The sequence below is a fragment of the Thalia democratica genome, chromosome 1 (assembly GCF_965202585.1).
Source record: "Thalia democratica chromosome 1, ktThaDemo2.hap1.1, whole genome shotgun sequence".
In the NCBI taxonomy this organism is placed as follows: domain Eukaryota; kingdom Metazoa; phylum Chordata; class Thaliacea; order Salpida; family Salpidae; genus Thalia; species Thalia democratica.
The window spans coordinates 94,827,841-94,965,604 of NC_139165.1; the positions used below are offsets into that span (position 1 = coordinate 94,827,841).

Here is a 137,764-nt window from a genome sequence, read left to right on the forward strand (position 1 = left end):
ATATGATGTACTGTTTTAATTTTACAAACAAGGTGTTAAAATAATTAAATACACTATAAATTAAAAGTTTTAAAACTTAGTATTTAAGTAAATTTATTAAAACAAAGGTAATAAAAAATTAAGTAATAAAATTTTAATATAAGCTAAAATATGAGAAAAAATTAGCTACAAATTGTTACTTTAGCTTTTTTGTTACTATAGCGATAGCTATATAAACAGCTGATAGATAAACAGCTATAATTAACTGCCATCTTGATTTTAACATGACTGGTCGGAAGTTTGCGGTCCTTGCCACTGTTGTAAACCAACGGTGAATGTAATCTAAAGTCTTATTCTGAATATCTAACAAGTTATAAAAACCAGACAACTGACAAAAAAGACTAATAAACTTATGTTTATCAGTAGTTTTATACAATAAATTTTCTTTAATGCTTTTTACTGTCAAATCTTGTGCATTTTTGTTCAACAATATTTTTTGTGTAGTAATAATTTGAGTCAGACTGTTGTCGTTTTGCTGCAGACCACCTAAAATTTAGGTAAATTTGTAAATTTATTGGTACTGTTTAGTTTCTTACAAGTTTCAATTAATTTTTTGATAGATTCTTAAAGCTTTTTATTTGATAAGGTACCATCAACAATTTATTAGTTTAATTTTAGTTTAGAATATTAAATATATTTCTAATTAAGTATTGTTCGGTACTATATTATATATAAACTTATATATATCCTTAAAAAAATATTAATGATCTAAAAACTTACGTGAATGAATGTAAGATTTTAAAGTGTTCCAAGCTTTTCTATCAATGCTATTTGATACATTTTCTGTACATAACTTTGTAAAGTTGTTTACAATTGGACTATTGTTCTGCGTAATTGACAAGTTTGGACAAACTGGTTTAGCCTTACAAGCATCAGTACCTTTTAAATAGGTTTTATTTGAAGATTTTGTTTCCATTTGGGATGTTATGACATAAGCTGTAAAATAATTAGTAAATAATGTATTTTTTGAATTAGTACTTATATTTTCATTTTAAACTTGCTGGTCTTTACTGTCTTAGCTACTAATAAATATTGTCTTTTTTTATGAAAAAGTTAAGATTTAAGAGTTTTAAATAAAATTAACATGATTTACTGTGACTTAAGGTTAGTCACCATTTTTCTTTAGTGACTTATTTGTATTCAAGCATTGTCAACACTGTTCTGAGTTATATTAACATTTATTTTATCAGTTTTATTGTGACTTTTTGGAATTAAAATTTGTCAGTTCTATATTGTCTTAGTGGATTTAAGGTTTCTCAGTTCTTTTGGGACTTTGTAGACTTATATCTTGTCTGTTTTATTTTGACTTTGTGGACTTAAAGTTTCCAGTACTATTATGATTTTGTTAATCAAAAATTGTCAGTTGTATTTGGACTTAAAATTTGTAAGTTATTTAGTGACTTATTTGATTTACACTGGGACAATACCTATTGTTGCTTGCATTTTAATCCTCCTTTGGTATTTTAATCATTATGACCCTTTATTGCCTGATTTTTTTTATCCCAATGGCTTTCGAGTTATGGTTAAACCTCAAAGACTTTTAAATGAGCAAATATTAAATGTGAGTATTGCCTTAAAAGTTAAATGCAAACTTATTTTCTTATTTCTTCATATCTACTGCAACAGAAAATAAGGGTTGCCACTTTTTTTTGGCAAAGTTTCTCCAGGTTTAAAAGTTTCCTCCAGGTTTTTAAAAAAAAGACATTTTTGGTCTATTTGTAGTTTAAAATTAATTTTAAGGTAAAAACTTGTGTTAAATACTATCAAAACATTGAAAAAAAGCTGTAAAGCAGCTTCAAATGTGTTTTTTGATAAAAAATACTTTTGACGAGGACAAAAAAAAATATCTTTGTGGTAGATTTTTTGTGTCAAATCAATATTTTTCTAACTGACACGTACAAATTTTTTAAAATTCAAGTTTTTTCTGGGGTATGTTCAAAACTCCATATTTTTTACTATTTTTTTAATTTATCAAATTCAAGCTTTTTCTAGGTTTTTTTTTTTACTTAATTGTCTAATTCCAGGTTTTCAGGTAAAGTGGAAACCCTGATAAAATGCACTATGAAACAAAAATGTTAAACATATAAAAGAATGTGAGATAAAAATGTGGTAAATACTGCCTTAAAAGTAAAATGTTATATTTAGAAGTAAAATTTAAATGTTAAATTTAGAAGTTATGGTAAAATACTGTCTTGGTCTTATTTAGATGCTACTAAAAAAACTGGTAATTCTTTACCTTGAGGAGGCCATGTTAGGTTAAAATGTAGTGTGCAACCACACTAAAACCATAATTAAATTTAAACTTAACTAACTGATACTTAAAGGCATTCTGTATTAGTTATAAAAACTAAACATGACTTTTGGTGGTTATACTTTATATTAAAGACAAACCAAACACCAAAAAATAAAGAACATCATACTTTAGTAAATACTTTAAATGTGGCCAAAACTTTTACGCAAAAATTAAACTAACAGAAATATTCTATAAGCATGTATAACTAATTTAAAAGTTATCTACTTGAAATCAAAATAAAAAAATCAAAAGTAAGTGATAAACACTATTTAAAAAAGGAGTTTACAATAAACAATACAGAAACAAATTAGTTCAGTTCTGGAACTCAACCTGGAAGCTCTTGACTGGAACATAACTGCAATCACACTGTGGCTGATTTATATCTCACATATAACATATCTCACAAATTTAAACTTGCTTTACATCAACTTGCTTTCTAGTTGACTGATTTTATAATATTTGATCTTCAACTAAACTAGTTTTAAATTGCAAAATATATTTTTTTAGGTTTTTTTGGCAAACTAAGTTTTGCTCAAGGTTTGTCAGTAAGTTTAAAAAAAAAAAATTCATATAAGTAAAATACGTAAGAAGTTACAAGAAGTGTAGAGAAACTAAATGTTTTTTTAGTTTTTAAGTTCATCATTCCAAGTTATTTTATTACATTTTATTTTAGTTACTGACTACTGACCTTAATGGTAACTTTTAATGGTGTGAAAAAAGCAAGACGGTATACTTTGCACGGATTAAGGCATCATTTAATTTTTATTAGATCTATGATTTATTTTTTTTTTTTTTTAAACTATCACTGCTACTCCTTACCCTTGGTCGGTAATTGTTTTTTAAATATAATTTATGTCAATTTTATTTTACTCTCGTGCAAAAGTGTCTTTGTGCATTTTGAACCCGTCCAAAATTATTACAGTAAAAACAATAAAAACATCTCATACATGTTTTATAAAATTATTTGCTTTTGCATTAAACAACAATTATAAGTTCCAAAAATATCATGCTAATATTCTAATAAGGGAATGACTAACTGTATCAGGCCAAAGCAAAAATCTGCAAATTGGTCCTTTTAAACTAAAAATGTACTTGTTGTAAAAACTTGAAGTTAAGCAAATGTAATCATTTTGTACTTTTATTGTTAAAACTATCTAATTATATCTATAATATAATGTTTTGATTTTCATGTAAAATCTTATAGTTACACTCATAAAATACTTTATGTAAAAACTTACAGTTTGCTCATTAATTTTTAGTTTTCATATATTAATGCTGCTATACTTTAATTTTTTTTTCTTTTAAAAAATATAGTTTATTAGAAATTTATGTTAATTTAGATGACTGTGACGAGCAGAAAAGTTTTTTTTAATAATTTTATGAATCAACTTGTCTGTAACTTTCAAAAAAAACTACTTTTTTTCTGTTTCAAACAACAACCCTTGATTTATAATTAGATATTTTAAATACGTAACTTTCTTTGTTGTCCTTAATATACTGTTTACTTTATTCTTAGTGAAAACTGGGATTTACAAGTAGTATATATACCAATAACTTGAATCAATTATGTTATAATGAATAATGTTTAGTTTTATAATATTTCATTAAAAGTAAAAAGAAAAACACAATACAGAAATAATGAATCTTTTTTTGACTACTTTAAAGAATTGTTAGTATTCAATAGAATTGGTATAGTATAATATGCATTGATAATTTTTTTTACATACTAAGATGTTGACTTATTTCATTTACTTAAAATATAACCTGTCATTGATGTTCTTTGCTTAGTTTACTTTCATTCATAAAAAAAAATACAAATCATTATACAAAGGTTATAGAAAAAATACTTCAAAATTGTTAAAAATACTATGTACATTAGGATGCATCTAATAACCCTCAAAAACGGAAACATTGTAGTAAAGCTTGGTTTTACTTTTTGGGAGTGGCTAACCAAAAAAAAAAGGCAGTACAAAAATAATAGTTTTCTAGCCTAAACAACCATAGCGCTATTTACATTTTTCCCCAATGTAAATTTCATTGAATCTTTAAAAATTTGACTTTCATGTTTTTTGGTAAAATTTTCTGTACATGTAGCAGTCATCACAAAAACAAATTCTACGCGTTTTAAGACGATCTGAAGAAATTTTTATGTAGCTATTTCTTAATTTTCTCAAAAAAACAAAAAATTAACGAAAAACGAAAAATTAACGAAAAACTATGAAAAACTACAGAAAAAATAAAAATTCTTCCATGAAACTTTATTTAAATCATCTCAACGCTCGTAGAAAGTGTTTTTGTAATGATTGGTACATGTAAAAAGTGATTTAAGTTAAAAAATTGAAGATAAAAATTTTAAGATCCTATACAACTTACATAGGGGTTGTTTTCAAAAAATGTAAAAACGCATTGGTGGTAAAAACTCAAAAGCATTTTTTTTGTCTTATATGTTTATGTGATTCCCGGCGCTAAAATAACTTTTTCTTGCGCATTAGTTGCACCCTAATATAAATATATACATATATAACAAATTATACTTGATAATTTCAGTTGAACTTATTATCGCTACATAAATAAACAAAGGACTGTAATTTATGTTGGTAATTCCAAAACACATACTACCTCTTATATTAATAACTAACCATTTTTAACTTAGCTTGGTCTGCTACGTGTCATAGTTTGCTTAAAATGCAGATTTAAAACATTGTTTTATTTAACGAACATACTTATATTTCAAATGTTTCAATATTTAACAAAATCTTATTACGTATGTTTAATGGTAATTTGTTTATACTATTGTGCTATAAAATGTATATTGTGTTATGAATCTTCAAAAACAAAATATTTGCGTACTTAAATTGAAAAACTCCAAGCTTAAATTTATTAAAAGAAAAAACTTTGACACAACAAAAAAACATTGTCAAAACCAACAAAAAAGTTTAGACCACACTATTACTAACCCTTTTTATTACAAGCTAGCTTTACTTAATAATTCTTAATTTTAAAAATTTCATACTCAATAAAATTTTATTTATTCTCAGGAAAAACAAGAGTAAAATATTTTTATCACCAACACAACAAGCACTCCTTAACTTTTGTATGTTGTAGACATTTTCACATTGATAGTTAATGCGAACATACTACTTCTACTATTAAAAACTTTCCATTTCTAATATCGCACCGAACAATTGCAAAGAAAATAACGGATTTGACTGCTATGAAAGCATTTCAAACTATATATATGACAATTAAAAACATTTTGATGCCTAAAGTTACTGTTAAATGATCATTCATTTTTTTTATCATATTAAGCAAGTGAATCAATTATTATTATGGTGACCATACGCTTATACTTAACAAATAAAGTTGACCAGCCTTTACTAACTGTCACCAAAATTTTACTTAAAACACTGCATAAATGACTCTTCGTGGAAAAGTGACCCTCTGTGCAAAAATATCTTCGTGCAAAAAGTCTTCATGCAAAAGTGTTTTCGTACATAGTTGACCCGTTCCCGGCTTTTTTAATTAATATAAGGATGTTTTTTATTGAATATAGAACAAACCAGTTTATTTAGAGTAAAGTTAGACAGATTTATAATGCTGATTTGAAACAAAACAAAATATTTTAAAAGCATAGTTTATAGACACAACAATACGAACTAAAAATAGAATGATCTTTTTTTACGAGAAATTTTAATTTTACTATTTTTAGTACTAATAAGTTTGTATTTAACTAGCTCAAATCATAATTAATATTTTGACTAGATTTGTGTATCTAACTCTGTATGCAGTTAAGATTTGTTTACTAGGATTACAATTATTACTTTATTGTTTCTAACTTTACTTTATTTTTTGCTATGTATCCACTGACGAGAATAGCGTGAAAAATAATTTATGGGATTGAGTGCATCTTTCGTTTATACTGTTTAAAAACTTTGTTGTTGTTATACATCTCAGTTTAATTTTTTATTTTAAGTGTAAAATTTCAACTATGTTAAAAGTTTGTTACACGGCTGTTTAAACAAGTGTGCATTTGAGGAGCACAACTTTTCTGTAATGTTTGAAGTAGTTGTGTATTGCACTTCAAAAGTTTTATTCCAGACGTTTAAGTAAATTGGTCTGTTTTAAAATTGTAAAGATCTTTTTCTTTATATATAACAAATAACACTTATACAAATTTATTGCTTAATACAAATTCATTTCAAAATATTTCAAACCACCATCTTAAAGCAAATTCCAATTTATAAAATTTTTATTAAAAGTATTTCAATGTTTTGATTATGACGTAAAATTTGTAATAAGTTCTAACATATATTTTTTAACGAACTCAAAATAGGTTAAAAGCAAAGCAAAGTTTTTTGTTCTTTTTAAAAGAATTTTCCCAGAATCAAGTCAATCTGTAAAAAGAATCATTTATGCAAAAGTTAGTTGTTTGTTAGTATCGTTTAAGATTTAGTAAGCGTTTTGATTACATTTAATTCTGATCAGAATGCAAATATAACTAATTTTCGCAATATTAATCTCTTTATAAATTGATTTAAAACTCAAAAAAACTGCTTAGGTTCTTCTTAAAAATGGAAAAAGCTTATTTAAAACTTAATTAAATTTTTTGTATTTTTAACGTACTTTTTATAAGTTAAAAGACCTTTTACTATTAAAGAATTATTGCACTTTGTAGGAACCAAATCTACTAAAGATCTATATTGCGAAACTTATTTATTTTATTGTTATCAATATGATCTATCCAAAACTGTTTTAGATAAAGTAAGACTTATATGAATACAAAAACCTCAACAATCGACTTTAGTGATAATAATTTCATATATACCAACAGTAGATGCGTAGTGCTTTTGACAAAGTGCAATAATATTTTTTAAGTAAAACTAATTAAAACATTTAATTGCACTAACTATTAATTGAAATATCTGTCTTTGGTCTGCATTCATATAATCTAAGTTTTTAAACCTCTGACAATTTTGATAGAAGACAGTTTTTCAGATTAGAAAATGCTCAGTTGAATTCATTTGAAAATACTTTTGTCTATCAGTTTATACAGTCTATAACATAATACGACTAGACCATAAGTATTAAAATAACACAGTTTTAAAACACACATATTGAAAATAAAAGATAGTCTTAAAGGCGTTTGTTTACCTACTAAATTTATGAAAAAAACTACATTTAAAGTCTCAAAGCTAGCATACGGTTGTAAAACTACTTTCTAAAAAAGTACTCAAGCCTTAGTTTAAAACTTTAAGATAACATAACAGTTAGTTTAAACTTCTGAGTTAGCCGGAGTTTTTCTGCTTTAAGTACTTTTCTTACTCTTTTGTAAGTACACTTTTGCTCACTTTCACTTGAACAATTATACAGTTTTAATTCTTGCTTAAACACAACTTTCAAGCAAAATAAAACATGCAGTAATAAAAATGTTTTTCTGAACTTAAAAAAATAAGTTTCGCTGATTATTTCTAGTATTTAAAGCAATGGTCTTGATTGTTTAAAATTAAGAAAAATATTTTGTTGCTAAATGCATTTTAACTAATGTTATTGTATTTCTTGTGTAAAAGATATAAAAATTCAGGTTAACGTTAATTCTTAAAAAATTCATTAAATTTTCATACACAGTGTATATAAATTTAGCAAGCTCTAGCTTGAAAAACGTTTTAAAATCTAAACTTACTTTCTACAAACAAAACAATGTTCTGCATTTAAACGCTTTAATTTACAAATGTTTGTCTTATACTAGAACTAGGTTAATAAAATTTGTACTGCACAATATTTTTTTTAAATCTTGTTTAAATTTCGAATATACACATATTCTTTTAAATTTTTCGGATACCTTACAATTCTAACTCTAATGGTTAAAATAAAACAAAAATAACTTCTTTGTAACAAATATATAATTTATTTCGTTTTTTTATACGCCTAGCTATGCATTTTTATGAAGAAAATTCAAAAACCAAAGCTATCTTAATAATACTTTAGAAGCTAGGCTACGACATTTTAATTGATAAAAAACTTAAAATAAAAAAATTAATTTACACAGGATTGAAATGAAGTCTGTACTGTTTCTTCTGATTGTTATATATTTCATTTCTGTGACTGAAGGTGAAACTGGTTTTAAATATTATTAGTACTTATTTGTTTTTAATATGATGAATAATTAGTGTTCTAATATAATTTCACTAACTGCTTTTTCTTTTAAATACTTCAATAATTTACTATTAAACGTATGGATAAAAACTAGCATATATTTATAATTTGGGTCGTTTAGGTTAATTATTTTTTTCAGCTGTTTTTCACAAATATTTAGCTAATTACTATAGAAATAACTTTTGTTTGAAAAAATTTTTACTACTCACCATTACCTTAATTAAAAAATTCTGAGTTTTTAATAAAACAAGTTTAAATTTTACTGGTTTAAGTATTTCGTAAAAAAACTACTTTATAACATATTATTTCAATATTATAGCTTTTTAACTCAGCATGCAAATTTTAAATTTCATTTTTTTTATTTATTACGCTTTTTTAAGATGTTATTACTTACGTGACATATTTGAACAGCTATAAGTAAATTAACTGACATTTTTTATAAATAAATCTTTAGGTAGCCTAAGAGCTTCTACTACTCGATAACTATTTAATTTTATACATTATAAAAAAAACTACCATTTCGAAAAATATTTTATGCAGTTTTAAGTTAGATTTCTCGTTTTAAAAAGCTTGCTAATAGTCTTGTTTTAGAATCAGTTGATATTTAACTAATTTTGTTAATATGTAAAGCAAAAAGCGAACAAAATTATTTTCTCATTTTTATCAAACATGTATCGTTTTGACGTGCATTTTTCTAAGCTATAGTAGCAGCATATTCAAAGTGTACTAGTCAAAATAGTATCGTTTTTTACCAACTACTTAACATACAAAGGTTTTGAGTTCACCGGCCGGTGTTGGAAGTGGGAAGGAGAAGGGAAATATCACAAAGACAGAGAAGTTTGTTTCATCATATTTTTTCAAAGAAGTTCTCTTTTTTTAAACACGCTTTTTTGCCTTGTGATTTAAATTAAATCTAATTGAAATCAATTAATAGCTTTTTTAAACTTTTTGCTTATAAGGTCAATTAAATAAAATTTTGGTTAAAGCTTCTAAAACCAAAAAATTTAAACAAAAATTAAACTATATGATAACCAGAAAAAAAAAGTTTTAAAAACTTGTTTTAACTGCGATATTTTCATAACTAACTTTTAAACTGTTCTTTATTTTAGTAGTGTAAAATAGAAAGTTAATTTTAAAATTTACAAATTTTTCTAATGGAAAAATCTAAACTTTTAAACCCCAAGTACAAAATAAATCAAAATTGTTTTCAATTAAATCTTATTGTTCTATAGTAGATAAAAATTAAAAAAAAAACGTTAGTATGAAAAAAAGTAAGATGCTTTTGTGAAAATATAACAAAAATTAATGGTTTGTTTATATGTTATTAAAACAAAAATCAATTTACTTAATTTTGTATATATTTTTCAACAAACACCACTAAGTAAAATACTTTTGTACCAAATAATAAAGTTTCAAGTCGAAAATAAACCTTAAAAAAGTAAAACTTTTAAACCAAACGAGCTTTGATTATTTTACTTAAGAGTGTAAAATTTCCAAAAAAAAAATAAGTTTCTCTGATACTAAGAGCGTTGTTATTAAAATCGTAAAAAAACTTGGTTTTTATCTTTAGTTTTACTCTATTATTTCAGAGTGTGTTCTGTCAAGTAAACGGAGTTTGCAGAGTGATTATGAAAAGTGACGGAACAGTTGTAGGTTGGTTTTATTAATATATAAAATAAACATAATTGAATAAAGGCTAATAAACAATTTGAGTTAAGGTTATCTTCTAATGAAGCAATTGTAAAAAACTGTGAAATGTTTAGCTCCAATTTATTTTTCGAGCACTATTAAACAAAACTATAGAACAAAACTATCAATACATTTATAAATATATAAATGCAAACACTTACTTGTAGGAGGTTGTTACCAAACAAGGAGTTGCGACAGTGATGATTACGAAGAATTTCAGAAAGAATTTCCCGGCAACCATTACCAGCAGTGTTGCGAGACTGGTAAGACATACACTTATTATTATTGTTGCTTTTGTTTCAATTATTTAATTCTAATCACTACAAATATTTCTGTGAAGTTGATGAAATAATTTTCTTTCTTTTATGGTTTAATATTATTCTATTACTGCAAGACTAGTGAGTTTTGTAAAATAGTTTCTATTTTATAATGTTTTTTACTTCATTTATTTCATTGAAGTCACTACCTAAATTGCAAAGAGACTAATGAGTTTTTTTTTTTGATTTAGGTTTTAAAATGGTTTTAAGTAATTAATAAAAGTTTTTTAAAGTCTACTTGAATTTTTATTACATTAAGAAGTGCCACCATAACTACCATAATACTTTTTCAAATTGTCTTAAACTGTACACTAAGTTTTTTTCGTGATAATTGCCACATGTAAAATAGTTTTTAGATTAGAACTCTAAGGTTGCATTTTTGGGGACCTATACAGTTTGCATTAGGGTGGTTTTCAGATAATCAAGTTCCACCAAGGTGCTTTAAATCATATAAATTTTGCACAGGGTATTTTTGTGGTATTTGCCAAGTGTAAATAATTTTAGGTGAAAGCTCAAAGGTCGTCGTATATATAAGCACCGTTTTAGGTATAACCGTTGGATTGATTTTCCAGAAAATCTATGTCTGCTAGCAATGCCACTTTGAACCCACGTTAATTTAAAGATGTTACGTTTTTACGTACAAAACTAAAGTACATGACATAGCTTTTCTATAATATTTAATTTTTCAAACTTTTTAATTCTTACAGAAAACTGCAATCTTGTACCTGACGAACAACTAACATTGTTGAAATCTCAAGGTGTAAACGTAGACGGAAACGGTGTAGAAGGAGAGACTGAAGGTGCAGATGGAGACGTTAAAAAAAGCTCAGCATCTGAAATCTACCAGTTGTCTAGCTTGATCGTTATCCTCGTGTTGGCGCTAGTGATTTAATTAAAAGAAAATGAACTTTAAAAGTAGAGCAATAAACTAATCAATATATGTTTTTGTTTATTTTATAGCGTAATATAAGCTTTTTTTTTCGAAAAACCGAAGTTTTAGATCTTATACCTTTTGTGTCGCTGTAACTTTGAAAGCTTTGGTTTTTGAGTTTTTGTAGAATGGCAAAATAAAATGGACTTTAATCTTGCTTTTTATAACTTTTGTTTCGCCTTCATAATGTACAACATGTATATGAATGTTTATAATGGAACTAAAAAGTGAGAAAGATAGTTTTTTTTAGTTGGGGCAGTTGTATAAAACAACTTTTTTACTGTAATTTAAGTTTTTTTGTTTGTTGCTAATCTAAATAACTTTGAAGTCAGCAGATACTGATGGCTCAGTATCTGCAAGACCCATTAACTTATTTTTTTGTCTTAAGCCCTTCTTAGTCTTAATCACTTCTAATAGTATAGTAATCACTTAAAAAATAGCTTAAATTAAAAACAACTGGTTATAAGTTACACAGCACAACTTAATATACAATATTTAATGACAAATGTTATTTAAAAAATACGTATTAACTCAAGTAAAATTATACAAAAAGTTAATAAAGCTAAAGAAAAATTTAATAATTTGGTAGTTTTTTTGATAAGCAACAAAGTTTAATCTATAATTTGGTACTTTCTTTTAAAGCAACAAATTTACAAAATTTCAAACGCTTAACTAAATTCCACTCATAGATCAAATTCAATTCAAAGGTGGAACTGCTTTCATCAATCAGAGTTCATCAATAACTGACCGTTGCTACAACAAGAATAGTATTTTGTATTAAAAATGGGTCGTTAAGCAAACGTCATAGTGCTTTAATGAATATAAACTTCTCAGTGTTTACAACTACTTAATTTGTAAACTTATTTACTATTATCACAACGCAGAGACAAATAGCGATTTCAGTACAACTTTTTCACAACGTACTGTTTGTAAACTAATTAGTTTTTAAGTCGTTGTATTTGCTATACAATTTCTACTAACGTCTTTATTGATCGGCTTATGTTTTATGATTACAAAAAAGTATTTATCGAAATTTAGTATTCTGTTTTAATTTAAACTTGATAAAAATTATTTTATAAGTTAACTCCACTCTTATTTATATTCGTAGTTTTCGTTTAGATTTCATCTTAGTTTTTTAATATTTTTACTTCTGTTTTTTTTTTTTCTTTAACGTCTTCATTTGTAAAAAACCTTAAATTAAAACTGTTTTAATAAAGTTTAGCGAAAGGTTTGTTAAATGAACTTTAAAAACACAAAGCTAAATTTTAACACAACGTGTTTCAGGTAAAAAGTGCAAGCTCAAGAGAAGTACAAATGTACTTACGAAAAAACTAATTAAAGCATATTTTACTAGTTACATCAATCTTATAACCAATTGAATATTAAGTTGTTAAAGTTAAAAACAAAGGTTTATAAATGCTTTTGAAGAAATTTTTTTTTTTAACATCTAGTTTTATGAGTAGTTACTAGATTTAAAAATGTCAGTCAAAGTTAATACAAATTATAAGTACATATCATATAGTAAGAACATAAAATTTCAATGATGGTTTACTTAAATGGAAAAAAAATGTTAATTAATAGTTTTAACAATATTTATAGTATTTATTATTACAAAAATTAATAGTATTTTTAGTAAGCTTTTTACTTTTGGTGAAGTTTTCTTGTCGTTACTAAGAAAGCTTCAAACTTTTGTTTGATTTTTAATAATGTATATTATTTAGATTAAAACAAGTGTTTAGCCAAGTATTTATACATGTATATGTTATAAAATTATTTAGTTCAAACTGTTATTTTAAGTTAATAAAACCATAGTGATAACTAACAAGTTTTTTAACACATAAACAAATGTTGTTAATGTTATAAAGACTTTGAGGTATTTTTAATACTAATGTGATTAAGTATTCTTTTACAGAAGTATTTTTAAACTAATAGTTAATCTAAATAAACTAAACACTTAGTTCAACAAAAGTAAATAGCTTACTAAAAATACTATTAATTTTTGTTTCGATTTATTTAGATATTAAATGCGGTGTTTAACAATGTCTTTTAATTAGTTTATATCTTGTTAAAACTATTTTGCTAATTCTACGCTTATCACCTAGAATCAAGATTAGTAGTAGCAGTAGTAGCAGAAGTAGTAGTAGTTGTAGTGATTTTCTAAAAGTTTTTTTTATTCTTGCTAAATGCTAAATTTAATTAGTTCTAGTATAAAGCAAAATTTTATAACAAAAAAAAATTCTTATTAAAGTGTATATTTAGTCTTGGTCTACACTTTTTTATAGCTACGGGGAATCTTGAATATATCTATATTTTTACTCACAAGCCTATTTTAAACAAACAAGAAAATTTTGATTATACTGTTTATAATGTAATTAGCTTTTTTAGTTAGGTTTTAAAATGAGTAATGGTAATTTTTAACTTTTTGCTTGTTCCTTAAGCTTATTGAAGCAATAATAGCTATTTATGACTTTATTTAAATCTGTATAAATTATGAGAAAAAAAGTTAAAAATTGAACTTAAAAAATTTAATATTAGTCGCTGAACTGAACAAAACAGAAACAAAAAATTTTACTAATATCTTAAACGTATCTGAGTCAAGTAAGATACAGTAACAAATGAATCCAAACCAAAAACATTTAAATTGATAATTTTTTTTAAATGTTCTATAATCTACTAATACAAGTAGAGCTTATGTACAAAAAGATAAATATTCAAAAATATTCTAGAATCTAAAGCAACTACAGGGGAGCACATCAATAATTTAATATTCTTAAATTTTTAGTTAACATCCTTAACACATATGGTTTTGCAAGAACATAAAAATAGAATAAATTTTTATTCAAAAATACTAAACATTGCCAATTTAAGCCTATAAAAAACTAAACCACTAGTTTAAGCAAGTTTTAATTTATTATATTGCATATTAGAATTTTTTTTAATTACCTTTTAAAACTAATAGTCACATTCAACTGTAGTAATATTTTTTTATTTACCTATGCATATGTAGTAAAACTATATTTTTGACAAAATTTTAAATTAGTAAACCGTTTGCGCTGATTAACAATTTTTTCATTATCTAGACATTATTAGATTTGGACAGTTATAAAAAAATATTATTTATATAAGAAGTATCAATGGTAAATTTTTATACAGCTTTGATTAGTTATAACTAAAGTATTTTTAAAATTAAAAGTAATTTTAAAATAAGATAAAATAAACAGTTAGTTCATATAAAGTAAATAGTTTAACAAAATTTTTTTAAATAAATTTAAAAGGTACTGAGTGCTCTATTAAAAAATGGGTTGTTATTTAGTTTATATAGTTTTTTTTTTAATAATCATGATTGAAAAGTCACACTGGAACAAAATACAAACTGTTTTAATGGGTTAATTTTTAAAGATTTATCTATTTCTACTTTATACAATTTATTTTTTATTAAAAACAGATCGCATTTAAAATTTGTATTTACTAAAAAAGTCGCAAACTACCATCTAAAGTAAATGAGCGCTCTGCAACGCTTAGTGACGTCATAAGCTTTTTACACACATAAAATTAATCAACATTTTAGATATATTTCAAAGCGTTTGAATTGAAATTATCCATTGTGCTTAAATATTAGTACTCGAACTCAAAATTTTAAAAGGTATAGCAATATGCCTAAAATTTATTATTTTACTATTATCAAATCAATTATAATAAAGGTTTAAGTCTTTTCAAATTTGCTTTATTTACATGCATTATCATTAGTTTGTATAACTAATTATGAATAACTGTGAACGCTTATAATTTAATTCATTGCTATACCTTTTAAAATTATTTTAATTAATCAACTTATTTTTTATTTTTTGAGGCTAATAAACTTTATGTTTCATTGTGCTTTGTATTCTGAGAAACACTCAGATGCTAAATTTGAGAAAATGAAGAACTGCTTAATCTTTAGTTATGTTCTTTGTATAAAGTTAGAGAGAATGTTTTTTAAGTAATTATTTAGTTCACACTGTTATTTTAAGTTAATAAAACCATAGTGATAACTAACAAGTTTTTTAACACATAAACAAATGTTGTTAATGTTATAAAGACTTTGAGGTATTTTTAATACTAATGTGATTAAGTATTCTATTACTGAAGTATTTTTAAACTAATAGTTAATCTAAATAAACTAAACACTTAGTTTAACAAAAGTAAATAGCTTACTAAAAATACTATTAATTTTGTTTCGATTTATTTAGATATTAAATGCGGTGTTTAACAATGTCTTTTAATTAGTTTATATCTTGTTAAAACTATTTTGCTAATTCTACGCTTATCACCTAGAATCAAGATTAGTAGTAGCAGTAGTAGCAGAAGTAGTAGTAGTTGTAGTGATTTTCTAAAAGTTTTTTTTATTCTTGCTAAATGCTAAATTTAATTAGTTCTAGTATAAAGCAAAATTTTATAACAAAAAAAAATTCTTATTAAAGTGTATATTTAGTCTTGGTCTACACTTTTTTATAGCTACGGGGAATCTTGAATATATCTATATTTTTACTCACAAGCCTATTTTAAACAAACAAGAAAATTTTGATTATACTGTTTATAATGTAATTAGCTTTTTTAGTTAGGTTTTAAATTGAGTAATGGTAATTTTTAACTTTTTGCTTGTTCCTTGAGCTTATTTAAGCAATAATAGCTATTTATGACTTTATTTAAATCTGTATAAATTATGAGAAAAAAAGTTAAAAATTGAACTTAAAAAATTTAATATTAGTCGCTGAACTGAACAAAACAGAAACAAAAAATTTTACTAATATCTTAAACGTATCTGAGTCAAGTAAGATACAGTAACAAATGAATCCAAACCAAAAACATTTAAATTGATAATTTTTTTTAAATGTTCTATAATCTACTAATACAAGTAGAGCTTATGTACAAAAAGATAAATATTCAAAAATATTCTAGAATCTAAAGCAACTACAGCGGAGCACATCAATAATTTAATATTCTTAAATTTTTAGTTAACATCCTTAACACATATGGTTTTGCAAGAACATAAAAATAGAATAAATTTTTATTCAAAAATACTAAACATTGCCAATTTAAGCCTATAAAAAACTAAACCACTAGTTTAAGCAAGTTTTAATTTATTATATTGCATATTAGAATTTTTTTTTAATTACCTTTTAAAACTAATAGTCACATTCAACTGTAGTAATATTTTTTTATTTACCTATGCATATGTAGTAAAACTATATTTTTGACAAAATTTTAAATTAGTAAACCGTTTGCGCTGATTAACAATTTTTTCATTATCTAGACATTATTAGATTTGGACAGTTATAAAAAAATATTATTTATATAAGAAGTATTAATGGTAAATTTTTATACAGCTTTGATTAGTTATAACTAAAGTATTTTTAAAATTAAAAGTAATTTTAAAATAAGATAAAATAAACAGTTAGTTCATATAAAGTAAATAGTTTAACAAAATTTTTTTAAATAAATTTAAAAGGTACTGAGTGCTCTATTAAAAAATGGATTGTTATTTAGTTTATATAATTTTTTTTTTTAATAATCATGATTGAAAAGTCACACTGGAACCAAAATACAAACTGTTTTAATGGGTTAATTTTTAAAGATTTATCTATTTCTACTTTATACAATTTTTTCTTTATTAAAAACAGATCGCATTTAAAATTTGTATTTATTAAAAAAAGTCGCAAACTACCATCTAAAGTAAATGAGCGCTCTGCAACGCTTAGTGACGTCATAAGCTTTTTACACACATAAAATTAATCAACATTTTAGATATATTTCAAAGCGTTTGAATTGAAATTATCCATTGTGCTTAAATATTAGTACTCGAACTCAAAATTTTAAAAGGTATAGCAATATGCCTAAAATTTATTATTTTACTATTATCAAATCAATTATAATAAAGGTTTAAGTCTTTTCAAATTTGCTTTATTTACATGCATTATCATTAGTTTGTATAACTAATTATGAATAACTGTGAACGCTTATAATTTAATTCATTGCTATACCTTTTAAAATTATTTTAATTAATCAACTTTTTTTTATTTTTTGAGGCTAATAAACTTTATGTTTCATTGTGCTTTGTATTCTGAGAAACACTCAGATGCTAAATTTGAGAAAATGAAGAACTGCTTAATCTTTAGTTATGTTCTTTGTATAAAGTTAGAGAGAATGTTTTTTAAGTAATTATTTAGTTCACACTGTTATTTTAAGTTAATAAAACCATAGTGATAACTAACAAGTTTTTTAACACATAAACAAATGTTGTTAATGTTATAAAGACTTTGAGGTATTTTTAATACTAATGTGATTAAGTATTCTATTACTGAAGTATTTTTAAACTAATAGTTAATCTAAATAAACTAAACACTTAGTTTAACAAAAGTAAATAGCTTACTAAAAATACTATTAATTTTTGTTTCGATTTATTTAGATATTAAATGCGGTGTTTAACAATGTCTTTTAATTAGTTTATATTTTGTTAAAACTATTTTGCTAAATCTACGCTTATCACCTAGAATCAAGATTAGTAGTAGCAGTAGTAGCAGAAGTAGTAGTAGTAGTTGTAGTGATTTTCTAAAAGTTTTTGTTATTCTTGCTAAATGCTAAATTTAATTAGTTCTAGTATAAAGCAAAATTTTATAACAAAAAAAAATTCTTATTAAAGTGTATATTTAGTCTTGGTCTACACTTTTTTATAGCTACGGGGAATCTTGAATATATCTATATTTTTACTCACAAGCCTATTTTAAACAAACAAGAAAATTTTGATTATACTGTTTATAATGTAATTAGCTTTTTTAGTTAGGTTTTAAATTGAGTAATGGTAATTTTTAACTTTTTGCTTGTTCCTTGAGCTTATTGAAGCAATAATAGCTATTTATGACTTTATTTAAATCTGTATAAATTATGAGAAAAAAAGTTAAAAATTGAACTTAAAAAATTTAATATTAGTCGCTGAACTGAACAAAACAGAAACAAAAAATTTTACTAATATCTTAAACGTATCTGAGTCAAGTAAGATACAGTAACAAATGAATCCAAACCAAAAACATTTAAATTGATAATTTTTTTTAAATGTTCTATAATCTACTAATACAAGTAGAGCTTATGTACAAAAAGATAAATATTCAAAAATATTCTAGAATCTAAAGCAACTACAGCGGAGCACATCAATAATTTAATATTCTTAAATTTTTAGTTAACATCCTTAACACATATGGTTTTGCAAGAACATAAAAATAGAATAAATTTTTATTCAAAAAGACTAAACATTGCCAATTTAAGCCTATAAAAAACTAAACCACTAGTTTAAGCAAGTTTTAATTTATTATATTGCATATTAGAATTTTTCTAAAAATAACAAAAGTAAAAAATATCCATCTCATATTAAAAAGTTATTAAAAGAAAAAGCGAATCTATACAAAAAAAGTAAGACAAATAAATCACTTTTGATAAAATACAAAAACAAGTCTAAAGAATATCAATTAGCTGTTAAAAAATACAACTTTGAATATGAAAACAAATTCTGCAAAAACCCAAATTTAAAAAAGTTTTATAGGTACGTGAAATCTAAACTTAAGTTAAATAATTCCATACATCTCTTATATGATGATGATAAAAACAAAACAGTAACCTCAGATTTTGAAATAGCAACACTTTTTAACATAAATTTTCAAAAAGTTTTTAAAAAAGACGAGAGTTACCAGTCTTTTAAGCTACCCCAAAAGAATTGTAGTAAGATGCAAAATTTCTTCATAACCTATGAAGACATTATAAGTTCAATTAACCACTTAAAAGATAAAATCATAAGAACGCCAGAAAACATTCCACCCTATTATATCAAGCATGTTATCCAATCAATAATATTTCCACTTTCATTAATATTTAATTGCTCTCTAGAACTATCTGATGTTCCTAAACAATGGAAAACATCTTTTATTATTCCTGTGCACAAGAAAGGTAATATACACGATGCATTAAATTACAGACCAATATCTCTAACAAGTGGCTTTTCAAGAATTTATGAACATATTGTATCTGTAAAAATTCTCAATCACCTCTTTGATAACAAATTATTAACTAACAAACAGTTTGGTTTTGTTCCAAACCGCTCATCAACCATTCAACTGTTAACATGCTTACATTCTTGGTTAGTTCCTTATCTCAAAAATGAATTTACTAAAGTAGTTTATACGGATATTCAAAAAGCCTTTGATTCAGTATCACACAAAATATTATTAAAAATTTTAAATCAGTATGGGCTACATGAAAGCTTAATTGATTGGTTTGATAACTTTTTAAATAATAGATCACAAAGAGTACTCATCAATAATACGCTTTCTGACTCTTTAACAATCTACAGTGGAGTACCACAAGGTGGTGTAGTTGGTCCCCTTCTCTTTTTAATTTATATTAATGATATTTGTTCAAACATTGATATTAAAAGTGAGTTAAGCTTATTTGCAGATGATGCCAAAATCTTTAGTCAGTCAAATACTTCATTACAACTATCTTTAGATAATATTTACATATGGTTAAAAACAAGAAAACTAAACTTAAATCCTAGCAAATGTAAAATTCTAACCATTAACAAAAAAGAATCTTCTCCAACTGACCTCTTAATCAATAACATCAAGTTACCAGAAATTAAAGTTTTTAAAGATTTAGGAATTTATATTTCCAAAGATTTGAAATGGAATGAACATATCAACTATTTATATAAGATTGCAAAAACTACATGTTATCAAATATTGAAAAGTTTTAAAACTAATTCTGCTTCAATTCTGACAAAACTATTTAAAACATACGTTCGCCCTAAACTTGAGTTTAGTACCCAAATTTGGTCACCCCATTTAAAAAAAGATATTAACAAAATTGAATCTGTGCAAAGGAGTTTTACCCGTCATATTTGTAATCGTTGCAACATATCTTACACGTCATATAATGATAGAATGATTAAATTTGGATTGAAGTCACTGGAATATAGAAGATGGGAATTTGATTTACTAATTCTTTACAAAATTATCAATGGCAAATATAAAAGTTTTTTTAACCAGTTTTTTAATTTTTCCCAAAATAAATATCAACTAAGAGGAAATAATTTGAAAATAAAATGTAAACATGATTTTCAAAACAGTCAGTGGCAAGGCGCATTTTTTCACAGAGCAAAAGCTATGTGGAACAGACTACCTCGGGATATAGTATCTTGTGAGAGGGTAGAACAATTTCGTTTAAAGCTAAAAAGATTTGACTTAAATACGATAAATACCAGTAAAATTAACTAATTTTCCACTGTAACAAAAGGAAAAATATTCGTTTCCCTACGCCTCCCCCCTACAAACTATTAGTTTACTTATATATTTTGTAGTTATGAATATTGTTTTATAAGCCATGATTTTAGACAAACTTCTTTACTGTGTGTACTAAGTAATATATAAATTTGAATTTTTTGAACTGAATTTTCAATTTTAGTTCATTTGTTTATCATATTGTGTTTAACTTTGTGTTTCCATTTAAATTATGTTTGTATATATATATATGTATAATTTATCTTAAAGTTCTGAATATAAGTTTATTTTCTTTTTCTCTTTTTGTGTGTCCTGTTTAAGTGGCTTAGGTTTTGATGCCTGAGTCCAACATTGCACAATAAACAATATAATAATAATAATAAAAATAGAATAAATTTTTATTCAAAAAGACTAAACATTGCCAGTTTAAGCCTATAAAAAACTAAACCACTAGTTTAAGCAAGTTTTAATTTATTATATTGCATATTAGAATTTTTTTTTAATTACCTTTTAAAACTAATAGTCACATTCAACTGTAGTAATATTTTTTTATTTACCTATGCATATGTAGTAAAACTATATTTTTGACAAAATTTTAAATTAGTAAACCGTTTGCGCTGATTAACAATTTTTTCATTATCTAGACATTATTAGATTTGGACAGTTATAAAAAAATATTATTTATATAAGAAGTATTAATGGTAAATTTTTATACAGCTTTGATTAGTTATAACTAAAGTATTTTGAAAATTAAAAGTAATTTTTAAATAAGATAAAATAAACAGTTAGTTCATATAAAGTAAATAGTTTAACAAAATTTTTTTAAATAAATTTAAAAGGTACTGAGTGCTCTATTAAAAAATGGATTGTTTTTAGTTTATATAATTTTTTTTTTAATAATCATGATTGAAAAGTCACACTGGAACCAAAATACAAACTGTTTTAATGGGTTAATTTTTAAAGATTTATCTATTTCTACTTTATACAATTTATTTTTTATTAAAAACAGATCGCATTTAAAATTTGTATTTATTAAAAAAGTCGCAAACTACCATCTAAAGCAGGGTTTCCCAAAGTGGGCGATATCGCCCCCCTGGGGGCGATTTTAGTAAGTCGGGGGGGCGATAATTTGTAAGGGGGCGAAAGGGTGGGCGATAACTAGTAAGGGGGTGAAAAGGGGGCGATTTTTAAATTTAGGGCTGTCATAAAATTTTTACTTTATATCTTGATATTTCATTATTTTAGCTTGCTATTTAAATATTTGACCCTGAGGTAAAACTTAAACGAAAAAATTTATTTTGTTTTTGTAAAATATAGAAAAAAATTGAAGTGCTTATGACTCCTACTTTTAAGTACATTTCATATTTTCATTCATATATTTTCTTATATAACAATTACATAGATCATTGACGATCGAAATCCCTCTCACCATTTTAAAACCTGACATATATGTTATTTGGGATCATAAATGGTTTGTAAAAATCTATGTTATCTATTATTAACTATTACATCATGATATATTCAATTTGTTTTTGATAAGTCACTAAGTTAGACTAAGAAACAAAACTAAACAGGGTTGCCAATTTACGTAGAAACCTAAAAAACCTGGAATTTGACAATTTAGGCAAAAAAAATCTGAAATTTTTATCAATTTTAACATACTAAGTAGTAAAGTTTCGATTTGACACTAAAAAACTATTGTTTAGATAAAAACATAGATCCCTTCGAGGCAGATCTTTTTGAAGTAAACGATTTACAGAAAACCTTCTTAGACTTATAAACAGACCTTGAACTTAAAATAAATTTTTCCAAAGAATGATATAAAAGCTTTTGGACTCAACAAAAACTAAGGCAAAAGTATCAAATTATTTGAGAGGAATTTAGATTATTGTTTATAGCTTTTCCGTCTAGCTATGTTGTTGAGAAAGCTTTCAGTTTAGTTTAGTTATCAACATCTTGAGCAAAAGATCTAATCTAGATATTTGTAAAGGAGGTGACTTGAGGCTTAATTTAACAAATTGAGAGTCAGATTAGAAAAACATGCAAGCATTTATGAACCACATCCTTCACACTATATTAGACTTCAGTAGCAGACACTGTTTTATGAAAGTTTTTTCTATTTTATCTGATCTTTTAAAATCTTTTTTTACTTAACCTTGTTTTGTATCGTATTCGAGTAATATTTTCATAGTAACACTTATCAAGTTATTTATTCTACAACAAGTTTGCATAATGCCTAACAAACATTAATTACGGTAGACTCACTCTTGAGTTCGCACTGGTTACCCAAAAAAAAGTGAAAATTTATATTTTATTAAATTTAACCTAAATAAAGTCTATTACTAAATAAGTATTGATAAAAAAAGTGAAATATATTTTTAGATAGCTTATATAGATCTATTTTTTTAATGAGTGTTTGTTTTGTGTTTTAGTGGATTTCATGCTTATTCATAACATTATTGCATATAATATATTGAAGTTTGTCATTTTGTAAAAAAAATGGTATAATTTCTTAAATTTGTTCTTTTTAATTTTGTTCAAATTGCGAAATTAAGCGGAAGTCTACTGTATTTATTAAATGGTTTACGTTTCAAAGTTGTTAGTAGTTTTATTTTACCTGGTTAATTTTGTAGTTTATATTTGTCGTTTTACATTACACTTAAAGTTTTTTATAGCATAGTGATTAAAACATTTGTTTGAAAGACATTTATTTGACAGATTTCTGTTATTACTTGTTTAATCTGTATAAATTAAAAAAAAACTTGTTAACCATTTGAGTTTTTATTTCAAAAAAGATTTTTTTGGTTTTAAAAGAGTATAGATTTGAGGTCTTTAATGAAATGACTTCAAGTTTTTCTTGTAAAAGGTTCTTAAACTCAATTTTATTTTCTAACTTGATTTATTATTGTTAAAAAATCTATATCTTAAGGAATTTAAACTATTAATTCAACTGTTTATTTTGGTTTATCTCAATTCAAAATATATAAGCAATTAGAATGTGCTGTTTATTTTAATAGTTCAACACTAGCTTTTAATTTTTCACTATTTTTCTTTGTTAAATTATCATAGGCTAACAGCTAGATAAATTGTTTTTAAGTAGAATTAAATAAGCCATCAAAAAGACTGCTACAGTTACAAAACAAAATTTTAACCTAATAAAAAGTTTTTTTTATTGATTACTTTCTTTTCACAGAATTAATTGTAAAACACTTGATTTTTTTGAATTAAATTAAGAAAAATAAGTTGTTAGAATTAAGGTTTATATTCCTAAATGTTATTCCAAGTCAAATACTTTTTCATGGTGTTCTACTACGAAACGTATAGTTTAAAAAGTTTAAAATTAAATTTTTAACTTTACAACTAACTTGCTTATAATAAATCTTAGCATAAAAATTAATAATTTTACTGCATTAACTGAAGCTGCTGATGAAACCACTTTTCAAGTGAGATAATCAACCAGTCGGTCAAACTTCCTCAAACTAGATCAGAAATTATGTTTTAAATTTTAATATTTATTTTGTTATGTGTAAAATTCACTGTTCATTCTTTTATAGTCTTTTAATTTCTGAAATAGTAATTTTAGAATATTCCTTTTTATAAAATAATTTAAGTATTTTTTGCGGTTTAACTTAGTTACTTAGTATTAACTTCTAAATGTCCGAATTTCGTTATATGAGTGATTATTATAATGCCTGGTTTCAGTTAAGTTTTTAGATGGGTAACTTACGGTTGAGATCAAGTCAAATTTCGAACTGCTAAGTAACTTAAAAACTACTTGTGCAAAACAGATAAATTTAATTTTTTGATAATTAATGTTTTGAAATACGCTTGCAATTTGATTTTCAGTTCACAATAGATTTTCTAGATCACAATAATTCTAAATCATTTTATAAAAATTTTGTTCGAGTTTTTTAATATTCTTATATGTTATTTTATTAAATTAGGCAGCCCGCAATTACATTTTTTTAACGAGTTGAAACTAAAAAAGATTTTTTAGTAAATATGAACTGCTGACTACAAAAGTTGTCCACCACTAACCTAAAAGTTTCATTAGTTTCAAAACAATTCATATTTAAACAAAATTGATTACAGATTACACGAGGCTTTTTAATAATTAAGTATTTTAATACACTTTACTTGGCTTTAAAGAGAATAACTGTAAATTAATTTCTCAAGCCCTGTAAACTACTTTGAACACAGCCTAAAAGTGCGTTCTTAAGAAGTACCACACTAAGTTACATTTCGAACACAACTTTTTTGGCTTAAGAGTTTGTACTGAAGAGAAAAACTTCTTTGTAAAATCGTGGGGGGCGATTTTTTTTCAAATTTCTGAAAAGGGGGCGATTAAGTAAATGAGTTTGGGAAACCCTGATCTAAAGTAAATGAGCGCTCTGCAACGCTTAGTGACGTCATAAGCTTTTTACACACATAAAATTAATCAACATTTTAGATATATTTCAAAGCGTTTGAATTGAAATTATCCATTGTATTTTGGCAATCAAGGCATCATTTAATTTTTATTAGATCTATGATTTATTTTTTTTTTTTTTTAAACTATCACTGCTACTCCTTACCCTTGGTCGGTAATTGTTTTTTAAATATAATTTATGTCAATTTTATTTTACTCTCGTGCAAAAGTGTCTTTGTGCATTTTGAACCCGTCCAAAATTATTACAGTAAAAACAATAAAAACATCTCATACATGTTTTATAAAATTATTTGCTTTTGCATTAAACAACAATTATAAGTTCCAAAAATATCATGCTAATATTCTAATAAGGGAATGACTAACTGTATCAGGCCAAAGCAAAAATCTGCAAATTGGTCCTTTTAAACTAAAAATGTACTTGTTGTAAAAACTTGAAGTTAAGCAAATGTAATCATTTTGTACTTTTATTGTTAAAACTATCTAATTATATCTATAATATAATGTTTTGATTTTCATGTAAAATCTTATAGTTACACTCATAAAATACTTTATGTAAAAACTTACAGTTTGCTCATTAATTTTTAGTTTTCATATATTAATGCTGCTATACTTTAATTTTTTTTTCTTTTAAAAAATATAGTTTATTAGAAATTTATGTTAATTTAGATGACTGTGACGAGCAAAAAAGTTTTTTTTAATAATTTTATGAATCAACTTGTCTGTAACTTTCAAAAAAAACTACTTTTTTTCTGTTTCAAACAACAACCCTTGATTTATAATTAGATATTTTAAATACGTAACTTTCTTTGTTGTCCTTAATATACTGTTTACTTTATTCTTAGTGAAAACTGGGATTTACAAGTAGTATATATACCAATAACTTGAATCAATTATGTTATAATGAATAATGTTTAGTTTTATAATATTTCATTAAAAGTAAAAAGAAAAACACAATACAGAAATAATGAATCTTTTTTTGACTACTTTAAAGAATTGTTAGTATTCAATAGAATTGGTATAGTATAATATGCATTGATAATTTTTTTTACATACTAAGATGTTGACTTATTTCATTTACTTAAAATATAACCTGTCATTGATGTTCTTTGCTTAGTTTACTTTCATTCATAAAAAAAAATACAAATCATTATACAAAGGTTATAGAAAAAATACTTCAAAATTGTTAAAAATACTATGTACATTAGGATGCATCTAATAACCCTCAAAAACGGAAACATTGTAGTAAAGCTTGGTTTTACTTTTTGGGAGTGGCTAACCAAAAAAAAAAGGCAGTACAAAAATAATAGTTTTCTAGCCTAAACAACCATAGCGCTATTTACATTTTTCCCCAATGTAAATTTCATTGAATCTTTAAAAATTTGACTTTCATGTTTTTTGGTAAAATTTTCTGTACATGTAGCAGTCATCACAAAAACAAATTCTACGCGTTTTAAGACGATCTGAAGAAATTTTTATGTAGCTATTTCTTAATTTTCTCAAAAAAACAAAAAATTAACGAAAAACGAAAAATTAACGAAAAACTATGAAAAACTACAGAAAAAATAAAAATTCTTCCATGAAACTTTATTTAAATCATCTCAACGCTCGTAGAAAGTGTTTTTGTAATGATTGGTACATGTAAAAAGTGATTTAAGTTAAAAAATTGAAGATAAAAATTTTAAGATCCTATACAACTTACATAGGGGTTGTTTTCAAAAAATGTAAAAACGCATTGGTGGTAAAAACTCAAAAGCATTTTTTTTGTCTTATATGTTTATGTGATTCCCGGCGCTAAAATAACTTTTTCTTGCGCATTAGTTGCACCCTAATATAAATATATACATATATAACAAATTATACTTGATAATTTCAGTTGAACTTATTATCGCTACATAAATAAACAAAGGACTGTAATTTATGTTGGTAATTCCAAAACACATACTACCTCTTATATTAATAACTAACCATTTTTAACTTAGCTTGGTCTGCTACGTGTCATAGTTTGCTTAAAATGCAGATTTAAAACATTGTTTTATTTAACGAACATACTTATATTTCAAATGTTTCAATATTTAACAAAATCTTATTACGTATGTTTAATGGTAATTTGTTTATACTATTGTGCTATAAAATGTATATTGTGTTATGAATCTTCAAAAACAAAATATTTGCGTACTTAAATTGAAAAACTCCAAGCTTAAATTTATTAAAAGAAAAAACTTTGACACAACAAAAAAACATTGTCAAAACCAACAAAAAAGTTTAGACCACACTATTACTAACCCTTTTTATTACAAGCTAGCTTTACTTAATAATTCTTAATTTTAAAAATTTCATACTCAATAAAATTTTATTTATTCTCAGGAAAAACAAGAGTAAAATATTTTTATCACCAACACAACAAGCACTCCTTAACTTTTGTATGTTGTAGACATTTTCACATTGATAGTTAATGCGAACATACTACTTCTACTATTAAAAACTTTCCATTTCTAATATCGCACCGAACAATTGCAAAGAAAATAACGGATTTGACTGCTATGAAAGCATTTCAAACTATATATATGACAATTAAAAACATTTTGATGCCTAAAGTTACTGTTAAATGATCATTCATTTTTTTTATCATATTAAGCAAGTGAATCAATTATTATTATGGTGACCATACGCTTATACTTAACAAATAAAGTTGACCAGCCTTTACTAACTGTCACCAAAATTTTACTTAAAACACTGCATAAATGACTCTTCGTGGAAAAGTGACCCTCTGTGCAAAAATATCTTCGTGCAAAAAGTCTTCATGCAAAAGTGTTTTCGTACATAGTTGACCCGTTCCCGGCTTTTTTAATTAATATAAGGATGTTTTTTATTGAATATAGAACAAACCAGTTTATTTAGAGTAAAGTTAGACAGATTTATAATGCTGATTTGAAACAAAACAAAATATTTTAAAAGCATAGTTTATAGACACAACAATACGAACTAAAAATAGAATGATCTTTTTTTACGAGAAATTTTAATTTTACTATTTTTAGTACTAATAAGTTTGTATTTAACTAGCTCAAATCATAATTAATATTTTGACTAGATTTGTGTATCTAACTCTGTATGCAGTTAAGATTTGTTTACTAGGATTACAATTATTACTTTATTGTTTCTAACTTTACTTTATTTTTTGCTATGTATCCACTGACGAGAATAGCGTGAAAAATAATTTATGGGATTGAGTGCATCTTTCGTTTATACTGTTTAAAAACTTTGTTGTTGTTATACATCTCAGTTTAATTTTTTATTTTAAGTGTAAAATTTCAACTATGTTAAAAGTTTGTTACACGGCTGTTTAAACAAGTGTGCATTTGAGGAGCACAACTTTTCTGTAATGTTTGAAGTAGTTGTGTATTGCACTTCAAAAGTTTTATTCCAGACGTTTAAGTAAATTGGTCTGTTTTAAAATTGTAAAGATCTTTTTCTTTATATATAACAAATAACACTTATACAAATTTATTGCTTAATACAAATTCATTTCAAAATATTTCAAACCACCATCTTAAAGCAAATTCCAATTTATAAAATTTTTATTAAAAGTATTTCAATGTTTTGATTATGACGTAAAATTTGTAATAAGTTCTAACATATATTTTTTAACGAACTCAAAATAGGTTAAAAGCAAAGCAAAGTTTTTTGTTCTTTTTAAAAGAATTTTCCCAGAATCAAGTCAATCTGTAAAAAGAATCATTTATGCAAAAGTTAGTTGTTTGTTAGTATCGTTTAAGATTTAGTAAGCGTTTTGATTACATTTAATTCTGATCAGAATGCAAATATAACTAATTTTCGCAATATTAATCTCTTTATAAATTGATTTAAAACTCAAAAAAACTGCTTAGGTTCTTCTTAAAAATGGAAAAAGCTTATTTAAAACTTAATTAAATTTTTTGTATTTTTAACGTACTTTTTATAAGTTAAAAGACCTTTTACTATTAAAGAATTATTGCACTTTGTAGGAACCAAATCTACTAAAGATCTATATTGCGAAACTTATTTATTTTATTGTTATCAATATGATCTATCCAAAACTGTTTTAGATAAAGTAAGACTTATATGAATACAAAAACCTCAACAATCGACTTTAGTGATAATAATTTCATATATACCAACAGTAGATGCGTAGTGCTTTTGACAAAGTGCAATAATATTTTTTAAGTAAAACTAATTAAAACATTTAATTGCACTAACTATTAATTGAAATATCTGTCTTTGGTCTGCATTCATATAATCTAAGTTTTTAAACCTCTGACAATTTTGATAGAAGACAGTTTTTCAGATTAGAAAATGCTCAGTTGAATTCATTTGAAAATACTTTTGTCTATCAGTTTATACAGTCTATAACATAATACGACTAGACCATAAGTATTAAAATAACACAGTTTTAAAACACACATATTGAAAATAAAAGATAGTCTTAAAGGCGTTTGTTTACCTACTAAATTTATGAAAAAAACTACATTTAAAGTCTCAAAGCTAGCATACGGTTGTAAAACTACTTTCTAAAAAAGTACTCAAGCCTTAGTTTAAAACTTTAAGATAACATAACAGTTAGTTTAAACTTCTGAGTTAGCCGGAGTTTTTCTGCTTTAAGTACTTTTCTTACTCTTTTGTAAGTACACTTTTGCTCACTTTCACTTGAACAATTATACAGTTTTAATTCTTGCTTAAACACAACTTTCAAGCAAAATAAAACATGCAGTAATAAAAATGTTTTTCTGAACTTAAAAAAATAAGTTTCGCTGATTATTTCTAGTATTTAAAGCAATGGTCTTGATTGTTTAAAATTAAGAAAAATATTTTGTTGCTAAATGCATTTTAACTAATGTTATTGTATTTCTTGTGTAAAAGATATAAAAATTCAGGTTAACGTTAATTCTTAAAAAATTCATTAAATTTTCATACACAGTGTATATAAATTTAGCAAGCTCTAGCTTGAAAAACGTTTTAAAATCTAAACTTACTTTCTACAAACAAAACAATGTTCTGCATTTAAACGCTTTAATTTACAAATGTTTGTCATATACTAGAACTAGGTTAATAAAATTTGTACTGCACAATATTTTTTTTAAATCTTGTTTAAATTTCGAATATACACATATTCTTTTAAATTTTTCGGATACCTTACAATTCTAACTCTAATGGTTAAAATAAAACAAAAATAACTTCTTTGTAACAAATATATAATTTATTTCGTTTTTTTATACGCCTAGCTATGCATTTTTATGAAGAAAATTCAAAAACCAAAGCTATCTTAATAATACTTTAGAAGCTAGGCTACGACATTTTAATTGATAAAAAACTTAAAATAAAAAAATTAATTTACACAGGATTGAAATGAAGTCTGTACTGTTTCTTCTGATTGTTATATATTTCATTTCTGTGACTGAAGGTGAAACTGGTTTTAAATATTATTAGTACTTATTTGTTTTTAATATGATGAATAATTAGTGTTCTAATATAATTTCACTAACTGCTTTTTCTTTTAAATACTTCAATAATTTACTATTAAACGTATGGATAAAAACTAGCATATATTTATAATTTGGGTCGTTTAGGTTAATTATTTTTTTCAGCTGTTTTTCACAAATATTTAGCTAATTACTATAGAAATAACTTTTGTTTGAAAAAATTTTTACTACTCACCATTACCTTAATTAAAAAATTCTGAGTTTTTAATAAAACAAGTTTAAATTTTACTGGTTTAAGTATTTCGTAAAAAAACTACTTTATAACATATTATTTCAATATTATAGCTTTTTAACTCAGCATGCAAATTTTAAATTTCATTTTTTTTATTTATTACGCTTTTTTAAGATGTTATTACTTACGTGACATATTTGAACAGCTATAAGTAAATTAACTGACATTTTTTATAAATAAATCTTTAGGTAGCCTAAGAGCTTCTACTACTCGATAACTATTTAATTTTATACATTATAAAAAAAACTACCATTTCGAAAAATATTTTATGCAGTTTTAAGTTAGATTTCTCGTTTTAAAAAGCTTGCTAATAGTCTTGTTTTAGAATCAGTTGATATTTAACTAATTTTGTTAATATGTAAAGCAAAAAGCGAACAAAATTATTTTCTCATTTTTATCAAACATGTATCGTTTTGACGTGCATTTTTCTAAGCTATAGTAGCAGCATATTCAAAGTGTACTAGTCAAAATAGTATCGTTTTTTACCAACTACTTAACATACAAAGGTTTTGAGTTCACCGGCCGGTGTTGGAAGTGGGAAGGAGAAGGGAAATATCACAAAGACAGAGAAGTTTGTTTCATCATATTTTTTCAAAGAAGTTCTCTTTTTTTAAACACGCTTTTTTGCCTTGTGATTTAAATTAAATCTAATTGAAATCAATTAATAGCTTTTTTAAACTTTTTGCTTATAAGGTCAATTAAATAAAATTTTGGTTAAAGCTTCTAAAACCAAAAAATTTAAACAAAAATTAAACTATATGATAACCAGAAAAAAAAAGTTTTAAAAACTTGTTTTAACTGCGATATTTTCATAACTAACTTTTAAACTGTTCTTTATTTTAGTAGTGTAAAATAGAAAGTTAATTTTAAAATTTACAAATTTTTCTAATGGAAAAATCTAAACTTTTAAACCCCAAGTACAAAATAAATCAAAATTGTTTTCAATTAAATCTTATTGTTCTATAGTAGATAAAAATTAAAAAAAAAACGTTAGTATGAAAAAAAGTAAGATGCTTTTGTGAAAATATAACAAAAATTAATGGTTTGTTTATATGTTATTAAAACAAAAATCAATTTACTTAATTTTGTATATATTTTTCAACAAACACCACTAAGTAAAATACTTTTGTACCAAATAATAAAGTTTCAAGTCGAAAATAAACCTTAAAAAAGTAAAACTTTTAAACCAAACGAGCTTTGATTATTTTACTTAAGAGTGTAAAATTTCCAAAAAAAAAATAAGTTTCTCTGATACTAAGAGCGTTGTTATTAAAATCGTAAAAAAACTTGGTTTTTATCTTTAGTTTTACTCTATTATTTCAGAGTGTGTTCTGTCAAGTAAACGGAGTTTGCAGAGTGATTATGAAAAGTGACGGAACAGTTGTAGGTTGGTTTTATTAATATATAAAATAAACATAATTGAATAAAGGCTAATAAACAATTTGAGTTAAGGTTATCTTCTAATGAAGCAATTGTAAAAAACTGTGAAATGTTTAGCTCCAATTTATTTTTCGAGCACTATTAAACAAAACTATAGAACAAAACTATCAATACATTTATAAATATATAAATGCAAACACTTACTTGTAGGAGGTTGTTACCAAACAAGGAGTTGCGACAGTGATGATTACGAAGAATTTCAGAAAGAATTTCCCGGCAACCATTACCAGCAGTGTTGCGAGACTGGTAAGACATACACTTATTATTATTGTTGCTTTTGTTTCAATTATTTAATTCTAATCACTACAAATATTTCTGTGAAGTTGATGAAATAATTTTCTTTCTTTTATGGTTTAATATTATTCTATTACTGCAAGACTAGTGAGTTTTGTAAAATAGTTTCTATTTTATAATGTTTTTTACTTCATTTATTTCATTGAAGTCACTACCTAAATTGCAAAGAGACTAATGAGTTTTTTTTTTTGATTTAGGTTTTAAAATGGTTTTAAGTAATTAATAAAAGTTTTTTAAAGTCTACTTGAATTTTTATTACATTAAGAAGTGCCACCATAACTACCATAATACTTTTTCAAATTGTCTTAAACTGTACACTAAGTTTTTTTCGTGATAATTGCCACATGTAAAATAGTTTTTAGATTAGAACTCTAAGGTTGCATTTTTGGGGACCTATACAGTTTGCATTAGGGTGGTTTTCAGATAATCAAGTTCCACCAAGGTGCTTTAAATCATATAAATTTTGCACAGGGTATTTTTGTGGTATTTGCCAAGTGTAAATAATTTTAGGTGAAAGCTCAAAGGTCGTCGTATATATAAGCACCGTTTTAGGTATAACCGTTGGATTGATTTTCCAGAAAATCTATGTCTGCTAGCAATGCCACTTTGAACCCACGTTAATTTAAAGATGTTACGTTTTTACGTACAAAACTAAAGTACATGACATAGCTTTTCTATAATATTTAATTTTTCAAACTTTTTAATTCTTACAGAAAACTGCAATCTTGTACCTGACGAACAACTAACATTGTTGAAATCTCAAGGTGTAAACGTAGACGGAAACGGTGTAGAAGGAGAGACTGAAGGTGCAGATGGAGACGTTAAAAAAAGCTCAGCATCTGAAATCTACCAGTTGTCTAGCTTGATCGTTATCCTCGTGTTGGCGCTAGTGATTTAATTAAAAGAAAATGAACTTTAAAAGTAGAGCAATAAACTAATCAATATATGTTTTTGTTTATTTTATAGCGTAATATAAGCTTTTTTTTTCGAAAAACCGAAGTTTTAGATCTTATACCTTTTGTGTCGCTGTAACTTTGAAAGCTTTGGTTTTTGAGTTTTTGTAGAATGGCAAAATAAAATGGACTTTAATCTTGCTTTTTATAACTTTTGTTTCGCCTTCATAATGTACAACATGTATATGAATGTTTATAATGGAACTAAAAAGTGAGAAAGATAGTTTTTTTTAGTTGGGGCAGTTGTATAAAACAACTTTTTTACTGTAATTTAAGTTTTTTTGTTTGTTGCTAATCTAAATAACTTTGAAGTCAGCAGATACTGATGGCTCAGTATCTGCAAGACCCATTAACTTATTTTTTTGTCTTAAGCCCTTCTTAGTCTTAATCACTTCTAATAGTATAGTAATCACTTAAAAAATAGCTTAAATTAAAAACAACTGGTTATAAGTTACACAGCACAACTTAATATACAATATTTAATGACAAATGTTATTTAAAAAATACGTATTAACTCAAGTAAAATTATACAAAAAGTTAATAAAGCTAAAGAAAAATTTAATAATTTGGTAGTTTTTTTGATAAGCAACAAAGTTTAATCTATAATTTGGTACTTTCTTTTAAAGCAACAAATTTACAAAATTTCAAACGCTTAACTAAATTCCACTCATAGATCAAATTCAATTCAAAGGTGGAACTGCTTTCATCAATCAGAGTTCATCAATAACTGACTGTTGCTACAACAAGAATAGTATTTTGTATTAAAAATGGGTCGTTAAGCAAACGTCATAGTGCTTTAATGAATATAAACTTCTCAGTGTTTACAACTACTTAATTTGTAAACTTATTTACTATTATCACAACGCAGAGACAAATAGCGATTTCAGTACAACTTTTTCACAACGTACTTTTTTGTAAACTAATTACTTTTTAAGTCGTTGTATTTGCTATACAATTTCTGCTAACGTCTTTATTGATCGGCTTATGTGTTATGATTACAAAAAAGTATTTATCGAAATTTAGTATTCTGTTTTAATTTAAACTTTATAAAAATTATTTTATAAGTTAAATCCACTCTTATTTATATTCGTAGTTTTCGTTTAGATTTCATCTCAGTTTTTTAATATTTTTACTTCTGTTTTTTTCCTTTAACGTCTTCATTTGTAAAAAACCTTAAATTAAAACTGTTTTAATAAATTTTAGCAAAAGGTTTGTTAAATGAATTTTAAAAACACAAAGCAAAATTTTAACACAACGTGTTTCAGGTAAAAAGTGCAAGCTCAGGAGAAGTACAAATGTACTTACGAAAAAACTAATTAAAGCATATTTTACTAGTTACATCAATCTTATAACCAATTGAAAATTAAGTTGTTAAAGTTAAAAACAAAGGTTTATAAATGCTTTTGAAGAAATTTTTTTATTTAATATCTAGTTTTATGAGTAGTTACTAGATTTAAAAATGTCAGTCAAAGTTAATACAAATTATAAGTACATATTGTATAATAAAAACATAAAATTTCCATGATGGTTTACTTAAATGGAAAAAAAAAAATGTTAATTAACAGTATTAACAGTATTAATAGTATTTATTATTACAAAAATTAATAGTATTTTTAGTAAGCTTTTTACTTTTGGTGAAGATTTCTTGTTGTTACTAAGAAAGCTTCAAACTTTCGTTTGATTTTTAATAATGTATATTATTTAGATTAAAACAAGTGTTTAGCCAAGTATTTATACATGTATATGTTATAAAATTATTTAGTTCAAACTGTTATTTTAAGTTAATAAAACCATAGTGATAACTAACAAGTTTTTTAACACATAAACAAATGTTGTTAATGTTATAAAGACTTTGAGGTATTTTTAATACTAATGTGATTAAGTATTCTATTACTGAAGTATTTTTAAACTAATAGTTAATCTAAATAAACTAAACACTTAGTTCAACAAAAGTAAATAGCTTACTAAAAATACTATTAATTTTTGTTTCGATTTATTTAGGTATTAAATGCGGTGTTTAACAATGTCTTTTAATTAGTTTATATCTTGTTAAAACTATTTTGCTAAATCTACGCTTATCACCTAGAATCAAGATTAGTAGTAGCAGTAGTAGCAGAAGTAGTAGTAGTTGTAGTGATTTTCTAAAAGTTTTTTTTATTCTTGCTAAATGCTAAATTTAATTAGTTCTAATATAAAGCAAAATTTTATAACAAAAAAAAATCTTATTAAAGTGTATATTTAGTCTTGTTCTACACTTTTTTTTATAGCTACGAGGAATCTTGAATATATCTATATTTTTACCCACAAGCCTATTTTAAACAAACAAGAAAATTTTGATTATACTGTTTATAATGTAATTAGCTTTTTTAGTTAGGTTTTAAATTGAGTAATGGTAATTTTTAACTTTTTGCTTGTTCCTTGAGCTTATTAAAGCAATAATAGCTATTTATGACTTTATTTAAACCTGTATAAATTATGAGAAAAAAAGTTAAAAATTGAATTTTAAAAATGTAATATTAAGTCGCTGAGCTGAATAAAACAGAAACAAAAAATTTTACTAACATCTTAAACGTATCTGAGTCAAGTAAGATACAGTAACAAATGAATCCAAACCAAAAACATTCAAGTTGATAATTTTTTTTAAATGTTTTATAATCTACTAATACAAGTAGAGCTTATGTACAAAAAGATAAATATTCAAAAATATTCTAGAATCTAAAGCAACTACAGCGGAGCACATCAATAATTTAATATTCTTAAATTTTTAGTTAACATCCTTAACACATATGGTTTTGCAAGAACATAAAAATACAATAAATTTTTATTCAAAAAGACTAAACATTGCCAATTTAAGCCTATAAAAAACTAAACCACTAGTTTAAGCAAGTTTTAATTTATTATATTGCATATTACAACTTTTTTTTTTTAATTACCTTTTAAAACCAATAGTCACATTCAAGTGTAGTAATATTTTTTTATTTGCCTATGCATATGTAGTAAAACTATATTTTTGACAAAATTTTAAATTAGTAAATCGTTTGCGCTGATTAACAATTTTTTCATTATCTAAACATTATTAGATTTGGACAGTTATAAAAACTATTATTTATATAAGAAGTATTAATGGCAAATTTTTATACAGGTTTGATTAGTTATTACTAAAGTATTTTGAAAATTAAAAGTAATTTTAAAATAAGATAAAATAAACAGTTAGTTCATATAAAGTAAGTAGTTTAACAAAAATTTTTTAAATAAATTCGAAAGGTACTGAGTGCTCTATTAAAAAATGGATTGTTATTTAGTTTATATAATTTTTTTTTTAATAATCATGATTGAAAAGTCACACTGGAACCAAAATACAAACTGTTTTAATGGGTTAACTTTTAAAGATTTACCTATTTCTACTTTATACAATTTATTTTTTATTAAAAACAGATCGCATTTAAAATTTGTATTTATTAAAAAAGTCGCAAACTACCATCTAAAGTAAATGAGCGCTCTGCAACGCTTAGTGACGTCATAAGCTTTTTACACACATAAAATTAATCAACATTTTAGATATATTTCAAAGCGTTTGAATTGAAATTATCCATTGTGCTTAAATATTAGTACTCGAACCCAAAATTTTAAAAGGTATAGTAATATGCCTAAAACTTATTATTTTATTATTATCAAATCAATTATAATAAAGGTTCAAGTCTTTTCAAATTTGCTTTATTTACATGCATTATCATTAGTTTGTATTACTAATTATAAATAACTGTGAACGCTTATAATTTAATTCATTGCTATACCTTTTAAAATTATTTTAATTAATTAACTTATTTTTTATTTTTTGAGGCTAATAAACTTTATGTTTCATTGTGCTTTGTATTTTGAGAAACACTCAGATGCTAAATTTGAGAAAATGAAGAACTGCTTAATCTTTAGTTATGTTCTTTGTATAAAGTTAGAGAGAATGTTATTTAAGTAATAGCAACTAATTTGTTATATAAAAAAATTAATTACTTATAGCAATTCTGTGCTATGTGTATTTTATAGAAATAAAAAAAGGCCAAAAAGCAACTAAAATCTACGAAAGCATTGAATAAGTTTATAAAATTTTTAAAGATAAAGGTACTTTTATCTTTTATCTAGTTTAAGTTTATAAGTGTTGTCTTTTAAGTTTATTTCTTAAAGGAAACAAAGTTACTATTTATAGAAAATCTGTATTAGGTTGTCTAAGTTTTGGAACTAATTTTTTTATGTAAATTTTTTTTTTGTAAGCAGCTTTATAACAAAAAATAATAATGTAGTACAGTTAAGAAATTAAGTGTTCGTTAGCTTAAATAAGATAAGTTTCTTAACGATTTTTAACATATAGGTTTACTTTATTTTTTTTAATGAAAATATTAGTGTTTAAAAACATAGAAGACAACATAAAGTTTGTCATTTTTTAGTTAAAATCATAACATAAGAAAAGACAGAAGTATAAGTTTTATGCTGACTAAATTACAACATAATTTAAGTTCAAATGTTGTTTTTTATAAACTATAAAAATGTTTTTGGATGCATGATCTGTTATTTTAAATTAATTTCAATAAAAATATTATAAAATAACTTAAACTTTTCTAGATGCTATTTATAGTGTCCTCTAAAGGAGTCAATTCAAGACTTTGCTTAACATTGAGTTTTATCTTAAAGTAAACACTTATACATTAAAACTAGTTTCAGCCTATTCATTATACAAATATTTACTTAAAAGCTTTTGATTTCAAACATCCAAACGTTTTATAAAACAAATCAAAGTTTATTTTTTCTTAATCTATTTAAATGCATGTAGAAATATTCAGAAGAAATTTTAGAAGCATGTAACATAAAAAATAAGATTAGTTTATTAAACAATTTATGTATTATTTTGTTACAAAACTTAGTTGCAAATATATGTAAATTTTCACAAAATATTTTTTTATTAAAGTTGTAAACCGTTTTATCAAACACAATCTTGTAACTGATAATTTAAGTAATAATAGACCTTCTTTAATAAAACAAAGTAATTTTTTGATGTACTTAAATAACTTGAACTACTTTAATGTTTTTAGAGTATATTCTTTAAATTTTCAATTGTAAAATGTTGATATTTTAAAAACTTGAAGACAATATCATTGTAACACAACTACGATTTGACAGGTTATATTAAATTAAACTTACTGTCCACTTTTAATTAGTAGTTTTCATTTGCAATAATTTGTTTGTTGAAACATGTAAGTAATAAATTGATATTTGTCAATGAATAATTTATTACAAATTTTAATGTTTGTTTTCGAATTTTATTGACAAAACTATATGGTTTTACAAAATATACAAAATACAACACTATATAAAAGAAAAAAAAATTGAGATGCTTTGGGAGTTTCTTTAAACAGTTTTTATAATTATTTTAATTAATCTCATTTTTGAAAAAAGCATTCTATAAAAGTTGATATTTAGTTGTAATACTGATAACGTAAAATATTACATTTTCTATATGTAAATTTCTAAACAATATAAATTAGTTTTTGTTCTACTTATTATAATGTTCGCTGGCATGAAATATCTTTTTTGTTTTTCTAAAAATATTAACTTTTTTGGCGTTACCAAGGAAGCTGTTAAAAGAGGAGTACTTTATATTTAATACAGAAATTTCCACTATACCAATTTAATTTAAAGAAAAAAATCCGTCAGATGAATTTTTGAATATAATAAAGAACTAAGGTGTTGACTCTTTTTTATAGCTAAAAATTGTTATTAGTTGTTTCGATATTTTAATAAGTCAAATTTCGCAATGTAAAATACTAAAATTGTGTTTGCAAATATTAGCACTTTAACATTAAAACTATTATGATGTGTTGATGAAACGTAAAATATTATTGCAATGTAGTTGTTGAACATGGAGATACTTAAATAAATGCTATAGTATCCATAGTAACAAAGTTTATACTTTTAAACTTTATTAGTTTAGGTTTCAGTAATAATAAAACTATTAAACCATCCTTCGGTATCTCAATTATTTTTTGTAATTTTTTTGTTTTTCTATTAATGCTATATATAATAACTACAACACTTTAAAAATCGACAAGCTTTTAAATTTTTTACTCAAAACTATCGTCAACAAGCAAGTTGATAAAAAAAAAATGTTTTACTGAATTGAAAAATTTGTTTTAACTTTATTTTGAATTAGCTACACTTTACACTAGTTCTTAATTAACTTTATTTGAAAATTTATATTTAAAAATTTGTAACAACGAACTTAATAATTAATTTTTAGAAGTTTTCAAATATTTGTTTGTAAAACAAATGTTTCTACTATATACTAAATTAAGTTTTTGTGATGACTAATACTTTGTACGCTATCCAAAAATCTACAAAAACTATATATAAATAAAAACAGCAAATAATTTTACTCTATGATAATCAATTAAGTTTTAGCAAAGTCGTTTTAATATTGATAATTTTATTTTATACACAGTATTTGAAAAGTTATACAAAGTTTGTTGTAAGTTTCAAGTGTTATCTTGACGTTGCGACAGTCACTTAACGCTCCGCTTTTGTTTGTTTTCTACTTTTATCAGATTACCCTTTACTGCTTCGTCAGTAATACAAGATGTATCTCATAAAATTTGTTCGAATAATAAATTTATGTAAGTTAATATAAGTAGAACATATTAAACAAGTTGAAATGTTTACTGTTGTTATGTAGTTTGTGTTATTTATAACTTTTAAGTAAACATTGTAAAACTTTAAATCTAGGCTGTAACTAAAAAACTTAAAACAATTTTTTCATAACCTTTTTTTTTCGTCTTTATAAAAAAAAATAATGAACTTTGTAACAGTTATAAATAGTTTTACTAGTAGGTTTTAAATCAATTTAAGTAATTTTGAAACTTGAATTTTGTTAAACACAAAACTTTAGGCTAAAAATTTTTTACTTTCATATATTTTGTATAAAAACCTAAATAAACGATTAATATTAATATAATTTGAAAATGTTTTGTTTTACAACAAATTAAAATAATGCAACAAGACGTTTACAATGCACGCAGGGCAGTAAGTATAAAAAAATTGTTTAATTTGTAGCATCAATTAAAAAACTTTTCATTATCTTTTCTTCAGTATTGCCGCTTGAAAAGTTAAATTTCTAACCTTACAATAGTTCAATTCAAGATAACTAGCAATGTTTTATATTTTACTAAATAACCAGTTTTCTTTTTGCTAACTGAGTTTATAAATTATTTTTATTAATTGTGAGATTTATGTTAAAACTTAATATGTTGACATTAGTTAAGACAAATCCACAACTGGCGATATTATATTTATATAATATACATGTGTAGCGGAAATGTATTAAGTTTATTTTAAACTTTATTTTCACGAAAAGATTGCTTTTGATCAAACAAAAACAATAATGCTTTTTTTAACCTTTTAAAAGCCGCATTTGAACAACTGTAGTTTAACAACAATGAAAGTAACACTTTTACAGATATTTGAAAATAAAGTTTTTTAGACCAGAAGTCGGTAACCGTTAATAAGTTGCGGACCAATTTGGCTAGAAAAAGTTTTACATAAAAAAAAACCTTCGGGACCTCGGTTTTTTGATAATATTTTTTGTAATAAACACAAATATACTGTTTTAAACCAAAATTTGATAAAAAAGCAAATGTAGAGCACCAATGATGAGCGATTGTTAAACTGCCTTGTTGCAAATATTTTTACCACAAAAAGTTTTTGATTACTGTGTTAGAAAAAGATTACTGTCTAGATTACTGTCTTAGATTAAAAAAGATAACATCGCAGAATTTGTTTTAGCTTTAAGCAACGCATTTTGCCTGGGGGTGATTTGCGACATTTCTTTTCAATCAAACAATCTGTAAATATCAGTTTGAAATGATTGTTATAAAAAATATTTGTCTTTTACTTTATTTCCCTTTAAAAGTTTTAGATTTATATAAGAACTTATAAGGCTAACCATTGAAACAAAATGCTTTTGGTAAAAATTAAAATATAACTTGTGAAAGTATTTATTTAATTTGTGTTAATGTTTAACGAACATTAAACGTTGGAGGAAACTGAAAGTTTTCAAAATTATAATAAAATTTAAAATGTTTCTAAACAAAATAAAATAAAAAGTTGAATTAACTGGATTAAACTTGAAACAATTTTAATTTTTTGACAAAACATTTTTTTATGTAGAAGCAATTAATTTTATGCTAGTATTTGCATTGGCTAAAGCTTAGCTTATTGTTTAAATTCTTTCTCAAAGCTGTAACGTTGAAATAGTAATTGCCTCGTTGAAGCGAGTTGTATTGTAAACATCTTAAGTGGACGAAATGGTTATAATCCATTTGTTGTGGTAAATATTTATTTTCTTGCCAAATTACTGAAGTTTATATAAACTTACAATCCATCCATCTCTTTTTTTTAGTTGGTTAAAATCAAAATTTTATATTCAACTTTTAACTTTAAGTTTAAGACCAATCTGATGTTTTTCAAATGTACAGGATTTAATACTTAAAATATTTATTTATGTAATTTAATACTTAACTTTTTGTTTATTTACTCAAGTTTTATGCACAAAAACATTTATCATATTCATTAACTACATAAAAACGAAAAGTTATATAATTCTACTTAACAATACTTTTTAATTATCAAAGTAGTTTCTAAAATGGTTGTCTTCATATTTATTAATTTCAAACAACCAACAAAAATCATAAAAACTTCTGAGAAATCAAAAAAGTTTTTATCGTTTTGTACTCTTTAAATTCTTAAATTTATTGCTTTAAAGTTTAAACATTTTTTTTTTCTTAAACAGGAAAAAAAAATGTTAATAAAATAAAGTATTAATTTTTTTCAAAATAAATGTTTTTCATCAAGTAGTACTTAAAATAGTATTTAAGTAGTACGTAAAAGAAGTATCTTTTCAAATAAAAATTTTTTATTATAAACAAATAACTGTTTGAAACAAATAAACTATTTTTAGAATTAAAATACATAAATTATTATGTTTTTCAAATAACAGTTTAACTTTTATTCTGTTAAAAATGTATGATTATATTTTATAGCTCTTAAAAATTGTTTTAACATAGTTTTATTTAAAAACAGTACTAAAACTACTCAAAATAAGAAAATCTAAATAATTTAAACTATATAAATCTTTTTTTTCATAATACTAGTTTATGAAAATAATGTTTCGTTTACTAGTAGATTTAAATTTGTACAAAAAAAAGTAAATATAGTTTATTTTTTTTAGGTTGTTTAAAACATTTAAAACATTAAAACAATGAAATCAAAAAAGACAAAACTAAAACGCTTTATAACTACGCTTTGTATACGATTACATTGTAAATTGGTTTGTTGAATATAGTGAAATTATATATAATACTATTGTTAAATAAACTTATAAGGTTCTATAACATTAAGCTTAGTAGATTTAGTTTAAGTTTGAAGACATATTTAATATTTAACAAGCAATCTGACTTTATATGTTAAGTTACTAAAATCGCACAAACTTATACAAAAGAAGCTGTTTCTATCACAGGAATTTTTTAATTCGTATGGCTTTAATTCAAAATGAAGACTTAAATGTTTTTTAAAGTAATGTTTTATAGTACGTACAAGGGGCGTCGCATAGGATGTTGCACTGCCGCAATTGCACCATCTTAAAATTTTGTAAGAAAAAGGGCTATAAATAAGGTTTTATTTATTTTTTAGAACAAAATCTCTTGTAAAACTCCAATTTAGACAACGATCATTTTGTTCACTACACTGCCGCAAACTCTTAGCTGCCTGCCGCAAATGAATGAAAAAAGCAAAATTTCTTTAAGAATTACCACAAAATCAGTATCTTGCTGTAAGTAAGCTGAGTTGAAAATTTCCTAAAACAGTACAGGCTTAAATTCATTCCGCAAGCTATTGTAAACAAAAATGAAAACAAAGCTAAACAGAGCAGAGGCAACTCGAGTAGAGGCAACTCAAGGAAAGGCGACTCGAGCAGAGGCGACTCAAGCGAGGACAACTCGAGTAGGGACAACTCTAGCAGGGACAACTCGAGTAAAGGCGACTCGAGCACAGGCAACTCGGCAGTTTTTATTTTCTGCACCATCTAAGAAATATACTACGCAACGCTATGGTATGTATTAAATCTAATCTTATTTTAACCATTCAAGTTTTTACTAATTTTGTTAGTTTCAAGTTTTTCCTAAGTATTTAAATAATTTAAGAAACTTTGTAAACGAAATTCCATAATTTATAGTTTTATACACAATTGTAGAATATTAACAAAACACTACGTTTTTCAAACACAATTGTTTCACTGTTTTGTTAGACAGAAAAGCTCTCCAGTTTGTTTATTATAATAATATCTTAAAACATAAATAAAAATTTACATGAAATTAAGCAAAAACTTTCAGGTATGTTACGTCACTAAATAAATCATTAAAAAATGTAAAACATACTCGGTTTGTATAGACTTTCAAAAGTGTTTAAAATAAAAGCTTGAAAATTTTTCGAAATTTATAAAATTTTCATTTTGTTTATTTAAATCTAGGTTTAGGTTTAATTTTGAGATCTCGTGTCTTTCCATATTGCAGGGCATACAGCCATATTTTAAATTGAATTTGTTTTTTGTTCGTGCTACAATTTCCCAGTAAGTCCTAAAGTTTTTAATTCTATCTTTCAAATCCGATATACATTTACAAAATACGTGTTGTAGAATATATGTAATTAATTTTTCTAGTCTTCTTAATGTAAACAAACATATGAGAAATTAATTTATTGGGTGGTATGAAAACTAATCTACTAATTAAGTTACAAGAAAATTGTTAATTAAAATGATAAATTAAAAATATTTAGAGTAGGATATTATTAGTAACTTTCATATTAACTAAAATTATCAATAATTCATGGTACATTATTTAGTGCACCAATGAGACAAAGTTGTAAGCCTTAAAACATATAATTTTTTGAAAAGTTAATAAAGAATTTAACACTAGCAGGGATAAAAACAATAAAAATTTGTTTGTTTATTATGTAACCATAAGGTTCTTCGTCCACTTGGTCCTAGGACCGAATATTTTGAGCATCTTTTTTTGTTGTTAACACTATATAACTATATAAAGAGCGAACAATGAGTGATATATTTTACGGAAATTGGATAAGACTAATGTAGTTAGTCATAACAGAAAGTACACGATTCGTGGTAAATTATTGAAAAATGTTCATAAACTTACAAATCCGAATAGCTTCACTTGCCAATCGACTAAAGTGGTTCGATAAAAACCAAATAAAGGTTTAATTCTGTTTAACATGGTTTCCAGACTTCCAAAAACAAAAAGTTCTGAACACTGAACAAACGGTGTTTGTTCAGTTTTTAAAAGTTCGAGTAATTTTTGTGGCGTTGTCGGTATCAGTGGAGTCTAGAGCTTGCAGTCATGCCCAGAATTGTCATATAGCATTTCGTTTTAACGTTTTTCCTTTTTTTTTAAGACTTGGTGAAAAGACTTGGTGAAAAGCAGTGTGTCCTGTTAAAAGCAGACTAGAAGCTGATATTTAAAATATTAAAACTGATATTTTAAATCCTAAACCAGTCTTTACTTGAGTAAACAGTTAAAATTAGTGAATTTCTGTTTCCTACAAGATTCGGCCTAGTTGTTTGAATTAAAACAAGGTATTCGTATATTTTTAAATTTTTTGAGGAACTACTGTGGCAACGTTTTCCTCGAAATATAACCGTGCAGCCTAGCATGATGGTGTCAAAACATGGTGTCAAGTCAATTAACATACATTAACCATTTGTCGCAACATATGAATGTCAAAACATGGCATACATATAGGAAATAAACTTTACTAACCGTAGCTGTTTACACCAACGTATTACATTTTGTTTGCTGTTATTAGTGTAAAACGTTAAGCTGAGTTTTTTTCCAAAAACTCTACGGTGCGTTAAAGGTCGTTTAAAGGTATATTAAGCGTCAAACAAGCCGGAAGTTTTAGGAAAAATTTTATTTGGCTAGAAACATGGTACAGTGGTTAAATCAAACTTACATAAAATTAAGTTTCTAGACTTAAAACTTTAAATGAGATTTTACAAGCAGAATTTTAACCTTACTTCATTTTTTTAGTAGCAATTTTGATAATAATAAAAAATGCAACATTCAGCATTTTGAAGTGACGTACTTTAATTTTGATATACACACTAGCACCATACTTGAAAAAAATTGTATAGGTTAAATAAAAATTAATATTTTATTATAACTTGTATGTTTTGCATGCCATCTTTTAACTAAAATAATGCTGAATTTTAATTCATAGAAAATCTGAAATATAAACAGCAGAAAAGAAACAAAAAAGAAAAAAATATGCCTAGTAAAAAATAATGAACCTTGATCAGTTTCCTTAAGGTAATTTATATTTATGCAAACTATCAAAGATAAAAAAAACTGTCCACCAATATCTAAAACTCCCAAAAGATATGGAAACTTATTATTTTGATCGTCATCAAAAACTCTGGAAAATCTAGTTTAAAATTTAAATTTTTGACGAAATATCTAAAGTAAGTTTTAAAACTCCCAAATAGTTTGTCTAATACCATTAGATTTTTTTTTCTTTTCGTCAGCTGAAATAAAAGTATACTGTAGAAAAATCAACAAAGCATCCTTAAATTTAAATAATGAGTAATGTTGAAATTATCTAAAATTTTTGTAATGGTTTCATTGACTTAGCTGAATAAGTTTTAAAACTTATCATTTAATCTTAGCTTAGAGTTTTATGCTATAATTATAGTTTTATGCTATATAAAATATCACAAAAAAATATTGAGAAGTAGGTCTCTAAGCACACTAGGATTTAAAAAAATTACAACGAAAAATATTTGGTTCTTGTTAAAACTTGTTCAAGTATAGATTAAAATCATTGAAAATTAGACATTAGCTGTTCTGTGCGCTATGATAATGTAAAAACAAAATACAGCTCGTTTTTATTAAACAATGTTAGCCATCTATGTCTCTTACAAGATGTTTAAGATTAATGAAAATATTAGATCTGTGTTAAAAACACTGGGGTCATTAATTTTATTCATTTTATTTTATTTTATTTATTTAATATTTACATAAAACAAATAAAGCAAAAATAATTTTTACCAAGTTTATTGCTTTAACTTATTAATTTCTTATATTTTCAAATCACTATTGCCACCACTATGATGACTACCAGGCTGGCCAATTGCTGGATTTTATTAGATGAACTTTCTGTAGAGTCAACACCGTTTCCGTCAACATCCACGCCTTGAGATTTCAACAATGCAAGTTGATTGTCAGGTATGAGATTGCAGTTATCTGTGAGAAGTCAAAAGTTCGAAATGTTAAAAAGAAACTATAAAAAGCCATGTCATTAGTTTTGTACGTGATTACGTACTATATTTAAATTAAATCAAATTATCTTTTCCGGTGACTAGAAATCAAAGGGAAGAAAACAAGTTATCTCAAGGTTAAGACCTTTTTACAGAAAGGATTACAACGATAATGTATGGCTCTTACTGCTCTTCTTGGGTGTGGCACAAAGTTCATAAAAATATAAACACTTGTTGCAAATCTCAAAACTTGAGAGCTTTATCAAAAAGTTGGAATCATTTTTTAAAAAGTGTACGATGCGTTTGAGGTAATTTAATAGTACATTGAGGATCAAACAGCTCAAAACTTCTCAAGAATACTTAACCTAAGGTATAATACAGAGGTTTCGTAAAAAATGTGATCACAATAAAATGACTGTAACAAAAAGTATCAAATGCAACAAAATTTTATCTGTACTAACAAGTTTCGCAGCATGCTTGGTAGTGATTACAATTAATTGATAATAATGTAATGAAAAATAAAAAATATCAAAACTCACCAGTTTCGCAGCACTGTTGGTAGTGGTTTCCGGGATATTGTTGAGCGAACTTGTCGTAATCACTGTCACCGCAAGAGACCGCATAACACCCGCCTAAATATAAATATAACAAGCATAGTAAACAAAACAATGATTGTTTTTTTTTGATAACCCGTGCTCACACTGTTTATTATTTTATCATTTGTTAAACAATAATTATTTGAAAGAACAATACAGCCCGTAGGTATCTTGTAATAGCTAATGTTTTGAACAATAGTAGCACCCACTTTCAAAATACTTAAACAATATATTTTAGGAAAAACAAAACAACCAACCTGTCACTGTTCCGTCACTTTTCATTATGACGTTGCACACTCCGTTCAGCTGACACTTCACCGCCTGAAATGAATGAAGTGTTTAAATAGTTTAGTTGATGAAAGTTGGTGCTATTTTTTTTTGAAATTTTTTTATGACAATATTTTAACTATATATGTTTTAACACAAATGTAAATAATGCACATCATAAGGTCACAAAATATTCATTCTCCTAAAAGGTAATTTCCCTGAGCAAAAACAAACTTCTCTGTCTTTGTGATATTTTCCTTCTCCTTCCCACTTCCAACACTGACCTCCCCATTCCCATATACCTTTGAATTAAAAATTAAATAAAATTTTAAATTAAACAACATAAACCATAACATGTCACTCAAATAAAATATCTAATAAATTGTAAAGGATTAAATAAAAACCTAAGTTATGTATTATGTATTATTGCAAGCAAAGTTAACATTTTCAATGTTTAACTAGTCTGTCATAAAGTTTCTACAACAAACAAAATAATTTAATAATGGAAATTATGAAAGACTGAGAATTTTTTTATTGGGTTATATTTCTTATGTATAAATTAATTAAACAAAAAGTTATTTTCCTACGACTGCACTAGACTGTGTATAAAAAATCAGGCAACAAAAATTAAGGTATAAACTCAAATTGTACATGCTAAAAACTTATCGTAGTTTTCATTCATACTTATTATAATGCATTATAGAAGTGTGAAAACAAAAAAATAGTTAATAAAAGTATTTCAAAAATATTATTTTATATTATAATAGTATTGAATAACACTTTACCTTCAGTCACAGAAATGAAGAATATAAAGAACAGAAGAAACAGTAGACTCTTCATTTTTATCCTGTTTAAGTTATTATTAATACTTTAAAATGTATGTATTACTTTAAGTTACTTGCTGAATTTATTTAGGTTGTCATTACTATATAAACAAGTTTTTTTAAAAACGGTCTAAAATATCCAAACTATGTTTTAGAAACATTATTAATATAGTTGTTGTATTTTGAAATAACTACGCACATTCTCTTTCTAGTTAGGCGTAAATGAAATATAAAGTTATTAAAAACTTTATGAGAAATCAGGTAGTTTTAAAACTGCAGTCGATTTTCTCAGCTATACTATGCAATGTAGTACAGATTTTTTTAGTCTACAAGTAAATTGAAAAAAAATAAGTTAAATCATTGTGATGAAGAACAGTGTTTGCTTGTTAGTCAGTAAAGAAATGTTCTACGTTTAAAAAGTATATTAAGCTTAAGGTTGCTGAATTTCAAATACAAAAACTGCATTGCACCGTCTACAAACTTCAACAAAAATTTTGATATCTTTTAATTTTATATTTACATTAATTGGAGTTTACTCAAACTACAATGTTTTTTGTTAATAAAAAAACAATATTATTGCTTAAATTTTACCAGAAAATTTTAGGAAAACGTGTATTTTAAAGTTTAAGGAAAAAGTGTTTATAAATTTTATTAAATTTTAAGAAAACCTTTTTTATCCCTAAAGTAAAAGACTGTCTTAAAATTAAGAAGTACATATTTCTAAAATGTATAAATTTAAAGACGCTAATATCAGCAAGTAAATTTAGTTGGGCAGCTACTAATTTTAAAAATTTCCAGTTATTAAATCTGTGGAAGTTGAAAAATTTCAATTAAATATATACAAACAAACATAAGATGTTTCAATTAATCATGAAGGCCATTAAATACTTTTAATACATTTTTACTTGTAATTTATATTATCTTTGCTTAAAAAACCAAGGGTTGCCACTGGTATATATGCAGTAGCTTTTTTTTACCAGTTAATGCTTTTGTTACGAGTTTTTCGATCTAAGTTGATAGTAATCAAAGCGCTAACTAAAACTACTTGACTTTTGTGTAAGATGTCTTAAATAAAGAATAACTAACTTTTGTACAGGTGGCTCTCTCTGCAGATTGACTCGATTCTCGAAAAATACTCCTTTGAAAAATAAAAGAACACGTTGCTTTGCTTTTAACTTTTTTTAAATTCATTAAAAAAAGTTTTAAGAAGTTTTACAAGTTCTACGTCATAATTAAAACTGTGAAACATTTTTGAATAAAATTTAATAATTTAGAATACGAGCGTTAACTTAGCTCGAATAGCATTTTTTGGAAATTTTTGAAGAACTCCAAACTTTAGATCCACTAATTTTCGTTATCCTTAAAGCTAACAAAAGTCTTTTTATTCTAGAGAACGTTCCTTCGCCTTGAATCAAAAAAATAAAAACTATCGGGGGTTTGAGTTTTTTAATTGAGTTTTTATTTTCTTTGATTCTAACTAAATATCGGTAAACTGAAGAAAATGCAATACAGTGTGCTCCAGAATTCAACATTCTAACATTTCATTGTATTGAAAACTTGTACAAAATTAAGATGCAGCAACTTTCAACATTTAACTTGCTGCTCCTATTTTACGAACATTTTGAACAGCAAATATAAAAAATTGAAAGCAAGGAAGTTAACGACGTTCATCTACACATTTGGCTATATTTTTTGTACAACTTCATGGTAACATAACTTCCTTATTTTTAATGTATATAAAAAAGATAATATTACTTTGATGTAGTTTGGGGTTCTACCGCTGAATCAGGGGCTTATTTAAAGCAGCATGTTTAAAGGCTTATACTCATAAAAATATTTAGCATAATTTTTAATTTTTATAGGTGGATCTACAGATCCAGCGTTCCACCCCACGCGACGCCCCTGTCACACACAGTTTTTTTTTTAATTCATTAAGCTTTTCAGTGCAGCTAATAAACAGCTTTTTGTAGAAATCGAATGTGTAAACATCAAAAATCTAAAATTTTAATATAATAACAATTTAAGTTTTCGTATTCAGTTAATTCTGTCTCGTTTCTAGTTTTGAAGTTTTATAAAGTTGATTTTTTTTAATGGTATAATTGCAAATTAAGTATTTAAATTATTACCAGGTTTCGGGAGCAAAATTAAAATTTACGACATTGCCAAGTATAAAAAAAAGTAAACTGTTAATTTTAAGAACACGTTCACCATTATAAAGTATATTATTAAAGCAAAACTTAAAATAAATACACAAAATATTTTTTTTGGTATAGTTGTAAAAAGTTACATTATAACTGAAAAATATACCAAAGACAAATCGATAAAGTTTAGTAAAAAATAACCTTCCTAGACACATTTATTTACTAACAACGGAAAAAATAAGTTATAAAGAAAAAAACATTAGTTTTGTTATTTAAATTTAAAAAGTTTTACTTTTAAATTTTTTATTTTAAAAACAAGTTAACTGCAATTATAAACTTAAACTGTATAAAAAGTTTTATACGAAGCTTTACAAAAATTCATGACTATGTTAATATTGACATAAAATCTAAATTTAAACTTTGTTTTTGCTTACAGTTAGTATTCCATTGTTTATATAGTTGATAGTAACTTGTTTTGTACAAGCAATGACTGGACGAATCCATAGTTCAATAGTGCAGCTGTAAATATAAAAAAAAACTTATCTTTATATTTTTTCATAAAAAATAAATTTATTTAATACGGGTTAAAACATCTATACTTGATAATTTTTTAATTAAATTAGCGTTACATGTAGTATAATAAACTTTAATAAAAATAAAAATGCACAAGCTTTTAAAGTTTATTTTGAAAAAAGTAAGAAAGCAACAACTAATCTTAGTGGTATGAATACCAAAAATTGGTGTGAGAGTTTATTATGAAAAGAGGTGTAAAAGACTTTTTGTCCGTAAAGTTAAATGTAATTGTAATAAAAAAAGTTATATTAATTATTTCTTTTCTTAACAAAGAAGCTATTGATCTTTACATCTTTTCTTGTATTACAAGACCTCTGTGTTTAGGTAAGACTAGAAACATTTAAGATTTATAAAATATGTTCAATTTTAAGCTTTTTTTAAACTTATGAAAATAAAAACTGACCTATATTGAGTTATTTAAATTACATAAATTAATAAAAACATAAAAAATGCATTGAAAGCAGACTTTATTTAACATTTATGCGTTATTTAGGTGTTAAGCAAATATGTTTTTCGTTCTTTAACCAGTTTTATGCTATTTCAAAAACATTTAGCTGTTTAAATTAGTAAAAATTAATTGGTTGTTTTACTTTTTCGTGTATTTTAAATATAAAATAGAAATGTAATAATAAAAATGACTACGCTCAACAAGTTCTATTGTCTTATTATAAATACTAAAAACAAATTATAAAGCATGTGAGATATATATAAGTTTGATTTTGTACTTTTGTATTTAAAATAAAAAATAGCGTGTTTAACATTCGATAAAAATTATTTAATTGTATTTCATATAATTTAATTATACCTTTTAGTTTCTTGACACAGTTCATCTTTGTATGAGATAATACTATGATTTACGTAAAACGAACAACAAGCGCTATGTAGTTCAAATCAGATTCTTAACCAACCCTTTTAAAACTTATAACAAAAAGTATATATTTTGTATCATGTTATAGTCTGTAACTAAAAGACATTCCGTGTACTGGCTAGTAATTATAAACATTCTTACCCTTTTTCTTTATTAACTACGAAACTACGAGTACAAAAATCAGAACGGCAATTTTACAAGCCTTCAAAAGGTTTTAATCTGTATTAAGAGAATACTAAAACAAAAAAGTTATTATCAACATAATATGAACAAAAAAAAAACACATTTATTGAGTTTATTACTTTAACTTTTAGTTTTTCAAATCACTAGCGCCACAAAGATGGTGACTACCAGGCTGGCCAACTGCTGGATTTTATTAGATGAACTTTCTGTAGAGTCAACACCGTTTCCGTCAACATCCACGCCTTGAGATTTCAACAGTGCGAGTTGATTGTCAGGTATAAGATTGCAGTTTTCTGTGAGAAATCAAAAGTTTGAGTATTATAAAAAAGTTTAAAATATTATAAAAAAGCTATATCATCAACTTTAGTTTTGTACTTAGTTACGTGCCATCTTTAAAATAAAGTGAATTCTTATTTTTGGTGACTACCAATTAAAGGGAAGGTAACAAGCTATTTCAGAGCTAACACCTTATTATAGTAAGAAAAAAATCATAATGTTTGACTTTTACCGCTTTTATTAGATGTGGTATGAAATTCCTAAAAATAGATCAAGTTGTTTAAAAATTAATTTTCGATGTCTTAGTTTTAAATTTGAATTGTTTTTCGAACAGTTTCAGGCAATTTAATAGCACATTGAGGGTCAAAAAGCTCAAAAACACTAAAACATACTCAACCTCCTATCTCATTTGCATGTTAATACAGAGAATAAATCAAATTTACCAAAAAATAAGTTTAAAGTACTTAGTAGTTTTCTGCAACATGTTATGACGTAAACTGATTTTATATTTCTAATTTTTAGTAAATAATAAAAGTGACAAAATCGAAAACAACGATTTAATTTAATTACAAAGCAATATTATATTATTTAGGAAATTTATAATATCTTGTGCAAGATCTATATTTAAAGTTATAAAGAGTTTAATTAATCAAAGTTCTATCAAAAATCACCTTCTTCGCAGCACTGTTGGTAGTGGTTTCCAGGATACTGTTTGGCGAATTTATCGTAATCACTGTCACCACAAGAGGCTGCGTAACACCCACCTAAACATAAATATAACAAGTATGAAAAACAAAAACAATAATTGTTTTGTACAAGAATTAGCCGTGCCTACACTGTTTATTATTTTGATATATGTTATTCAGTGTTCATTTGAATGAACAATAAAAAAATTGAAAAATATTTATTTGGAAAAACTAAACAACCAGCCTGTCACTGTTCCGTCACTTTTCATTATGACGTTACACACCCCGTTGATCTGACATTTCACCGCCTGAAATGGTTTGAAAAGTTTAGTTAGTTGATGAAAACTAGTTCTGTTTTTTTTTGACAGAATCTTAACTGTATAATTTCAAATAACCTAAAATGTTCAAAGTTAAATGATAAACAAAAACTAATGTCTTTGGTGGTCAGCAAAATTTAAATAAGTTTTTTTTAAAAAGCGTTATTGTTTTTCTATTGTGTAAAAGATTTTACCTGCTTTACAACAATCAAGTTTTAAGTAAAAAAAGCAGCTTAATTTCATACTTGGAAGTTTAAAATTCAGATTTTTTGTTGCAACAAAGCGTTTATAAAATCAAAACAAGTTTTAATTTGTGCACTTCTTATTTATACATAAAATTCAAAAATAAGCTGTTAACAATTTCACCTCTAAAACAACTTTCAAAGGTAATATACTTTTTATGTGATTCCTATCAAAACTTAATCTTTTTTTTTTTAATTTTGTAGCCGATTAGTTTTAGTCCATTTAAAACATTATTCATAAACAATTAAAAATCAACAAATGATAAAAGTAAAATGTTGAAGGCTAATATTACATGTCACAAAAATATATAATGCGCATCATAAGGTTACAAATTATGTATTCTCTTTAAAGGTAGTTTCCCTGAATAAAAACAAACTTCTCTGTCTTTGTGATATTTTCCTTCTCCTTCCCATTTCCAACACTGACCTCCGACATTATAACCTATGAAAAAAAAAATTAAATGACATAAACAATGAAATGTTACAAAAATAAGAATCTAATAATACGTTAAGGACAAAATAAAAAGGTAAACTTGTTCAATTGCAAAAAAAGTTAACATTTTTCAATATTTAACTAGTTCTTCATAAAGTTTCTACTACAGTTTAGAAACTAAATACGAACACCACGAGTTTTAATAATTAAAATAATTACTTAGAAACTTGTTTATTAAAGTAACTTTGTGTAATATAAACTTTTCATACAAAAGTTTTTTTATTACAACTGAACTAGACTGTTTATAAAAAAACAGGTTGAAAAAATTTGAAATAAAATTACTATACAAATTTAAAACTTATAGCAGTTTTCATCTAAAAGTAATATGATACATTGCAGAATTATAAAAAAGAAAAAAAAAAGCTAATAAAAGTATTTCAAAAATAAATACTTATATTATAATAGTATTGAATAACACTTTACCTTCAATCACAGAAGTGAAGTATATAAAGAATAGAATAAACAGTAGACTCCTCATTTTAATCCTGTTTCAATTATTATTAATACTTTAATACTAATAAGTATAGTTTTAAAAGTTTTAAATTTATGTATTACTTGAAGTTATTTGTTGAATTTATTTAAGTTGTCATTACTATATAAACAAAACTAAAAAACGGTTTAAAATGTTTTAATCTTGTTTTATAGTATTATTTATATGGTTATTGTATTTTGAAAAAACTAATTCTCATTATAGCTAGGCATAAAATAAAAGGTTATTGAAAACTAATGAGAAATCCGGTAGTTTCAAACTCCAATCGATTTTCTCAGCTATACTATGCAATGTAGTAAAGTCTACAAGTAAATTGATAAAAAAAGTTAAATCATTGTGATGAAGAGCGGTGTTTGTAAAATGCACTCAAACTACACAATGTTAGTTAATAAAGTCAATAAAGAAATGTTCTATGTTTAAAAACTATTTGTTAAGCTTAGGCTTGCTGAATTTCAAATACAAACACTGTATTGCACCGTCTATAAACTTCAACAAAAAATTTGATGTCTTCTAATTTTATATCAACATTAATTCCAATGCACTTAAACTAAATAATATTTTTTTTCAATAAAAACTGAAAACATTGCTTTAAGTCTACCAGAAAACTGAAGAAAAACGTGAATTTTAAAGTTCAAGAATAGAGTGTCTGTTAATTATGTGACGTTTTAAGCAAACCTTTTTCAATTGTAAAATAAAAGACTGTTATAAAACAGTTGTAATATTTCTAAAATGTACAAACTTAAAGACGCTAACAACTGCAAATAAATTTAATTAGGCAGCTGCTTACCTTTAGAATTGTCAACTATTAAATCTGTGGAAGTTGAAAAATTTCAATTAAATAACTACAAACAAACATCAGATGTTTAAATTAACCATGTGGCAAATAAATATTTTTAATGCAACTTTACTGAAAAATAGTTTATGTTAACTTTGCTAAAAACATCAAGGGTTGCCACTGGTATATATGGAGTAGCATTTTCCTTACCAATTAATGGTTTTGTTAAGAGTTTTTCGATCTAAGTTAAAAGTAATCAAAGCGGTAACTAAAACTACTTTAACAATTTTGTAAGACACCTTTATATAAAAATGACTAACTTTAATATAGATGGCTCTCTTTACAGATTGACTTTATTGTTTTAAAATTCTTCTTAGAAAAACATAAAACTTTGTTTAGCTTTTAACTTTTTTCAAATTCATAAAAAAAGTTTTAACAAGTTTTGCAAGTTCTGCGTCATAATTAAAACTGTGAAACATTTTTGAACAAAATTTAATAGTTTAGAGTAAATATTAAGATAGTTTTTAAAACCATTTAGAAAACAATATGTAAAATTTGTATTAAACTAGCGTTAGGAAAACTGCTGTCCACTAAGAAAAATCTAGCTAAAAACATAAAACTTTGTGACAAAAAATTACAACTAGGCTCTTAATTCAATAAATAATGCTTGCTAGTGCTTTATCATTGCTTATTTTATCATTTTTTAGTTTGAAAAGTTATTTTTTTCTGCTGATTAGTACAACTACTTAACAATAACTCTAGACCTTTAAAACTTTTTCTAAATAATGCGGCCTGCGATCGAGATTTTCTGTTAAAATTGGCTAACGAGCAACAAAAAACTGTAAAACAAGCAATGGCATTATAATATTTTAGCTACTCAAACAGTACAGTGATTTGCGGGCTTAATTTCTAAGAAAAGTTGATCGTGGGCAGCACCATATTGAAAAATTTGTCCTTGGGCCGCAGTTGTTTAAAAAAATTGTCGTACTCAACATGGAGTACTACTTTAGATCAAATTTGTATCAAATAACATGCAATAAAAAGCACTATTAACAAAAAGTAGATAAATATATTAAAAAGGTCTAAGTTTTAAAATTTTATTTTATTGTTTTACAAAAGGATGTTCTTAGCTGAAAAAACTTTATCAACCCCACTTTGCCGACACCTGTCCAATTATGTTAACTTTCTTTTTGTAACTTATGTCTTGATCTTGCGTTCAAAAGTATAAAGAACTATATAAAAAAGAGATAGTTTTTTTTTAAGTTAGTTTATTATTAAACTAAGATGAAAAAATAATTTATTAGCTTAGATAATTTTTACAAACATTTATGTATTTACTATTGTCTGATTGCATTAGACACTTTTGTTTACAACTTAGTAATAAAACCATTTTTATCGTTGTATAGCACTTTTTTGGCCATTTAACTTTTAAAAATGTTATTTGTTTTGATTTCTTTTACATATATTTATGTATTTACTGTTGCTTTGTTGTAAAAAGAAAGCTTTATTTACATTGTAAAGGGGTCGGCAAACTGCGGCCCGCGGGCCAAATGCGGCCCTCGAAGACAGAATCTGTGGCCTGCGAGATACATTTTAACTAAAACCATAACCTTTTTAAACAATAGAAAAACGTTTTTGTGGTGAAAATTTGCTACTAGGTTATAAAATGAGTAATTACGCATAATTAGTACTCTTTTATAGCCTGTTTTATCACATTTTTTGGTTTGAAACAGTATTTTTCTATTTATTGTTACAATAATTTTCTTAGAGGTCCGTCCCGCAAAACTTTTTTTGTACAGTGCGGCAAGCGAGTAAACTTTTTTTAAATATGGCCCTCTACTTATATAAAGCTGCCGACCCCTGATTTACAACAATAACACTATTTTTATTTTCTTAACTGACATCTTTCTAACCAATTAACACTCAAAAATGACATTTTTTGTTTATGTTTCAAAACAGTACATATATTGCACTTCTCTTTATAGACTTAAGTATGTTTTGTGGTGTATAACTCAATGGCCGGTAAGTCTTTCTAAATATTCGGCAGCAATCAAACTTTTTGTATACTTTTATTCTGTTCTTTATACTGTACAATTTTTTTGTACCCTGTTTTGTATACCACGTTAACCATTTTCACAAGCGTCGATTTCTACCGTGTTCATTAAACTAATAGTTTTTAGAAACTTCTTTCACGAAAAATGTTATATCTAGTTGTTAACAAGATACCTTAGTCATGACAAAACTGAATTCGTTCAAGTTACACCGTAATATTATGTTATATAATCTTGATAATTTTACTAAGTTCTCTGCCATACAATAAAAATGATCAAAGAAAACAATCTCTAACTGTTTTTAAAAGTTAGGTCTTCAAATGCAACGGTTGTAGCTACTTTATTTAGAACTTTAAATTTAGTTTAAGCCTAACAACGTTTCTTATAATAGTTCATAGTTTGAGTAAAATTTTTTAGTTATAATCCGTTTTAAAATTTCACATTGTTAGTTGACTACTAACTATTTTCTAAGGAACGAGCTAAAAAAATATTCTTTTAATTTTGTAAAGCTGGCTTTTAATAGTCTTTTAAACGTTTTGGCTGTATGTAAAAAACTTAATTCAAAATTTAAAATCTTTTGTTGTCAATGTTAAACTTATTTTAAATGCGTAAAAAAACATAATTTACAGAACTTTTATCAACCAGATAAAATATTTTCAATATAAATACTTTAAAACGTTTCAATTTTCCAAAGAATTATTGGTAAAAACAAAATAGTTAAAATTAATGTGTAAACTACAATTTTCCCTTCGTAAGCTTGTTGCACATTTTATTTATCCTTGTATTCTGTTTGAAAAAATCTTTCAACTGAACGTGGCTTATTGATTGATTCTGAGATTGTCTTTTTATAGCAGTTTATACTTAACATTTTTCTAGCTTTCTATAGACATTGTTGTATGACCCATTAAATCAAAGTAAACAATTTGAATTTATAGAATAGATAAAGCAATACCAAAATTAATTCCACCTTAACTGTTGTATATTTGTAACGAATCATACTAAAATCTCCAAATTACAGTAAAACCAGAAATAAACTTTTTGGAAATAATTTTATGTAAAAATACAGTCATCTCTCGCGAATTTACGCACTCGTTTGGCTACGCATTTTAGAATTCTCCTAAAATACTAATAACAATTTTTCTTGACAGTTTTAAGTATAGAACTAAATTTAAGGTTTAAAATATTTCTCAAATGGAACTTAAAATATTGTAAAGATATTTTAACGTTAATTAAAGTGCTTTTAAAAAGAATAAAGTATATTAGGCATATTTGCTACCGCTCGTCTAGTTACGTTCTCTCGTTCAGTTACGCACTTTTGCTATGGAAGCTCTAGATTCGCAGAAGGTTACTGCAATCATCTTTTTAAAAATTCTAAAGAATATTACTTTGGAAAAGTACGAAAGCAACTAATGTACAAAACTAACCTCAAGTAAAATTATTATTCCGTTTAAAAACATGAAATACACAAATAAAAAAAATATTGCACAGACTAGTGTTGACATATTTAAATAATTTTCAAACCAGATTATAAGGTTTGAATAATATTGAGTGTTGTTAGGTACATAAAAGTACCTTTAAAATTCAAAATGATGTTACTAAATATGTTGAGTTACGTACCAATCTTAAAAGTTTTATAATATTTAATAAGTTTAAAAACTTTTTAAGTATAAAAATCTAATGACGTCACTAAGCGTGGTAGAGTGCACTAATGCTTTTAATGATTCATATCATTTTATTTTGAGAAAATTTTATTGTTAGTTTTAAAGTACAGTTTTGGTAAAATAATTCAAACTATATGCAAATGATATGTAAGCTCAATATTTTTTAGTGTCGTAAGATTAAAAAGAAAGACTTATAATCGATAAAATTTTGACTTGAATTGTTTAAATAGTTTGCTAGTAGTTTATTAGAAACATTTACTTTTAATTTTAATAGTGAGTTTGCAAATTTAGTTTTAAAAAATAAACCAAGTAAAAGGTCTGTTAAACAGTTCAATAAGGTTTTGTATAAAATAGTTGGAAAATTAAAAAGAGAAGTAATGTTAATTAATAATTCACTGAAATAGGAAACGTCTACATATGTTTTCAATTATATTCTGAAAACACATTTTTTTGGTTTATTAAAAAATGAAATAAAGCTTGAGTGCTCACACCTGTTAAAGGAGAAACTTTCTATCAGTGCTAATAACCATTTAATTATAACTTCAACTAATTAAGTTTAAATAGTACTGAAGTAATCTTTTAAATCAGAAAGTTTAAACAAAAAAAAATATGAACAGTCAAAACATTGCACTATTTTAAACTATTAATATATCCTTTTAGTACAGAGATCAACAACCGTTAATAGCTTTCTATTAAAAATGTACGTGAGTCGCAATTATTTAAAATAATTCTAGTCATTTACATAAAACTACTATATTAAATAATATACGTAGCACAATAAGCAATAAACAGTATCTAGTTATTGCAAGTTGTCAAACGAAGAGACTAGTTACAAGCTTTTGTCAAAAAATCTTTTTTTTTAATAATGTGTTCTAAGCTGACAAAAATCTCGCAGGCGGTATTTTGCCGACCCGATCCTAGTCACCATTTTTTTTTTGTTTTAGTCGATTTTTTGTACGAGTGTTCTATTAGTAAATATCATAAAAATATAAGCAAATTTTAAAATTTAGACCAGATTTAATTATATACTGCTATAGTTTTAAAAATGAAATATCAACGGGTCTGAAAAGCACAGCGTAATTCAGCACATTGATAGTTTTTAGAACGGAGTGTAACTTTAGTAATTTTGCACGATTCGTTTTTTATGCTTGTATAATGATAGTTTTAGTTCAATGTTAAACAGTTTGTGCTGTTTACCAAATTTTTTTTTGGTGCACAAAATACTTTAGGCATCTTATTTTTTGTCGTTCAATAAACTGTATATGCAAAATGTAAACTTTTAAGTTAAACAGCTTCAAATATGTTACAAGTTCAACATTCAACTGAAACTTTGTTTTTGAAATGTACTTCTTAGTATTTAAAACTAAATTGAACCTTTTAGTACTAAGATAATAGTAAATTTACAAACTTTGTTAATAAAAAAAACTTACTTTACTTTATTTAACTGACATATGTTATTTTTATTAAACAAGTCGACACAGTTCCATGGAGTTCTTTTAAAAAAATAATGCAAGAAAAAATAAAAAGATAAAATGGGAAAATATATGTATTTACAAATGATAATCCATAATTACTATAGTTTGATAATTAGTTTTTAAATTTCAGGTAAGTTAGCCAAAATGATGAAGATATCGTTCTTCTATTCAAAAACCAGTTTGAAAAAAAAACAGAGCTTTGTACAGGGTTGCCAAATGTATTTTATAAGGTTTTCAAATATTCCTTCAGGTTATTAAAAGTAGACACTTTTGGGTCTATTTTTTGTTTAAAGTTAAGTTTAAGGTAATATACTGTGTTAAATAGTACAAAAACATAGAAAAGATACTGTAAAGCTACTTAAAATATATTTTTTAATAAAAAAAAATTGGTAATGACAAATTTTTTTACCTTTACGATAGATTTTTCTGTCAAATCAAAATTTTACTATATAACATGTTAGAAATTCCAGGTTTTTTTCAAAACTTCTCAAATTCCAGGATTCCGTTTTTATAAGAAAAACTTGACAAAAAAAACTCTGATTTAATGTATATTTATAAGCTAAAACATAACTTTATTTTTTCAAGACAAAAACAAATAGTGTTTCGTTTTAGTTGAAATTATTCAATTAGATTTGTTAGCAACTAGAAAATCAATCATAAAAAACATAAAATTAATTAATTAAACCTAAATTTAAAATAGTTAATAAACTAAAACTTAAATAATGAATTACAAAGCAAAGTACATATATTTTTCAAATTTTATTAAATTTGTAAGTCCAGTTACAAACAAGTATTCGTAAATATATCAAAATGTACTAACAAAAATAATTAAGCAATGGAATATGTAAACAATTTTAACTTTTAGTTTGAACTAAGTTTTAATTGTTTCCTTTATTTTCTATGAAATTAAAAAGTAGACTTTGAAATCATAAAATTAATTAATTAAACCTAAATTTAAAATAGTTAATAAACTAAAACTTAAATAATGAATTACAAAGCAAAGTACATATATTTTTCAAATTTTATTAAATTTGTAAGTCCAGTTACAAACAAATATTCGTAAATATATCAAAATGTACTAACAAAAATAATTAAGCAATGGAATATGTAAACAATTTTAACTTTTAGTTTGAACTAAGTTTTAATTGTTTCCTTTATTTTCTATGAAATTAAAAAGTAGACTTTGAAATCACATACAAAGAAATAAAGCAAAACTTTTTAAAACTTACTTAGTATTTTTATATTTTGTTAAAATTGTACAACATTTCAATAAAACTTAAAACAATTTTTTTTTTCTTTTAGTAGAGTTATAACATAATACGTTATAACTTAAAAGCATAGTAGAAACAGAAATGTTTTTATCAAAAACAATCATCCTGAACAAACTTATCAACTGACACAGCTACTGAAAAACAACGTTTATCAACTTCAACAAAAAACTTTGTATTTTAATTTCCTAACAAAACTTTTCACCAAATCAAAATCAGTAAACTTCAAGTTTTTGCGCCAAATCCGAGAGTTCAAAAAACGCGCGCAATTGTACGAGATAATTTAACGCATGACTGCACCCTCATGACACGCATCACTGCATCTGCTTCCTCACTTGCCTGTAGAACCTTCTGACTGTGTCGTGACCCTCAGGGCTGACAGCCATGCACCTTCTGTTGGGGTCTTTGTGCTCCCAAATCAGTACTCCCTGTTCCTGTGGTGATAAGATAGATTATTAAAACTATTAAAGATATTAAAAATCCTCATCACAACAAATATTAAAAAAAAAAAAACGTACAGTTACTTATGATGTACATGTTAAGTATTTTTTAATTGATTTGAACAAATTATTAATTAATTTATTCATTTTATTAATGGTATAAATCATAACAAATACGGCGAAAAAAATTGATGCTATAAAATCAACATACCCTAGCGAAATCCCTGACTTTTTCGAATATTCCTTGTGAGTGAAATTCTGAATAAACATTTGCTTGCCTATACATCAATCTGTCGCGTTCCATCGCCCACAAACGAATCTGGTCCTCTACTGTGCCAGCTATTAAGGATTCCTGGAAAATATATCATAACAAAGTTAAACAATTAAACATCAAAATTATTTTATAACTATTGTGTTGAAAACTTGGATACTTTTTATTACTTTATCACAATAAAAGCCATTAAAACTTTCATTTAAATTGAAGAAAACTAGGTTTAACAAATAATTTTAAACTAACTTTTAAAGTTTTAGATGTATAAAAGAAAACATTACAGAGCAAACCATAATATTTAAAACAAACTAAACGTATTGAATGTAATAGACACATATTCTAAATCAAAAAGTTTTAAAAACACATTACAACATAGTAAAAATGTAGTTAAAACACTAATAATCAACAATAGATATCACAAACCTTCTTTAACATTTCAGGGTGAGCATTCGCCCTCATATAATGCAGTATTTGATCGGCAGTTATTCCGTACGTGACAGCAGACTGGACACTCTGTCTACTGATCTGCATAACACACATGTTTGGTAATCTGTCAAAAATTGGTGTGAATTAATTGTTGCTTTTTTGCTACTGTATAAAGATTGACTGTGAAAGTTTGAAGAAGATTGCTTGAAAATGTAAGAGGAGATAGATTTTAAATGAAATAGTTTTTTTCGCTGTTTTAGTTTTCCCTTCTAATGGCAAGCGTATTATGCGGCCCGACTTTGACCGACCTTAGCTTAAAAACTAATTTGAATTCTTTGAAACGGTAAAAAGCAGTTTCAAGCTTAGTAAAACTCTATAAATTAAGATTAACCTGTAAAAACATGGCTCACCGTTTTATGGCCTTAATAAATACTATACTTAGACACTAAATACATTATAGTATTTAATAAATGCTATACTCAGACAATTTGTCTGTAGCTTGTAGAATTTTTAGTGGTTTGTATGCAACAATGTAAAGGTGTTTAATGATTTTTAAAATGTTTCTTGAAGTTTGAACTTATGCACACTGCGTAGTTTTATGCATATAAGACATACACATCTTTGGTAGTCCGTTTGTTAAATAATTTCAGATTTCAGAAAAAACACAAAAAAGCTAAAATATCTTAAACTATATACTGGATTAATGAAAAGGATTAAAATTTACTTTATTTTTCAATAAACAAATTTATAAATATATAGTAACATGTATTTAGCACAAAAACTTACACCTTTGGCAGTCTGTACTTAAAAGTTTCAATTTCAGTTTTAATTAGTGATGTACCGGACCCGGATCCGGACTTTATTTTCAAATTAGAATCCGGCCGGAACCGGATCCGGACTTTTTTTTCAAATTAAAATCCGGCCGGAACCGGACCCGGACTTTTTTTTCAAATTAAAATCCGGCCGGATCCGGATATCAGACAAAAATGGCAATATCCGGCCGGACCCGGATAGTGAGTCCAATACATCACTAGTATAAACTAGCCTGAGTCAGAATGAGGTTTTTGAAAACTGAAAAAAAAAAACTTTAATCTAATAATAATTAGAACAGCTAGCCACAAGGTTTACAAATTTAGATGTTATTTACAATTAAAAATCTGAAATCAAGTTCTTGAACAAAATACACTAGAAAACTACAAACTATTGAAAACTGGATCAGCTCAAACTCATTCAAAATCTAAAAGAAAATTAGCCTGAGTTTTTATAAAAAACTAAACTATCCTGAGGCAGTCCAAGATTTCTAAAATTCCCAAAAATTTTCTGACTAGCAGGGTTGCCACTGTTTAAGTCAATAAAACTAGCTAGAGTGAATATAAACAAGCCTGAGTCAGAATGAGGTTTTTAAAAACTGAAAAAGTTACTTTAATCTAATAATCAGTAGAACAGCTAGCAAGGGTTGACAATTTGGTAGTAAAGTTGTTTACTGATTGTGGTACACTTAACCTATTAGTACTACCCATCATAGTTAAATCCGACCTTATTTAATTAATATCTAACAAATTCTAAATTCTAACTGAGACTTCTTTCTATAATCAGACACGACAGTTTTGAGTGATGAATCTTTTATATAAAACACAACAAGAAATACTAGCATATACAAAACTATTAATTACTTTGGTAACACTTTAATTTTTAATTTGTAATTAGTGTTGTTTTTGATTTTTGTATGTTTAGTTAATAGTAATTAGTAATTCCAAATCTATTGAATATGAATAAAGACAATGTTAGCAAATATGAAGTATTATATAAAATATAATATACATTTTCCATTTCTAATCAAAATTTTATTATTTTATATGTAAGAATTGTTTGAACTTCAAGGCTTTTTAGTGTTTTTGGTTCAAAGTCCAGCTTTTTCTAGGTTTTTTGCCCATGTTGTCAAATTCTAGAATTCTAGGTTTTTCCATGATTCCAGGTTTTATGGGAGCTCTGCAAATATTAGCATTCTATTGTTTATTAAATTGATACTAACCTGTATAGACACTGGCTGAACAAGTTCATAATACAGTAGTGCAGTTGGGAATCTGAAAAATATATTAAAGTTTAAATTATGAATTTACTTAATATTTAAAGAAATTTAATTCAAAACCGGTTGATCAAATAAGCAAAATTAAACTTTTACCAAAACTGGATTAGAGTAAAAGTAGAAAAAATTGTTAGAAGGTTCATAAGAATATAGCTTTATAAATTTATTCTTTTAAAGAATACGAAACTAATTAATCTACACAAATATCATTTAGTAAAACTATTAAAACCATTTAAACTTAAGAATTATATTGGTACAAACAAAAAATATAGCACAAAATAACAATAACTTTTTAATATTTTATGCGTGTCACAACATGTTTAAGTATTTACACATTTATCAAATGTTGAATAAATTATTTTTTCAGGTACATTACTAAACCTTTCAAACAGTATAAATAATTCTCCACAAACTGAATTAATACTTTACTCATGTAAAACAACTTTATTTTTGTTAAGAGTTTTTTTTTTCAGTGTGTAAAAAACTCGTGACATCTTGTTCAGCGTCTTGGCAGAATGCACAATGAAATAAGCTTTCAATGCTTAATTGTTAGTTTTCAAGCGTACTTTTAGTAAAATAGTTCAAACTATATACAGTTTTTAAATAAGTAACTTTTTTTAATTGTGCTTGTTATGTATAACTATATCAAAAAAACTAAACTTTGCTTTCAATGTTTCAAATGCTTAATTTGATGAATTTTGACTCTAATCTCTTCTAGTGGTATAACATAAAAAAATTATAATAATTAATAAAAATCGAATTGGAAATGTATAAATACTTTAGATCAGGGTTTTACAAGCTCGGCCAAGTGGTCCTCAAGGGGGCCATGAGCAGCAAAGGGGTTAAAGGGGGGGGACACAAGATCATAATTTGTAACTTTTACTAGGTATTCTGGAGTTGATGATGAAGAGCAAAGAAAAATGGTCTTAGGCAGATATACATAGAAAAATTTTATCTTTTTCAATTTCATTTTATTAGTTTGATTTAGCGTTGATCAAACTAACGTAACTTACATCATGTTTTTGGATGGAAAATCCATAAAGTGATAACAATCAAATCTTAAGAAAATAATTATTTTATTAATAGAATAATTTCCTGTAATGGGAGCAGTAATAATTAACTAACAGTTTCAAAAAGCAAACAAGTTTAAGCTTAAAAACTGTATGTAATTAATGAGCCATGTCAAAAACAAAAGCATACGTGCTAGTTCTAATTAGCATTAAAATACATATAATAAACTTTTTGAAATCAAGTGTTATTCTCATAATATATAATTTTTTTTGTAATTGAAAAGTAACAAACCAGTATTTTTATTATTAGTATGTAATTCAATATAAGACTTTGTATAAAAAAGTTTGATAACCTCAATATACTGTAAATTAAACAATGAGATTTTGTAAGTACATAGCTTTTTGAATGGTAAATGAACAAACACAAACCAGTATAGGCGTACATTCTGTAGTTGGTCTCCACAATGAGAAATCCGTTCTTCGGTATTGAAGTTGTGACCTGGCTTGCTCCGTTCGCCAAGTTTGATGACAAATGTGTTGGGTAGAACCTTTTGCTGGAACTCTACAAACATATACTAGCATTTAAGATAAAAAACATACCAAAAAAACTTAATACTTTACATTACATATTGGCTAAATTGATGATAAGTGTGTTGGAGAACCTTTTGCTGGAACTCTATGTAAAAATTTACATGTTTTAATAAAACAAACATAAAACAAAATTCAGTGTTATATCATATAAGTATTAAGTTGGATGAAAAACGTTTTGGACAAAATCTTTTTGACAAAGACTTTAATACTTTTAATTAAATTTTATTTTATACTTTTTATTATTTAAACTTATAGTTACTTAGAAGGAAGATAAGCTGGTAAAAAGCTTGCTTAGACATTTTGAATCATAAATACTAGTTATGAATGCTAAAGAAATATTATGTTTTTTAAATCATTTATCATAAATAAAAAAAAACTCGAGTAAATCTGTTTTTAAGTTATTCATATGAAAAATGGGGTCGGATAAAAACTTTTTAATGAACATTATAATATATTACAAACTTATTATTGTTTGTTTATAAATTTACATTGTATGTAATAAATGATGACAATGTATAAAGTATACATTTATATTCTACTCAATTTATTTTGTTAATCTTACTGTATACTTCCAAATCCATATTAGTTTTTTTTTTTATGTTCATAGATTAGTCAGATTTTTGTGGAACTTTAAAAAGTAAACATTTTGATTATAACAACATAAAGAAACGTTATGTATAAAAAACTTTTTATTAAAAAAATCATAAAATTCTAACAGATTGACTTTTTGGTTAGGCATTCTTTGTACATATTTATTCATTTCTCTTGCTTTCAGTCTTAACGCTCTAATAACTCTAATATAACGCTTATATGTATGACTAAAACCAAATGATTCAAAGAACTAAATAGAGTAACTAACAAATTATAATAATTATATGTGGGTTGGGTTTGATGCGTTTACAGAAGTTTAAACTAAAACAACCAAATTAAAAACTTTTGTTGAAAACATTTGACTATAAAGAGCTCTAAACATTGTGATTGGTGAATAATTCCTTTAAAAGAAACAAACGTTTATGTTGTTGATGATTATATATTTAAGATGAAGACATTTTTTTAACAGTTATAAGATTTACACGCGTAGTGGAAATAAAAAAAAATAAATCAATTAAAATAGTACTCAAAATTTTTTGAAGATAAACTTTTTTAAATTGCATCAACAAATATTCCTACTTTTCTTTTGTAAATAAGTCCTAATTCTCTGAACAATTTGATGCACTCGTTGACTGAGTTTTCCCTGTCAATTGCTGGTAAGTCCTGTGTTAAAAAAAAACTTAATGATTTAAGAATTAAATGTAAAGTTTATAAAATTGCAAACAAAAATATCAAAAGCATAATAACAAAAAAGTATATGAACTAAAATGAGTACTAAATTAATAACTAAAGTGCTTTGATAAAATACTGTGTTTGAAAACAATGTGTAAAATGTTTTTAAATAAAAAGCTTAAATGTAAAGAAAAACAACAACATTATTTTAGTGCATAAAAACAATGTTAAATATAAATAGGTAATAGAAAAATTTTATGAAAATTACAAATGTATAAAGCAATATTAAAAGATTACAACTAAGTTTACAAACAAAACTGTTTTAAAGTCATATATTGTGGTATTAACTCTTAAATAAAACTTATAAAAAGTAATAAACGATTTCAGTAAACACTGCAACTTTGCACTACCTAGTAATACACAGTTTACCTTAATAGAAATAAAAAAAAATTCAAAAGAAAAAAATATATACTTTATAAAATAATGTTTTTTTAAGTTATACTAACAACTTAAACTAACGTTTCCAGGCGATGTGAAGCTTATTTCGAATATGAATCTCAATATTGGCACAATATTCTGATTTTTCTCTCGCACATACTTGAGGTATTGCAGGACAAAAAACCAGATCTGGTGTAATATTAATTCTACTTTTATTTAGCTTTAAAATATACATTTTAAAGCAAAATAATGAGGTTGAAATGGTATTAAAATGTCTTGTAATTAAAAGTAAATTAATATTATTTAAGCCAGGGTTCGTGCGCGATTTTTTTTTCATTTAGCCTGACTGGGACCAATTTAGCCTGACATTTATTCAAAGTAAGGAAAATCCCCTTAAGAAGTCAGTTTAGATATTGTGGGTTTTAATTGTACTATTGTAGTCTACGACTTCAATTCAAATATCTAAATACTCAAATATCAATCTCAAAAATATTTAGAGCTTTAAAAATCTGCAAAAAGCAACTCATAGCTTATTTACAACTCAATAAAATAAGACTAAATTGTGAAAAGGGTGATTGACCCCCCTATGCCCTTAACATAAAAAATTCAGTGATAAGTTTTAAAATAAGTGTTATATCTATTACCAGTGTAAAAATTTAATATATTTTACTAAACACAATTGTTCAATTTAATTAAGCACTAAGTAAAAACATTATAACCAGAAGATTTATAATAAAACAACGTGCATTGTGTTTTTTTTTAAATATAAAATGAAACGCTTACACGAGTATTAAAATTCAAACAAACAGCTAAGTTGTTGAACTAAACTGTAATGTTTAACTATATTTTTTTTATGAATTTTCATAATTATGACGTATATAATCTACTCAAAACAAAATAATCAAGATTTTTAAATTTTTTAGAGATTCAACAAAAAATTTTTAAAATTTATTTTTACAAATACTGACTGGTTATGTCTTTAATAACTAAATCATTATTTAGAAATAAATTCACATCTCAATTTGATCTTAAAAAGATTTCTCAATTTTTTTTATCAAAAACTTTGAAGCATTAGAACTGAGAAAAACTGAGATTCTCAAATTTTTAAATAAAAAATTTAATAAAAAAATAAGCTAAATAAAAAAATTTAGCTTGACGTTTTTCAACTTTTTTCAAAAAAAACTGATTTAGCCTGACGCGCACGAACCCTGTTGAAGTTATTCTGACAACAAAGTGATTGAAATGTTACAAGAATAAACAAGCCTGCGGTTGTCTTTCCAGCAATTAATCAATGAAATAAGTGCGTGACTCAGTATAAAACATTTACGAAGTTTCATTCTTAGATTATCAAAAAACAACAAAAACCATAAAACAAATGTAAGTAAAGAAGTATTAGTTGTCTTTTAGACTTAAATGTAAAACTGATGTAAAAAAAGCTATCAGTTTATGTTTTATATAAGAACTAAACAATTGTAAAAAATAACATAATAAATTCCATTAATACAAACCTGTGACGGTCTATCAAGCAGTAAAAACTGAAATCCTTTTGTGCTGATGTTTAACTGCCCATCATGTTCGTCTAAACTGTAAAAATAAAGTACATGTGTAACTATAAGTAATAATAGATAAAGTTTGGCAAATTAAAACAACTTGACTTAATTGTTTTAAAATAAAAATCAATGCAGTTTATAAACTCAGTTAGCATGAGGTGCTTAACTTAAAAATTAATTAAAAAAATACAAAGAAGGTACTAAGTTTTAAAACTTATACTATGCTTTATATAAGAGCTTATACTGACAAGTAAAAAGTATTTAACTTATAAGCGGAAAAATTAAAATCATACTTCACATTTTACTATATAAAAACCTTGCTTTTAATGTCGGCGAAGAAAACTAAAATAAAACAAAACCAACTAGTTAATTCTTGTATTTGAATATATGTAAGCGCAAAACAAATTTGTACATTAAATAACAGAAATCTTTCGCGAATCTACTCATTTTGAATTCTAAAAAAAAAAACATTTGATTGAATTTTTTTTAAACATAGTACAAGTTAAAATGCTGTATGTATTAAATTAATTTTCCATTTAAAATTTTTACTGCTAGCTCACATTTCTACATTTTTAGACTTTAAAAAACTACTTAAAAACTAAAGTAAGTAGTTTAAAAAACAAAGGAGGAGATTTTATGTGTCTTAAACCCCTTTTACATTTTTAAATCAAGCAAGGTACAGTGTTCAAATCCGAACAATATTTATGACATTAAAATTTTTGACTCAATGAACCTCCCAATGTTTCTCTAATAAAAATGCAAGGAAAGTTTAATCTTGCGTGGGCAAGGAAAAGTATAGAAAAAAACACTCTGATACACATAAACAGTTATTAACGTAAACTATTCTTAAAATTTATCATTGTTTTCAAAGGGAGATAGAGATCACAGCACCAAATTACGAACGTATACAAAACTTAAATGAAAATTAGTAAAGTAACACGTCATAAATATTGATAGGGCCGTCAAATTGTTTCTAATCTAGTGGGTTTACAGATAAACTTTGAATAACATACAAAATAGATATAAGTATTTCAAATTAAAAAACGTCTTGACCTCACATTGCAAACAACAAGCAAACATAAAAAACAAATTCATGTGCAATTTAGAACTATAAAAAGAATTATTTGTTAATATAAGAAAACAGCCGATATAATAGTTATGTTTGCTACCCTCGTTTATTTACGTTCTCTCGTTTAATTACGCAAAGCGAACACAATGTGCGTAGATTTGTGCTGCAAAATACAGTATAATTGTTTACTAGTAAATTGTGACAAACAACAGAAAAATGGATAAAAATAAATGACCATCAATACAAACAAGTTAGAATAAAAATTGAGATGCTAATTTTTATATAAACTAAAAAAACTAATCAAATATTAAATTGTATGGTGCACAACAACAGAAAATTAAATAAAAATGACAAAAACTATTCACCGAAATAAGTTTAAATGCAAAATTATCATGCCAACTTTTACAATTCATTTACTTTTAAGGAATTTAAACGTGAAACAAAATAAACTTCCTGCAAATATAATAATTTTGAAAATAGTTTATTAAGGTTATTAACATTTTAAAATCAATAAAAACTTAAATTACATGACAGAATAAAACAACAAAAAGTTGTCAAAAGAAGTATAATTTGTTAAATTACAGGTTTAAAACAAAAAAGACAAATAATAAAAGTTGTATGTGTCAACTAAAACACCCAAACGAAATAAAATATAACAAATCATTTTAATTTGATTAAAACTATAACATATCTCAGAAGTTTTAAGTGATTTTACATATGATATTATAATACATTTCAGCTGTAAAAAAAAAGCAAGTCCGTTGGGAGATAAAAACGCCACTTTCAAACCATAAAGCAAATACTGAAAACATAAGTAAATAAACTCAAACAAACTTCATGAGTTCTGCGAAAACGATGATGTCCGACAGCGTCCCCGAAAGTTCCTGGAAGTCGCCGACCAGGTACTGCAGCAGGAGTTCCCACATTTTCAAACCGTATTCTTCCAAGTACTGTGGCGTCTTCTTGTGCTGGTCCGGCTCCATTTCTACCGTGTCGTCTCTTAATCTGTTATTTTTTTTAAGTTTATTTCTTTTTTTTGGGTCGTTATTTTTTATAAACAATTTGTTTTTTAAATTATAAGAAATATTGAAAATGGCTTAAAAAACACTATACTATTTAGAAGTAATTTTTAAATTAGCATAAAATAAACTGGATTTAATTATGTAAAATAGTTTTTTACAAACTTACACACTTATAAAAACTTTTAAGACTCAGTTTTTGAGAATAAATTGTTAAATAAATCTAAATTCTGTAGATTTTTTTTACAAACCCAACAAGGATTGCCTTCTTAACATTCTATTAAATAAAAAATTGTCAGATAATATTTAGGCAAATAAACAAACTTAAATACAACTCATTAAAATTATTAGTTACATGGTATAAAATATCTGTTAGCAACAATAAATAAATGTTTAAATAACAACTCACCCAACAGTGATTGCCTTCTTGATGTTTGCACTGAAATTTGATGACATTGTGTACGATGAAAAATCATGGCCTGGCTCGACCTCTTCCCTCCATATTTGCAGTTGAAGCATGGAACGTAAAGCGTGTTCGTGTTTGCTGAGAATGTAAATGTAATTTAAAAATTATACAATATATTGGATTATTCACTGCATATCTACTTCAAGCTAATTTCTGTAATTGTAGCATAGAACTTAGTGCTTCCCCCGTGCTTGTATAACTTAACTATTTAAATAATTAGCTAAATATTACAGTTAAAAAAAAAAACAAATCAACAAGTTTAAATTAAAATAAAAGTTTTCTAAGCTAAGAATGTAATCTCATTGTAAATTTTTATGAAAGTTATTATTAACTAACTAAAAACTGTATTTCAAAAGTTTTCATATATCTTAAAATTATGACTAATTAACATTATTATCAGAGAAACAATATGACTTAGTTCAAAAATCATAACTAACTCCTTAGATTCGACTTTAACCCACGAAGACACGCTGTTCTTGGTGATTGCCGTTTCAATGAATGCAGTTCTGAGCACATACAACCTTGCTAGCTCTGGAAGCTCTCTGTAAAAACAAATAATAAAATATAGTCAGGTTTTATCATTAAAATTATTTAAGTATATTTAAAACTTGGTTATTTAATTTTTAGAATAATTTTATGTTAGTTCACTCTAAGACGTTTATGACGTATTGTAATGTTCATTTTTTTTAACTAGTTTCTTGGATTAAATTATTGAATAATTAAAATTAAACTTTACTAAGTTTAGTACAAAAAATAGTAAACTAATATAAAACAAACACTAGTATAATTAGCTTTTACTTATGAAGACTTTAATGTCATTAAGGGGAGTATCAAGTATCGAACAGGGTTTGCGCGCAAAAATTTTTTAATTTAGCCTGACTGAGACCAATTTAGCCTGACATTTTTTCAAAGTAAGGAAAATCCCTTTTAGCAGTCATTTCAGGTATTGGGGGGTCTTATTTAGTATTATTGTAGTCTCTGACTTTAACCAGCTTTATCTCAAAAATATTTTGAGCTTTAAAATCTGAAAAAAGCAACTCATAGCTTAGTTACAACTCAATAAAATAAGACTAAATTGTGAAAAAGGTGATTTACCTTCCTATGCTTTTAACATAACAAATTCAGTAATAATTTTTAATATAAGTGTTAAATCTAATCTATTACTGTTGTAAAAATTTAATATATATTACTAAACACAATTGTTCAATTTAATTAAGCACTAAGTAAAAACATTATAACCAGAAGATTTATAATAAAACAACGTGCATTGTTGTGTTTCATTAAAATTTAAAATGAAACGTTTACACAAGTAAGTTGTTGAACTACGCTGTAATGTTTAAACTGCAGTTTTTAATGAATTTTTATATTTATGACGTATAAATTCTACTAAAAAGAAAATAATAAAGATTCCTAGAATTTTTGAAATTCAACAAAAGGTTTAAAGCATTTATTTTTACAAATACTGACTGATTTTGTCTGTAATAACTAAATCTTCATATAGAAATAAATTCACATCTCAATCTGACTGGAAAATATTTTTATACATAAAACAAGTCTTTTTCAACAACACATATATATTTCAACAATTTTCTTCAGTGTGATTACAATTGTAACAAGGTAAAACAAATTTTAAACTCATATAGCCTTTTTAATTATATGAGAAATTATCAATCAATTAGCAAAAAAAACCCTAAACTATAACAAAACAAAAAAATTAAAAACAACAAGGAAAACGTAATTAACTGTAACAATTTAAAACAAAACAAAATTAGTCTAATTTAAACAAAGATAATGAGTAATCAAATTGCCAGAAGTATTTCAGAATGAACTTAAGGTTATAAAAGAATTACTAATAAAGAACGGATATTCTAATCCGTTGATTGATAAGGTATTCAAAACTGAACTGAAAAGACTAAAGTACACAAAACCTTATGGACCAGAGAAATGTCCTGTTCTATTAATTTTGCCCTATGTGGGTGAAAAATCAAAACAAGTTGAAAGAGATATCAAGAATATGACAGAAAAAGTTTACCATGCATCTAAACCAAGAGTAATTTTTACTTCTGCTGCTATCCTAAATCCTAGAGGTAAAGATCTAATATCCTACAAACACAAAAGTTGCGTGGTATACACGTATAAATGCTGTTGCGCAAACAGCTATATAGGACAAACTTCTAGGCATTTAGAAACAAGAATAAAAGAGCACGTACCTAAGTGCGTGAAAGACCATATCAAAAATCAACCGAAGAAAATGAGTAATGCAACCTTAAACGCAACAAAAAGATCATCAATTTCAGAGCACTTAGTAAAAAATCCTAAATGTGGTAATAATTACAGTGAGACAAAGTTCAAAGTTTTAAGAAGTTGCACGAACATTTTTGATTTAATTAAAATAGAAGCTATTTATATTCACTTAAACAAGCCAGAATTATGCAAACAAAGAGAATTTGATTACTCATTATCTTTGTTTAAATTAGACTAATTTTGTTTTGTTTTAAATTGTTACAGTTAATTACGTTTTCCTTGTTGTGTTTATTTTTTTTGTTTTGTTATAGTTTAGGGTTTTTTTGCTAATTGATTGATAATTTCTCATATAATTAAAAAGGCTATATAAGTTTAAAATTTGTTTTACCTTGTTACAATTGTAATCACACTGAAGAAAATTGTTGAAATATATATGTGTTGTTGAAAAAGACTTGTTTTATGTATAAAAATTAAAATTAGCAGACATATGTTTAAAATTTTAAAAAGTAGTTATTGTCTGACAACTGTTAAGCTGGGTAATAAGCTTATATCAACAGAATGTAAAGTGAAAAGAAATGAACTGTTAAATAATTTTCTAAAGGAATGTTTGAATAAATTGGTTTGTCCTAAGTGGATTATTACTAGAATCTACAAAAGTAGATTGAAATACAACTACAAAGTTGAAAAGATTTTTCTAAAGTTGGAAATCAGAAAGATTGAAGAGAGGTTAATTAACTTAAAAGACTCTGCAGTTAGTATTAAAAATAGTTTAAAAATAAAGTTAAAGAAGAACATTTTAATGAATTTATTAGTTATTCTGAAAATATTACTAAAAAGCAGCAAGAGAAGTATTTAGCAAAAAACAAAAAGAACCTAAACAGACTGGTAGAACTTAAATTTGGAAACTTCACCAAGCAAAGTGTCAAAAACTTATCTTCTCAAAAATTTGACGAAAAAGACTTGACTGCGTTAAGCTATGGAATGAATTTTTCACTCCCCGCAAAAAAGGTTGATCAAGTTGCTACTTATTTAGGATTTGAGAAATATTTAAATCAACTTTTAAAACTCCAGCCAAGTTCAAAACAGGATGAAGTTGCTTTGAAAGCAAACTTAGTCTCAGTTGCACACAACTTTTGCAAACTTAAGCCAGAACATAGTTCTGTAATTAATTCAAAAGAAATCATAAGTAGCCTGACTAAGATTAAAATTAATGAACATATTGTCATTACCAAACCTGACAAAGGTTCAGGAATCGTAATTCTCAATAAAGATGACTATAATTCTAAAATGTTGAACATAATTAATGATGAGAAGAAGTTTTTGAAAATAGGTCCTGTAGGAGATAACTTAACTATAGTTAAGTTGGAAAAGAAAATTATTCAAATATTAAAAGATTTGGTGGATAAAAATGAACTTTCTCAAAAACATTATAATTTAATTAGACCGGTAGGTTCCATAAGACCTCGTTTATATGGTTTACCAAAACTACACAAAGTGGATATACCTCTGAGGCCTATACTTTCTATGATAAGATCTCCACAACATGAATTGGCAAGATACTTAAATAGTCTTTTGGATCCAGTGTTAAAGTATTTTTCTAGATATATTGTAAAAGACTCTTTCAAGTTTGTAGATGACTTAAAACTCCAGGGAGCTAAAGACACGTTTCTTTGCTCTTTTGATGTAAAAAGTCTTTTTACAAGTGTACCTTTAAATGAAGTGATAGATATTTGTGCAGAAATGTTATATAACCTTGAAAATCCGACTCTGAAAAGAAGTAATTTTGTTCGACTAATGAGACTCGCAACAGAAGAAGTTGAATTCAGTTTTAATAATATATTATACCGTCAAATTGATGGTATTGCCATGGGTTCCCCATTAGGACCTACATTGGCAAACATACTTATGGGCTATCTTGAATACAAAGTTTTACCAGAATTCGATTCAAATTGTAAGTACATGAGATACGTGGATGATTGTTTTATTATCAGTGATAGTGTAAAAGTTAGTAATTTATTGTTTGAGAGGTTAAACTCTTTGCATAGTGCTATTAAATTTACAAAAGAAAATGAAGAAAATGATCAAATATCATTTTTAGATGTTTTAATCTAAAGAAAGGATAATAAATTCATAACGTCTATTTTCAGAAAACCATTTACTGGTCAATACCTTAACTTTCAATCATATTGCAGTAAAAGAAGAAAAATTGGTTTGATTAAAACCCTATTTCATAGAGCAAATAAAATATGTTCGCCAGAAGTATTTCAGAATGAACTTAAGGTTATAAAAGAATTACTAATAAAGAACGGATATTCTAATCCGTTGATTGATAAGGTATTCAAAACTGAACTGAAAAGACTAAAGTACACAAAACCTTATGGACCAGAGAAATGTCCTGTTCTATTAATTTTGCCCTATGTGGGTGAAAAATCAAAACAAGTTGAAAGAGATATCAAGAATATGACAGAAAAAGTTTACCATGCATCTAAACCAAGAGTAATTTTTACTTCTGCTGCTATCCTAAATCCTAGAGGTAAAGATCTAATATCCTACAAACACAAAAGTTGCTTGGTATACACGTATAAATGCTGTTGCGCAAACAGCTATATAGGACAAACTTCTAGGCATTTAGAAACAAGAATAAAAGAGCACGTACCTAAGTGCGTGAAAGACCATATCAAAAATCAACCGAAGAAAATGAGTAATGCAACCTTAAACGCAACAAAAAGATCATCAATTTCAGAGCACTTAGTAAAAAATCCTAAATGTGGTAATAATTACAGTGAGACAAAGTTCAAAGTTTTAAGAAGTTGCACGAACATTTTTGATTTAATTAAAATAGAAGCTATTTATATTCACTTAAACAAGCCAGAATTATGCAAACAAAGAGAATTTGATTACTCATTATCTTTGTTTAAATTAGACTAATTTTGTTTTGTTTTAAATTGTTACAGTTAATTACGTTTTCCTTGTTGTTTTTAATTTTTTTGTTTTGTTATAGTTTAGGGTTTTTTTGCTAATTGATTGATAATTTCTCATATAATTAAAAAGGCTATATAAGTTTAAAATTTGTTTTACCTTGTTACAATTGTAATCAAACTGATGAAAATTGTTGAAATATATATGTGTTGTTGAAAAAGACTTGTTTTATGTATAAAAATTAAAATTAGCAGACATATGTTTAAAATTTTGGAAAATATTTCTCAATTTCTATTAATCAAGAATTTTCAAGCATTTGAACGTAGAAAAACTGAGATTCTCAAATTTTTAAATAGAAAAACTGATTTAGCCTGGCGTTTTTAACTTTTTTTTTAAAAACTGATTTAGCCTGACTTAGCCTGACGCGCACAAACCCTGACTATAGAGGAAATATGACCATTACAAAATATATAAACAGGTGGTAGTTGGACTAGATTTTTAGTAACTAATGTCTGCAGTCTAATACAGACAAAGCACTTGCTTATTACTAAGTATTCTAGTAAATTTATTTTATTCAAAATTAGTCATTAGTGGATTTTATAATACTTTAAATTAATTTAATCTTTTGACAAAAAATATATTGATAAACACCCTTTTCTGCAGTAAAGTGCATTTAATTCATTACAAAATATTACTAGTATTTCTACTGGTATTCAAAAATAGTCACCAGTGGATTTTATCATAGTTTAAATCAGGGTTTCCCAAAGTGGGCGAAATTACCTTGGGGGTCATGTGCAGCAAAGGGGCCACAGGGGGCCATGAGGCCATAATTTGAAGTTTACACAAGATATTCTGCAGTTGATGATGAAGAGTAAAAAAAAGGCCTTGTTTCTAAGAATTAAATTTCTGAGTAATTTTGTTGGAGGGGGCCATAGCTTTTTAAATTTCTTTAAAGGGATTGCTTTGAAAAAATGTTTGTGAAACTCTGTTTTAAAATAATTTAATATTGTAACACATTATACAGGGTTGCCACTTGTTTTTTCAAGATTTTTTCCAGGTTTTTCAAATTTCTTCCAGGTTTTTAAAAGTACAATTTTTTGGGTTTATTTTTAGTTTAAAGTTAAATTTAAGGTAAGAAACAGTGATAAATAGTATAAAAAGATTGAAAAGAAACTGTAAAGCTACTTAAAGTATGTTTTTTAATAAAAAAATTTTTGGTGATGACAAAATTTTTTTATCTATATGATAAATTTTTTGATTCAAACCAAAATTTAACTACTGATTATGTAAAAATTCTTAAAAATTCCAGGTTTTTTGTTCAAAGTTCCAGGTTTTTTTTCAAAATTTCTTAAGTTCCAAGTTTTTCCAGGTTATTTTTGCCTAAATTATCAAATTCCAGGTTTTTACAGGATTCCAGGTAAAGTGGCAACCTTGATTATATTAGTAGTTTAAAAATAACAAACTTTTACAAATTTTGATGAGAATTATTTTAAAGCTAAGATCACAAAGATACTGTAGGGCTACAGTTCAACTGTTCTACACAAAGACTTTTCTATATTTTTTATTGATAAAATAACAGCAAAATAACAGAACTTCTTTTGATAATTAAGAAAATGTATCTTAAAACTTATATTCATAAAAATAAAATTACAATTGAGACATATGTGCATCACTTAAAATCATCACTTATTTTTATTACTGTAAAACACAGTGGCTAAATATTTAAAACAAAAAAATATTTTAATAAAAACAGGAAAAAATTATAAAACAAAAAAAAAAAAGAATTTGAAATAAGATGTAACCAGCAATAAAAAAAATGATAAAAATCAACAAAAACATCAGCGAAAGTCTGCAGAGCAGAATCCTGAACTTTAGTTTGCAGTGAGACAAACTCAAGTTTAACAAAGGGTTGATCATGCCTATTTGATCATCAGACCACAAGCGCCAGTCTCAGTCAACCAAAGCTTGTGGTGTGATGATCAAATTAGCATGATCAATCCATTCATATATAACTGACCATAATGAAAATCAAAAATGTTTTTTATCTTTGATTTTTATAGTAATGACACAAACTAAAGAAGCTCATAGCAAATATTAATATAAGTCTAAAACAGTTTTTAAACGATTATTTTTTGTTAGTTTTGCTAAAATAAACCTCATTATAATAACTAAGTATGTTTTATTTTAAACCAAACAGCATTTACAACATAGTTTAAAAATTTAAAAAACTTTATCAATTATGGAATATTTAATAAAATTTTCTTTGTAGAACAAATTAAATTTTCCAAAATGATTTAAATAAATGAAAAAACTATTTTTTACTAAAAGACAAGTTTATTAACTTTAATTAATAAAATAAAGAGCATCTTATAACCAACATGAAATCTTAGCAAAGAAAACAAAATTAAAAAATCAAAAAGTAATTTATGCTCAAAAATAAATGTTTCAACTTAATAATAAACTTGATAGTTATATAAACTTGAACTTAACAGTTATAACATTTTAAAACATACTTTAAACAAAAATTGAAATCATATACCTACCTGAAAACAGCCATACATGTAGCCGGATGGAGGTACAGTTGATTCAATGTATCTCTGGGCAAACTGCACAAATACTGCAGTAAATTCTTATGTTCCAGTTTCACACTTGACATCGAACTAAGCTCGGCCATTATGAATGTTTATTTAGCTGCAATAAAATGTTCAAAAAAATATTTTATTTTGAAGTAGTGTAATATCACTTTGAAAGATTTCCTTAAAAAGTATAAAATTTAATAATGGTGTTAAAGTCATTATTTAATGATCGTAATTATTTTTAAACCTTGTTATTACAAAAAAATTGAGTTTCTATAGTTTTGAAAACCATCTGAGTATCTTTTTATTTACTATAACAATAGATACATTTTTTTATAAACTTTATGGAATATATCTATTCACGTATGATCTATTATACTTTTATGTAATTATCTGTAAATTAATATGTTTAAACACTTAAAATACTTTAAAATTCAAGAGCAATGTTTCAATTTGCAAGGATATAATCAATACAAAATTTATTAGTTTACTTAAAGAAAATAACATATCAAATACAAATCAGTAAAACTATACTATTTGTAAAATTTGACAGGATATAAATAAAGTTGAATGATACAACATCAAAAACTTTATTTATTATAATAATATTAAGTCAACTAATTAGATTTATTCATAATTTTACTTTACAGAACATAGAATAGCGTATAAATGTTGAATTTTAATTTTCAAAAGTAAAAATCAGTGCTTAGCTATTGAAAAGAACAGCATAACACTGTTATTAATATATTTCTTTTAATATAAATAAGAAAAACAAATAAGTTTTCAAACTATTAGCCATAAGAAATTTTAAATTGACATTCAATTTATCTGGGTAATCATAATTAGCTAATAAATTTACACAGTTGCTTAAGCTACAAAATAAAGTCCAGATTTAATTTTATTGTGGATTTTAATTTATTCTTGTGTGTGCAAGATTTTAGGAATCAATATTTCTATTTGAAATTACAATATCAAAAACATACTTTTTAAATAAAGGATATCACATTATTTGAGATAACTACATTGATGAGATATTTCAAAATAAATTACAATAAATTAATTTACTAAGTCTTTCTAGACACTGCAAAACGTAGACAAAAAATAGACAAGCAATTAAATACATAAAGGTGCTAAATGATATATCAATGACATATATATATATATATATATATATATGATATATGTGCCAATGTAAACTAAAAACTTACATTGGCTTTTATGTAAAAGTTTAAAAACAAACTATAGTTCAGTTTTTATGTTTGTTATAATTTTTTTTTTAAGGTGTTGCATGTATTTTGTATGTACAGTACTTAAACTTGAATATTGTCAATATTAAAGTAATAAAAATCTATCTACTATTTTATACTTCAGCTAGAGATCTCAATTTTTTATGATATATCTTTTAAGTAATCTAAATTATTTTACCTAATGAATTAGTTTTTTATAAAATTGAAACTTAAAATAAAAAGTATAAATAAAAGGTAGTTTATAAATATAATTAATAATATATTTAGTAAAATTAAAAATTATATATTACTCCTTTATAGTTTTCACCTTTTATTTAGAACCTGTTTATCTAATATTAATCTTTTATTCTTCAAAACTTAGTCTAAATTTTTCTAAGCAATTAATGTGTCAAAATTATTGTGTTAAGATAAAGCTCTACACATTAAGATCAATTAAAAATCAAGTTTAAAAAAAGATAGCAAGCCTAAGGCATTAATTTTTTTTTAGTTTTTTTATCATTTTTAATTTTTTTTGTTTTAGTTTGGTGTTTGAAAATTTCTCCAACTATGTTTGTACAACTATATTTTGTTAATAAAAACAAAAAAGTAGAACATATGTTGTATGTTAAATAATCACAGGACATGCATTTATACAGTGGCCTATGTTATATGAAACAGTCCAACAGCAAAAAATTAAGGGCATAGGGGGTCTACCTTGATTTTTACATTTTTGATCTTATTTTATGCAGTTTTATCTGAGCAATCTGTCATTTTAACTAATTAAAAAAATGTGAAGTAATTTTTGAGATATAAGTGATCAAAGACGGTGACCTCAATAGCTTCCTAATGGAATGTGCAAGCCAAAAATGCAAAAAAAAGACTATTTAATTAAAAATCTATGTTCTCCTTCATTGTCAACCAATATTCTTCAAATTTTCACAAAAAATCCATTATCAATTTTAAAAAAACATGGAATGAATAATTGTTTTAGTTTTTAACAACAGTTTTTTTTATTAAAATATAACAACTTATTTTTTATCTAAAACTTTTATTTTTTAAGATTTTCAAAATTGCACTATACAAAGTCTTTGAAATTAAAAAGAAATATTTCTGAAAGTTCAAGGTCTCTAGCTCAAAAAATGAAGGAGAAGATAGGTTTTTGGTGATTTCTTAAATTTCTGAGAAAATAAACCCCAAAAAATGTTTGGTTCATACACTTGTATCAGAACTTTTTACAAAAATTTCTATATCTCAAAAGTTAAATATTTTTAATACTCTATAAAAACTGGCTTGTAGTTTGTACATAAGGCATCATGTCAGTTTTAGTAATAAATATAAGTAAAAATATCTGTGTACACTGTGATGTGTTTTTAAATAAAAACACTAATGTATAACGGTTGAAATCAATTTTAAACTTTAAAGTTTAAACAGTACAAAATACAAAAAATATGGAAAACAAAATTAAAATAACAACACTAACTTAACTTCCAAACATAACAAAGGTTATACTTTATTATAAATGATATATATAACTTGAATAAAAGTTATCAAATTTTTTAATTCTTTTCCTACATGTTATCATGTATAACTTGAGATTATGTATTTTTATTTATGAAAAATGTAGAGCTTGATATAATTACCTATATAATAAAACACAACCAGGTATTGTTTTTAAACACAAATTTCTAACATATTACAACCATTTGTTATGTCTTGTGCATTTAGTTATTTTATTGACACAAACATATTTAATTAAAAAAAAAGATAACATGTGGAATAAAAAGGACTTTTTTTAATACTCACTGTAAGAAGTAATAACTGAAAACTGTTTATCTATGATCAAAATTTAAAATGTTATTTTACTGATGTTAGTTTGTAATTAGTCAAATTGACTTTATAAGTAATGAAGAAAAGATGAATTGGAAATTTAAGCAATCAAAGTAAGTGATGTTACTATTGTTTATAAAGGGCATAGGGTGTAAAACACTTTTTTTTTGAAATTTGATCTTTTTTGATATAGTTTTTACTAAGCTACTAGATGCTTTTTACAGATTTTGAAAACTCAAAATAACTTTTGAGATACAGCCGGTCAAAGTGGGAGACAACAATAGATTCCTTATGGGAGGCAAAAACTAAAACAGCAAAATAGACTATTTCACTAAAAATCTATCTTCTTCAACGCTTAAAATTTTAAAAAAATTATTAAAAAAATATATATTAAAAATAAGCAAAAAAATAGTTTTTTTTTTGTTATAAGTTTTTTTTTTTTTTTTAACTCTTTCCCACAGAATTTTCTAAACGATTAAAGGAACGTTTCCTGAAAACTTGAGGTAGTTATCTTGAAAAATGTAGGAGATGGATTTTTAGTGATTTCTAGTTATTTGCTTTAGTGTTTGCCTCCCATAAGGATTCTATTGTCCTCCGACTTTGACCAGCTATATCTTAAAAATTATTTTAAATTTATCTGTAAAAAGCATCTTGTAGCTTAGTAAAAACTATATAAAATAAGATCAAATTTCGAAAAAAGTGTTTAACCCCCCTATGCCCTTAAATACTTATAGAATATAGAAGATGGCAGTTTGATTTAATAACACTTTTTAAAATTATTAATGGTAAATAAAAAGAATTTTTCAATTACTTTATTGTTTTTTCTCAGACCAATTATAATTTGAGAGGAAATGATAAAAAAACAAATGTAAATATAGTTTTAATAACAGTCACTAGCAATTTTTTTGCAGAACAATAAATATGTGGAACAACCGCAGGATGTGGTTTTGTGTGGAAGGGTGGAACATATTTGATTAAAACTAAAAAAAAATTAATATTATAAACACCAGTAAATACAGTGATTATCGATTAAAAATTCATTTTTATGATGGTTTGAAATATTTTTTATTATTTTAAAGTATTAGTATCACTAAAATTTTTCTACCCTAAGCCTTTCCCCTACAAAATATAAATTGTTATATATAACTTTGTAAATGTGTAATTTTTTATAGTCAATACATAAGTTTATATATAGAAATTTATTTTGTTTTGTTTTTTATGCATACTGAGTTATATTTGATCATACAGGACAATTTGTTTAATTGTTTTTTTTTTACTATTTTATGTTTAGTTTTTTATTTTCATTGAATGTGATTTGTTTGTTTCTTTTTTCTTGTGTATTGATTATGTGGCTCAGGTTTTAATGCCTGAGTCCATCTTTGCACAATAAACTTTAATAATAATAATAATAAATATACAGAATATGTTTTAACACATTAAGAATAAAGTTAATATATTTGTAATATATGTAATTACTCACACTATTTGTTTTTACTGATTTAAGTTTTAAAACCAATATAAAAAACTGAACTGAGTTCATCTCACTTAGAGTTGTGAAACATTTAACTTAGATTTTTTGAACAATAAAAAGAACATAGACTTTTTATGGAAGGAAGGACAGCTACAGCACAGTTACAATTACATCTTATTTAAAAAAAAATTAATTTACTGCACATATTATTAAGAAAGATTGTATTACTTTAAAAAACTATAAGATTGTATTATATAAGTCAATTTGTTTATTTATTGTGATGTCATAACAAAAATTTGGTTTTGGCTAAGAACCAAACTATTTTTAAAGTTACTGCACATGAAGTAATGATAATTTATATGTATATTCCATTGAAGACAACTATGCTTTTTTTAAAGTCATTTATAAATTAGTTTAATTAATGAAATTTTACAACTTCCATTTTTTTTTTGTTATGACATCATTTTTATTAAATTGATAAACTTAAAGTTTAAATGTTATACCACAACCTTTTTCAAAAAATGTTTACAAATTTTCATTCTATATGTGCAGTTTCTTCTTTTTTTTTCAACAAAAAACTGTGCTCTGATAGGCTGAAAGGAATTCTATAATTTAAAGATTTAAAAAATTAATCTCTATCAAACTTCAGCTAAATGAAAGAGCAAGTAAAACTTGGAGTTATGGCATAAGTTGTTGTCTCTTAGGGCTACATTTTCCAAGGCTACAACTTTGTAGTCCTATAGCATTTTGAATTATTTGATTTAGAATTCTAACAATTCTATAATAAACAACTAATACTTTGCAGGAATTTTCTACTGATATATTTTAGTGATTGTACTTTACTTTTGTTACAAGTTTTAGTTTATAACTATTTGAAAACTTATACAACTTAAATCAACAAAACAAACATCAGTTTTCAGATAATGTCAAAATGAATATCCTTAATGGTATTTTTATTTAAAACTTTTTTACTGATATTTGATGACTTTATTTAACAAAACACTACAAAAGTGTTTATTTAAAGTTCTTTGAACACTTAGTTTTATTTGTTTCTTTTTTTTTTAGAACAGTTTTGTCTTAATAAAATCTATTAGATTACTCACAAGTTTTTACTTTTACAAATACTTGAAAATACATTAATGTATGTATAGAAGTTACAAATAAAATAAATCCAAGATAAGACTTTTTGTAAACAATGCAATATGAATTTAAATTACTTAAGTATACAGCTTTACTTTCATGGAAGGGAATTTTTAAAAACAGATTTTGTATTTTAATTCACTTATGATTGTGGCAACTGAAGGCAAGAAACAGCAAACATTTCAAAACTATTTTTAGGTAAAATACTTAACTTAACTAAAATTAAGTTTTCAACAATAACTATGGACTTGTCTATTTATTTAAAGCTTAAAGTGAAGTTTCAGTCAGTTAGTTATAATAATTTTATTGTGATCTAGTAACTTTATATTACATACAATTTATATGAAAGAAGTAAAACCAATCTAAGAAGAGATAATTAAAGTATGAGAAAAATTATAATTTAGAGTAAATTTTTCAACAATTTATTTTTTTCTAAATGCATATATAAGTAAAGAATTTTTTTGACTTTATTTTTTAATTTTTAACTTCTCTAGATAATACAAAATATTATATAGTAGGTTAGTGTATGTTCATTTTAGAATATAAATGTCATATCTATTTTTTTATTGATTATTAATATACTGTATTAGACTGTCACTTTGTAAGTCATGTTTAATAACAAAAATGTTACTATTAATTAAACGTATAAAAAACGTATAAAAACAAAATTCAAATGACTTTTCTTTTTAATAGTTTTAAACTTTAGTAACTGTATCTTTAAAACTTCAGCAAAGAACAAATAAAATTATATGCTGTATTTTATAGGCATTACGAAGTAATAATTTAACAAAAAAATTAAATATTTTAATCTAGAACTTAATATTTTGATAAGATTATAAAGTTTACAGTCACAGTGAATACGTCAAATGAAAGTATTTTAAATTATTGATATAATTTCATTGTATACCAATTTGATTTTAAGTTTAAAAAGTCGAGTAAAAATACTATAAAATTAAGAACAAGAAATTGTCAACTAAAAAGTTAATTTTTAAAAAACACTTTATAAAAATATTACTTTTCAGTTCTCAAAAAACTTAAACGGTAATTAAATTTATACTATATAACATTTTTCATAACAAAGTATAAAAAATCGATATGGCAATGATCATTTAATTTCATTTTTAAACTCTTAGAATCAATTGTCGATCCACTTTCTAATCATGAGCGCCATGCTGTACCCCATGAACAAAATTCCAAATATTACGAACAGGAACGCCTAAAATATTATTCAAACCCTTAATACTTGGTTTATTGTGTATATTTGAAGAAATTATTTAAGAAAAGCATTACTTTCAAGTGCGGCTAAATAAGATAAAAAACTTTATTTTTAGGTCAATTGTTAAGCATAAAATGTTTCGTTTTAAAAAAATTACCTACAAACTAAAATATTTAAGCTTTATATTTAACAATTTTTTTAATTTATGAGAAAAATTATAAATTATATACAAAGTATATTTCTAAATTTTATAAAAGTACTAATAAAAGATTTTTAGTCAAATGTTTTTTTAAATGTAGCAGTAGAAGTTTTTTTTATTCAGTTTTAAACATAATTAAAAACAACAAAACTTTTACAACTAACGTTGAACATATAAAAACTAACAATGATCCGTTTGGGGGAAACTCCCTGATGGGGTATTAGTTTTATGTAGAAGAGGGAGGGAAGAATTATCATGAGTGTTGTTGCGGATGAAGCTCCGGCAATTCCGAAAACGTCCCTGATTGATGGCAGGTAGATCACAAGCAGGTCGGCTGTATATTTACTTGATGGTTAAAATAAAATTACTTACAACTTAATTTTTTGTATGTTTACTATTTGCTATTGGGACGTTTATGTTCAGTTTATTTATAGTTTGGACGACTTAGCTTGAATCGATAAGCCTATTTCAGATTTATAAAAATTAAAACAAAATTGAACCCTTTTTTCTTTTGTAAAAGGATGTTCGCAAGATTAGAAACTTTTTGTTTAATTTTTTTTGTATTGTTGTGAATTGTGTTTCCGAAATGGAGAGATGTCAAAATTATATTGATATAGAATGAAAAATAAAGATGATTTCAGAAACATTAAAAATGTTGATAACAAAAATGTTTATGTTAATAACAAAAATTTTATGTTTAGTTATTGTGAAACAAATGTTATTATCTACTGGCTACCTAAGTGTTTTAGATTGTGATATACAACAACAAAGTTTTTACTTAAGAACAAAAAGTGTAATACGATATAACACTTGTTATATGAATAACATGGTACGATTTAAAAATGAAAGAAATAATTTAAACTTGCTGTCAGAAGAATGACCATTAGGGACAGATGCCGAGCCCAGGAAAATGGTTTCTTCCCGAAGAATATTTCCTTGAGAGCGTTTCTAGCCTTTATAACATTTGTCTTAAGTGTTATACTTTCGTTACTTAAAATGTTGCCAGAAGTAAGAACTAGTTAAAACAGTTTACATGAAAGTTTATCTAGAATTATCAAGTAACTACAAGATCAGTTTTAAAATGCTACTTTACGTTTAACTAAAAAAATGGTTTTCGTTAACTATTTAGTATAAAACATATTGTAAAGTGTTCTTCAATTTTGTTCTAGGAGTCAAGTGCTTTTCACATTCAACAAAATGTGTCTTGGTATTAATTATATTTATAACAAAACAATTTAAAATGCAGTTTGTTACAAAACTCACTGGAAAGTGCGTCAATGGTACGGTGAATATTGCCATCAATATGACCATCAGCCTTGCAATTACCACAATAATGTTGTTGGGGTGGTGGGCGCTGTACATGAACAACAGTTCCGGTCCGGTTGCGTCTGTAATTGATATTTTGTAAAACATTACTTACATGTATGCTAGTCTAATTGTTCTTTATAAATAGTTTTGGAGAACTCAATAAAAAACTATGATAACTGAACAAAAAATTTAACAATGATTTATACGCACTGTACAAGATAGACGGCTCTTAACCACGTCTTTGGTAAGACCTTTGAATGAATTATTTTCATTTAAAATTTCCATCATTAACCTATAAACGTTACACAAAGAACAGTTATCATCAATATCAATGCTAAAAAATTTGAAAATCTAATTTTTTTACGTTTGAAAACCGATTTTTTTTTATGGTTTGTCATATAACTTTTTTTTTAACTAGTTCAACTTAATAACTAACAAATTAATCAAATTTAAATATTAATAAAAACACCAACTGTAGAACGTCAGATATCCGAATATGGCTGCCAGTGAGTAACTGATCATGCAAAAAAATAGGGTAGTCCCCGCGACAGTTCTCATCCTACCAACTGTTGGGTTTTTGAGATCAGAGTAGATGTGCAGGACCGATGAGTGGCACTGGAATGAGAAGATCATCGTGGGTACCGCGTATACAGACTGTATAGTGTTAAAGTTGGTTTACTGATTGTATTTTTGTAAAATAACTACAACAGTTAAGCGTTTGAATAAAATTGTTATGGTTTACATAAGATTTGTCGCAATTTATGTGCCCTATACTTTATTGTAATTTTAGAAAAAAAACATATTTTACTAGTACTTATTCAAGATTTTCGTTATAAACGCTACAAAATATATAAGAATTTACATTCAACATTAATAAAATCAAATAATTATTAAAATTGTTATCGGTAAATTCATCAACCAATTTTTCGTTACTAAATAATAAGCTAATTTAGCATTGTAACCCTGATATCGATAAATTATATTATTTTACTGCGAACAAACATTAGAATTCCAGTTGAAGGCGTCAACTTTGCATTTTTGCGTCTTAAGAGACGATTTCATCTCATCTAATACTGCGTCATGCGACAACGTCACATTGCATTCTTCTTTAATGTTGTCTGTGTGAAATAGTGTCGTTATTATATAATGAAAAAAGCTAAGAACTAAATACTTAGTTTCCTCTTTTAAAATTCACTTCTAAATCCAAGTTTTTAAATCTACGTGTCGTAGTAACTAAATACGAAAAATATGTGAAACAAGAAAAAGCGTATAATTTAAAAATTATAAGTTTTAGTTAAAAAATTATTTTATAGTTTCTAGTAAAAAAATTATTATGTATTTTTGTTGTCAGGAAGAATATTTATGACGTATCAATAAAAACTACATATAATACAAATAAAAAAATAACGCTTACATCGTTTCTCCATAGTTAAGTTGGCTTGCTGATCGTTTTCCATTGTGTAGTTTAAACTGTAGTTACTTGAAGTAGTAAGAGGATCGCCTAATATTGGACAGGGCACGTAAAATTTCTTTGCTACGACCTGTTTATTTACTTTTACTTACTATTGATAAATATTTACTGTGTTATTAAAAAAAAACATTTGGTGCTCAGTGCATTTAGTGTTGAACTCTATATACAAATTTTTTTTCGTTTGAAAAATTACTGCTGATAAGACACATAAAAAAAATTACCTCAGTAACAGTTTATTAAGTTAAAAAGTTATAGTTTATTATTTTAAAAAATGTTTTTAACTCAACAAAAATATTTTAGTTGTTATTAAAACGTCAGTAATTGATGGTTTACTAATAAATAAAATTAACTAACCATAACAGTGAAGAACACCATGCAAGCTTGTGCAAAACCGCTAGTGTAGGAAAGTTTGCCAATATTCTTCAAACTGGCAAGAGGGACAACTATGACAACTGTTACCAGTATAACAAGGTAGTCCCCGTTCAAATACCATGGACTGTAATAAAAAATTGAAACTAATGTTGTGTATTCGAAAAAAACTGCAATACTAACAACAACTGACTTCAAATAATACAGTTTTTTTTTTGACCTAAATAAACTTAATAATAGTTTATAACATTTACTAATACCGATTATGAACTTAAATTTGTTTAATAAACTTGATTTAAGTTAATATTCTGTTCCTTGTGGTAGGTGTGCACGGGATTCATATTTGCACGATGAATTAATTTCGCACAAAGACACTTTTGTACGGGTTCAAACTTTATTTATTTTTATTTTTTTTTTACTTGTACTGTTACTCCTAACCCTTGCCCTTGTCGGTAACTTTTGTTTCTTTTTTTATATAGTTTATTAGTTTTTTTTTTCTCTTTATTTTTATTTATTTATCACTATTACTCCCAGCCCTTGCCATTGATCGGAAACTATTTTTTTCTTCATATTATTGTTTTATTTGTTATTTTATTTTTTGCTATCACTGTTATCCTTACCATCGGTCGGTTTATTTAACTAGTTTTTTGTTCTTTATTTATAGATATACCTTTTTTTGAATTTTCTTCCTATCACTCTTACTCCTAACCCTTACTCTTGGTTAATATGTTTTGTTTATTTACTTTTCACTCTGGTGAAAAATTTGCACTCGTGCAAAGTTTAATCTCCGTGAAGAAATGACCCTTTGTGCAAAGTGTCTTCGTACAAAAGTGCCTTTGTACAAAAGTTTCTTTGTGAAAAAGTGACTTTGTACAAAAGTTTCTATGTGCAAAAGTGACCCATCTCTGTTCCTTGTATTGTTTACCTTTGTTTATCACGAGCTTGTTATAAAGAAATATATTTTTTCCCTAATTGATAATTTATTTTTAGAAGTTACTTAAACAACTCAAACAAAACTATTACACAACATTAGTGAAACTCACTCGAAGCAGTTACTTAGCCCGGCAAGTGACCTGATTACTCCAGGTAGGTTGTACTTCACAATGAACAGGTAGCTGCAACATGCTGCATAATTAGTATAAGTTTTAAATAAACTTTAAAATAAAGAGTTTTAAAGTAAAGTTAAATATTTGCACATGTGAAGATCACATATTTACATTCTTGTTTGATATAAAAATTTAATACTATAAAAAGTTAGCTCACTATAAAATGCATTATACCAACATTTTATCATAACACTTAGAACAGATTTTGCCCAAAATTGCAATGAAAATATATATTTGATAAAAACAGTTTTGCATAGTTTACCTGTATTTCTTTAAATTAAAGCTTAATTTTTTTTACGGTAGAAAAACATCAGTCTCAAACTCTACCCCTTGCAACGATAAACGTTTTCTGGGGAAGTCAGTTTTTTTCTTACTAGTTCTTACTAGTATACCTACTATTACCAAAAAAAGTATGTCTGTCTTTTATCAAACTCTGAAGCAATAAAAAATCATTAAAATTTTTAATTTTGGTTAAGTTTATTCAAAAATATTTTCGCCATTTATAGTTTACAAATATAGCCTCAACTTCTACAAACCTCCCAAGCACTGTATAAGTATACAGAATGCAGTGATCAATTTTCCAATTTTTCCAAACGCGTACTTTCCAATTTTCTCGTAAGACACGCACTTGGTGTGCTCGCTTATTTCAAGTAACAATGCGATTGACGTGAACGCAATGAAAGCTGTTCCTGCCAGAAAGACCCTGAAAAATAGATAATATATATATTAAATTAGAATATTCACTACTTAAACAAAATCTTTATTATTATTTGTATTGTTTTTATTAACCTCTCTTTTTTCTAATAGTAATTCGATTGATGAGAAAGCTATACAAGCTTTGCATACCAGAAATACTTCGCAAATTATTATGTTTAAACTTGATGTAAATATAATATTATATTGTACAACTGAATATAAGCTTATATTAAAGCAATAAAAGCTTTTTTTCACAAGGAACACCCTAAAAAGTATTCATAACAAATTTACCGAATGAAAATATTTAATTGTTAGTTTAAGCGTTTTTTTACATGTAATAAGATGTTTGTTTTAACACAAAAAAATTATGAGTTGTTAGAAATGACAATCAAACTGAAATGACCTCTGAAATTTATTTTTACTGAAAAAACTTTAAATGATCATGCCGAAGTAGATTTCTATTGTACGTTTAAAGAAATAATATATTTTGACTAGCAGAAAATACTTAAAAAAAGTATGAAAAAATAGTACTCGAAACAAATAGGAATTAAAAAACACAACTCTAAATTAAGTAGCGGCGAAAAGATATTCATATTAAGAAATAATCTTAAATTGTTTGCTTAAACTGTTATTGCAAAAAATTAATTTCAACTGAAGTACTTTGTTGTACAAAACTAAGACGAACAGCTGCCCAAAAAAGCATTTATAAAATTAAGAAAACAATAACAACATGTCTTACTTGCTTTAAATCTTTTTATTTTTGCAGCAGATCAATTCAAACATACAGCCTTAACGATTTATTCTTTTTTAACAAACTAACATGAACAACACGATGCCGACGTTGGAAACTGCATTGGCAAGTCCCAGTATCCCGCTACCCAGCACCGCATTCATCATGTTCAAAACACTCATAGGGATGTTGTACGTGTTCTTCTTCTTGCGCGATCCCGCATCCTTAGATGACTTGTGACCCTGCTTGTACGCTATTTGCGTGTTGCTCTTGACTATCTTACCCATGGTTTTAAAATTATTCTACTATGATCTGTTTTTCAATTAAAATCTATTTTAACTACTCAACTAATTTTTAGTATGCATTTACAATCGAATTATTAATTTATTTAGTTACACCCTTTGATAATCTATATTTTAATCTATAATTATATATTTGCTTGTATACATGTATATTTTGTTGTATTATTTTAGGTAAAATATTACCTATGTTTTTACCTATATTATTTTGATAGTTATTTTTTATAATTATACTACTGTTAATTTTTCTTTTTGTAAAAATAAGTAATTTTTAACTTTAACTAACTTTTTTTACAAGTTAAATTAATTTATTAAAATTTATAAGGTGTTTAGAATTTGGTTTATAAATACTATTTTGATTATCCAGTTTTATAATTTTAAAACACTTTCTAATAGTTTTTCTACGTTAAAAAAATATAGTTTTGACTTTTTTATCAATATTAGTTTAGACAGTGATGAACAAACACCAAACTTCTTTTCTAAAATATACGGTAGCCGTAAAAGAACTGTATAGACTCAATTTAGATTTAAATGTTTTTTAAATGTGTTTTCAATGTAATGATTTCAATCAATTTACTTGAACATAAACGCAACAAAAATATTTCAAAACAGTCAAACTGTTTTTATTTGTAAGAATGTATTTGTTTTTATATCAGCAATTAACATTAGATTTTTAGGCCGCAAGTTTCCATTTATATAACATTGTAGTAAAATAGTATATTGTTTAAAAAAATGCTTGTTTTTGCTGTTTTAAAGTATAAAATATGTTAAACTTGTGACCAAACATACTTGTTTGTTTTTGAATAAACTGTAATATAAACTACTTAATTTTCATTAATTTTAACAAGATAAATTTGTTCAAAATATCAGTAGATTATAGTACATTTTTGTAGATTAAAAAAAGTTTTTAGTGTTTTAACTTACAAGTAATATATAATAAAATTGAACTAAAAACTTTATTATTATGTTATACTTTAAACTAAATTAAGTTACTAAAAAAGAACGTTTGAGTTTAAAAAAAAATTCAGTTATATCTAAAACAAATAGTTAAAACATTGTAGTATCTAGTACCTTATTATCAAAGATTAAAACAAAATGAATTTCTAATTTAAATTTTTCTAGTTTTCTTTGAGCTGATTACACAATACAGGAACTTATGACTGTGTAAAAATATTTCACAATTTAAATGAAATTATATAAGCGCTTTCCAAAACAAACTTTAATGAACTCCACCGGTTCAAAATTTAATTCTTTTAAAATATAACGTTGTGTTTTTTAGGTTTTCTGAAGCATTTACGGAAAAATAACTTAACTGGTTTTTTAGAAATAAACTTTTGTTAATGATAAAAAACGTTATATGCTGTTAATCTAACTATTTAGTAAACTAATTTCAGAACACTTTTGTTTTTGTATTAAACAAAATAAGGTAACCTTCTATATAAACTTCGTAAAATTTTAAGGACTTTATATAAAGCAAACTTAACAAAAACTTTTTAAAGTAAAACACTTGAAACCTGTCTTTCTAGTTTTAAAGTCTGTTAGACTATTTTGGGACTTTACAAAATTACGTTTTTACCTAAAAATAAACTTATCATGTATAATCATTTACACTAAAATAAATGTTTATTTTAAAATCGGTTTAAAGTGACAATTATTGCGTTGCATTTCGTAAATGGCAAGTTTTCATTACGTCACTGTGACTTAACTATGACGATTGTTTGTTTTTGAGCTTGACATTGTGTAAGTTATCAATGCAGCATGTATGCTAAATTGTAAAATATGTATAAATGGTTTAGTAAGTGTAGGTATTTCAAAATGAATTTTAATTAATTTTTTAGAATCTTTTTTTTTTATCTTAAAAATAAAAAAAGCCAAAAGTTTTGAAAAAAGTTATAAAGAATTAAATCTATTACCTTACTACATGAACAAAAATTTAACTTTAAAAATTCCAAATATGCTTCGCATATTTATGATCATCATTTTAATTTTCTGTATATGTTTGTGCTTACTTATAACAAATAGTTATACCTATTTTTATTTTTCACGATTATAATTTTTTATTTGTTTTTGTTATTAAAAATTTGGTAAAAAAAAGTATGAAATTAATCACAATGCTTGGTTTAAAATCGAAACTTTCAAAAGTTTTAAACCTTAAAATAATTTAAGATGTTTAATTCGTTGGCTTTGATTCTCATACTGTAAATTCTTAAGTTTTATAAAAATGAACAATCAACGATAAAATAGTTAATAACTAAATATTATTAGATTATAACAGTATTTTATCAAGTTTCAAACAAATGAAAATATTAAAACGGTTATTATAAGCTTATTCAAAGTGATGAAAAAAGTTGAACCATTTTTAAAATTTGCAAATGTTTTATGACAAAACAGCATCTTATTAGCGCAAAACTAATCGTTTCCGGTTGCTAAATTAAAACAAAAATCACCAGCTAATAATAAGCGCACTTAATAAGGTTGAACCAATGAAAATTTTTTGTGATAAAACTATTTATTTTGTTGACTGTTGTGGTAACAGCGAAAAGAAATGTATTACTATGAAATTGCTTAAAACCAAAATTTCTTCTGTATGCATTGTAACTAAATTAAACATAGTTATTATGACATTTTTTAATGTAGTTATACTCATATTAAAACAATATTTTAACCATGAAATAGATAACGTTAAGCTTTACTTACATTAAATAATAAATTACACAATCCATATATATTACTACTTAATACGTTTTTTAAAACTTTTATTTAATATTAAGTAAAAGTTTATTTGTTTGCGTTTTTTAAACAGTAATAAAACAGTAAGTTTTTATTGGTTAAATTTGTATCAGTTTAATCGTGTGATTTTTATAAAGATTTAGTTAAAAATTTCAAAATTTTTAATTAAGTTAAACTTTTTACAAAATAGAATATTTCTTAAACAACGTAAGCTTTTACTATTACTATAAAACATGTATACAAATATTTTTCATTAATTTAATGCCAGCGTAGAACTAAAACTAAAAGTCTCTGTATGCAGCAAACAATATTTAAACTCTTTAAACAAATACATTGTATATTTCTTTTTGGTCTGAATTTGTTTTTTGTTTGCCTTACAACTAAATGAGTATTTAAAATTTACTTTTAAACGTAGTTACTTATCGTACTTCAACTATTTTAATTATACCCATCGGAAGCTTTTTCGATTGTTGTTGCTTTTTTAAGGGTCGATCGTTTAACTTTTAATATAAAAGTTTTAGCTACAAAATAAGCTCTATTGTTTATACATCATGAGTTTGAACAATTTTTTTGCAAAGTTAAGACCACATTTCATATTATAAGACTAAATCCCATCTTAAAGTATCAAAAATTTATTTCTAAATGTTTGTCTATGCTAAACTGTTATCAGCTTTTTTTATTACTTAAAAATTTACAAACTGGTTTTTTAAACTGCTTAATTAAAAAAAACAAATTTAGTTTTGCTTAGTAAAGTAGCCTTTAGTTCGATAAACTTAAAACAGCAAGTTTATAGACAGTTTAAATGTTAAAAAAGGTTTTGTAATCTACATTTTATTTATTCTTTAGGTATAAAATTTTGTTATTAGAGGTAAATCCTACTGTAAATAACTGATGTAAAGTGCATATTCAAGTTTATACAAACTTTTTTGAAAATAATTTTGTTTAAGTTTAATACTATGTTTACTATTTTTAATTGGAATCAATTATTTGAGTTTTTGATGAATTTAAAAAGCTGAGTAAACCATCAAAAATAGTATGTTTAAATTTTTAGATTACTGCACGATTTACACATATAAAAAGAAAACTATTAAAGTTTAAATGTATTTTTGAAATTTAGACAGTAGTAAAGTTAATAAACGTGAATAACACATTGTAAAGAATATAAGAAAGTTATAATAACTACAAAGTGATATACACTGCAACTGATCTTACAATTTCGGACAATGAACGTTAATATATAGTAGTTTATTTAGTTTTAAATGCGTTTTACAAAGTAAATTTAAACATAATGACACGTTTAACAAAAAGTTACACGCAAAGTAATCTACTTCTTATAGATACAATTATGAACTGTGAAAAACTTTTAAACCACTGGTTTACACTGTGTTTCATCTGCCCTTGAACACACTTTGTAAAGCAGTATTAATTTTTTGTAATTAAGTGATGTTTCTATTCAGTAACTACGTTTGAGCATTTTCATAGCGCTACGACTTATAAAGTTATTATGCGTTTTTGATCTACCATATCTAATGTTTTTATTTGTTAACTTTAGCTTTATATTTATATATTTAAATCACAAGTTTATGTAGGAAAGTTTTTAATAAAATGTCAAAACTTGTAAAATATATAAAAAAATTTTTGTTATGTTATAAATGAAACGTCAACTAAAAGTTTTAAAAGAATTAATCGAATAAAACTTAATTAGGAACTGAATTTAAGATTAGTCAGTTTAAAACTTAACAAAGGTAAAATTTATTCAAATAATTTATCATATAATAATTAGCTGTATAATTTTCGTACTGAATAATTTTTAAAGTTGAGTTAATGAACTTTGCCGTTTTGATATTATAAAATTTTATTAGTAGTTTACAACTTTGAATAGCGATTTCTAATCTTACTAACATTGAATCTAATTGTTTATTACTAGAATAATATTCATTGAGTATATTTAAGTTCTGATTAGTTTTTATGACTTACAGTATAAAAGTCTCATTTATTTAAGACTAATTATGGGGTTATATGATAGTTCTGTAGTACATAACTATACTTATATTTTATCCTTTACAATTAGATTTTAAAATTATCTCATTATTGATAAATATACACAAAATTAATGGTTTGTTTTATTAATCCTTTTTTTGACTGTAAAGTTTAAAGATAAACAAAATTTTATAAAAAGTAATAATTTTTATTTACTTTTAATTAATTAAAAATGTTTATTTTGCATTTTAAGTATCCATATTGATTTTATATATTTAGTTTAACCCTAAAACTTATACTGATATTAAGAGAACAAAATAAGAAAATTGTAGCTTCATTCATCATTTGAGTAAAGTAAAAATCCTTTTGAAAACGCTTTTTTAGTTCGCTTTCACTGATAAGTAAGTACTTTTGAGCAAAGAATATTCTTATAACATGTTACTTTGTATCTGGAATGTATTTCTTAGGTGTGTATTTCTTTTGTTCAAATAATGCGTGTTGAGATGATTCAGAGAAACTTTACCGTTTTTTACAAATCAAAGCACTGCTTGGCTTTTTACAAAGCTTTCTAGCTAAACTTTATAAGAGTATGATATATGTCGTGCTTTGTATATATAGTATAAGTATGCAGTATAGTATATATATAGTAAATAAAAGTATTTTCTAAAACGTGTGATCAAAACTAATTTAGAACTGTAGTTATATATCTTTTTAAATGTATAAACTGAAACAATATTTTAACTTTAAAGACGCAAAAAGAAAAATTTATTTAAGTAAATAGTATATAAAAATACTGCAGTCCTTTATAGACTTTTTAAAGTATTTATTAACGGAGTTAGATTAATATCAATATACCATTTTTGAAATAATAACAACATTTTTTATGTTAATGATAGTTTATACTGTACCCTTATCTTTAAAAATATTTAAAAAGTAAACAGGATACCTTATAGTACAATTCTAACCCTTGGATTATTATAAGCAACTACAATTAAGTTTAATGAGAGTATAAAAACGTTACTATTTTTTTTAAACTTAAAAAATAAGTCGATTACAAAAGGTTTAGTAAAATTCATTAGTTTCGTAGACTATAAAATATATAAATTAAAATATAAAAAAAACGATTAACAACGGAATTAACAAAAACTTAAATAAAAAAAGATAGTTTAAATTAAAATAAGCACAAATTTTAGTATTACAAAAAACACTTTTTTCTGACTTAAAATAAACATACTAGTTCAATTACTTGTTTAAGAGTTTAACGTTTAACAACTCAACCCACAGTTACTAAATTGTTAATGCTATTAACTAAACATGCTTTTAAAACCAAACATAACTTTGTGAATTTAAAATTTTATGAGATGGTATATAATCAGTAGATAACTTTTGCTTAGTTATTAGTATTTTTTTGCAGTTTGTTCTGTAATCTATTCATTATCGGTTTATTTAAGCTTAGCAATTATAAATATAGTCATAAAACTTGTTGAAGCTTAGTCTATATTTATAGTATTAAAACAACAATAACGTGAAAAAACTTTCTTATTAAGTATACAAGTCAAGCAGTAATGTTAATAGGTTTTAATTTGTTATCTTAAACAACAAAAAAGCTTAATTTATGTTAATAATCTATTTCACACAAATAATAAATCATTTCACAGTTTAAAATATTTTGAAAAATTTGGTATGACAAATTTATAACTTTTGGTTAAAAAAATTAGTATATGACAAATAAACATAATGATCAATGAGCATAATAAATTTTTATAAAGTAAGCTAAAACTTGAATAGAAAGTTAGAAAATTATAATTGAAAAAACTAAACAAGCTTGTAAAGTAACCTTTTAACCTTGAGGTAATTAAAGTAAACATTGTTAAAAAAAATAAGCTAATACCTTAGCAACTAATCACAATTGTAAGTTACCAAATAATTTTTTTTCAGTTATAACTCAGCAAAATGATGTTGTACAGAATCGCAGTAAACTACAGGCTTTATTTTCAGTACCCGCCGACTTCAATGGCAGGTTTTCGTGATGAAAATGGGCAAATTCCAATAGAATCTCCGTTGAGCAACTCCGTAGCGAGCTTCAGAAATTGGATTAAAGATGACCTTGGTATTGAGGAAATTTTCCCACAAAACCCTCATAATAGATATGGTCTCACAGTCAAGTTTTCCAAGGAGCCTTATCCCTTGTACGATCCCAACAATTTCGTGCACAACGACCAAAGAGAGTTTTTGAGTGATGACGTATTGCTTCAATATGATGAACTTGTTTACGTTTCGATCATGAGAGAAGTAGCTTGAAGTTCCAGTCGCTTGTTTTTAGTTCATAAGGTGAAATTTTGTTTTGTTATCAGTTTTTTAAGTTTGTTGTCCACTGTTTATGTTGCGCATTTAGTTAATAAAAATCGTATCTAAGTATCAAAAGCTTTTATGTACTCTTCCCGCCACATGTAAGTAAATTTTTGCTCAACGCGGAACATAAAAACAAGTTATAATAGTAAAAAAAAATTAAGAATTTCATTAGATTTTTGATTGCTGTTATTTAGACGGACTCAGCAAATATATAAAGAATAGAGTTTTATATTGAAAAAGTTTTCAAGCGATAAAACGCTGCTTGAACTGTTAATTAAAACAATTTTCATTTTTTATTTAGCCTAAACTTAAATATTTTATTTTTTTATTTCTAATTTTTTTAATCATAAAATTTTAAATGAGTACCACGGAAACACTTTAAAATTATTAAACATTGTTTTTTACTTTATTATACATTGAGTACTTAAAAAGAAAAAGTATGTCATGAATAATAATTAAAGAAAAACTAATACATCATAAACAGTAATAAAAGAAAATATATAAATTCTTAAGAATAGAGAAATTGAAAAGTTGTCCCTGTAAATATATTATTTGAGATTTTTAAATTCACAGCAAGTAATTGCATTTTCTTAGGGTAGCTTAAAGTTTGAGAAATACTTTAAAAAAAGGAGTTTAAAGTTAGTACAAAACAATTTAAACTGCCTTTAGTTTTTCATTATGATTAAAGTATATAAACATAAATGAAGTTTCTTAAGTACAATCTTTACTTGGAACAACTGTTTCGGCGTTCAACACCGGTTTATATTCACAAAAAGTTACAAATCTTTAAGCTTTTGACTAATTAATACAAAAATTCATGGGGTATAAACTTTGTAATAGTCCAGATAACTAATAAAAAAACAGTTGCTGCTAGATTTTTTCTATACAAGTCTAGTAAATTATTATAACTTTTATTTAACAACTAATTGCATTCTTTTGTATAAAAGCTCGGTTTTTTAATCTTAAAAAATTTTTATATTAACGATATACTAACGATATTTAAGAAATGCAAAAATTTTAGCGTTAATAGTTTAATAATTAGTAAAAATAAGTTTATTTATTCATTTTGTAACTAGTATGCATAAACTATAAGTGGTACCAAAACAAAAATTAAATTTTCTAATTATCTTAACCATGAAAATCAAGATTATAATTACGTCTAGAAAAGTTTTGATTTTATTTCCGATTGAAACACAACTTTTGGAAAATTAGCATCTATAATTAGAAGATTATGTTTCATATGCTTATATTTGATTTTTTTTGCAAGTGTTTAAATACAAAAAAAAGTTTAATGTAATTTCAAACCTTAAAAATCCAGGTTCTGACACCAAATAAATTTTGAGCAACTATTTTCACTTTTGTTCAATTAACCTCTGTAAAAGAAAATTTTAAACAAAAAACTTTAATAAATAACGCAGGTAAGATAATAAAATAAAGTTTGAAAGAAATTACTAAAGTGGTATTTTAAAATATTTTAATAACAAAACTAAGTATAGTATTTGTTCAAAGTTTACAATTAATTTTTATTTCCAAAAAGTTTTAAATACTTAGAGCAATAATTTTAGTTTTAAGTTTTACCAGAAAATATAAACAAAGTCTTCTTAGAAATTAAACGTTTTTATAAATGTTTTTAATTGTTTTTCAATGAAAAGAGTCAATTAAATAATTGTTTAACTAACAAGCAATTTAGGTTTGTTATTCAATAGTAAATTTTTCTATTAGTTCAGCCAAAAACATTAACATTCAGTTTAAGACAAAATAGTTCGATAATGCAGAATTCTAGTTGAATCAGAAACTTATGAATTATAAAAAAATGTTTTAAAAGATCTTATTCGAAGCTTGTGTTGTGTTTCGAAGAAAATATATAATTCATCTGCATATATACTACTCAGTTTATTATGTACGTTAACTCAAAGAGTATAAAATTTATTTATTTTACTTATTTTAATACCTTAAAAACATACCATAATAAATGCAATATTGATAGTTCTAAAATATTGATCATTAGAAAAAATACGAAAACTATCGCTAGTTGAAGTAATAAGTTACTATACTTTATTTATAAGCAGTTTTGATTGAAATGATTTTGATTAAAATAAAACATGGAATTGTAGAAATTTCACATGGATATTATTGAGCAATTAATTATTTTATCAAATCATACAATTCGACGAATTAACAAATAAAAAATGTTCTATTTTTAATTTGATGTTAATAAGTGTAATGGTCAAACTAACAAGTAGATTGTGCTTGAATAGAGTCGTACAAGCTAATGCATTCAAAATATTTTGTAAAACTAATACTACATCATAATTTTTATTAAACTTGAGTAACAGTTTGTACAATATAAAGCATAAAAATTAAAACTTGTTTGAAGTTAGATACAAAGATTAAATTGAATGATAAAAACTAAAAAATTAAAGGATTTATTACAATTTATATGAATAATTTTTAGCTTTTTTTGACGTATAAAAAACAATCCCTCTAAAGTTTTTTTTTTTTTCATTTAAACTTTATGGCAGTTGTTTTTAAATTTATGAGACCAAATATATATATTTAAGATGAATAATCAAGTAAAAAAGAGTAATTTAGTAGTTACATTGAGTAGTTAAATACAAGTTGTAAACTTTATTTCAAGATTTTTTTGTTTTAACCAGGGTTCCTATGACTTCTTTGTAATGTTAAAAGAAAAAAGGAAAATAAGAAATGTTTTCCAAAAACTCGTAAAAGATATGGGAGTTTTAAATTTCTTTTAATACTTAACAAGCTTGATTAAATTTATCTTTTCTGGTGACGTTTTAATTTGACAATCCAAAAATGACTTCACACGGTTCAAATAAATTTGACTTTCGTTCACATAATTCAAGCAGAAAGTTTGTTGAAAACAATAAAATTTATTTTGAGCTGTATATAGCAGCTACCCATTTAATCTGTCTGGTAAAGTAGTACTACCCTTGAGTACGGACTTATAAGGTACGCTGTAACTATTGAGTGCGCACTTATCAAGTACACTGTTACTATTGAGTGCGCACTTATCAGGTATGCTGCTACTATTGAGTGCGCGCTTTCGAGCAAAAATTACTCTTTTAAAATGCTACTCTTATTTAAAAAACGTTTAAAACGCTAGTTTTGTAAAACGTTAAGATAACTATAATTCACAAATCAAATTATTAACGATCTCTGCTCAGTTGTTTTAGCTCATTAGAGACAGAATTTGCTATTAAAAATTGTCATGTATGTTTCATATACTTACATTAGTATGCTCCAAAAAAACGATCAAAAAATGTTTAAGATCTGTAGTAGTTTGTCTTTAAATACTTTATCAACAAAAACGTACTAAAGTGATACAACTTTTATTAAAATAAAATTACATTGTGTATGAAAGTAGTTTGTTTTGTTATAGTGAACTAAAGCTTAAGAAAGTTTTATAAATATTAACATGCCCTTTTAGATCATAGTAAACTTTCCTTACGTTTATTAAGTTTTTTAAAGCATAATTATTCACAAAACTTTTTTATATTTTATTGTAAACACTTTTATTTTAAGTGATATATTGTTCCAACTAGAATAAGTGTATTGTTGTTTTTAAAACCAAAAACAAACTTAAAGCTAGGTTTCCCATCTTATTGTAAAAACACAAAACTTTAAGTAAATTTACTTTCTTAAAAAATTAATATTTAATTAATCTGTAAAAAAAATAGTAACACAACAAATAACAACTTTTTTTACAAATTCAGAATATTTTAAAAAGAAACAATAATTTTGCGTTTTACAATAATCTTTTAATGATAAGAAACAAAATAAAGATCTTTTATTAAAAAAAGGGTAAAAGTTTAAAACAAAATGTCACAAAGAAAATCACTTTAAAAAAGTACTTTCGTGTGATCATTTTTCATCAATAAAATTGGTACTACACGTATTCAATTTCGGACTTTTCAATATATATAATTTAGTTTTTCTTGATGATCTCCATGATCAACATTATTTTAAACCTATTTTTAACTTATTTATAAGAACTACATATTTTTTTTTTTCTGAAAACTTGTATTAGAAAATTTTTTTCAGTTATGTAAAAATACTTAAATTCTTTTTTTCAAATTTCTCATTTAATATATGCTTAGATATTTTTTACTATACCATACTTGTTAGTAAGATAAGTTTTTTAGACATAACTTTGTAGTTGTGCTCATTTAACAATTTATTTTAGGTGTTTAAGTTTACATGTAAGAAATATGTTGTACTACTTATTTCTTAAATAACTTTTTCTAAAAAAACTAAGCAGTAACAAATGAACATATCGAATACCCTCTTACTTTATTTAGAAAATTTATAGTCGAAGTTCAATTACGAATTACATTAGCAATTATAAAATTTAACCATAAGATTAACTTATTCTGTGTAATGCATTCTATTAAAGTGTTTTAAAAGTATTTAAAAGACTCTAGTTTAGTGCACCTCTTAAACGAGTAGTTTTTAAAATCAGGTAGTTTGTTTTACAAACTAACAATAAAAAGTACTTTTAAATGTATCACCGCTATTACTAAAGCTTAAAAGATCTGATAGAAAGTAAGTAATAAATTAAAGTTATCTTGTAAACGGTTAGTATGATAATTTTTAAAATGCTTGATTTCGTAGTAGAGTAAATACATGTTATTTATTTTTAAATAGTACAATAAAATACAAACAAACAATTACTTTGTAATATTATTGCAAAAAAAGAACTCAAAAGTAATAAATATGTTATTACAACGGTGTATTAGATTTTGAAAAGCTAAAATCACAATTAGAATTGTGAAAAATATTTGACTGCGTCATTTTGTTATTATACGAGTATTTTTCTAGGAAATACATACGATTACACTTTTATCTTACTATAGACATTTTTTCTTTCAAAACTTTAATCATTACTTAGGTATTAAAACTTTTAATACTTTTATTTGGAAGTTCTGTATTAAACAATCGAATTTCGATTATGTGCGTTAGTTAATGTATTGTAATAGCTCTAAACATTTTCTTTTCATTTAAAATATTTGAAAATCCAACCAAATAAAAGTTAGCATAAGTAAACGGGATTAAAAATACTTGATTGTTTTAGTTTAAGTTCTTTTTATGCTGTAAAAGTATTAAATATATCGTATATTTTGTAAACAAACAACACAAACGGTTGTTAACAAACTTCTACAAAAGTTTTTAAATAAAATATAAAAAAATTAAGAATTGAACAAGGTATTCCTGTCAATAAAGTTTACAAAAAGCATACATGACACTTTTAAAACGGATAGTAAGCTTTAAAATACCAACTTACTTTTTTGAACACATAATACATTATATAAATTAAATTAAATATCTAAACTCGAAAAATTGCAAATTTTATTCGACTCTAAAAAAACATTGTTAAAGTTAAAAACAGTCAATGATTATGTTAATCACATTAACTTTGAAAGACTAAAAAGTAGAAGAAGAATAAAAATGCTCGTCTGCTTAGTTGAACAAAAACCAAAAATGTCTATAATCAAAATATGCACAAGTTTTGAGCTTTACAAATATAAAGTGGTTTTTATTTAAGGTGTTTTAAATAAAAGTACAAGTTTAACTATCTTTTGAATTTTGAGTGTTTAATGTTTTTTTTTATTGTTTATAAAATATTTCTACTACATGTTTACCATAACTTTCAAGAGATATAAACTTTTATGATTTTCAAACTTATATACGATGGTGCATAAGTGATACTTAACTTTTATATATTGATCAATTCTGTTATTTTGTAATTAGTTGATTTTGTATCCAACACATTATAAATTTATCTAAATTCAACATTCATCATAAAGTAATAGTTTTTTGAGGTTTAAAGTATTTAAACATAAATAAGGCTAAAACAACTGTTTTTATTTTTGTACAATAATTACAAAGTACTAAAATCCGTCAGGATTTTAAATTTTTTTCTTAATTACCAACAAAGTTTAGTTTACGTTTGTTAATTCAGCTAAAAATACTGAAACGCAGGATTGTCTGAGCAACAAATCTATATTAGGCCTTAATAAAAAATAACAACTTTTTTATTTCAGTTTCAACTAAGCAAAATGATGTTGTACAGAATTGCAGTGAACTAAAGAGTTTTTCTTAGATATCCGCCAACTTCAATGGGAGATTTTTGCGATGGACGTTGGCAACATTCAATAGAATCTCCATTGAGCAACTCCGTAGCGAGCTCCAGAAAATGGGTCATAGAACACCTTCGTATTAGTAATGGTATCACAATCAAGTTTTCCCGGCAGCCTCATCCCTTGTACGATCCAAACAATTTTGTGCACGACGATCGAAGAGAGTTTTTGAGTCATGATGCATTACTTCAGTATGATGAAGTTGTTTACGTTGAAATTCGCTATGAAGTAGCTTGAAGTTCAAGCTGCTTGTTTTTAGTTTATAAGGTGAAATATTGTTTTGTTATCAGTTTGTTAAGTTTGTTGTCCACTGTTTATGTTGCGCATTTAGTTAATAAAAATCTAATCTTAACATGAAAAGCTTTTTTGTACTCGGTCTGTTACATGGAAGTAAATTTTTGCTCAACGGGAGCTTAAAAACAAGTTTAAATAGTAAAAGATTTTAAGAGTTTCCTTAGTTTCAATTGCTCTAGTCATTAATATTACGGTTTGTTAGGCATACGTAGCAAATCTACAAAGAGTATAATATTTTATTGAAAATGTTTTCTAGCGATAAAACGCTGCATGAACTTTTAATTTAAACAATTTTAATGTTTTACCTAGTCTAAACTTAAACAGTTTATTTTCTCATTTCTAATTTATTTAGTTATAAAAATTATACTTGAGTAGACGCAGAAATACTTTAATATTTATAAACAATTGTTTTTTACTATATTATCCATTCAGTACTTGAAAAGAAAAAGTATGTTACTAAATAATAATTAAAGAAAAACTAATACATCTTAGGAATGTATTTATTCCGATGATAAATTTTTTTCATTTTTACTATAAAAATAATGGTATTCTAAACAGAAGAAAATTTATTTAAATTTAAAAAGTACGTTTAAGAGAGCAGATCTAAACATTCTATTTAAAGTATTATAAACAGTGAAATTTCAAGTTGAAATAGTAGTCAAAAATGAAATCGGTATTAAGAAAGTTTTATATTGAAAATACTTCCTTATAACTCTTTATTGTGCAAGTATAAATAAATTTAACAGTACATTATCGGAATTTAACTAAAATTAAAAACAACGAACATAAAAATAACAACTAAATATATTTATTTTCTAAAGATTTTTTTTTAGTCCTTCGTTTCAAAGATAAATCGCTTTTATAACTCTTCTACAGACTAAATAATATTGGAACACAAGTGACCAGTAGTTATACAACAAATTACACAAAACACAACACTTAAAAAAAACACTAAATGTGTTTCGAGCAACTCTCATTAGTAGAGTACAAAGCTAACAAGTAATAAGATTTTACAAACTTATATAATTTAAAAATTCATTTCCAATAGTGAACATGGTTACTCTTAAACGATTTTTCTTGAAATGTTAGGTTAATAAAGTTATTACTTACTTTTTTTTAAACTAATATAGTTGATAGGAAAAAAAAAAACTTCATTAAAAAAAAAACAGTAAGTATTCATAACTTAAAAAAAACTACAAATTTGTATAATGCATTTTTGTCACTATGTCTAAGAATTTTTTAATAAATTTTAAATTATCTAAAAAAGTTAAGTAATAACAGACTCATGCATTAGAGCACTAAAAATTAACTAAAAAAATCATAATGTATATAACAACAAATAATTCTTTAGTTTTTAAATGAAAAAATTAAATCAGCTTTAAAAGTGTTGAAAATTAAATTAAATTGTAAGTTTCTCTAGTGCTGAGTTTTTGGAGTTAATTTCACAATTTTAGAGCGTATAAAAATATAATTTTTTATTATATAAAAATAGAAGAAATAAAGTATTTCATTAATAAACAAATAACAAATCTAGTTTTAAGCTGCTTCCGTTTTTTATTTATTTTCTCATCCGTACAAATAAAACCAACGAAAAGCAAATAGTTAAAAATCTTAGGCTAAAATATTAATTATTTTGTTTTAAGAATATTGTTTTTATTTCCTGCAAATGTAAATTTATTGTGTACAACTAAAACTTTGTTTAATTTAAAAAATTGAAACTTTTTAGTTAAAAGAATCTTGCATTTATAGCTTATACTAAAAATGAGCCGTATGTTTTTAATTCAAAATTGCCATTTACATACTTGAATAAAAAAATTTTAAGCCAAAAGCATGTAAAATTCAAGCATAAAGTTAAAAAATGTTTAACGTTTCAAATAACAACAACATAATACAAAAACCTTTAAATGACAAAAAAAATGTTTTGATTAAATAAAGACGGTTAATTTTTTTAAGCTGCAAATAATATACACACTTGTTTTAATACTTTCAGAATCTTAAATTGAATTTTTTAATTTAAAAGCAAGTAGTATAAGAAATAAAACTAAATATAACATTACAAAGATAAAAAAAAAACAATTTTATCTTTAATGTGCTTGTAAAGTAAGGTACATAAATTAAATATTAAACTCTATTTACAGTCTGCTTATAAGCCATACAAAAAGATGCGTAATCAATATAAGAAAACGAACTAATAATTTAGCGACGAACTATTTTATAAATTTTTTAATGTTACGTGGTAGTTTATTAACATTTAATAAAAATTATATTAAAACTATCTTTAAATTATAAACATTTAATTGAATCTATTACATATGCCTTAGTGTTTGAATTCTAACAAGAAAAATATGTTTAATGTTTTTGATTTAATATCTTATAACAGAAGTTTAATTAATTTTAAGTTTAGTTTTCTTAAAATTTAAAAGATATGTGAAGTTGAACCTGTTTATAAACTAAGACTAATAATTTAAAATTTTGCGCCAAAAGGAAAACTATTAAGGTTTTTTAACTTAATTTGTTAAAATCCACCCAGTGATTGAGCAATTGTTTTGATAATTTTTAAATCATTTTATGTTTTAAAGTATAAAATCTATTGTATATTTTGTAAACAACTACACAAACGGTTGTTAACAAACTTCTACATTATATAAGCTATAAAAATTAACAATTGAATAATATCTTTCTGTCAAAAATAGTTTACAAAGAGCCTGCTTAAAACTTTTAAAACAGATAATAAGCTTTAAAAAACCAAATAGTTTTTGTCTCAAAACAAATGCAACAACATTTTGTGATTGACAATCTATATTCGATTCACTACAAATTGTATGCACCGTAAAAAACATTGCTAAAATAACTATACTTACAAAAAAGTCTATGCTTATGTAAATTACAATATTTTTAAAAGACTAAAAAGTAAAGTAGAAGAAGTAGAATAAGAATAAATTACTCGTTAGCTTAGTTAAAATGAAAGCAAAACTGTTAGAAATCAAAATATGTTCAAGTCTGAGCTTTAAAAATAAAAATTGTTTTTATTTAAGATATGTTTAATAAAAATACAAGTTTAACTATCTATTATAATTTTGAGAGTTTGATGTTTTAATAATTTTTTATAAAATATTTTTTACTACATATTTACCATAACTTTTAAGAGATATGAACTTTTGTGAATTGCAAACTTATATAAGATGGTGCATAATTGATATTTAACATTTATATTTTGATCAATTCTGTTATTTTGTAGTTAGTTGATTTTGTATCTAACACATTACAAATTTATCTAAGTTTAACATTCACCATAAAATAATAATTTTTTTTTAGGTTTGAAGTATTAAAGATAAATAAAGCAAAAACAACTGTTTTTATTTTTATACAATAATTACAAAGTACTAAAATCCGTAAAGATTTCAAATTTTTATGTGAATTAACAACAAAGTTCAGTTTATGTTTTTTAATTCAGTTAAAAATACTGAAACGCAAGATTGTCTGAGCAACGAATGTATAACAGGACTTGATAAAAATACGAACCTTTTTATTTCAGCTTCAACTAAGCAAAATGATGTTGTACAGAATCGCAATAAATTACAGATATTATGGTAGATATCCGCCGACTTCAATGGCACATTTTCGTGATGGACGTCGGCAACGTTTAATAGAATCTCCGTTAAGCAACTCCGTAGCGAGCTTCAGAAAGTGGATCATAGAAGAACTTTGTGTTTGTGATATAGCCACAATCACGTTTTCCCGGGAACCAAATCACTTGTACGATCCTAATAATTTCGTGCACGACGATCAAAGACAGTTTTTGAGTGATGATGAATTACTTCATTATGATGAAGTTGTTTACGTTGAAATCCGCTATTAAGTAGCTTGAAGTTCAAGCCGCTTGTGTGTAATTTATAAGGTGAAATTAACTGTTTTGTTTTGATATCAATTTGTTAAGTTTGTTGTCTACTGTTTATGTTGAGCGTTTAGTTAATAAAAATTGTATCTAACTATTAAAAGCTTTTTTGTTTTTGGTATGTCACATGGAAGTATTTTTTTGCTAAACGCGGAACTTAAAAACTAGCTATTATAGTGAAAAAGAAATTTAAGAGTTTTCTTAGTTTTCAATTACTGTAGTTCTTAATATTACGGTTTGTTAGGCATACGCAGCAAATATATAAAGAATATAATATTTTATTGAAAATGTTTTTTTTAGCGAATAAATGCTGCATGAAATTTTAGTTAAAATAGTTCGAATATTTTACTTACTCGGAACTTAAATATTTTTTTTTCTCATTTGAAATTTATTTAATTATATAAATTTTAAATGAGTTGCCGCGGATTTTTTTTAAATTTATAAATAATTGTTGTATAAATAATTGAATAAAAATAAATATTCTATATTATTCATTCAGTACTTGAAAAGAAAAGGAAAAAACAAAAGTTTTACTAAATAGTATTAAAAAAAAACTAAAATATCTTTAGAATTTATTAATTCCCAGGAGAAACTGCAAATACTTGAAATTTTTTAATTCACAGCAAGTAATAGCATTTTATTGAGTAGCGTAAAGTTTTAGAAAAACTTTAAAAAAAAAAGAGTTTTAAGCATGAATATTGAAATAAGGTAAACAAAAATTTAATTTTTTTCGAACAACTGTTTCTGCGTTCAACACTCGTCCTTAGCTAAGTGTTTTATTCAAATAAAGACAAATTTTTAAGTAAAAATTAATTTAAGAAAAAACTACAAATCTTTGCTTTATACTAACCTTTACAACAATGTTCAGTTGTTAAAGTTTAAACTTAAAATACTTCAGAAATCTTATTAAAAGAAAGTTGCTGCTACACGTTTTTCTGTACAAGTTTATTAAATTAATATAAGCTTTTATTTTAACAACTAATTGTGTTATTTTGTACAAAAGCTCGGTTTTTAATCTTGAAAAATGTTTAAATTAACGATATACTTACAATATTTAGCAAGTACATGAATTTTCGCGTTAAAAATGTAATAAGCTTGAAAATAGTACTGGTTCTTTAGTTAATTATTTTAAAACTCAAACAAACATATAATACTTTGTCAAAACCTTATAAAAATTTAGACAAAGCAGTGTTTAGGTTTATTGATTTAATTTGTAACTAGTATGCACAAATGATAATTAGTACAAAACCAATAATTAATTTTTTTATTATCTTAACCATGACAATCAAGATTATAATTACGTCTAGAAAAATTTTGATTTTATTTCCGATTGAAACATAATTTTAGTTAAATTAGCATCTATAATAAGAAGCTTATATATCATATGCTTATAAATGATTTTTTTTTTGCAAATCTTAAAATCCAAAAAAAGTATAATGCAGTTTTAAACCTTAAAAAGTATTTTCTGAAAGCAATAAAATAAAACAATTTAAAATAAAAAATGTCATGCTGTGTATAAAAGAGAGTTCTTTTGCGTATCCAGGTTCTGGAACTAAAAAATTATTGTGAAACTAATTTCTTTTTTGTTCAATAAACCATTATAAAAGAAAATTTAAAATAAAAAGCTTTTTTTAAAAACGCATGTAAATTAAAAGCATGAAGTTTAAAAGAAGTTACTTTATAAGGTATTTGAAAACATTTGAGTAGTAAAACTAAGTATGGTATATGTTAAAAGTTCATAACCCATTTTTAATTACAAAAAGTTTTAAATACTTAGAGTAAAAATTACAATGAAAAGTTTTACCAGAACATATAAACAACGTCTGTTTAGAAATAAATTTTTAGAGATAAAATAAAACGCTATTATTAATGTTAAAAATTGTTTTTGAACAAAAAAATTTCAATTAACTGATTGTTTAGTTATTAAGCAATTTAGGTTCGTTTTTCAATTGAAAGTTTATGTTTTAATTAAACCAAAAAAAATAAAATTCAACTAAAATACAAAACAATTTAATAGTACAGAATTTTATATGTATAAGAAACTTTATGAATTATAAATTACATGTTTTGAAAGATGTTATTCATTTGTGTTGTATTAAAAATACTTTATAGATTATTTTCATATAAGTAAAAAGATTTATACTAATTAGTTTATTATATACTTTAACTCCGAAAGTATAATATTTTCTCATTTTGACTAATTTTATAATACCTTTTAAAAAAATTTTTCGTAGTTAAGGGATTTTATTACAATTTATAAGATTCATTTTTTAGCTTTTTTTGCCTTATATAAAACAGTACCTCTAAACTTTTTTTTTTTTCATTTAAACTTCATGGCAGTACTTTTTTAAATTTATAGGACCAAATATATATATTTATAATTAATTATCCAGAAATTAAGAGTAACCAAGTATTTACATTAAGTAGTTTAATACAGTATGTAAACCTTATTACAAGATTGTTTTGTTTTTACCAAGGATCTCATGACTTCTTTGTAACGTTTGATAAAAAAAATGAAAAATAAAAAATGTTTTCAAAAAGCTATTAAAATTATGAAAGTTTTTAATATCTATTAAAACTTAAGAAGCTTGATTGAATCTATCTTATCTGCTGATTTAAGCAAAATTGACAAGCAAAAGACGACTTCACACTTTTCAAATGAATTTGATTTTCCTTCACACAATGCAAGCGAGAAGTAGTTAAAAACAATAAGATTTATTTTTAGCTGCATACAATGGCTACCCATTCAATCTGTCTAATAAAATAGTTCTACTTTTGAGAACGCACTTATCAGCTACGCTGGTACTGTTGAGTACGCACTTATCAGGTACGCTAGCACTATTGAGTACGCACTTATCAGGTACGCTGGTGTTATTGAGAACACGTTTTTGAGCCAAATGTATCCTGTCATAATGTTGCTTTTTATTTAGACTTGTATTTTATAGGTATGAACTTTACCCTGATAAGATTCTACTTTTGAATAGACTTCTGTTTCATAAGAATGAATTATACGGTTGAAAAAACGTTTAAAATGCGTGTTTTATTTTATGATATGAAAACTCTAGTTCAAAAGTCAAATCAACAATGTCGGTGCTCAATTTTTTGAACCTCAACTGAGACAGACTTTGCTGTTTGTTAAATGTTTCATATACTTACATAAGGGGGCTCCAAAAAAATTGTTCAAAAAATTTCAGAATTGTATAAGTATAACTTTGAATACTGTATCAACTAAATCATACTAAAATAGTATAATTATTTATCAACAAAAAAAATTGCATCGTGTGTAAAAGTAATTTTTTTTTGTTGTAGTAAGCCTAATTTTAATAAAGTTTTATTAATATTAATATGCCCTTTTAAATCACAGTAAACTTTTCTTATGTTTATAAAATTTTATAAAGCATACTTATTAGTCAAACAATTAAACATTTTATGGTAAACAAATTTGTTTTAAGTGATATTTTATTCCAACTAAAATAAGTGTATTGTTATTTTTACAATCAAAAACAAACATAAAGCTAAATTTTCAAGTTTATTGTAAAAAAAACAAAATTCATGGTAAATTAATTTACTTAAAAAATAAAGATTAAACTAACTTGTAAAAAAAAATAGTTACAAAAAAAATCACAAAATGTTTCGTTAAAATTACTTAAGAAACAATAAGTTAGCGTTTTATAAAAATTTTTTATTGACAAGTTACAAAATAAACATTTTTATTAAAAGAAGAGTGAAAGTTTTGATATGTTACGAATATAGTTGAAGGACAAAAACTCTTGATTTTCAATTAAAAAATTTCTCAAAGAAAGTTATTTAAAATAATACTTTCATGTGATCATTTTTCATCTACAGTATTAGCGGCGCAAGTATTTAATTTCGGACAATGCAAGACCTATAATTTAGTTATTCTTTATATTCTCTTTAATCAACATTTTTGTTCTAACTTTTTAAAACTTATTTATATAAATTACAAAAGCTTTTTTTTCGGAAAATTTGGTTTTAAAAATTTTATAGATAAGTATAAAAAAACTAAGAATTGTTTTTTTTTTAATTTTCGTTTAATAAATACTCAGATAATTAGTTGTGTTCACTTAAACGATTATTTTAAGTATTTATGTTTTCATAAAAAAATATGTTGTATTACTTATTCGCTAAACATATTTATTAAATAAAACTAAGCAGTAACACAATAATTCGTATCGCAAAATATCCGCTTACTTCATTGAAAAAAAAATCTAAGGACCCTATGAATAATAAAATATGACCTTTGAATTAATTAATTTTCTGTAATACAAGTTTTTTTAAAGTATTTAAAAGAGTCCAGTTAATTTCATCTTGTTAATGAGTAGTTTTTAAAACAAGGTAATACAAACTGAAAAGAAAAAGTACTTTAAAATGTATCACGACTATTAATAAAGCTTTAAAGATCTGATAGAAAGTTAGTAATACATCAGAGTTATCTTTATTACGGTTATTATAGTAGTTTTTTAACATCTTTGAGTCGTAGTTGAGTAAATACATGCTATTTTTTAATAAATAGTATATTAAGATACAAACAAACACTTACTTTATAATAATGCTAAAGTAATAATTATGTAACTAAAACGGCGCTAACAGGTTTTGTAAATCTAATATAAGAATAAAAATGTTGAAAATAATTTGAGTTCGTATTTTTATTATTTTTGTACTTTCCTAAAAAATAAATAAGTTATACTTTATAACTAACTACGGACATTTTTGCTGTGAAGTTTTCCATCAGAACTTATATATTAAAACTTTTAAATGTAATTTATTTAATTTTCGTATTAAACAGTCAAAATTTGTCTATCCGCTTTAGTCTAAAATGTATTGTTTTAGTTCTTTATATATTCCGTTAAATTAAAAATTTTTGTAATATAAACAAAATAAAAGTCAACATAAGTAAATAAAGGGCTAAAAAACGTAAAATATTTTGGTTCAAGTGCTCTAATGCTGTAAAAAATATTAAGTCCATCGTAAATTTTTAAGACCAAATATATAGTTTTAAAAAATAGTCAAGTAATAAATAGTAATGAATATGTTACATTAAGTAATTTAATATAGAATGTAAACTTTATGACAAAACTGTTTTGTATTTACAAATGTACTTATGAGTTATTTGTAAAGATCAATTGAAAAGAAGAAGAATAAAAAATGTTTTCTAAAAGCTCCCAAACAAAATGATCGTTTTAACTCTCTTTTAATATTTGCACGCTTGATTTAGTCTCTTTTCCGCTGACGTAGGAAAATTTAACAAGCAGAAGATGTATCACATGTTTTAATAACTTTTGACTTATGTTCATTTAAAGTAAAAATGTTCCTAAAAACAATAGAATCTGTAATTTTTTTGATCTGCTTGCAGCGGCTACCCATTCAATCTATCTAGTAAAGTAATTCTACTTTTGAGTACGTACTTATCAGGTACGCTGGTTCTTATTAGTACGCATTTATCAGAAATGCTATTATTATTAAGTGCGCACTTATCAGCTACGCTGGTACTATTGAGTTCGCAATTATCAGAATGGCTGGTATTATTGAGTACGCATTAATCAGGTACGCTGTTACTATTGACTACGCACTTTTGATCCAAAATTACCCTGTCAAAATATTACTCTTTATTTAGACTTCTATTTCATAGGTACAAACTTTACCCTGTTAGAATTCTACTTTTGTTAAGATAACTTTTGTTCACAAAACAATTTATTTACGGTTTCTGCACAGCTATTTTTCAGCTCAACAGAGATAGACTTTGCTGCTTTTAAAATGTCATGTATGTTTCATATACTTACATCAGTATGCTCCAAAAAAAGCTATCAAAAATGTTAGGGAATTGTAGTATTTTAATTTTGAATATTTTATCAACAAAAACGTATTAAAATGTTATAATTATTAATAACAAAAAAAAAATATACATTGTGTATAAAAGTAATTTGTTTTGTTATAGTGAACCAAAGCTCAAGAAAGTTTTATTAATATTAACGTGCCCTTTTAAATCATAGTAAACTTTCCTTACGTTTATTAAGTTTTTTAAAGCATAACTATTCACAAAATTATTTAACATTTTATAATAAACACTTTTGTTTTGAGTGATATATTGTTTCAACTAGAATAAGTGTAATGCTGTTTTTACAACCAAAAACAAACTTAAATCTAAGTTTCCCAGTTTATTGCAAAAGCACAAAACTTTAATTTACTTACTTAAAAAAAAATGTTTAATTCATCTGTAAAAAAAAATAGTAACACCACAAATAACATTTTTTTTTTACAAATTCAGAATATTTAAAAAAAACAATAAGTTTGCGTTTTATAATAATATTTTAATGATAAGAAACAAAATAAACATCTTTTATTAAAAAAAAGGTTACAGTTTAAAAAAATAAATGTCACAAAGAAAATCACTTTAAAAAAGTACATTCATGTGATCATTTTTCATCAATAAAATAGTACCACAAGTATTCAATTTCGGACTTTTCAATATATATAATTTATCTATTCTTGATATTCTCCATGATCAACATTATTTTCAACTTTTTTTAAACTTATTTAAAGAACTAAAGAAGTTTTTTTTTCCAAAAATTTGATTTTAAATTTTTTTTAGTTATGTCTAAAAAACTAAAAACACTTTTTTTTAATTTTTTTTAAATATATTTTTAGATATTATTTACTACACCATAATTTTTATTTAAATAATGTTTTTAACATAACTTTGTAGTCGTGTTCATTTAAATATTCATTTTAAGTATTTAAGTTTCCATGTAAGACACGTTTTTCAAAAAACTAAGCAGTAACAAATTAATTTGTATCAATTATCCTTTCACTTTATTGACAAAATTTATAATCATAGTTCAATTACATAATACATTAGGAAATATAAAACATAACCATAAAATTCACGTGATCTGTACAATACATTTTGTTTAACTGTTATTAATTTAAAGACTCTAGTCTAGTGCACCTTGTATACGAGTAGTTTTTAAAATCAGATAGTACAAACTAACAAGAAAAAGTACTTTTAAATGTATCACGGCTATATATATTACTAAAGCTTTAAAGATCTGATAGAAAGTAAGTAATAAATTAAAGTTATCTTGAAAACGGTTAGTATGATATTTTAAAAATGCTTGACTTCGTAGTTGAGTATATACATGTTATATATTAAATAAATAGTACAGTAAAATACAAACAAACATTTACTTTGTAATATTATTGCAAAAATATTAAATATGTTATTACAACGGTGTATTATATTTTGAAAAGCTAAAATCACAATTAAAGTTGTGAAAAATATTTGACTTTGTCTTTTTGAAATTATTCGAGTATTTTTCTAGGAAACACATACGATTACACTTTAATCTTACTATAGACAATTTTTGTTTCAAAACTTTGATCATCACTTAGGTATTAAAACTTTTAACACTTTTTTTGGAATTTCTGTATAAAACAATCGAATTTTGTTTTTGCGCGTTAGTTTATGTATTGTAATAGTTCTGAAAATTTTCTTTTCATTTCAAAATATTTGAAAATCCAACAAAATAAAAGTTAGCATAAGTAAAAAAGAGATTGAAATACTTAATTGTTTTTAGTTTAATTTCTTTTTATGCTGTAAAAAGTATTAGATGTATCGGATATTTTGTAAACAAACGACACAAACGGTTGTTAACAATCTTATACAAAAGTTTTTAAATAAACTATAAAAAATTAAGAACTGAACTAGAGTTTCCTGTAAATAAAATTACACAGAGCCTACATGACAATTTTAAAACGGATAATTAGTTTTATAAAACAAACTAATTTTTTATTGAACTCATAATACATATTTTGTTTAAATAGACTATTAAAACTCAAAACATTGCAAACTTTATGCGACTGTAAAAAAACATTATTTAAGTTTTAAAACCTATAATAAACAGTCAATTTTTACTACATATTTCCATAACTTTTAATAGATATAAAGTTTTTAGAGTTTGAAACTTATATAAGATGGTGCATAATTGATACTTAACTTTTATATACTGATCAATTCTGTTATTTTGTAGTTAGTTGATTTTGTATCCAACACATTATAAATTTATCTAAGTTTAACATTCATCGTAAAGTAATAGTTCTTTTGAGGTTTAAAGTATTAAAGTATAACAATAGCTAAAACAACTGTTTTTATTTTTGAACAACGATTAAAAAGTACTAAAATCCGTAAAGGTTTCAAACTTTTATCTGAATTAACAACAAAGTTAAGTTTACGTTTTTTAATTCAGCTAATAGCACTGAAACGCAGGATTGTCTGTGTAACTAATGTATATTAGGACTTAATAATAAATAACAACTTTTTTATTTCAGTTTCAACTAAGCAAAATGATGTTGTACAGAATCGCAGTGAACTACAGAGTTTATTTTAGATATCCGCCAACTTCAATAGAAGATATTGGTGATGAACATCCGCAATATTCAATAGAATGTCCGTTGAACAACTCCGTAACGTGCTTTAGGAAATGGGTCATAGAAGACCTTAAAATAGAGCAAATTTACCCACAAAACCCTCACAGTAGATATGATGTCAAAAAATAATTTTATGTTGATCTCTATGATTTTCTAGCATTCTAGTGATGTCTTAAAACACTGCATGAACTTTTATTTAAAACAACTCTAGTGTTTCTTTAATAAGTTAATTTATCAATTAAAAAACAAACTTATTGCCGCAGAAATATTTGAACATTTATTTATTTGTTATTACAATATGATCCTTTTAGTACTAGAAAATAAAAGTAAAATAGTATATTTTTAGATATTGATTGATGAAAAACTAAAAACATATTCAGAATGTATTAACAGAAACATTCTATAGCTACATAAGCTATTGCAAAACTTAATAGAGAAAATTGCAAATATTATTTCTGCAAAAAAAAAAAACTGAAAGTTTCAAAAAGTAAACCAAGCAGCAACTATTTTAAGGTAACCTAGAGTTTTAAATTTACTTTTAGAAAAAAAATTAAACTAACTTAAAATATTTTAAACTGCCTTTAGTTGTTTATTATTATTGAAGTATAAGTATATAAATATATCTATATATATATATATATAAAGGTTTATTTCATGATGTCAAACTAAATGGACTCGAGTTTTGTCCTTATGCACTCACCAGTTTCAAAACAAGTTCAATTTAAAGCACAAAACAAAACACATAAAAGTGTAAAAAATTAGCATAAATAGATTATGACGTAGTTTAAACGAAGTTTATGTTTACTCAGTTTCAACGCTAGGGATTTTTTAAAATGTGATTCTGCAATGAGAAGACAACTAAAACGACAAACTATGCCAATTAAAAATAATTTTTAGTTTTTTGGTACTTTTTTAATACAGTACAGTATTTTAACTTTAAACAAAAAAAAGGAAAATTTAGTTGAATAAAAAGTACATAAAAGTAAAATAATCTTTTTTAGACTTTTCAAAGTATTTATTAACGAAGTTTGATTAATATTAATATATCATTTTTGAAATGATAACAACATTTTTTATGATAATGAAAGTTTATACTGTACCCTTATTTCTTTAGATTTTTAAAAAGTAAACAGAATACCTTATAGTACAATTATAACCCTTGGAATATTTAAGCTACTAAAATATAGTTTCATGAGAGTATAAAAACGTTACTGTTTTTTTTTAAACTTTGAAAAGAAATCTATTACAAAGGCTTCAATAGATTATAAAATAGAAAAATTTAAGTATAACAAAAACGATTAACAACGGACTTTAACAAAAACTTAAATATTAACAAGATAGTTTTGAATTAAAATAAGCACAAATTTTAGTTTTACAAAAAACTCTTTTTTTACTGGCTAAAAATAAACATACCGGTTTAATTACTTGTTAAAGTTTTTAGGTTTAACAACTCAACCCACAGTTACTAAATTATTATTATTATCAATTAAACATGCTTTAACAACCAAACATAACTTTGTGAATTTTAAATTTTATGAGATGGTGTATAATCAGTAGATAATTTTTGCTTTGTTATTAGTTTTTTTTTTCAGTTTGTTTTGTAATCTATTCATTATGGATTTATTTGAGCTTAAGAATTATAATTATAGTCACAAAACTTGTTGAGGCTCAGTCTATGGTTTAAATACTAAAACAACAAAAAAGTTGAAAAAAATTTCTGATTAAGTATATAAGTCAAGCAGTAATGTTAATAGGATTTAATTTGTTATCTTAAATACCAAAAAAGCTTAATTTATGTTTATAATATGTTCACACAAATAAGAAATCATTTCACAGTTGAAAATATTTTGAAACATTTGGTATGACAAATTTATAACTTTTTTTTTTTTTAATTTAGTATATGTCAAACAAACATAATTATAAATGAACATAATGATTTATATAAAGTGAGCTACAACTTGAATAGGAAGTTAAAAAATTAGAGTTGAAAAAACTAAATAAGCTTGTAAAGTATCCTTTTAACCTTAAGATATTTAAAGTTAAAATTGTTTAAAAAAGTAGGCTACTACCTTTGCAATTTTAAAAAATTGTAAGTTAACAAATAAGAAAAAAAAATTTTTTATTTATAACTCAGCGAAATGAAGTTGCATAGAATTGCAGTAAATTATAGAGTTTATCACAAATATCCGCCGACTTCAATGGCAAATTTTCATGATTTCGTTCTGCAACGTTCAATAGAATCTTCGTTGAACAACTCCGTAGCGAGCTTCAGAAAATCGGTCATAAAAGACCTTCGAATTAGTGATGGTTTCACAATCAAGTTTTCTAGGGAGCCACATCCCTTGTACGATCCCTTCAATTTAGTGCTCAACGACCAAAGACAGTTTTTGAGTGATGATGAATTGCTTCAGTATGATGAAGTTGTTTACGTTGTGATCCTGAAAGAAATAGCTTGAAGTTCAAACCGCTTGTTTGTAGTTTATAAGGTGAAATTTTGTTTTGTTATCAGTTTGTTAAGTTTGCTGTCTACTGTTTATGTTTAGTGTTTAGTTAATAAAAATTGTATCTAAATATGAAAAACTTTTTTGTACTCTGTCTGTTATATGGAAGTAAGTTTTTGCTCAACGAGGAACTTAAAAACAAGTAAAAATAGTATGAAGTAAAGTGTAAAATTTTTGTTAGTTTTTAAATTGCTGTAGTTCTTAATACAACGGTTTGTTAGACATAAACAGCAAAACTTTACAGAACATATTTTGAAAAATTTAATAGGTATATTTTAAAAGACTGCATGAACAATCAGTTCAATGTTTCATTAAGTCTAAGTTAGTTTATCAACTGAAAAAACAATAAATAGATAGTCGTAGAAATACTTTAACATTTTTGAATATATTATTTTGCAATGTAATTCTTCAGTTGTCAAAAAACAAATAAAAAAAAAAATATTTTTTAATATTGATAAATGAAAAGCTAAACGAATCTTTAAAATGTATTAATTAAAAAATTATATAGCTACATTAGCTAATACAAAAAATAATGGAGAAAATTGAAAAGTTGCTTTTGAAAAAAAATACTAAAAATTATTCTGAAAAAACTAAAATTCTGAAAAAACGATTAACAACAAAATTAAACAAAAACTTAAATAAAAACAAGATAGTTTTTAATTGAAACAAGCACAGAATTTACTTTTACAACATTTTTTTTCTGAATTTAAAATAAACATATCAGTTTAATTTCGTGTTAAAGTTTTGAACGTTTAACAACCCAACCCACAGTTACTAAAGTATTATTACTATCAACTAAACATGCTTTAAAAACCAAACATAACTTTGTGAATTTTAAATTTTATGAGATGGTGCATAATCAGTAGATAACTCTTGCTTAGTTATTAGTATTTTTTTCCAGTTCGTTTTGTTTTATGGATTTTTTATGGATTTATTTAAGCTCAACAATCATAATTATAACCATAAAACCTGTTGAGGCTTAGTCTTTATTTATAATATTAAAACAACAATAGCGTTAAAAAAAACTTGCTGATTAAGTATACAAGTCAAGCAATAATGTTAATAGGTTTTAATTTGTTATCTTAAATAACAAAAAAGCTAAATTTATGTTAATAATCTAGTTTACACAAATTAGAAATCATTTCGTAGTTCAAAATATTTTGAAATATTAGGTATGACAAATATAACTTTTAGTTTTAAAAAATTAGTATATGTCAAAAAGACATAATGATCAACGAGCATAATCATTTTTATAAAGTGAGCTACAACTTGAATAGAAAGTTGAAAAATCATAGTTAAAAAAACTAAACAAGCTTGTAGAGTATCCTTTTAACCTTAAGATAATTAAAGTAAACATTGTTTAAAAAAATAAGCTAATACCTTAGCAATTCATCACAATTGTTAGTAAACAAATAAAACTTTTCTGTTATAACTCAACAAAATGATGTTGTACAAAATCGCAGTAAACCACAGAGTTTATTTTCAATTCCCGCCGACTTCAATGGCACATTTTCGTGTTGAAGATGGGAAAATTCCAATAGAATCTCCGTTTAGCGACTCCTCAGCGAGCTTCAGAAAATGGATCAAAGAAGACCTTGGTATCGAGGAAATTTCTCCACAAAACCCTCGTAATAGATATAGTCTCACAGTCAAGTTTTCCAAGGAGCCTCATCCCTTGTACGATCCCAATAATTTTGTGCACAACGACCGAAGAGATTTTTTGAGTGATGAGGAATTGCTTCAGTATGATGAAGTTGTTTACGTTTCGATCATGAGAGAAGTAGCTTGAGGTTGCGGCCGCTTGTTTTTAGTTTATAAGGTTAAATTTTGTTTTGTTATCAGTTTTTTAAGTTTGTTGTCTACTGTTTATATTTCGCATTTAGTTAATAAAAATCGTATCTAAGTATCAAAAGCTTTTTTGTACTCGGTCTGTTTAATGGAAGTAAATTTTTGCTTAATGCGGAACTTAAAAACAAGTTAAAAAAGTGAAAAAAAAAATTATGTTTTCTTAGTTTTTCAATTGCGGTAATCATTAATATAATCATTTGTTAGACATACGCAGCAAAGCTCTAAAGAACATAGTTTTAAATAGAAAATGTTTTATAGTTATATTTTAAAACACTGCATGAAAAATCAATTTTAATGTTCCAACATGTCTAAGTTAATACATCAATTTAAAAAACAATAGATAGATAGTCAAAGAAATACTTAATCATTTATATATATAAATTTTATTAGAACATGATCCATTCAGTTATCGAAAAACAAATAAAAAATATTATTTTTAAAAATTGAAAAAAAAAAAAACATCTTTTAAAGGTATTAATTAAGACATTCTATAGCTACATAGGCTAACGCAAAAATTAATGAAGAATACTGCAAAAGTTGCTTCTGAAAAAAAGTGCTGAAAAATTTTTAATTTACACTGGGTAACCGCTATTTTTTATGATAGTCTATAGTTAAAGATTGTAGTTTAAAGCTTATATAAAATAACTTGAACTGCTTTTAGTTGTTCATTGTAATTAAAGTATAGTTATATATTTATTAATCTATTCACGTTGAAAAATACAAATATACAGGCTTTACGCTAATCACTACAACAATGTTTAGTTGATACATTTTATTAAAATTATTCAAATAAATTGTTTTAGAAAAGAAGTTATTTTAAATTAAAATTCATTTACTTACTATGTTATGTAGTTTTAGTATGTTCCGAAAAAACTTCGAAAGTTTAACATTTAATTATTTTGAATTAATTTTAAAATAGCTCAAAAAAAAGCAAAAGTAATATAGATTCTAATAAACTATTGGTCATTGGATAAAGTTCATAACAGTTGCTTATTGACGGAATTCTTTAAAGGTTTTTAGTTAAAAGCAGTTTTTATTTATTTATTATAATTAACTGATTTTTACCTGCATATATTTAACAATTTAGTTTTTTACCAAATGTTTTAGTTGAAAAAATAAACAGAAAAAGGTATCATGTATTAATTTGATTCCTGTTAATAAGTGTAGTATATTAATTGACAAGTCGTTTGTAGTTAAATAAACATTAGTATGTACTCTAATAAGTTATTGCATTGAAAATATTTTGTAAAGCTAATATAACATCATACTTTTATCCAACTAGAATAATAAGTAAGTCCAAAACAAAGCATAGAGTTTGAAACTAAAAAGACTAAGTTAAATGCTAAAAGTTACAAAATTAAACGATTTTGTTACATGTCCTTTTGAATTTTATTCAAAAACTTTTTAACAAAACAAAAAAAAAAACTAATATTCAGACTTTGTGATAAAAACATACTTGTTTTTAAACTTATAAATAATAAAAACTAAAATCTAATCGAGATAGAAAAAAAATTGGACAAAATAAAAAAGAAATAACTCTAAACTTAAAATTTATTCTTTTAAGTCAAAAGTCGGGTAAGATAATCCAGTAGGTTATTTTTTTAACTTTATGTATTAATATACTTAACTATTTATACTTTTAGTCTTTTTGTACTATATGTAAATTGAAGAGCTTTTAATTGAACCTACTTAGTCTTTATAAAATATTGAAGTTAAAAGACAACATTATTGGCTTGTATCTAAAAGGAAATGTTAAAGCAACAAATCTGTCGATCAAAGCTAACACTAGGGTAATGAATGACACAAAAAGAGCTATTGGTGCTACATAATGTACAACAAGTGTATATGTGAAAAACAAATTTCTATCACTCTTAAATAAATGCTACTTTTTATATTTTATAGCTACAAGTTGTTATAATGTTTTCGTCTTTATTTCACTCTGAACTTTCCGTGCACTCCTACATTTCTACTACAACGAATAATTGTAAGTCAGTATACCCTAAGGAGGTGTCTACGAAATAAGTGCTTATAGAAAACCCCCAAGTAATATCTGAAACTGCAATAGAACAATTATATGTTTTGATTATGACGTAATCTTTTACATTTATAAACAACAAAAAGCATAATAAAATTTCCCACGACAGATACTGTCCCAATAAAAAAGTAAAATATCATCACATCAATAATCGTTGTATTCTGTCTGAAAAAAATAGATAATCTTTTACATGATATATAAAAACTGCATTAAAAAATATATAGGAAAATTAAATTTATTCAAAAATTGTGTTAAGAGTTTATAGATATACATTTCAATAAAAAAATAACGTATAGTTTTTTTTATCTTGTATCAATAACAGATAGCCCATAGTTGCTGAAAACTTTGTGTGAATGAACAGTAAGGTTTTAAAATGATAAAAACCACGTTTTAACATGATTTGATTTATGTTCAAAGTAAAAATACATTTCGCAAAGCGAACATTAAAAGACCAAACTGTTTTTGTCTTAAAACAAATGCAACAACATTTTGTGATTGACTATCTATATTCGATTCACTACAAAATTGTATGCACCGTAAAATACATTGCTAAAATAACAATACCTACAGAAAAAGTCAAAGCTTATGTAAATTACAATATTTTTAAAAGACTAAAAAGTAAAGTAGAAGAAGAGTAAAATTCTCGTTTAGCTTAGTTAAAAAGAAAGCAAAAAAATTAAAAATTAAAATATGTCCAAGTCTGAGCTTTTAAAACAAAAAATCTTTTTATTTAAGGTGTTTTTAATAAAAATGCAAATTTAACTATCTATTGTAATTTTGAGAGTTTGATGTTTTAATATTTTTTTATAAAATATTTTTTACTACATATTTACCATAACTTTTAAGAGATATAAACTTTTGTGAATTTCAATTTTATATAAGATGGTGCATAATTGATACTTAAATTTTATATATTGATCAATTCTTTTACTTTGTAGTTAGTTAATTTTGTATCTAACACATTATAAATTTATCTACGTTTAACATTCACCATGAAATAATAATTTTTTTGAGGTTTAAAGTATCTAAATATTAATAAAACTAAAATAACTGTTTTTATTTTTGTACAATAATTACAAAGTACTAAATTCCGTAAAGATTTTAAATTTTTATCTGAATTAACAACAAAGTTCAGTTTACTTTTTTCAATTCAGCTAAAAATATTGAAACGCAGGATTATTTGAGCAAAAAATCTTTATTAGGACTTAATAAAAAAAAGAACAATTTTATTTCAGTTTCAACTAAGCAAAATGATGTTGTACAGAATCGCAGTAAATTACAGATATTTTCTTAGATATTCGCCGACTTCAATGGCACATTTTCGTGATGGACGTCGGCAACGTTCAATAGAATCTCCGTTGAGCAACTCGGTAGCGAGCTTCAGAAAATGGGTCAAAGAAGACTTTGGTTTAAGACAGGGTGTCACAGTCAAGTTTTCCAGGGAGCCACATCCTGTGTACGATCCCAACAATTTTGTTCACAACGACCAAAGAGAGTTTTTGAGTGATGATGCATTGCTTCAGTATTATGAAGTTGTTTACGTTTCGATCCTGAGAGAAGAAGCTTGAAGTTCCAGCCGTTTGTTTTTAGTTTATAAGGTGAAATTTTGTTTTGTTATCAGTTTGTCAAGTTTGTTGTCCACTGTTTATGTTGCGCATTTAGTTAATAAAAATCGTATCTAAGTATCAAAAGCTTTTTTGTAAGTTAATGTTATATAAACTATATAAATGTTATATAAACTATTAACAAAAAAAAATACTTTGTGTATAAATTCTTTCTAAATCTATAAAAATTGTATCAAACATGATTGACCTTATTAAACATTTCACACCAAAAATGTTTCTTTTTACATTATTGATGACTTTAATTTTCCCAATATTGATTGTAGTATTCCAAGTTAAACATTCAATGAATGTAAAGTTTTGTTCAGAAAATTATTTAACTCAAATTATTGATTCACCTACACATAAAGACGATGGTATTCTTGATTTAATGCTTTGTAATTGCATGGGGTTGGATAAAATTAAATTTCATTCAGTGGATTTACCTTTAACTAATACTAATGACCATTCCCTTATATCTTTTGGCATTAATGTTAATAAGAGCATAAAATCAGCTACTGTGACATTTTACCCAGATTTTTCAGAGCGGACATCAAGTGTATTAACGAATACTTGTCAATTATTGATTGGAAAATTTATTTATAATAAATCAGATATTTTACAGGAGTTTTATGATAAATTTTTTAACATTGTTAATCTTACAATCAAACAATTTGTACCCTTGAAGAAGAAAAATAGAAAACGTAAGTTATATCCTTCTAATTAAAAAAAGCTACTAAAGGAAAAGCAAAAACTATACAGAAAATGCAAGTTAGATCAGCAGATTACTGAAAAATACAAGCTAGTTTCAAAAGCATACGAAAAATATTTCTCATCCTTTCTCATCCTTTCCTCTTTTACTTTATGAAAATAACTGACCATTAACTTCTGACTTTGATATAGCCTCTTATTTTAACAAATCATTCCAAAAAGTGTTTAGCGAAGATTATGAAGATGAACATTTTAAACTTATTGATAAAAGTTGTCCTGAAATGCAAGATATTTTTATTAGTAATAATGAATTAACTGAGTCTGTAAACCATTTAAAAGATAAAATACTCAGAACAGCAGAAAACATACCTTCGTATTTTTTAAAACGAACTATTTGCTCTCTCATTTTTCCAATCTCGTTAATTTTTATTTGCTCGTTAGCTATATCTTTCATACCAAGGCAATGGAAAATGTCTTATACTATACCAATAAAAAAAAAAAAGGAAACAAAAATAATTCATTAAACTACAGACCAATTTCACTAACTAGTAGCTTTTGCAAATCTTTTGAACATATAATTTCGTTAAAAATACTTAGTCATCTTTTCTTAAATAATCTTATTTCTCCGAAACAATTTGGTTTTCTTCCTAAACGAACTTCATGTATTCAGTTATTGGATTGCCTTCATTCTTGGTTAATATCTTTTTTTACCAATAAATCTATCAATGTAATTTATAAAGACATTCAGAAAGCGTTTGACTCTATCTCTAATTTAAGTTAATTAAAACTTTATCTCAATACAAAGTTAGTAAAAATCTAGTTAAATGGTTTAAAGAATTTCTTCAGGAAAGAACAGAAAGAGTAGTTATCAGTAACACGTTCTGAGAATCCTTACCAATTTTTAGTGAACTTCCACAAGGAGGGGCTATTGGACCATTGTTATTTATAATTTATATAAATGATAAAGCCACAGAAGTTGATTCTAATAGCAACTTTAAGCTTTTCGCAGACGACACAGAACTATTTAGCAAATCTAATTTAGTTTTACAAAAATCGTTAGATAAAATCTACCATTGGTCAAAAGAAAGGAGATTAAACCTAAATCCCAGCAAATGTCAAGTTTTGAATATTCACAGAAGTACGGCTATTCCAACGTTTGACTTTAAAATAAACAATGTAATATTACCTAAAACTGAAGTATTTAAAGACCTTGGAATTTTTATTTCAAATAATTTAAAATGGAACTATATTAATCGTACTGCATCAATGTTATCTTTTCAAGTTCTAAAACGCTTTATATCTACGGATTTGGTAATTCTTAAAAAATTGTAACTAGTTTCCATTCGTCCTAAGATAGAATACAACACACCTTTATGATCTCCATGTTCTATAAAAGACATCAACCAACTAGAATCTATTCAAAAAAAATTTAGAGAACAATCTTTAGTCGGTGTAACATTTTATACACGTCTTACATAGACAGAATAACAAAGCTTAATATAAAATCTTTACAGTACAGAAGACTTGAATTTGATCTCATTACTTTTTTTTAACTGATTAACAATGAAACTACTATTGATTCTCAAACTTTCTTTGAACCTTATAAAAATAATTACTCACTCAGAGGTAATAATAGAAAATATACATGCAAATATCATTTCAACAATGTTGGTTGGCAAAAATCTTTTTTCTATCGTTCGATAAAAATGTGGAATTAACTTTCAAATAAACTAGTATCGTGTAAAAACCTTGAACACTTTCGATTAAACTTAAAAAATTTGATTTAAATATAATATTTACTAATAAAATTTTTAAGTAATTAGTTTTTTTTTTCATCTCTTTGACCATTAATTTGGTGTGTGGTATGTAGTTTATTAGTAGTTTAATCTGTTAGCTACACCTTCCCCTTATAGATCTTAAATACTTTTAAATTTCGGTCATTTAGACGGTCTATTGTCAATGTGCTCGGGGCTTTAGATTTTGAAAAAATCTAATTTTGTTTTTGTGCGTTAGTTTATAATGTATTGTAGTAGTTCTGAACATTTTCTTTTCATTTCAAAATATTTGAAAATCAAAACTAATAAAAGTAAGCATAAGTAAAAAAGGAATTAACAAAACTTTATTTGATTTTAGTTCAAGTTCTTTTTATGCTGTAAAAAGTATGTATCGTATATTTTGTAAACAAACAATACAAGCGGTTGTTAACAAACTTCTGCAAAAGTTTTTAAATAAAATATTAAAAATTAAGAATTGAACGAGAATTTCCTGTCAATAAAATTTACACAAAGCATACATGACACTTTTAAAACGGATAGTTAGCTTTAAAAAATTAACTTACTTTTTTTAAACACACAATACATTAACATATTAAAATGGACTATCTAAACTTGAAACACCTTTAATTTTGCAACCGTAAAAAAAACATGGTTAAAACATTTATACCTATTAAAAAGTCAAAGCTTATGTAAATTACAATTACTTCAAAAGACTAAAAAGTAGAGGAAGAATAAAAATGCTCGTCAGCTCAGTTGAACAAAAACCAAAAATGTTAAAAACCAAAATATGCACAAGTTTCTAGCTTTTCAAATAAAAAATGTTTTTATTTAAGGTGTTTTTAAAAAAAATTCAAGTTTAACTATCTATTGTAGTTTTGAGAGTTTAATGTTTTTATAATTGTTTATAAAATATTTTTACTGTATGTTTACTATAACTTTTAAGAGATATAAACTTTTGTGAATTTCAAACTTATACAAGATGGTGCATAATTGATACTTAACTTTTATATATTGATTAATTCTGTTATTTTGTAGTTATTTGATTTTGTATTTAACACATTATAAATCTATTTTAGTGTAACATTCACCAAAAAGTAATAATTTTTTTGAGGTTTAAAGTTTTAAATATAAATAAAGCTAAAGCAACTGTTTTTATTTTTGTACGATAATTACAAAGTACTGAAATCCGTAAAGGTTTTAAATATTTATCTGAATTAACAACAATGTTCAGTTTACATTTATTAATTCAGCTTAAAATACTGAAACACAGGATTGTTTGAACAACTAATGTATGATAGGACTTGATAAAAATAGAACTTTTTTTTATTTCAGTTTCAAATAAACAAAATGATGTTGTACAGAATCGCAGTTAACTGCAGAGTTTTTCTTAGATATCCGCCAACTTCAATTGGAAATTTTCTTGATTTCGCTCCGCAACTTTCAATAGAATCTCCGTTGAGTAACTCCGTAGCAAGCTTCAGAAAGTGGGTCAGAGAAGAATTTCGTATTAGTGATGGTGCCACAATCACGTTTTCCCGAGAACCAAATCCCTTGTACGATCCAGACAATTTCGTGCACGACGATCGAAGAGAGTTTTTGAGTGATGATGAATTACTTCAGTATGATGAAGTTGTTTACGTTTCGATCATGAGTGAAGTGGCTTGAAGTTCCAGCCGCTTGTTTTTAGTTTATTAGGTGAAATTTTGTTTTGTTATCAGTGTTTTAAGTTTGTTGTCCACTGTTTATGTTGCGCATTTAGTTAATAAAAATCGTATCTAAACATGAAAAGATTTGTCAAATTTGTCAAAAAACTGCATTGCTATATTGATTCTAATGGAAGCTGTAGCTTCAAAATTCAAAATCATACAATTTAATGTTACAAAAATTTGCATAACTTGTTGTTACTTTTGATTACGTAAATTGTTTGATTTTGAATACAGTAAAATGTTTTTGAGTTAAATTGTGTTTTTTTTTTTTACTTATTTTTAATGAATATTTTCTGGGTTTACACAAGTGGCATGACATAAACAGTCATAGGGGGTGTTGAGAAAAATAAATTGCCTTGTATACAGTTATCACTCGTACTTAAACATTCCATTTTTGATGTATTAACATAACTGCAAATTTTCAGATTAAATTCAATAACATTAGAGGTAGTTTAAATTGCTGTGTTCGCACTAGGACGTTATCACGCGTTATTTCAGATATTTTAATTTTTGTAGATTCGTAATTTTTTGAGCTAGCTACGTCCCTGGCATCTACCCTTGCAAGCTATTGCGTTGAAAATATTTTGTAAATGACTTTTACTAAATTGAGTAATAAATAAGTACAATACAAAGCAAAAAGGTTGATACTAAAAACATTTAGTAAAATGCTTAAAAATACAAAATTTAACGTTTTTATGATAAATAATTTGTTTATGTCTTAGCCTTTTGAACTTAATTTAAACACTTGATATTAAAACAAGGAAATTCTAAAATGCAAACTTAGTAATAAAAACATATTTTTTAAGTTAGCATTAATCAAAACTAAAATCTAATCAAAGTATAAAAAAGTTTAACAATATAATTAACAATGTACTCGGTCTTTTACATGGGTGTAAATTTTTCTCAACGCGGAACTTAAAAACAAGTTAAAATAGTATAAAATATTTTAAGAGTTTCCTTAGTTTTTAATTGCTCTAGTCCTTAATATAACGGTTTGTTAGGCATACGCAGCAAATCTACAAAGAATATAGTATTTTATTGAAAAAGTTTTCTAGCGATAAAACGTTGCATGAACTTTAAATTAAAACAATTTTAATATATTACTTGGTCTAAACTTAAATAGTTTATTTTCTTATTTACTCATTTCTAATTTATTTAAATATAAATTTTGTAAATGACTTACCGCGGTAATATTTTAAAACTTATAAACAACTGTTTGTTACTATATAATCCATTGAGTACTTGAAAAAAAAGGTAAACTATCTTACTAAACAGTAATAAAAAAAAATTAAAACATTCTTAGAGTTTATTTATTCCCAGGAGAAATTGTAATAGTTGTCTCTGTAAAAATAATATTTGACATTTTTTTATTCACTGCAATTATAGCATTTTCTTAAAGCAGCTTAAAATTTTGGAAAGACTTTAAAGAAATGAGTTTTAAGCTAGTTCAAAACAATTTAAACTGCGTTAAGTTGTTCATTATGACTAAATTATAATAATGTATATTAAAAAATTAAGTTTAAAATAAAATTTTCTTTGAACAGCTGTTTCTTCGTTCAACACGCGTCCTAAGCCAAGTTTTTTATTCAAATAAAGGCAAAATTTTAAGTAAACAAATGTTTATTCAACAAAAAACTACTAATTTTCAAGCTAACATTTACAACAATGTTTAGTTGTTAAATTTTAATCTATAAAATACTTAAGTAAATTATAAAAAAACAGTTGATGCTAGATCTTTTTTAATACAAATCTAGCAAATTAATATTATCTTATATTTATAAATAATTGTATTCTTTTTTACAAAAGCTCTATTTTTAATCTTAAAAATAGTTTATATAAACAATTTACTAACGATGTTTAGCAAATACATTTAATTTTAGCGTTAAAAGTTTAATAAGCTCGAAAATAGTGTTGGTTATTCAATTAATTATTTTAAAACTTAAACAAATATATAGTACTTTGTCAAAACCTCATACTAATTTGAACAAAAAACGTTTAGGTTTATTGATTTAATTTGTAAAAAAAATGCATAAACAATAAATGGTTCAAAATCAACAATTAAGTTTTCAGTTTATACATGACAATCAAGAGTATAATTACGTATAAAAAAATTATGATTTTATATTCGATTAAAACAAACTTTTGGCAAATTAGCATCTATAAATAGAAGCTTATATATCATATGCTTGTATATGATTTTTTTTTGCAAGTCTTAAAATACAAATAAAAAGTTTAATGCAACTTAAACCTAAATAATTATTTTCCAATAAACTTAAAAATAAACTTAAGCAATAAAACTTAAAATTTTTAACTAAACAAAATGTCGTGTTGTATATAAAATAGAGGTCTTTTTGCGTATCCAGTTTCTGAAACCAAAAAACTTTGAGCAACTATTTTCTTTTTTATTCAATAAACTACTATAAAAGAAAATTTAAAATAAAAATGTTTTAAAAAAAAACATGTAACATAAATTCATAAAGTTTTAAAGTTATTACTTAAAATGTCATTTTGAAATGATTTGAGTAGTAAAACTAAGTATGGTAAATGTTCATAGTTTACAATCAATATTTGATTACAAAGGTTTTAAATACTTAGAGCAAAAATTACAATGTTAAGTATTACCAGAACATATACATAACATCTGTTTAGAAATTAAACTCTATTATAAATGACAAAATTTGTTTTTGAACAAAAACATTCAATTAAATGATCGTTTACTTAATAAGCAATTAAGGTTTGTTATTCAATAGTAACTTTATGTCTTAATTTAACCAAAACATTTACGTTCAAATTAAATACAAAATTATTTGTTAATACAGAGTTTTAGTTGAATCAGAAACTTTATTAATTATAAAAAAGATGTTGTAAAAGATCTTATTTAAAGTTTGTGTTTTATTCAAAAAAAAATTATATGTTATCTCCATAATATCAAAAAATAATTATACCACTTAAATAACTATGTACTTTTACTTCGAGAGCATAACATTCACTTATTTTAAAATACCTCAGAAACAAAATAAATTCAATTTAGATAATTCTAAAACATTGATCATTAGAAAAAAATACGAAAACTATCGCTAATTGAAGTAATAACTTACTATACCTTAGTTGTAAGCAGTTTTGATTAAATTATTATCATGAAATTGAAGATATTTTACATTGATATTATTGATCAAGTCATACAATTCAACGGATAAATAAAAATATATGTTGTATAAAAAATTTGAGGCTTGTTAATAAGTGTAATGATATAACTGACAAGTAATTGGTAGTCAAGTGAATATTTACATGTACTCTTAGAAGTTATTGCTTTCAAAATCATTTGTAAAGCTTATATAACACCATACTTTTTATAATAATAGAGTAAAAAGTAACTACAACACGAAGCATAATGTTTGAAACTTGTTTTAGGTTAGAAAAGAAAATTAAATAAAATGCTAAAAACTAAAAAATTAAAATAATTTGTTACAGTTTTTATGATTAATTTTTTAGCTTTTTTTGACTTATTAAAAACAGTCCCTCTAAACTTAATTTTTTTTATTCATTTAAACTTTATGGCAGTTGTTTTTTGAATTTATAAGACCAAATATATATATTTAAGAAGAATAATCAAGAAATAAAGAGCAATCATATAGCTACAATAAGTAATGTTTTACAGAGTTTAAACTCTATTACAAGATTATATTGATTTTAGAAAAGTTCCTATGGCTTTTCATAATAAATTCGTTTAAAAATGTTTTTGAAAAGTAATGTTTTTTAAAAGCTATCTAGAAATATGAGCGCTTAAAATCTATTTTTATACTAAAAACGCTTCATTGAATCTATCTTTTCCGCTGACGTAAAAAAATTTAACAAGCAAAATATATCATCACATATTCCATTATGATTTGACTTTCGTTCACTTCAAGCAGGATATTTAATAAAAACAATAACATCGGCAACTATTTTGAGCTGATTACAGCCGCTACCAACTCAATTTGTAAAGTAAAGTAATACTACCTTTGAGAACTAAATTAAAAGATACGCTAGTGATATTGAGTACGCACTTATCAGGTACACTGTTACAATTAAGTACTCACTTATCAGGTACTCTGGTACTATTGAGTATGCACATATCTGGCACGCTATTACTATTAAATATGCACTTATCGGGTGCGCAGTTATTATTGAGTACTCACTTATCAGATACGCTGGTAATAATGAGTACGCATTTATCATATACGCTGTTACTATTAAGTACGCACTTATTAGGTACGCTGGTACTATTGAGTAAGCACTTTTCAGGTACGCTGTCACTGTTGAGTACGAACTTATCAGATAAAATTAAAGTTTTTTTGTTAAAGGACACGATAACTCTAGTTTACAAATCAAATCTTCACGTTCTCTGCTAATCTTTTTTAATCTCAACTGAGACAGACTTTGCTGTTTAAAAAAATTTATGTTTATTTCACATACAAACATAAGTATGCTCCAGAAAAAGCGATCAAAATTATTTGATAATAGTAGCAGTTTATTATATATTATATTAAAACGTTATAACAACTATTAACAAAAATAATACTGTGTATAAAATTAATTTGTTTTGTTACATTGAACTTTTGTCATTTTGTTGTCATTTTAGTATTTTCCTAAGAAATATGTACAATCACAGTTTTTATTTACTGCAAACATTTTTGTTGTTAAAACTTCCATTATTACTAGAAATTAAAACTTTTAAATACTTTTTATTTGGGAATTTTTATATTAAACAATGAAAGTTTATTTTTATGCTTCAGTTTGTTTTGTATTGTTTTAGTTCTATAAACCAAGTTAAAATCAGCATATGTAAATACAGGATTAAAAAAAAACGTAATTATTTTGTTTTAAGTTCTTTTTATAATGTAAAAAGTATTAAATCTATCTCATATTTTGTAAACAAACTGAACAAACAAATGTTAACAAACTTCTAAAAAAGGTTTTATATAAACTATTAAAGTTAATAATTTTTTCTTGTCAATAAAGTTCCAAAAAGCCTACATGACACTTTTAAAACTATTAGTAAGCTTTAAAAAACAAACTAAACTTTTTTAAACACATAATACGTAAACATATTTACTAGACTATCTAAACTCGAAACATTACAAATTTTATGCGACTGTAAAAAAACATTGTTTAAGTTTTAAAACCTATAAAAACATTCAATGCTTATGTAAATTACGTTAACTTTAAAAGGCTAAAAAGTAGAAGAAGAATAGAAATACTCATCAGCTTAGTTAAACCAAAAGGAAAAATGTTAAAAATCAAAATATGCACAAGTTTTGAGCTTTACAATTAAAAAAAAAGATTTTATTCAACGTAGTTTTCATAAAAACACAAGTTTAACTATCTAATATAAGTTTAAAAGTTTGATTTTTTAATAATCATATATAAAATACTTTTACTACATATTTACCATAACTTTTAAGAGATATAAACTTTTGTGAATTTTAAACTTATATAAGATGGTAAATAATTGATACTTAACTTTTGTATAGTTATCAATTCTGTTTTTTTGTAGTTAGTTGATTTTTTATCCCACACATAGTAGATTTACCTTAGTTTAACATTCATCATAAAGTAATACATTTTTTGAGGTTTAAAGTTTTAAAATATCAATAACTGCTAAAACAACTGTTTTTATTTATGTACAATATTTACAAAGTAATCTGTAAAGGTTTTAAATTTTTATCTTAATTGACAACAAAGTTCAGTTTACGGTTATTAATTAAGAAAAAAATTCTGAAATTTGGGATTGTCTGAGCAATTAACATCTATTGTGAGTTAACGAAAACGACAACTTTTTTATTTTAGCATCAACTTAGCAAAATGATGTTGTACAGAATCGCAGTAAATAATAGAGTTTATCTTAGATTTCCGCCGATTCTAATGTCAGATATTGTTGATGAAGATTGGCCAATTTCAATAGAATCTCCGTTGAACAACTCCGAAGCGAGCTTCAGAAAATGGGTCATAGAAGACCTTGGTTTAAGACAGGGTGCCACAATCAAGTTTTCCCGGCAGCCACATCCCTTATACGATCGCAACAATTTCGTGCACGACGACCAAAGAGAGTTTTTGAGTGGTGATGCATTATTTCAGTATGATGAAGTTGTTTACGTTGTGATCCTGAGAGAAGAAGCTTAAAGTTCCAG

At 24.9% G+C, this 137,764-nt stretch overlaps 2 protein-coding genes across 2 annotated transcripts; both read right to left on the reverse strand.

Moving 5' to 3' along the window:
- Positions 1–62,183: 62,183 nt before the first annotated feature.
- LOC145832797 (general transcription factor IIH subunit 4-like) lies at positions 62,184–80,612 on the reverse strand. Its single transcript, XM_082940100.1, has 12 exons — positions 80,470–80,612; positions 73,201–73,305; positions 72,707–72,841; positions 72,113–72,283; positions 70,168–70,243; positions 68,741–68,848; positions 68,129–68,212; positions 66,797–66,929; positions 65,304–65,355; positions 63,269–63,395; positions 62,786–62,926; positions 62,184–62,568 (listed from the first exon to the last, which is right to left on the reverse strand). Exons 1-12 carry the CDS (start codon positions 80,598–80,600, stop codon positions 62,449–62,451), a joined length of 1,383 nt encoding a protein of 460 aa, XP_082796226.1. The 5' UTR covers positions 80,601–80,612; the 3' UTR covers positions 62,184–62,448.
- A 6,689-nt stretch (positions 80,613–87,301) lies between these two features.
- Positions 87,302–93,548, reverse strand: LOC145841561 (sodium-coupled neutral amino acid symporter 2-like). Its single transcript, XM_082948920.1, has 11 exons — positions 93,352–93,548; positions 92,372–92,538; positions 91,773–91,854; positions 90,715–90,856; positions 90,304–90,430; positions 89,892–90,007; positions 89,363–89,543; positions 88,845–88,969; positions 88,444–88,534; positions 87,767–87,915; positions 87,302–87,382 (listed from the first exon to the last, which is right to left on the reverse strand). The coding sequence occupies exons 1-11, from the start codon at positions 93,546–93,548 to the stop codon at positions 87,302–87,304; spliced, it is 1,458 nt and encodes a 485-aa protein (XP_082805046.1).
- Between the last annotated feature and the right edge of the window lie 44,216 nt (positions 93,549–137,764).

Coding starts and splice junctions, on each gene's coding strand:
- LOC145832797 (XM_082940100.1), bottom strand. CDS start 80,600: ATGGCCGAGCTTAGTTCGATGTCAAGTGTGAAACTGGAACATAAGAAT. Junction 70,244..72,112: donor GTTTTCGCAGAACTCATGAA/GTTTGTTTGAGT, acceptor TTATTTTTACAG/TTTAGACGAACATGATGGGC. Junction 68,849..70,167: donor TGCTTGATAGACCGTCACAG/GTTTGTATTAAT, acceptor ATATTACACCAG/ATCTGGTTTTTTGTCCTGCA.
- LOC145841561 (XM_082948920.1), bottom strand. CDS start 93,548: ATGGGTAAGATAGTCAAGAGCAACACGCAAATAGCGTACAAGCAGGGT. Junction 89,544..89,891: donor CCTTCAACTGGAATTCTAAT/GTTTGTTCGCAG, acceptor AACACTATACAG/TCTGTATACGCGGTACCCAC. Junction 87,916..88,443: donor GGTCATTCTTCTGACAGCAA/GTTTAAATTATT, acceptor GTAAATATACAG/CCGACCTGCTTGTGATCTAC.